This window comes from Salmo salar, chromosome 26 (assembly GCF_965601325.2).
Source record: "Salmo salar chromosome 26, fSalSal1, whole genome shotgun sequence".
Lineage (NCBI taxonomy): Eukaryota > Metazoa > Chordata > Actinopteri > Salmoniformes > Salmonidae > Salmo > Salmo salar.
The window spans coordinates 24,886,601-25,030,779 of record NC_138316.1 but is presented as its reverse complement, the minus strand read 5'-3'; the positions used below and the strand labels follow the sequence as shown (position 1 = coordinate 25,030,779).

At 42.3% G+C, this 144,179-nt stretch overlaps 8 protein-coding genes across 10 annotated transcripts in view; 4 read left to right on the top strand and 4 right to left on the bottom strand.

The window, feature by feature from the left end:
• Nucleotides 1-2,744, top strand: part of slc39a13 (solute carrier family 39 member 13) — an 11,044-nt gene extending 8,300 nt beyond the window's left edge. The window contains 4 exon segments of the mRNA NM_001173795.1: nt 649-699; nt 931-1,063; nt 1,445-1,544; nt 1,698-2,744. Coding sequence (NP_001167266.1) covers nt 649-699; nt 931-1,063; nt 1,445-1,544; nt 1,698-1,773 — 360 coding nt within the window. The 3' untranslated portion in view covers nt 1,774-2,744.
• A 5,310-nt stretch (nt 2,745-8,054) lies between these two features.
• Nucleotides 8,055-16,330, top strand: LOC106587479 (transmembrane protein 178B). Its single transcript, XM_014175896.3, has 4 exons — nt 8,055-8,763; nt 12,665-12,778; nt 13,432-13,569; nt 13,901-16,330. Exons 1-4 carry the CDS (start codon nt 8,361-8,363, stop codon nt 14,146-14,148), a joined length of 903 nt encoding a protein of 300 aa, XP_014031371.1. The 5' UTR covers nt 8,055-8,360; the 3' UTR covers nt 14,149-16,330.
• Nucleotides 16,331-17,015: 685 nt separating this feature from the next.
• LOC106587478 (growth arrest-specific protein 2) lies at nt 17,016-39,758 on the bottom strand. The gene is made up of 8 exons (XM_014175895.2): nt 39,595-39,758; nt 32,994-33,222; nt 31,931-32,040; nt 28,068-28,209; nt 24,143-24,206; nt 23,509-24,016; nt 23,135-23,242; nt 17,016-18,769 (listed from the first exon to the last, which is right to left on the bottom strand). Exons 2-8 carry the CDS (start codon nt 33,202-33,204, stop codon nt 18,557-18,559), a joined length of 1,356 nt encoding a protein of 451 aa, XP_014031370.2. The 5' UTR covers nt 33,205-33,222; nt 39,595-39,758; the 3' UTR covers nt 17,016-18,556.
• A 12,814-nt stretch (nt 39,759-52,572) lies between these two features.
• LOC106587477 (vesicular glutamate transporter 2.1) lies at nt 52,573-73,669 on the bottom strand. Its single transcript, XM_014175894.3, has 12 exons — nt 73,092-73,669; nt 71,054-71,309; nt 70,388-70,506; nt 68,602-68,716; nt 64,520-64,607; nt 64,299-64,385; nt 63,544-63,686; nt 58,496-58,645; nt 58,185-58,317; nt 57,873-57,983; nt 56,183-56,310; nt 52,573-56,054 (listed from the first exon to the last, which is right to left on the bottom strand). Exons 1-12 carry the CDS (start codon nt 73,163-73,165, stop codon nt 55,713-55,715), a joined length of 1,746 nt encoding a protein of 581 aa, XP_014031369.1. The 5' UTR covers nt 73,166-73,669; the 3' UTR covers nt 52,573-55,712.
• Nucleotides 73,670-74,813: 1,144 nt separating this feature from the next.
• On the bottom strand, nt 74,814-100,246 carry LOC106587476 (anoctamin-5). Its single transcript, XM_014175893.3, has 20 exons — nt 99,951-100,246; nt 88,376-88,446; nt 86,432-86,539; nt 85,683-85,751; nt 84,559-84,843; nt 84,351-84,470; nt 84,115-84,230; nt 83,544-83,678; nt 81,003-81,108; nt 80,637-80,697; nt 80,367-80,518; nt 80,185-80,259; nt 79,837-80,065; nt 79,400-79,578; nt 79,164-79,261; nt 78,845-78,966; nt 78,529-78,734; nt 78,147-78,349; nt 77,846-77,951; nt 74,814-77,645 (listed from the first exon to the last, which is right to left on the bottom strand). Exons 1-20 carry the CDS (start codon nt 99,979-99,981, stop codon nt 77,421-77,423), a joined length of 2,697 nt encoding a protein of 898 aa, XP_014031368.1. The 5' UTR covers nt 99,982-100,246; the 3' UTR covers nt 74,814-77,420.
• Nucleotides 100,247-102,728: 2,482 nt separating this feature from the next.
• LOC106587475 (U5 small nuclear ribonucleoprotein TSSC4) lies at nt 102,729-105,924 on the top strand. Of its 2 annotated transcripts, none has more exons than XM_014175890.2 (4): nt 102,729-102,816; nt 103,913-104,037; nt 104,375-104,448; nt 104,555-105,924. In XM_014175890.2, the coding sequence occupies exon 4, from the start codon at nt 104,624-104,626 to the stop codon at nt 105,563-105,565; it is 942 nt and encodes a 313-aa protein (XP_014031365.1). In that variant the 5' UTR covers nt 102,729-102,816; nt 103,913-104,037; nt 104,375-104,448; nt 104,555-104,623; the 3' UTR covers nt 105,566-105,924. The 2 variants fall into 2 exon arrangements, with proteins under 2 accessions (XP_014031365.1, XP_014031366.1); XM_014175891.2 differs by having other exon boundaries at nt 103,913-104,052.
• Nucleotides 105,925-106,236: 312 nt separating this feature from the next.
• On the top strand, nt 106,237-118,861 carry LOC106587474 (anoctamin-9). The gene is made up of 24 exons (XM_014175888.1): nt 106,237-106,537; nt 109,345-109,416; nt 109,566-109,688; nt 109,907-110,049; nt 110,145-110,194; nt 110,296-110,354; nt 110,538-110,617; nt 111,749-111,883; nt 112,033-112,126; nt 112,224-112,284; nt 112,385-112,467; nt 112,691-112,795; nt 112,924-113,088; nt 113,166-113,202; nt 113,352-113,463; nt 113,968-114,025; nt 114,143-114,240; nt 114,494-114,693; nt 114,903-115,055; nt 115,157-115,301; nt 116,286-116,408; nt 116,670-116,763; nt 117,174-117,286; nt 117,449-118,861. The coding sequence occupies exons 1-24, from the start codon at nt 106,514-106,516 to the stop codon at nt 117,480-117,482; spliced, it is 2,361 nt and encodes a 786-aa protein (XP_014031363.1). The 5' UTR covers nt 106,237-106,513; the 3' UTR covers nt 117,483-118,861.
• A 1,498-nt stretch (nt 118,862-120,359) lies between these two features.
• On the bottom strand, nt 120,360-131,907 carry LOC106587473 (plakophilin-3-like). 2 transcript variants are annotated; one of them, XM_014175886.3, is made up of 13 exons: nt 131,533-131,907; nt 129,171-129,259; nt 128,040-128,719; nt 127,772-127,895; nt 127,367-127,592; nt 124,772-124,946; nt 124,553-124,670; nt 123,983-124,147; nt 123,641-123,823; nt 123,341-123,494; nt 122,988-123,183; nt 122,786-122,873; nt 120,360-121,171 (listed from the first exon to the last, which is right to left on the bottom strand). In XM_014175886.3, exons 1-13 carry the CDS (start codon nt 131,756-131,758, stop codon nt 121,130-121,132), a joined length of 2,466 nt encoding a protein of 821 aa, XP_014031361.2. In that variant the 5' UTR covers nt 131,759-131,907; the 3' UTR covers nt 120,360-121,129. The 2 variants fall into 2 exon arrangements, with proteins under 2 accessions (XP_014031361.2, XP_014031362.2); XM_014175887.3 differs by having other exon boundaries at nt 127,367-127,571; nt 131,533-131,904.
• Nucleotides 131,908-144,179: the final 12,272 nt, after the last annotated feature.

Below are 144,179 nucleotides of genomic sequence, written 5' to 3'. Positions count from 1 at the left end.
GTGGTTGTTTTGGCATTTGAGAGGCTCATGCCCATCTCGTGACCATGATTGGCAGAGGACCCAAACCCCTTGGCAGACTTGTAGATAACTGTATCAGCTCTCACTTAGCCAAAACATTCACTATTCTCAGCTCAGTCCACTATGGGCATGATACTGCACCCCTGCTTAAGAGACTAGTTTCAACAACACAATTCTATGATTTTAATTCTAAGTACAGTATTGTTATTATTACAGTACAGAACATTGAGTCAGGACATGGAATTCTACCTTGCTATTTTCTGATGTAGAATAATGATTACGTTACCCTCGGTTGTGGGGAGAAAGTCCAGCTGGAGAGGCATAAGGCTAACAGCATGAGCCAAAGGGAGAGTTTGCCAGAGAGGAAGTAAACTAGCTAGATGTCTCTACATCGCTCACACACATGGGCATCCCACTTATTTTGGTTTCCATCTGCACTCATATTTCTATATGCAGGCATGATGGTGTTTATCAAAGTAGAAGCTCAGTTGGATGCATGAAACAAACATTGTCATGTACACACACTGTAATGTAGTACAGGAGAGGAGTTGCGTAGTATAGGATCGGAAACACGTCTTGTACAGTATATATTTTGCAGATCAGAGACATGTTCTATGTATTTCCTGACAGGTTGGGTGTCTCACCACCTTTGCCATCCTGCTCCATGAAATCCCCCATGAGGTAAGTTCAAACTCACTATTTTTATGGAATGTGACCTATTTATTTTAAATATTTTTTTTGTAACATACTTCATGCCATTGAAAGCTAATTATGACTGTTTTTTGAGTCATGAATTGATTCAGTTCTAGTTGATATCCCCGTCTTTTTTTGCTTACATAAATGGGCTCTGTGACGCAATGCTTATATGTGAATCTGTGACACATTGCTTACATGATGTTTGCTCATCTCTAGGTGGGCGACTTTGCCATCCTGCTGCGTGCAGGGTTTGACCGCTGGAGTGCCGCCCGCATGCAGCTATCCACAGCCCTGGGAGGGGTGCTGGGGGCCTGTTTCGCCCTGTGTGCCCAGTCTCCCAGAGGGACAGGTGAGCCACCTAGCATCCTCCATATACAAAACAGCAGCAGAGCACTGAAACTACAGCTCCACACCAGGTGCTTGACTTGGACTGAAATAAGGAACAGTACTTATTTTGGGTGCCGGTACTGTTTTATATCTAGGTGCAAGAGATCCACAATACTTTTGATTTCATTTTCTATAAGAAGTGCAGGAGCTAAAGCAGTAGACCATTAAGTGCTGGTTCTCTGCTCCGGTGAGCTCCTGCCAGTGTCGAACTGTCCACACCCTTGGTATAGGCTATCAAGGAACCATATAGCCTTCAGTGCTTTGGCCTCCAAGCAGCATGACATCTTTTTTTAATTATTAAGCCAAACCAAATGTCTCATTCATTCCACTTTATCCTGTGTAGAAAATGCAACAGCGTGGATCTTACCATTCTCCTCGGGAGGCTTCCTGTACATAGCCCTGGTCAACGTGGTGCCTGACCTTCTGGAGGAGACCAGCCTCGGGTATGTACACTGGTCAGTCTGGACAGCCACTGACCACCATGCAAATACCCACTAAGAGACTAAATATGCAGAGGGGGGAAAAAGTGTTACGCTAATATGAAAATGAATGGGTAGACACTGAAACAAAAAAAAAACAATATTCTGTTTTTCCAGACACTCCCTGTTACAGATCCTGCTCCTGTGCTGTGGCATTGCCGTCATGGCTGTCTTGTCTGCCGTAGTGGATTGAGCTCAAAAGACAGGCCTGCTTTACCAAAATATAATTGAAAACATCACAGCAACATTCACTGGACTGGGAAACAATCCCCCTTTCTATAAAGTTAAGTCCTCAGATTGCACTCAATCACCCTTTTTTTTTTTTTTTTATGGAACTATTTTTAATACTCCACCTAGTGCCAAAACATCCTATCATCAGCATGGCCATCAACATGGAAGTGATCCGGCAATCAGAACGGCACCTTGAATCATGATACCTGCTTTTTATTTTCTTCTATCAGGACTCTAGACCAACTGTGTCCACCTTGTTTGCTGATCTCTGACTACTGTCTGTGTGGACACTAATGTGCCAAACCCAGAGACAGACGTTTTGAAATGGCAAGAGAGCTTAAGAAAGCTTAATGAAGCTTTCATGGAAGTAACTGGACTATCTCAGAGCGTCAGACCATAATGGGCAGACACTCAGTCTCATTCTGTTTTATTGCACGTATGCACATACTCAAACAGGTCTTATCAGACACATATGAGCAGCTCATGCATACTGTATAAACTTAATCTCACATGGCTTTACCATACTAAAATGCATACACATTTCCTTACATTCTTCAAATTGTATGCTCATGTGTTGCTTTTTATTTGTCTCCTTCAGGCTATTTTATATTTATTGTATCTTATTGGTTTCTGTATCTGCTTATACTGCCTAGTATTTATTGAAGTATTTCAGAAAGTAACATGGTGCAATGTTTTTGTCAAATTCTGTTACGATTTCCATCACACACACACCATTTGTTTTTTGTGTAGGGTTAATCTGTTACATTGATGTATATTCAAGCAAAAAGATGGTGTATTTTTCAATTGTATAGAATGCTAATTTTGATGATAAGAGAGACACTCAGACAGATTATTTTGGAACTCTTTAATTATGAGAGATTAATTGTTAAGGAAAATATGATTTAGAAATGTAATAAAATATTATGCAAAATATTTTTGTGTGGTCTTGATTTTACTATATACAGTGCTTTCAGAAAGTATTCACACCCCTTTTTTTCACGTTTGTTACAAAGTGGGATTGAAACTATTGAAACCTTTTATTTTTATCAGCGATCTACAATACTCATGTCAAAGTAAAAAAAAAAAAAAAAAAAAGATTGGAAAATTAAATCACTGTCTTGATTATATAAGTATCCAATCCCTTGAGTCTAACACCTTTGGCAGCGATTTACAGCTCTCTCGATAAGTCTAAGAGCTTTGCACACCTAGATTGTACTATATTTGCCCATTTTTATTTTCTTCAATCTCTGTCATGTTGATCATCGCTAGACAGCCATTTCCAAGTCTTGCCATAGATTTTCAATTAGATTTAAGTCAACTGTAACTAGGCCTCTCGGGAATATTCAATGATGTCTTGGTAAGCAACTTGTGTAAACTCAGCAAAAAAAGAAACGTCAACTGCGTTTATTTTCAGCAAACTTAACGTGTAAGTATTTGTATGACCATAAGATTCAACAGCTGAGACAAACTGAACAAGTTCCACAGACATCGCTAACAGAAATGGAATAATGTGCACCTGAACAAAGGGGGGGTCAAAATAAAGTAACAGTCTGTATCTGGTGTGGCCACCAGCTGCATTAAGTACTGCAGTGCATCTCATGGACTGCACCAGATTTGCCAGTTCTTGCTGTGAGATGTTACCCCACTCTTCCACCAAGGCACCTGCAAGTTCCCGGACATTTCTGTGGTGAATGGCCCTAGCCCTCACCCTCCGATCCAACAGGTCCCAGACGTGCTCAATGGGATTGCGATCCGAGCTATTTGCTGGCCATGGCAGAACACTGACATTCCTGTCTTGCAGGAAATCACGCACAGAACGAGCAGTATGGCTGGTGGCATTGTCATGCTGGAGGGTCATGTCAGGATGAGCCTGCAGGAAGGGTACCACATGAGGGATGAAGATGTCTTCCCTGTAACGCACAGCGTTGAGATTGCCTTCAATGACAAGCTCAGTCCAATGTTGCTGTGACACACCGCCCCAGACCGTGACAGACCCTCCACCTCCAAATCGATCCCGCTCCAGAGTACAGGCCTCGGTGTAACGCTCATTCCTTTGACGATAAACGCAAAATCTGACCATCACCCCTGGTGAGACAAAGCCGCGACTCGTCAGTGAAGAGCACTTTTTGCCAGTCCTGTCTGGTCCAGCGACGGTGGGTTTGTGCCTGTAGGTGACGTTGTTGCCGGTGATGTCTGGTGAGGACCTGCCTTACAACAGGCCCGACAAGCCCTCAGTCCAGCCTCTCTCAGCCTATTGCGGATGGTCTGAGCACTGATGGAGGGATTGTGCATTCCTGGTGTAACTCAGGCAATTGTTGTTGCCATCCTGTACCTGTCCCGCAGGTGTGATGTTCGGATGTACCGATCCTGTGCAGGTGTTGTTACATGTGGTCTGCCACTGCGAGGATGATCAGCTGTCCATCCTGTCCCCCTGTAGTGCTGTCTTAGGCGTCTCACAGTACGGACATTGCAATTTATTGCCCTGGCCACATCTGCAGTCCGCATGCCTCCTTGCAGCGTGCCTAAGGCACATTCACGCAGATGAGCAGGGACCCTGGGCATCTTTCTTTGGTGTTTTTCAGAGTCAGTAGAAAGGCCTCCTTAGTGTCCTAAGTTTTCATAACTGTGACCTTAATTGCCTGCTGTCTGTAAGCTGTTAATTGTTTATGGTTCATTGAACAAGCATGTGAAACAGTGTTTAACCCCTTTACAATGAAGATCTGTGAAGTCATTTGGATTTTTACGAATTATCTTTGAAAGACAGGGTCCTGAAAAAGGGACGTTTCTTTTTTTGCTGAGTTTATATTTGGCCTTGTTTAAGGTAGTTGTCCTGCTGAAATGTGAATTTGTCTCCCAGTGTTTGTTGGAAAGCAGACGGAACCATGTTTTCTGTGCCTGTGCTTAGCTTTATTCGGGTTCTTTTTACCCTAAAAACTCCCTATTCCTTGCCGTTGACAAGCATACAACATGATGCAATCACCAACATGCTTGAGAATATTAAGTGGTACACTGTGTTGTGTTGGATTTGCCCCAAGCGTAATGCTTTGTATTCAGGACAAAAAGTAAATTTCTTTGCCATGTTATTTTTGTCGCAAACAGGATGCATGTTTTGGAATATTTTTATTCTGTGTAGGCTTCCTTTTCACTGTCATTTATGTCAGTATTGTGGAGTAACTAAAGTACAATCTTGTTGATCCATCCTCCATTATCTCCTGTCACAGTCATTCAACTTTTTTTAAATCACCATTAGCCCCATGGTGAAATCCCTGAATGGTTTCCTTCCTCTCCGGCAACTGAGTTGGGAACGGTGCCTGTATCTTTGTAGTGACTGGATGTAATGATACACCATTCTAAGTTAATAACTGCATCATGCTCAAAGGGATATGTAATGTCTGCCCCCCCCCCCCCCCCCCCCCCAATTGCACAGAGTCCATGCAGTTTATTTGACTTGTTAAGCACATGTTTACTCCTGAACTTATTTAGGCTTGCCATAAAAGGGTTGAATAGTTATTGACCCAAGACATTTCAGCTTTTCATTTTTAAATCATTTGTAAAGATGTTTTTCTTTTTTTTATTCCACTTTCACATTATGGGGTATTGTGTGTACATCAGTGACACAAAACCTCAATTTAATAAGTGTTTAATTCAGTCTGTAACACAACAAAATGTGGAAAAAGTCAAAGGGTGTGAATGCTTTCTAATGGCACTGTATTCACCCTTGGTGTTTGCATGCTCACAAGTTACGGTAAGTGAAAGCTTTGGCGATATGGAGATTATGCATCAATATGTTATGTAATCAAAACAAATTTCCACACTAAACATAAACATTTTCTGTAAGCGCATGTTCTGCAGCAAAGAGTCCGGGCTTAAAATGTAATGGGAGCCAGAGGAGGGGGGTGTTGATTGTTTGTTCACTCTTGATAAGAGCCCGTTGCCATAACGACTCCCCTGCAGATTACCTTCCTTAGTCCTGTGAGAAGTCTACTGTCTGTGGGAGCCTTCCTGTGAGTTAAGACACTGAAGCTCCGTTCATACCTGGTTCGAACATGCACCATTTATCCTGATCTTGTCCACATTCTGATTGTACCCACACCTTCAGACAGGTGTAGACGATTACAAGACGCACTGTGATCTGGTTGTGATCAGATCTTCCTGACCACCTCCGGAGGTAGTCAGGCACACATTGGGAGAATCTCAATAGAGGATGCAATTGAGATTCTCCCATACTATCTGGATATCTTACAAGTGTAGATGGATCTGGACAGTGAAACCATTTTTAAATCATCAGTATCAGACCTTCTAAAATCATTGACTTGTGGCACTATTGACTTACGGCATGTATTTGTGTCTTAAAAGAAACAAACACTATTTTGAAAGAAAGTCTGTCAAATAATTTACATTTGGGGAGGGACCAAGACATCTAGTCACAATGCGGACACAGTGGACAGATATGAGAGACATTTTAATTCCATGTGTAGAATGCAGACAAGACCAGGACAAAGGACGCATGTTAGTGCCAGGTATAAACGAGACCTGATTGACAACCTATACCGCAAAGCGAGAAAATCCATAAACTTAACACCGTTGACCTCGAACATAAATCGCCTCTCTGATCGTCTATCGAAACATTGCACAACATTTCTAACAGGAGATAGATCTTGATCCCACTAAGTCCTAGGAAAGACAAGTCCAGTTCATGATCAGCGGACCTCCAAACTCAAGTCTATCACACTTCAAACAAGGCTTATGTATAATTTGTTCAATGTAAATGTTTGATATCTTGTTGTATTTAAAGGGATCACGTATTGCACATAGTATACCCAGAGAAAATGAATGCATGAGCAATGCATGTCAAGTCTTTCAAGGACATCTATTGTTGCGCTATTGGCACTATTGAACAAAGTGGCGATTTCCATTGCTGTCTTTACCTCCCTTTACCTCAGATAAAAAAATTGAGACCCGTATGTACAATTTTGAATAGGAATATGTCCCCAAAACTTAATTGGTGACACTTTACACTAAATTGCTCTTATACTTACATTTACGTCATTTAGCAGACGCTCTTATCCAGAGCGACTTACAGTAGTGAATGCATACATTTCATTTCATGCATTTTTTTTTGTACTGCCCCCCCGTGGGAATCGAACCCACAACCCTGGCGTTGCACACACCAATGAAATGTATGCATTCACTACTGCAAACACCATGCTCTACCAACTGAGCCACAGGGAAGGCCACTTCCCTTGTGTAATAACAATGTAATTACTCTATTAACAATGTCATTATTCAAGTAATAACATTTAATTAATATGTACACCATATTGCTTTGTATTGTAAATGATAAAACCTATCCCTAAGTGGATATAGCATAACAGTGCTAAAGTACTGATTGAATGTCTCTCCAAAGTTGTGTAAAACTTTTATTTGATATACGTTAGCAATGTTTTTGGATCAGCCGAGCCTGAGTGAAGGAGGAATACAGTTGGATTCATCTTAAATATTGATGTTGTTATCATGTAGCCCAGGGGTCTCCAACCTTGTTCCTGGAGAGCTACCCTGCTGTTGGTTTTCCCTCCAATCCCAGTTGTAACTAACCTGGTTCAGTTTATCAAGCAGCTAATTATTAGAATCAGGTGTGCTAGATTAGGGTTGGAGTGGAAACCTACAGCTCTCCAGGAACAGGGTTGGAGAGCACTAATGTAGGCCTTGGGGATCCCTTGGTCAGTGTGTCTCCATGTTGTTTTATACATTGAAACGTTCACTATATTGAAAGGCTGTGGGCTCAATTCAATCAAACCTGGATTGTGGTAGTTTGTAAACAAAGACACCAACCATTGCTGTGGTGGGTCCAGTTGAATTTCAGCTCACACCTGTCTCAGTGCGTTTGTCAACTGTGCACAGAAAAGGCTTGTAATGAAATATGTTGGGTTACAAATAGGTTTTAATCCAGCATGTGGTCCATGTGCATGTGTGTGTTTCTTCATGATACATAAAACATGGCCCAATATGTATACTTAATATGATAGTAAAACAACTGTCAGGTCCTTACAGTTGTAGCAGATCCCAATGTCCCAAATAATAACAATAATACTACTAATAATACATATGATATAATTCGTATGTTAACACAATGTATTCATATTTAATCAATCATACATGTTTACCCCTAGTATTATTATTATGATTATTATTATTATTGAACAACCTGCTGGAGATCTATTGCCAGTGCTTAGTTTCTTCCCATCCTACTGAAACCCGAGAGGAGAGAGAGTGCATTGCATCACTACCCACTCCTCGCAGCATTGGTCGCCATCCATCCACCTCTCCTCTTTCCAGTACCAAAACAGATGGTGGAAAAATCATCACATCTGCCGGGACGCAGGACAACAATAGACAGCATCTAGCCCAAGAGAACCGGGGCGTCCATCATGTTTGCTGTCAAGAGTTCCATGAGGCTGTGAGCGCCGTCGGGATTTTTGACACGGGGTACCATCACGGCAGCCGAGGATTCTTCTCGCGACTGTCTGGGCTCTCCATCGAGTGGGGAAGATGGCCGCCATGAAAATTTTAACCAGCAGTGGGCTGTTCTTAGCGTTCTGTGCGTTGGGGTTGCTAGCCATGGCAATCTGCACCGACTATTGGTATGAGACAGATGCGCGGAGACACCGAGAAAGGTGTAAAAACTACGCCAACAAGAGAAACGACCCGGGGTACATCTATATCTCAAATAGCAATCTCCCCCTCCAGATGCCCCCAAAGGGCATTGAAAGGAAAGGTAACAGTCCAAGTGCCGGAGCTCAGCCTCTTATTAGGGAAAAACGGCACTTTCTGGCTGCAGCATCAGCTATGGAGTCCCACTGCAGTCGCCAGTTCAATTCAACCATCTCTGGGCTCTGGAGAAAGTGTCATCGAGATGGATTTGACCTGGAGACAGAGGATCTCATATATAAAGGTAAGGATGCTACAGCTAATAGCCTACATCAGGCCCTGGTGTGATGTGGTACTGATGCTGCTCATTGAGTGTAAGCATGATGCTCAGATCCAAGCTTAACATGATCATATTGATACACTGGGCATGGGATTAACTGATGCTCGTAACTGTCACTGTAGGGCCGTTGCCATAATAATATTTTACAAGAGGGGCTTTTGTTCATCATTGTAAACTTCAGTAGCAAATAAATCATCAGTAAATAATCTAGATGGGAATGCCAGTTGTACACGTGACGCCGAAGTCGTGAAAGCTGCGTATTTTTTACGCTTTGTGTGTACAATGCTGTCCATGGTGCTGAATTTCTTTTCAGGCTTTGCGCCCAGTCCGTTCGCCTAGCAGCAGCACGCTATGGCGGAGGAAGGGGGGTCTTCCCTTGTAGAAGCGAAACGGTTTTTGTCTCAGGTGCTATTTGGACTGCTCGATTTTGCTGAGTGCATTTGGCATCTGTTACATTAAAATACTAGATAATGTGTTATGGGTGATGCGTCGACTGCCACGGGGGAGATCGAGAGAAGACCAACGACTGAATTATTGATAAACATCCTGGTTCGTGGGAATTTTGAGCTGCAGGAGAGAAAATCACAGATCATGGAACTCTCGCAGAACTGCCTCGTCCGATACATAACAGCAGGGCTTTCTGTGCAATGCCATGAGGCGTTCATGACTGACTACTCTGAATAATGAGAGAACAACAGCATCAATGTCAGCATAAACACAGTACCTTCGTTCAAGGAAATTCAGGACACTGAATATTTTGGAGAATTTCCCACAAATTATAGCATGTTTGTTTACCAGGATTTTTTCCTTATGTATTCAATCAGATTCAAACTGTCCAGAGTAGGCCTAGAGGACAATGAAAACATACATGTTCATGGGTTGTTCCAAGAAAATAAAGTTCCTTTTGCATCCCTTTGATATTTTAAGTTGAAATTGTGCCCCAATGTTTAATTTTAAAAGCCTGTTATATTAAATGAAATGGAGAATTCAATAAATCTTTACATTTGTAACAATAATAAAGACTGTGGTGCCAATATTAAGCGTTTTCACATGTCACTCTGTGCACCCTCAGTGACTTCTAGGAAGATTTTAACCCACTTAACCCCAAAACGTATCCAAGTTTTCAGCATCATTGTAAAGCCCTAATTATTTTGTTGCTTTGAAAAAGTCATTTCTGAACACTATTATTTATTTAATGTGAATTGTGTATCATTTACGTCCGTCCCTCTTTTAAGGTCAACCCTGTTACGTGAACTGAGCTCTTGTTTTTATATGGTGAAACGATTCATTTTTCTAAAGAAGCTCTGAACACCTAATAGATGGGTTAGCTGACAACGTCACGAAAACGATGCTCGCGATTCAGTGGGGAAGAAGTCTGTGTTGTTATTCTGGAAGGCCAACTAAGAACAATGACAAGCTGCCTGCCATGTGGGGAATCGTATGTGGCTCGTTTCAGCTAGTTGTATCTTGTTCTTGATACCATGTCTTGTTTTGACTGATGTCATGTCTATGCTATTATGGCTCAAATTTGCTAGCTAGCTAACCAACAACTGTAACGACGTATTTGAGAGACAACAAGTAATTGCTCATTGTGCAAATGTATTTGTTTTCAATAAACATGGGAGAGGAAATACAGTTTACATGTTGTCACCAATCTAAGCCAACCCTGTCTGTTTATGCCCCATAGTTGCGCATGCATCGGTTTTGTTAATCAACCAACACATCTATAGTAAAATCATAGTGTAAAAGCAGGTGAGCTGGTTCTCTTTTTTTGCCTGTTTTGTGGTGGAAAACTGAGCGGGACGAGCATAACACGTCAACCCTAGAAATGTTTTAACAATGTAATTTTTGGGGGTGAAGCTTGCATTTAATTGTTATTCTGTTTCAAACAACAATCTTCCATTCCCCATGTCATAAGTGGATTTATGGCTGACTTCAACCCTGTTAAGGTCAACCCTGTTAAGGTCAACCCTGTTACTTTATTTGGCACTTAATATAGTCATTTTTTTATTTAACTTTAGATTTTTTATTTTTTTTCTACATGTGGTCTTTATGACAGAATGTTACAATTAGGTAAAATCAAAAAAAATATATCATAAATTTACACTTCTCAAAAGGCCCCGAATTGGTGGAATGACCCTCATGCTGAGGTAAACAGTTACTGTTGTCAGAATTGTGGGAAAGTGAGCTGCTTTCTTTGATAGAATAAGGTAATCTGTAGCATATCATAAATCGACAACAAAATCCACTACACCCTCAGGTTGAATTGCATTGAGACACATAGGCCCACTGGACAACATGATATTCTCTCTAGGTGCTCCCTTGTTTATCAGAATGATGAGTTGGTCTGCATCTGCAGACACCTCACAACTCAAACCTCAAAGTGTCTCTATAGTGAAGTTAGTAGGTCTGTATACCACCACCACCACCACCACAGTAATACTGATATAAGTAACCTGGTGGGACCAGGGGGTAGCCACTAGCCAGATATGTTTGTGATTCAAAGCTACATCTATGGCATGAAAACAAACAACAGATGAGTTGGCTTAAGCACAAACAGATCTGGCTACCACCACACTATGAGACCAGAGCACATTGAAAGTGATTCATTTGGCCAATACTATAGATTCTCCTCAGTAACTGGGACATGGAACCCAATCCAGAAATGTCTATTTCCTCTCTCAGGCTGCTATAGTTCCATATGAGGCTGTGAACTGTTGGCTCCATGTTCTAGCCTGCATACAGTACTTTTTACTTCCGTAGCTTCACATAGCTGAATGTTTGCAGCTGAAGTTCAGGTGTTCTAAGAGTGGAGCTTCACACTGTGACTTTTGACAACTCTATCACATTTGGTAGGTCAATAACAATGTGTTGGTGATATCCCTGCCTCAACATTGGGTTCTCACATTTGATTACTTGTTTTTGCTGCCTTTGACCTAAAATGTATCAAATAATATTAGCGAGTAGGTAGTCAGATCTGCTACTGAGCAAGTGCTTAGCAAATTGGTCTCCATCCATTGTTCTTGGTCTTGAGACTCACACAATGTTAGATTTTGCAGAAGTAGTCATGGGACATAAATGTCTCACCGCTCATCTGAATGTATTGTGCTTCCCCAACGAACATGAGAACAATGAATTATGTATTCGGTACTCTGAACTGAGTGAACTCAATGGTAAATCCTTGTAAACCCTTTTTTGAACATTCACACTAGTTCATCTTTTCTTTTTTGATTCTTCCTCTTGTTTATGCCAGAACCATACAGCCTTTTCCATTCATGGTGACTGACTAGGCTTCATGACAGGGGTCTTCTTCCACACTTACAAAGCCACTTCATAAACATATTCCAGCATAAATCTCCCTTCTCCCTGATCTAACAAGTAACTGATGGTAAATCAACCACAATGATTACAGTACACAACATCCAGGAATATGTGAAGATATTTGCAATAATCATATGTCATTTGAGCATACATAGGTGGTCTATCTCATCGCAGTGATATGATGAAACAGTAATGCAAGACTCGTCTCTTCCTGTTGTTATAATTGGTCTGGATACCCACCTCACACTGAGAGAGCCTAATTAGAGGCTGATCTACATGAATGATGCCGGATGCTGTTTCTGCTCTGAATCACAGCTAGCTGTCTCTCACTTTGAGGCACACTGAGGATATTGCATGATGACATCATTCACAGTGACACAAAGGACAAAAAAAATATATATCTTTTAGAACTACTGTAGTGTCTACGTGCTTAACTGAGTCACTATATTCAGTGTGGTTGAGTTTATTGTCTGCAAAGCAGCCTGTTTTATCAAGATCTTATCAAGACTGTGTTTCTATCATAATCATAAACTCTTTTCTTCAGGATTGATTCAGCGGTGCATCCCAGTCAAGTATCACTACTCTTCCTCCATCCTTCCGCGCAATTTACCCATCAACATCACCAAGACCATCCGTCAGGATGAGTGGCATGCACTCCGTAAGTCTAAGCCTGTCTGTCTGTCTGTCTGTCTGTCTGTCTGTCTGTCTGTCTGTCTGTCTGTCTGTCTGTCTGTCTGTCTGTCTGTCTGTCTGTCTGTCTGTCTGTCTGTCTGTCTGTCTGTCTGTCTGTCTGTCTGTCTGTCTGTCTGTCTGTCTGTCTGGCTGGCTGGCTGGCTGGCTGGCTGGCTGGCTGGCTGGCTGGCTGGCTGGCTGGCTGTCTAATGGCTGTCTTACTGGCTGTACAGTATGTCTGGACTCTCCCTGGGTTCAATCATTTTCTCTCTGTCTCTCTCTAGTTCTCTTTCTCTCTAACTGTTATCTCAGGATCAAATACATTTAAAGTGTCGGCCATTGAGAGCAATTTCATCTTCTTATCGCTGTTCACCCCTCCCTGTCGCCCTCTCTAGTTCTGATATCCTTCAAAAAGATAAGGAAGATTACATGGTTCCATGAAGGAAGTGACAGGGATTTGTAAGGGTGTATGGCTCTATTTGTGTCAGGAATATTTTGGTGTATCATATGCCGTGAATATGATTGTGCAGACATTGCATTTCTGTGCTGGGCATGCTGTAGATCTCACTGGGCCTCCTGCTCTGATCTCCACTGTTCTTTGTCCACTAAAATGATGGAGGTGTGTGTCTGTTGGTGCAGATCTACGCAGGATGACGGCTGGCTTTGTGGGCATGGCCGTGTCCATCATCCTGTTTGGCTGGATTATCGGAGTGTTGGGCTGCTGTCAGCAGCATGACCTAATGCAGTATGTAGCTGGACTACTCTTTCTCATGGGAGGTAAGAGCTGGCTCCCCTCTCTGTTGTGTGTGTGTGCGTGCGTGCGTGTGTGCGTGCGTGCGTGCGTGTCTTTGTTTGATACATTGTGTAGACTACAGTAGTTGTAGGTATATCCGCTTGTGTGTGAGAGAGAGCTATATGTGTGAACACATATAGGTTTATATAATAAGATGTACAAGAAACTCATGACATGGAGTGTGAAGATGTTACCATTTATTGTCTGGCTGACCCACTAGGCCTACCAACATAGGAATGACACAATACTGTATATAGTTCATTGAAGTTGCTGTGAATCCCATACGTTTCTGTTTGTCTCCTTGTCCTCCCTCAGGAACGTGTTGTATCATTTCCCTGTGTACGTGTGTGGCGGGCATCAACTTTGAGCTGTCGCGTTACCCACGCTACATGTATGGCCTCCCAGAGGATATTAGCCATGGCTACGGCTGGTCCATGTTCTGTGCCTGGGGGGGCTTAGGCCTCACTCTGCTGGCTGGTTTCCTGTGCACCCTGGCCCCATCCCTAAGCACCCCCTCCCGTACAACCGTCCACAAGCCCAGGCAGGAGAACGGAACCGTGTGATGGGACTGTGTGACGGGCCCACGGAGTGCACAAATAAGCAACACCCATCCAACTTCGTCCAACGTTTTTGTCCAACCACCATTTCACCTCATCCCCCTTCCCTGTCCATACCACCCCGGTCATCCATCTGAATCATGAGTGTACCAGAGAAATTGTACATGGGAGAACAGAGCAAAGACAAACCGAACTAAACTGTACTATTTACTGTACATCTAAGACACACAGAGCAATGGCCCCCAGAGTATTTTGGGACATGGCAAGACCTTTTTGTTGTTAAACGTTTGACTACTAACTCTATGGCAGCCTAAAGGCGACTGTTTGTCAGTTTTTTTTTCAAGAGGAATTGTCTTAAAATGGTGCTCTCTTTTAACACACACAACACAGAACACAGTCCAAGAGCTTAAAAAGAAACAACAAGCATCTCTAAATGGAACAAACTAACAAACAAGAAAAGGTGGCAGAGCGTCCTGTCATCGTTCCTCTTTTAGTCGGGTGGTCTGTACTGTGTTTGTTATTGTTCGCAACTAAAAATTATGCTGGCATAAACTGTCCGTTGTTTTGAATCAGCTGACTGATGTCAAGCATTATCCCTAGGAAGGACTTTACAGTTTAAGCCTAAAACCTGCTTCTTGCAGCAGAGGACCAAGAGCACAACATGGAAATAGCAGGGGTGGAACAGCAAGATACAATTTTGAAGAGCAAATCTTTCAGCGCTCCTATGATTCAGTATATACAAATGCATCTCTACGTAGATTCAGGTCATTGTTTGTATACAGTAACTCTTGAATAAGAAAATATGTTTCTGTTTGTTTCGAGGTAACAATGGAAATTTGGGTCTTCAGAGATGTTGTTTGCTGGAATAAATTGTATGCTTAATGATTAGAAGAATAAGATTGATCGCGAGGCGCATTAAGTATTGTTTGAGAGTAGCAGAGGCAGTTAAAGGTCCAGTGCAGTCAAAAATGTGATTTGTCTGTGTTTTATATATATTTCCACACTATGAGGTTGGAATAATACTGTGAAATGCTGATAATGCCATTTTAGTGTAAGAGCTGTTTGATCAGTTTTCCCCGCCCCACTCAGACCATTCCCAGACAGTCCTAGCAAAATTCTTGCTTGAGAAATTGCTCTTTGCTAAGAAGCTATTTTAATTGAAAACAATCACAGTAAGGTACTTGATTATTACCCAGAAATGATTTGATATTGAAATAAGAACATCTGCATTGGACCTTTAAGGAACAGTAAATATTGTATGTTGAAGGACGGGGTTCAATGAAAAAAATGTAACCTTCTGGTAACACATTCAAACTTAGAATTAATGACAGACGGTAATTTACAGTTATAAGTGAAATACCTGCCGTCTTGGATTTGGCAGGAATTGAACGGCAGACACCAGTGTTGGACTTGCATTTAATGTATTCTGTCACAAAAACCTTCACATAGCACAACACATTGTAGCAAGTATCAATGCATTGAGTGATTTGGTTTGTGTGAATTGCTGCAAAATGCAGGTATTTGCACAGCATAGATTCCCAAAGCTTCTGTTAAAGTTTATCATTGAATCCATGTCTTATTCACCACAACATTTCTGTTAATATTCTTCTGTAAGTGAAAATGGGTAATGTTGAGATTTACATTGAGAGAACAGTAGGGCTGTGAAAAGTCATACTCAATGTCATGTTTACATCAGTAACACCACTGGTATGTTGTTTTTTCCTGTCTACCAATCCTTCTCTCCTCACGTTTGAGGCAGGGGTGTCTGCTCTTGCCCATAGCTGTTCTCTGTATTCTTCCTCAGTAGGGGGAAACTAGGAATCAGCTTCGTTCTCTTGGAGACAAGACCAATAATGTGGCAGCTTGTAAGCAGACAACATGATGTCCTGTTAAAGCATCAACTGCATCATTTCAGTATGAAGGATCCCTATTGAGTCGACCACTTTCCTGCCAGTGGGTTGAATGAATTGAGGGAGCTCACCATTTCTTAATTTCAGTGCCACTTTTGCCCCAGGCAACAGGCAGTCTTACTGGCCCTTTGCAGTTTTCTGAGTCCCCTTCGCAATTCATTGAGATCAGGAGAGGTCAAAAGGCCCTCATTTGGGTAACATTTGATTAATGTACTCTGTAGGTGCACAGTTCTTGCAGGACTTGAGAGGTGTAATAATGATACAAGCACACTTGTGTATTACATAAAGGGTCTGGGATGAAACTCAGGCCATGTTGGGAGTTTGTTTGTGGCAGGTCTGGGTCCAGACAGGCTTTGGAGGCTAGCACTACACATGAATTAAGATGGAATTACAGGTAAGATGGCATTTATGTATTTTGTGAGTACAGAGTACTCAAGGAACACTGTTTTGTTACCTATATTAAAAAAAGCACACTCATTGTGACACTTTTTCAGCAGTGTTATGAGGTAGTGGTGATGAGCTATAACCTTTCCAGTGAATTAGTGTTTGACTGTAGATAAAAACATAGCCTCAAAGGGACTACAAAGTGAAACATCCAAACATTGTTACTACATGTAGCACCACCTCAGACGTGTAAAAGAGTTGTGGATATTGGTGGTGTTCTGCTGCCATTCTGAACTCATCCAAAGTCTTCTCCTGTAGTTTATATCAACACACATGTACAGGTTTTGTCCCTTAGATCTCTAAATTGGCCAATGGTATTGAATGCATGGATAATTGCTACAATAAACAATACATGTATTGCAATTGTGTTGTTTGAATAATGATAAAGATTTTGTTGCTAATCTGGTTGATAGAGAAAAATCTGGGTAGCATAACAAGATTTCTGAAAAAGTTGTAAAATGGCCACGTAAAAAAGAATGAGAAGCACAATATACCACTTGTATGCAAAAGTGACAGCAAAGTACTTCTCTTATTGGGACTTCTAGTGTTTCATGAGGAACTGGAAAGTGTTCAGTGTGAGCAATGTGGGACACTGTGTACAAATGCCACAATTTCAAGTGGCACCTCTTTAAGTAGCACTGCTATGATTTTCTACAAGTCATTTATACTGGTTCAATCCACGAGGATGGAGAAAGACGATTAAAAGACATTATAGTCTCGCATGAGATCATTATGGTTCATTTCTTTTAATGTATTCAAACTTGTGTCCATTTTTTAATCTAATTTATTTTACTGAAATAAAATGTAATTAATATACTATTCTGAAGTCAACTGTGTCTGTATTATTCATGTATTTTAGATGTCTATGTCATCTTATGTCACGACAGAAAAACACTGAGCTTAGGTAAACCTCTTCCTGTGAACTGCCCATCTGGGCTTACAGGTACACTATTTCCCACTCATGTAGAGTTTAGTCACATAGGCGATTATGGTTCTTGCAACCACTGCAGTAAAGTTTTGGTTGGACATGTGGCACATTTTTCAGAGGAGTTACACGAATGCCATGATTTCACAATAAAAGTAACAACCATCATCCATCTCAGTTTGTCTTTCATCAATATGTAGCACATATTCATTCTCCAAACTAATACAGAACTGATGAGGTTTTAAAAACAATCACATGGATGTTGCTGACATCTGTCAGTTAGTGAGCTGACACTGATTTACTCCAAATGCTAGGCTTACTTTTAGTGGACCTCAGTGGATGAATTCCCTGTAATAATATTAGGCTGCATTTAGACAGGCAGCCCAATTATGATATTTTTTTCCACCAATAGGTCTTTTGACCAATCACAGGTCTTTTCACATTAGATCATCTTAGGGCTGATCTGGTTGGTCAAAAAAATATCATAATTGTGCTGCATGTCTAAATTCAGCCATAGAGGCTAAGAAACCCTGGTCTAAGTGTTGCTTGTATCATCTATTGCTTATGACACAGTGCCACCTAGAGGAGAGTTGGGTATTTTCTGTCTGTGTCCTCAGTCATGATAATTCCAGCAAATGAGGAAGAGTCAAGGCTGCAGGGTAGTAGCTAACCATCAAACAACTGACTACAGATAAATTGATAGTTCACATTTTTGCCAGGACAGGACAGTCTTCAGATGAGCCCTCATCCAATGTAGTAAAATACAATTCTAAACGCCATTACCTCTCAGCTATACTAGCCTTTCTGAATCAACTCTTTTAACGACTACAGGATAGATTTTTACTGGTAAGATCACTTTTTCAAACTAATCTTAAATTGTTTTATTTATTTAACCTTTATTTAACTAGGCAAGTCAGTTAAGAACAAATTCTTATTTACAATGACGGCCTTGGAACAGTGGGTTAACTGCCTTTTAGCTTGTCAGATTTTTAGCTTGTCAGCTCGGGGATTCGATCTAGCAACTTTTCGGTTACTGTCCGAATGCTCTAACCACTAGGCTACCTACCGCCCCAAAATAACACCATGCCAGGTATTTTGTTGACAGTTATCTGTTATGGTTGAACAGATTCATGTTTTATTTCTTGGCACGATAGTGTGCCCCCACCACCATGTAGCTGTCTGGTGACAGTGGTAAGAGGTCCTTCATGTTGGGGGACTTTCCTTTGGCCCAACAGGTCCTGAGCGGGGTGACCGGTGGACTCCGGCAGGGGTCATGCTTCAGCAGGTAACATCCCAAGGTCTCCCAGCCTCCCCCGATGCGCACCATCACATGACGCTCATTCAGCATCTGCAGGAGGAACAAGATGGAGGGGATAGTCAGAAACAGCAGGTACAATAAAACCCATAACTGCTATTCCATTTGAGCAACTTAGCCAGTTCAACCATATCACAACAAATGTACTTGTTTGTTGCTCAGTACCTAGCTTGGTTTTGAATCCCCCTTCACCTATGTCTGATTTCAAGTAGGCCAAGGCATAGTAACCTTGGAAAATGTTATGATTCACTCCCCAGACGGAAACTGCTCTTTGTATGACCCCCGAGCCAAGAGAAGATACCCTTCTAATCAAATATTGACCAGTTCCTTCTGCCTGTGTAACAGCTCTCATGAAAGTCAAATGATCTCTGATCCATAGAAAGAGACAGCTTTGTCAAAATCTCATTAAGCCAAATGAAACACTGCCTCATGACGCCAGCTGAGCACATGCAGTGGACTAATCCACAGACATGCACGCACGGGCACGCACGGGCACACACGGGCACACACGGGCACGCAGGCACATACACAGAGGACACAGCATTCATAAATAGTACATTGTTGTGAAGTCACCATGTACATAGTTACACTTAGAACACCTGTGATAGCAGGCAAACACTCTGAGATATTAGCACTCTTTAAATTAAGCCCTCTGACATCTACTGCATAGACACCTTCCTCTACACATCACCCTCTGGTCTGGTGCAAACCTGACGCTACCATGGCAACAGCTCTCAAATAATACAGTCGGATTGTAAGAAAATGAAAGCAGCGAAATAGAGATCGCTGTCTCTTTACAAATCTGTAGCTCCACACAGACATCTAGATTCCCAAGAGGCCTTGCCTGGCCAGCCGTCCTTCTGTCAACACCGGCCCACCCCCTCCTTCCTTATCGCCCATAACCCCTTCATTATGGAACCATTAAGAATGTGATAATACAAGCAGATTTACACGCCTGCTATACACCTCCTGTCCTCCACTATGCATACTAATGGCGAGATGGACGGTGGAGGGGTGTAAGTGAATACACACACGCACATACACAAGCACCCACATGCACACAGGCAATGCCTGGTAGTCCCATTTACCAACCAAAGAAGCCCCTGAGACGTGATCTGCCTCAGCTGTCCACCGGCAGATTAAAATGTTATTGCTGACAGTGGGGTCAAGTTTGACATAACACACGAACACAAGGGTAAGAAGGAGGGAGGTGGAGCAGGAGCAGTGGAGGAAAACACCTATATGTTTTTTCCACTCATCAACCTTAGGTTAGAGCTATCCATACAAATGTGGGCTAAAATACTGTAGGCTATAAGGATTTGTCTGATAGCCTACAGCACTACATTTCAAGAGCTCTATGAGGAAAATATATTTGGGTTACTGTTTTTATTTAATTGCTTATGTAACAGAACACTAGTCAACTCAGAATACGTTATGACTGTTATGGCTCTCAAAACTCAATATTCACATAGTGGAATTATGCAAGTAGACTTTCTCAGGAATTGTGCACAAAACCCCCTGCGGCTGACATCTTCTTCTATATAATCAGATTCATTCTAACAACCCCTGCCCCCCACACGTGTGCCTTTACTCCAGCCCATAAGCTGACTGCTGGATTCCCCTGTGTCCTCCTTCCCTGGCAGCTCTATTGATTCTCTCTCCTCCCGTTTGTTGTTGAAAGATTCATGAGAATGCTAATGGTGGAAGAGGCCTTCAGCCATCATCCACTAGGGGCCATGCTTTAACCATTCCCTTCTGAGGAAAGGTTATTGTGATTGCACTGGTCATTACATGAGAGATGGAGTAATTGTATTGTAGAAATTCACATATATCTCACTCTATGGGAGGATCTTGTCACATGCAAAAAGGGCTTGGACTTTAATATATCCTAACCACCGTCTCCTACTTATTCTTAAATGAAACTGCTTTTTCCTTTTAGGTAATCCCATAGAACTTTAATGATTGCTTAAATAGAGATATGTCTTCTATTATAGCTATCAGACCACTGCTAAAATATAAAGTGAACCAAACAAAGCTCCTATGTGTTCTGATGGAAATAGGAAGTAATGGAAGTGAGATGATATTGTGAAAGGTTTTAATGTCTCCCTTCTTTTCAGTGCCAGACACAGTTACCATCCCTGCTATAAAGCCTGGTGCTTAATTGGGCTTGGAGAAGAAGAGCCTTCCTTTCTTCAACAGCTGAGAATGCTGCATGGAGCCCTCCAGGGCTAGCATGATTGAAAAATCTCCAGTGGAGAGAGGGGGTGTCATACCAGGCCAGGCTTCAATGAGCTGTCTGATTAAATCACACCACTAATGACTTGGTCTTAGTAATCAATAGATTCTGCTCTTTAAAAAGCCAAGCAAACATCACAGGACTCATACAGACAGACAGCCAGCCAGACATACAGGGGTTATCAGGGCCTGGTTAATGAGCATTAATGGGCATCACTTCACACAGGTAAAATCTTTACAGTGGAGTGGAGTGGAGTGGACTGTAGTGCTCTATTCATACAGAGAAGAGAAGTGTGTTTTTTAGTGATTGAGTGAAAGGACTGTGTATCCTGCAGGTAGTGCTGTACAGCAGGGGTCTTCAACCTTTTCTTGCCCAGGAACCTCCTCCTAGGCAACCGACAACCCAGGGACCCCCGTCAACCCAGGGACCCCCGTCAACCCAGGGACCCCCGTCATACCTTAGGCGACATTAGAAAGACAATATACCCTCTTTTCTGGTGTGGATGACAATAATAATATTTTCTGTTATTCACAATGTATTCATTCTGTTGTTGCTAGCAATATTCTTAAAACATTGAAATAATAAAATGAAATCACTTTAAAAAAAATATCCCCCTGCGGTACATGGGCTGCAGACCCACGGTTGAATACCTCAGCTGTACAGTAATAACAGTTAGGATGGAGATGTTGGGCACACAGACAATCTAAAGTAAAAAAGGTAACGTAGCCTGGCACAAGTCCATGTTGCTGGAATTAAATCTGTAAATAGCCGTTATTCTCAGGAAACCACAGAAGACTAAAATATGCCAAAGTGTGTTTAGGGGAGGGCATCTGGAATATCAGGAAAATTACAGAGCTTCAACAGACAAGCGTGCAACCAAACCCCAGTCATATGACCTTGGTTGCCGAGAAACACTGAAGCATGAAAGAAAGGAAAAATACAATACCCTGAGCATGAAACCTTCAGGGTACGCATATTTCTCCATTTTGTAAATGTTCGTCCTAAACATACAGCCTGACTGAACTTGGCCATAAACCAACAACATCCCTTGGCTATCCGTTTTTATGACCTCCATTTTGTTTGATGTGGCGTAAGGGCATGTTTTCCCATGTCAGACATTTGACTATTACTGAGAAACAGGTGTTCCGTGAGTCTAAGGCAGCCATTATATCTAAATGGGCAGTAAAAATAAGGTGCCTGTTTCTCAGGGAAGAAAAATAGGAATGCAGTTGTAACTCAGCATGTCAGCTTACTGACAAAGACAGTTAAATCACATACTGTTATTGAGTAACACATTCTAACCCACTGGATTTCAATTACATTAACTGAGCATTAAAACAGTCTTCTGTTGGTGACCAATTGTCCCCAAAAGATGAGAAACCACATATGGTTTGGTCTGTCAGCTCAGTGTGGACAGAAGACAGACGATGCTAGTGTCAGTCAAGGCCATATAGAGAAAGCTTCCAGTGAGGAAGCAATTGATGCATTTCTGGTTCATTGAACCCATAGAGTGCAACCCCATCCAATTGTTGATAAATTAACTATGGAATTGAATAGTCCATTTCAGAATATATTTGACATGGAGCAACTAAAGGCAAAATACACATTTTACTCAATCAAGTTTTACATTATAGCTAAGATTTCACTTTTTTTTAACAAAATAATATACAATAACTTATTTGTAAGACATTCAATACATATTAGGACATATCAAGTAATACAAACCTGGGCATGTTTTAATAATACTTTTTCCCATTAGAACTCTACTGTTGCCAAGCAACCCTGTGTCCCATGGTGCTTTGCCTGGAACAAGTCCTTCTCTACAGATTCCCACTTATTGCAGCTTAGTGCAGCAAACATGCCCTCATTGCTCAATATTCTGAATATATGTCAATCAACATTCTTAAATATCACTTGATTAAAAAACAACCACATACGGAAATGCAAAGAATGTAATATGTTGGTATCAAGTCAACACCAACAAATTAAATTCCTTATATTTCCTCATGTGGTTGTTGGTTTAAATTAATGTTTTATGTCCATACAGTATGTGTCCTATAAATGATGTCACTCACTGCTGTATAGAACAATATAAATATAATCTACTTCCATGGTTTCACGCAACTCCGACAATTAGGGTGAAGGAAGGGGTGTTGACATACTCGTACGTAGAGGACCTTCTCCCCGACACGATAGCGTCCTTTAGGATGCTTCTCCACAGGGAACTTAGTGGGGCAGCTGCATGGCGGGTCCTCGATAATGTTTCTCACCTGAAACACAAAACATCTCTCAGATAAAGCAAGCAAAGACATAACCTCCTCCTACCCGTAGGCTATACCTACCAGCATTACCACCGCTAAGAATGTTTGCTAAACAATTGGAGAGGAAGTCTGGTGTGCTAGACTAGGTCAATACTTAAGATCTTTCCTATGATACAGTCAGTGGGGCAAGATGACACTGATTAGCTACTGTATTTCTCATTATATTGATGGGTAATTCATGGTTACTTTAGGCCTATTTGAGAGGAGGTACTTACAATGTCATCCAACAAGTCGCATGTGCTTGGCGTCTTCTTAGCAGATGATTTGCTTGGACGACGCGCCATGGGCTTAGGTGAGGGAGAGGGTGAGGGTTGGGATGGAGGTGACGGCAGTGGCGGAGAATGTGTAGATGGGGAGACAGGGGTCTCTGTAAGGCTCAGGGCTGAGATAGTATCTGTGGTTGGTGTTGTTGGAGGGGTCTGCGTGGAGGTTGTGACAGTGGTAACAGGTGAGGTTTGAGTGGAAGTTGTGCTGGTGGTGGTTGACGAGGATGAGATGGAAGTTGGAGGTGTAGGGTCTATTGGGGCTGAGGAAGGGGGTGGGCTTGGACTGGGAGGTGGGGTTACAGAAGCAGGGGGTGTAGGAGCATGGAGCAGCGGTAAGATTAAGGGAAGAGTTGTGGGTGAGGGGAAGGCCAGAGGTGACGATGGGGTGAGAGACCCTGCCTCCTCCCTCTCTATCTCTCTCTCCAGCTTCACCAACCCTGGGGGCTCCACACCATACCTGAGAGCGAGTCAGTGAGACACCACGACTGTTAGACGGTTGGTAAAGAAAGATTCCATGAACTGGGAAAAGCGCAGTTGTGCAAGTCTCTGAGTGAATGATGTACACAGAGTCATGACAACTCACCTGACTGCAATCCTTCCCAGCTCCATAAGACAGAGACACACCTCCCGAGGTTGTTTGTGGAGCACTGCCCATAAAGCACACACACAACTTATGTCATGGCTAAACAAATACTGTCATATTAATGTATTATCTTTATGCATAAAGCCTGATGACATGAACAGCAGCTAAATGTGTATTTACATGAACGTCCATGACAAACCACACAGATTGTCAGGATGTCAGGACACACAAAAACAACCTTCATCCTGCACCAAGCTATTTGAATATGAGGATTCACACAGACAAAATTGAATAAAGATCAAACCAATGTGTTTACATTTCAAGAACCACAAACACCACACACACACACACACACACACACACACACACACACACACACACACACACACACACACACACACACACACACACACACACACACACACACACACACACACACACACACACACACACACACACACACACACATTTGCTACCCATTAACAATGAGTATAATTCAGCTGCCAAAGGAGATGCTTTCAAAGATAAAACAGAACATTATCTGTGAGGAAAATGAAAACAAAAGCAGCATTTTGAATATGGGTGAATGTCAGTGAGGATTCAGGAGGGGTTATGCCTTTCTCCAGCGCCCAGCTATCTTTGAAGCTGAACTCAAATCCCTGCAGGCACCAGACACGTGTGTAAAGAAAACGTGGGCATGCAGGCTGAACACAGCACGCTCAATGCCTGTAATTATCAGTAGTCTTCAAAGTTAGGCTCTCCAAAGTGATTAAAATACTTATCAAAACATATCTTGTTCTAAACATGTAATTTCATTTCACAGGGACAGAAGGTGTGGTTTTGTTTTGGAGGGAAAGGAATCATGGATATACTGTGTAGTGAAATTAACTTCTCTCTGTAGCCTAACATGAAAATGAAGCACCACCAAAACACAAACAATTGGGAAAAGTTATGGTATTATAGTTCAAATGTGAGACACATTGGACACACCTCCCGAATGTGTCCATATGTAACCTTTGATCTTTGAAATTGGCAATGAAGTTCCTTGTCATTGCTCTATTCTGTAAATCCATCATTACACCAGGGATGCAGCAGGGAAGAGGGAGGAGAGAAAGCAGGAAGAGAGTAGAGCAGACATAATGCCACAAATACACAGTATACACTTACATGTAGTTGTACATTGAAGTACAACAATTTAAGCAATTATGTACGTATGAAAATACACAGCATGAGTGACTTTAAAATTCCTGTGTCAAACATAAATATTGAAAAATACAGTAGTCATCATGTACATGTCCTATCATTCTGAGAGAAAATTCACCAACAAGCCAGTTTAGTCAGACTAGGGGGAAAACTGACGTATATGGTAGTTAAACCTACACATTAACTCTCTCAGCGTCGCGCATGCCCATGCAGGAACATGCCCAGGTGGAATAGGTATACCGCACACACAGTTAATATCACTAAATGTGGTCAACATGCTATAACTAGCCTCCCATGTCCCTCAGTACTGAAGGCATCAAACAGAAACAGAGATGAATGAGTGATACATGATCCTAAGACAAGACAATCCAAGTCACAGAAGAAAATATATCATTCCTCTATTCAAGGTACAGAGTCAGCTAGCACTGTGAGCTGACCTGCCTTCCAGCTCCACCTGGACATCTCTCTTTCATTCCCTTTAAACCATCTCATCCACTCGCTAAATCCTCTACAGCTAGTGAGGAAGCATGGCTGGCGTTCTCATAGTGACAGTCACAGATAAAAGCTAGGGAGTCAGTGGAGGACAAAGACAGGTGACACTGGAGTGTTTTCCCAGTGGGGCCATGCTTCTACAGAACAGAGGACTGAACGGGAAACAGCACAGTCTTTCAACAGGGGACAGGCTACTAATCCAGAACAGGCACAAGAAAGAAACCAGAGACTACTGCCAGAGGCCTTCCATGGTCTGATGAGAGGGTATGATAGAGTATATATACAGTTGAAGTCAGAAGTTCACATACATTTAGGTTGGAGTCATTAAAACTCGTTTATCAACCACTCCACAAATTTCTTGTTAACAAACTATAGTTTTGGTAAGTCGGTTAAGACATCTACTTTGTGCTTGACACAAGTAATGTTTCCAACAATTGTTTACAGACAGATTATTTCACTTATAATTCACTGTATCACAATTCCAGTGGGTTGACTGTGCCTTTAAAGAGCTTGGAAAATCCCAGAAAAAGATGTCATGGCTTTAGAAGCTTCTGATAGGCTAATTGATATGATTTGAGTCAATTGGAGGTGTACCTGTGGATGTATTTCAAGGCCTACCTTCAAACTCAGTGCCTCTTTGCTTGGCATCATGGGAAAATCAAAAGACCTCAGAAAAATAATAGTATAACTCCACAAGTCTGGTTAATCCTTGGGAGCAATTTCCAAATGCCTGAAGGTACCACGTTCATCTGTACAAACAATAGTATGCAAGTATAAACACCATGGGATCACACAGCCATCATACCGCTCAGGAAGGAGATGCGTTCTGTCTCCTAGAGATGAACGTATTTTGATGCGAAAAGTGCAAATCAATCCCAGAACAACCGCAAAGGACCTTGTGAAGATGCTGGAGGAAACAGGTACAAAAGTATCTATATCCACAGTAAAACGAGTCCTATATCGACATAACCTGAAAGGCCGCTCAGCAAGGAAGAAGCCACTGCTCCAAAACCGACATAAAAAAGCCAGACTACGGTTTGCAACTGCACATGGGGACAAAGATCGCACTTTTTGGAGAAATGTCCTCTGGTCTGATGAAACAAAAATAGAACTGTTTGGCCATAATGACCATCATTATGTTTGGAGGAAAAAGGGGGAGGCTTACAAGCCCGAAGAACACCATCCCAACCGTGAAGCACGGGGGTGGCAGCATCATGTTGTGGGGGTGCTTTGCTGCAGGAGGGACTGGTGCACTTCACAAAATAGATGGCATCATGAGGCAGGAAAATGATGTGGGTATATTGAAGCAACATCTCAAGACATCAGTCAGGAAGTTAAAACTTGGTCACAAATGGACCCAAGCATACTTCCAAAGTTGTGGCAAAATGGCTTAAGGACAACAAAGTCAAGATATTGGAGTGGCCATCACAAGCCCTGACCTCATCCTATACAAACTTTGTGGGCAGAACTGAAAAAGCTTGTGTGAGCAAGGAGGCCTACAAACCTGACTCAGTGACACCAGCACTGTCAGGAGGAATGGGTCAAAATTCACTCAACTTATTGTGGGAAGCTTATGGAAGGATACCCGAAACATTTGACCCAAGTTAAACATTTTAAAGGCAATGCTACCAAATACTAATTGAATGCATGTAAACTTCTGACCCACTGGGAATGTAATGAGGGAAATAAATGCTGAAATAAATAATTCTCTCTACTATTATTCTGACATTTCACATTCTTAAAATAAAGTGGTAATCCTAACTGACCTAAAACAGGGAATTTTTACTAGGATTAAATGTCAGGAATTGTGAAAACTGAGTTTAAATGTATTTGGCTAAGGTGTATGTAAACTTCCAACTTCAACTGTATATATATATGGATGAGAGTAGAGATGGGATGGGGGTCGGGAACGTTTTAAAAGCAGACATCTTGTGACGTGTATGAGAACTGTTTCTCAATAAGATTATCTCTGCTAAGTCTCTGGACGTTGCACATCCTGAGCACAGATTTACAACAGATTAGAATCGGCAGAAGTGTGTTAATAAACTAACTGTAGGGTCTGTTGCCAATTAGCCACACCATTTCAGTGTTCATGAGTTAATCTGGTTGACTCTGACAGAGATTTACAGATTCTCTCTTAGACAGACAACTTGATGGACATTGGCTGTTTAAGAACAGATTTGTGTCCTGTCAGTGCCAGACGGAAATTGACAAACAAGTAGGCACTCACCCAAACCTTCAGACTCAAACAGGTAAGTCTCATCCACACCAATCTTCCGACACCAGTAGAGGAAGTTGGCAGCGTTGTCCCGGGCAAAGAAAGAGCCAGAAGTAGCATCAGCTCGCCAATGAATCACCCTGCGGACGAAGGGCTGGGGAAAATACACAGGGACAATCACCAAGTCAGTGTCAATACTCTAATTCAGCTCAATACACTGAGTATACCAAACATTAAGAACACCTTCCTAATTTTGAGTTGCATCCCCCACTTTTGCACTCAGAACAGCCTCAATTTGTCAGGACATGAACTCTACAATGTGTCGAAAGCGTTCCACAGGGATGCTGGCCCATGTTCACTCCAATGTTTCCCACAGTTGTGTCAAGTTGTCTGGATGTCCTTAGGCTGGTGTACCATTCTTGACACACACATGAAACTGTTGAGCATGAAAAACCCAGCAGCGTTGCAGTTATTGACACAAACCGGTGCGCCTGGCACCTACTACCATACCCCGTTCAAAGGCACTTACATTTTTTGTCTTTCCCATTCACTCTCTGAATGGCACATATACACAATTCATGTCTCAGTTGTTTCAAGGCTTAAAAATCCTTATTTAACCTGTCTCCTGCTCTTCATCTACACTGATTGAAGTGGATTTAACAAGTGACATTAATAATGGATCATATCTTTCACCTGGATTCACCTGGTCAGTCTATGTCATGGAAAGAGCAACTGTTCTTAATGTTTTTTATACTCAGTGTATAACATGGTATAACTAGTGCATTATAATTATTAATAACAGCTCATTTGGGGTCAATACCACTACATTATCCTCTTGGCATAAATTATTTTCTTAAAGGCCCAATGCAACCATTTTTATAACAATATCAAATCATTTCTGGATGACAATTAAGTTCCTTACTGTAAGAGTTTCCATAAACAGTTTCCAAAAGAAACAGAAATAGCTTTTTAGCAAAAAAAAACATTTCTCAAGCAAGAATTTTGCTAGGACTGTCTGGGAGTGGTCTGAATGTGGAGGGGCAAACTGAAAACTAACTGTTAATGCCAGAGAGGTTTGGAACTCTCTTTGTTATTGCTCTATTAACTAATTTACCGCCTGGTGATGATACCAGGCAGGCCAAAACTCCATCCCACCAAAACAGGCTGTAATTTCAGGTGGTCTTTTCAAACAGCTCTTACACTAAAATGCCATTATCATCATTTTCACAATTTCACAGTATTATTCCAATCTTATAGTGTGGAAATATATATATATAAACACAAGAAAATCACGTTTTTGACTGCATTAGGCCTTTAACTAATTAACCGCCTGGTGATGTCACCAGGCAAGCCTTGTCTTGTTGCCTTTTGTTCTATGTTGCTCTGTCTGTATGCTACAGTGAGGGAAAAAAGTATTTGATCCCCTGCTGATTTTGTACATTTGCCCACTGACAAAGAAATGATCAGTCTATAATTTTAATGGTAGGTTTATTTGAACAGTGAGAGACAGAATAACATTTAAAAAAATCCAGGAAAACGCATGTCAAAAATGTTATAAATTGATTTGCATTTTAATGAGGGAAATAAGTATTTGACCCCTCTGCAAAACATTACTTAGTAGTTGGTGGCAAAACCCTTGTTGACAATCACAGAGGTCAGATGTTTCTTGTAGTTGGCCACCAGGTTTGCACACATCTCAGGAGGGATTTTGTCCCACTCCTCTTTGCAGATCTTCTCCAAGTCATTAAGGTTTCGAGGCTGACGTTTGGCAACTCGAACCTTCAGCTCCTTCCACAGATTTTCTCTGGGATTAAGGTCTGGAGACTGGCTAGGCCACTCCAGGACCTTAATGTGCTTCTTCTTGAGCCACACCTTTGTTGCCTTGGCCGTGTGTTTTGGGTCATTGTCATACTGGAATACCCATCCACGACCCATTTTCAATGCCCTGGCTGAGGGAAGGAGGTTCTCACCCAAGATTTGACGGTACATGGCCACGTCCATCGTCCCTTTGATGCGGTGAAGTTGTCCTGTCCCCTTAGCAGAAAAACACCCCCAAAGCATAATGTTTCCACCTCCATCTTTGACGGTGGGGATGGTGTTCTTTGGCTCATAGGCAGCATTCCTCCTCCTCCAAACCCGGCGAGTTGAGTTGATGCCAAAGAGCTCCATTTTGATCTCATCTGACCACAACACTTTCACCCAGTTGTCCTCTGAATCATTCAGATGTTCATTGGCAAACTTCAGACGGGCATGTATATGTGCTTTCTTGAACAGGGGGACCTTGCGGGCGCTGCAGGATTTCAGTCCTTCACGGCGTAGTGTGTTACCAATTGTTTTCTTGGTGACTATGGTCCCAGCTGCCTTGAGATCATTGACAAGATCCTCCCGTGTAGTTCTGGGCTGATTCATCACCGTTCTCATGATCATTGCAACTCCACAAGGTGAGATCTTGCATGGAGCCCCAGGCCGAGGGATATTGACAGTTCTTTTGTGTTTCTTCCATTTGCGAATAATCACACCAACTGTTGTCATCTTCTCACCAAGCTGTTTGGCGATGGTCTTGTAGCCCATTCCAGCCTTGTGTAGGTCTACAATGTTGTCCCTGACATCCTTGGAGAGCTCTTTGGTCTTGGCCATGGTGGAGAGTTTGGAATCTGATTGATTTATTGCTTCTGTGGACAGGTGTCTTTTATACAGGTAACAAACTGAGATTAGGAGCACTCCCTTTAAGTGTGTGATCCTAATCTCAGCTCGTTACCTGTATAAAAGACACCTGGGAGCCAGAAATCTTTCTGATTGAGAGGGGGTCAAATACTTATTTCCCTCATTAAAATGCAAATCAATTTATAACATTTTTAACATGCGTTTTTCTGGATTTTTTTGTTGTTATTCTGTCTCTCACTGTTCAAATAAACCTACCATTAAAATTATAGACTGATCATTGCTTTGTCAGTGGGCAAACGTACAAAATCAGCAGGGGATCAAATACTTTTTTCCCTCACCATATGTCTTGCTTGTCCTATGTTGCTCTGCGTGTGCTCACTGCTCAATGATTGTCTATATTGTAATTGTTTTTAATAACCTGCCCAGGAACTGCGGTTAAAAATTAGCCGGCTGGCTAAAACCGGCACTTTTACTGAAACATTGATTAATGTGCACTGTCCCTGTAAAAATGTAATAAACTCAAACTCAAACTCAAGCCAAAACTCCACCCATGCAAAACCTACTGATTACAAGGTCCTGTGTAGATTGTATTTTCAACCAGCGACTATTAGGAAATAACACTGATCAAATGTTTTCACTTTTTTACAGTGCTAGTTTTATCAGCTGTTGAACAATATTTTAAAAACAAAAAACAGTTAAACATAATTTTGACAGCACTGGGCCTTTAATTAAATTCCCTCCAAATGTCTAGTCAAGATGTGAACCATAGAAAGTAACTCCAACAACCAGCACTTGGGCAGATTCTGTGTAAGATTATAAACAATATTGAGTTATTTTTGTTTAAATTTAGGAAACAGTTACTAGTAAACGCAATTCAAGAATGACAATGAAGCGTTGCATTATGCAGATCTCAGTCAGTATCAGCAGCAGCAGCACTCTGAGAAGGGGTGAGGAGAACCACAGATGGTGACTTCAAAACCAGAGACTCTCAGTGAAACATTCTGTCCTTTATTGTCTACTTTCAAGTGATGGCTTGGTTTCAACATAATAAAAAAATATTCCAAAGACGGCTCAATTGCAGATCGTATCTTTAGACTGAGCCACTGAAATATAGACATCTGTATGGCATAAGTAAGTTGATGAAAGATCGATATTCTTAATTGTGATCATGTAATGTATGATGTCTATGGTCATGTATGTTTGTATGTTACCTTGCCATTGCTGCCTTGGATCATCCTCTCCTGTAGCTCCTCGGCCAGCTGGCACAGCAGAACCCCATTATCCAGCCTGTCCATCAGGCTGTCAGCCGTGACCCCAGAGTCTGTGGTGAGAAGTGTCAGTCACCAACACCATGCTAAACAGGCCACAGAAAGGGGAGCCCATTTCACATCAAATAGTTGTCTTATATCACTGTGTGCTTTACATCTAATAATAATGTTTTATCTACTTATATCCTGTTTAAAAAAAAATCAGCTGTACATGATAAGTGACTATATAGTAGCTACATACTTATCATGTAGGGCGTTATATGTCATTACACAGGTGTTTTTGTCCTGAGGTTACTACTCACTGCGATGACACAGATGTACTATACTGCTCTGGCATTATTTGTGAGGGTGTTGATCTGGAGTAATGCATTTTTATTATGCCATATTAAACTGAAGCATTTGCCTTGTTAATGGGACCGTATTATTAACAACATCATTCTCATGCAAACTTCCTGGTTGTAGACCTAGAGAATTCTTATGCGTGGCTTTGCATTGTTGCAAGTCGATCCTTATGTGTGAGTGATGGATATTATCTAGTCATCTCCCCGACCCAGACACACACAGGCTGTGACATGTTCAGACCCTTCCTGACTTCCTTCCAACAATATTGTTCCCCTGGAATCTTAACAGGGTTCCTGTCAGTGACCAGACATGCAGGGCTATTTCAAGGGGTATTTCAAGGATTTAGGTTAATGTGTGCCTTTCCAGTTCAGAACACCAACCAATAGCAAGGTCCCCATTATCCAATATAAAAAGTATGATCCAATTTCATGTCCTCGCATAACCTGCATGTCATTGGGTGACATTTGTATTGATGTTCAGAAACTACAAAAAATAGGCCTATGTTGCACAAGAATCTAGCGAAACCAATGCATCACATTATCTTAGTCATAGTTTAGACACATTCCTTGTTAAAAGTGTTTTAAAAGCCCCAAACCCCAAGATGGTTACAGGTTTGTTGCAGGTGCTTTGTAACAACATAAAAACCATGTGAAGGTCACCCTACCTAGAAATATGTTGAGCCAGAGAGCCAGGTCCTCTCTCATGGGCAGCAGGCTGGCCTCGTGGCGGCTGGGGAGCCATTTGGTGTACTGCTGTGGGCTCTCCAGACCAGGCCCATTGTGGTGCTGTTTGGGACTGAGGGGGCAACATATTCCGAGCCCAGTGAGATGTATTGGACTGTATTGGTCGTCCTCTGTTTCCACCAGACTGTTCATGGTTCCCTCCTCTTTTACCTGCAGGACAGGAGGAAAAGAAGCTGTTAATGTTGTATTTCATTCATATTTAAAATATTTTGTATTGTCACTTTTCTAGATTTGCAACATTTGAATATGTCACATCAAAGGAGGGTTGGAGAGCTTATTTGTGGTGCAGCATTTCTATCTGTAAATCAGCTCTTTGTCAGAGGGGCGTCGACCTGTCTGTCAGCCTCTGGTGTTTCAATATTTTCTGTACATTTCTAGTTGTATACGTCAGGACAGCCATTCTGTTTAAAGTTTTAATAGCCTACTACAGCAAGCTCTAGCCTCTAGTTCATTTGACTGTAAATCAAATGGTGTGGAACACTCTCATTGACCCTAACCAGGCCTAGGAGCACTCCACACCTTCCTCCTAGAGCAGGGGCCAGGAAAGGGGCATACAGTTGAGACAGGAGCCAAGAGTGGGCCAGGACGGGGGGCCTATGAGAGTCATCAATAGAGCACAGTAGGAGGACTGTCCACCAGACTCCCACATGAGCGGAAAGGTTTGCGGAAAGGTTTGGAGTTGGAGTTTGGAGTTGGTGGAGGTCCGGACAGGAGAAGGTTTTGGCACAGGTACAACTTGTAATAGTCTTCAGTGTGGAAACCAAAAGCATGGATGATACACATACAGACAACATACTAACCCACACACAAACACTATGGACCATGTATTCACAAACATACAAAATACATGTAATGACACAATAGATCACACACAGAGCCCACATACACACAAATCTTCACACAAACATGAACACACATGCACCAGCCTTTTGTCATAACTGTTAGTGTAACTGATGTCAGGGAAGGATTTAATAGACAAACATCTAAAGCCAAGAGCGAATCCCCTGGCACTATTCTATGCCTCATTTCTCCTCTTTCCAGACAAGTATTCATCATAAAGGCCAACCCCATGCAGAGACATGCTTCGGCTTCCCGTAATCCCCACAGTTAATCTGCAGGGGTAACAAAACAACACATGCACCGGGGTTGTAGTGAAAGACCGAAGAAAATATACTGGTCAACTTCAATAAACACTAGAGTGTTACCATAAGATGCCTAGATTCTATGGTATGAACATCTTAACATCAGATGTGCCGTTCATTTCAATTGCCAAGAAAATGTGAGTTCTGTTTAAAGTCACAGACTATTGGAAGGTTAAACAAACTGACTGCTGACAGGGACGTAACCCCCACAGAAGCCATCACTCTAACTGTACTGAAAATAGCATTTGTTGATAGGATACACATGTACAAACAGTATCATTTGAAGGTAATGTCCTATTGTCTTCAAATATTGACTAAGGAGCTGTCATGTTGTCACAGGCACCCACATGAAAAAATACTAGTTTACTATAGAATTCTATAATTAACTGTAGTATACTGTGGAATACTATACTACACACTGTAGTATCCTGTCACGCATGTCGAGGACCAAGACGAAACAGGGAAGTGTATACTCATCTTCTCTTTTTAATATATAAGAAGGAGAAACAAAATAAACACATAATATACAATTAACAGAAACGACACTAACCGTTCTGTCACATGACAAGCACAAAACAGAATACAACTACCCACAAACCACAATACAAACACACCCCTAATTATAGGACCTTCAATCAGAGGCAACGATAGACAGCTGCCTCCAACTGAAGGCCCCAACACCAATTAACTAAACATAGAAATACAAATGACTAGACAGAACATAGAAATAAACTAACATAGAACAATAACCAAAACCCTGGACTAATAAATCAAATACCCCTCTCTACATGGACACATACACACAACCACCCTGAACCACAAAACAAATACCCCCTGCCACGTCCTGACCAAACAAAACACTAACAAATAACACCTTTACAGGTCAGAACGTGACATATCCCTCAATCATGTGTAGTTCTTACTATAGAATTTTGTAGTATACTATAGAATACTACAGTAAATACTACCGTATTTAATTTGCATATACCCTGCCCATTCCCTTCCCAATGTCACAATTTGTGTCCCCCATAATTGAGAAACATACATGAAATGTATAGACCATATACTGTATTCCCTACAAGTTATAGAAAAGAGCAGAAGCGCTGAACTATCCGTTCAGTATTTCTCCAGTAGGTTTCCTAAAAGGAGAAAGCCTCCACTTCGATGTCAAAGATAATAAAACAAACACACTATAGTAAATACTATGGTAATGTCCGCAAAAACATAACAGTAAATACTACAGTATACTACAGTCCACAAAAATACTACAGTAAATACTACAGTATACCGTACTACAGTCCCCAAAAAGACTACAGTAAATACTACAGTACACTTCAATCCGCAAAAACACTACAGTAATTACTATAGTATATATTACAGTTCTCTTTTACTGCAGTATTTATGCAGTGCATTCGGAAATTATTCAGACCCCTTGACTTTTTCCACATTTTGTTAAGTTACAGCCTTATTATAAAATTGATTAAATCATTTTTTCCCCACATCAATCTACACACAATACTCCGTAATGACAAAGCAAAAACTGTTTTTTATACATTTTTATAAAAAACAGAAATACCTTATTTACGTAAGTATTCAGACCCTTTGCTATGAGACTCGAAATTGAGCTCAGGTGCATCCTGTTTCAATTGATCATCCTTCAAATGTTTCTACAACTTGATTGGAGTCCACCTGTGGTAAATTCAATTGATTGGACAGGATTTGTAAAGGCATACAACTGTCTACATAAGGTGTCAAAGTTGACAGTACAAGTCAGAGCAAAAACCAAGCCATGAGTTCGAAGGAATTGTCCGTAGAGCTCCGAGACAGGATTGTGTTGACTCACAGATCTGGGGAAGGGTACCAAAAAATGTCTGCAGCATTGAAGGTCTGAAGGAACACTGTGGCCTCCATCCTTCTTAAATGGAAGAAGTTTGGAACCACCAAGACTCTTTCTAGAGCTGGCCACCCAGCCAAACTGAGCAATCGGGGGAGAAGGGCCTTGGTCAGGGAGGTGATTAAGAACTCGATGGTCACTCTGAAAGAGCTCCAGAGTTCCTCTGTGGAGAAGGGAGAACCTTCCAGAACGACAACCATCTCTGCAGCACTCCAACAATCAAGCCTTTATTGGTAGAGTGGCCAGACGGAAGCCACTCCTCAGTAAAAGGCACATGACAGCCCACATGGAGTTTGCCAAAAGGCACCTAAAGGACTTTCAGACCATGGGAAACAAAATTCTCTGGTCTGATGAAACCAAGACACTTTGGCCTGAATGCCAAGTGTCACATCTGGAGAAAACCTGGCACCATCCCTACGGTGAAGCATGGTGGTGGCGGCATAATGCTCTGCGGATGTTTTTCAGTGGCAGGGACTGGAAGACTAGTCAGGATCGAGGGAAAGATAATTGGAGCAAAGTACAGAGAGATCGATGAAATCCTGCTCCAGAGCGCTCAGAACATCAGACTGGGGTGAAGGTTCACCATCCAACAGGACAATGACCGCTAACAGCCAAGGCAACGCAGGGATGGCTTCAGGACAAGTCTCTGAATGTCCTTGAGTGGCCCAGCCAGAGCTCGGACTTGAACCCGATCAAACATCTCTGGAGAGACCTGAAAATAGCTGTGCAGCGTGGCTCCCCATACAACCTGATAGAACTTGAGAGGATCTGCAGAGAAGAATGGGAGAAACTCTCTAAATAAAGGTGTGCCATAGCTTGGAGCATCATACCCAACAAGACTCGAGGCTGTAATCGCTGCCAAAGGTGCTTCAACAAAGTACTGAGTAAAGGGTCTGAATACTTACGCAAATGTGATATTATTTGCAAAAATTTCTAAAAAACTATTTTTGGTTTGCCATTATTCGGTATTGTGTGTAGATTAATGAGGGGAAAAAACTATTTAATCAATTTTAGGCTGTAACGTAACAAAAAAAAAGTCAAGGGGTCTGAATACTTTCAGAATGTACTGTACTATAGTTAACTGTAAATACCACAGCATACACTACAACGAATACTACAGTAAAGTCTGCCAAAACACTACAGTAAATACTACAGTATGTATACCATAGTGTGCTGTAGTATTTTTTCAGGTGGGCAGGAAGGCCTACATAGTTTGCGCAACACAAGCCCCAGGTTAAGGGAGACACCTAGGAGACCTGGGAGCTGTGTGGTATCCAGACAGGTAGGAAGGGGGAGGAATGGCTGCTACTACCTATGTTGTCCATTTGCTAGTGAAAGCAGATAGATGGCGCAGCAAGCACACAACCTATAGCATTAGTAGTAGGTCAATGTACCAACAAAGCCCTCAACCATGGACAGATCAGATTGATGATCTTGTAGACTCACGGTCCCTCTATGTTCGACGTAGTGACTTTAGTAGGGTGGCTTTGTAAATGCACCATGCAGGCGTAGGTGAGTAGATGGAGGCCTGTCTGCCATGTATGTGGCTGTTTGCAGGCTGACCGGCCCGGGCCTGGGAGCCTCACGCTCTAACAGAACACACAGGTGCCACATTCACACCTCTACTACAGGACAATCCAGGGCTGCGGAAAGAGGGCAAAGGTCCCTGACCTACCTTTTAGACACAAGGGGTCTTTATACTCAAGGCCGAAAATACATGTACACCCACACACACCTGCACACGTACACAGACACCAAAATATGCAACCATACAGTACACAAGTATACACAGACGCACACAAGCCCATACCTGCATTGATATTATGTAGGTCTCCACTACCTCATTTATTTAGCCCTACCTAAAATTCTATTAGCTAGCACAAGATTTCCTTCAGTGACATTTTGGAGCCTGTTACTGTGCTGCTTATTCATTGACTGTGTCTTAATGGGAGGGAACAACCTCACAGGACAGGAAACTACCCATTAAGGGGAAAAAAGTTTAGAATTCTTCTGGTAATATCAAACTTAAGAATGTGTGTAGTATGTTCCTGTAATGCAAAAGCGGGCCATTCAAATTGAAATTGACAAGACTGATTGATGGTCTGGTTCCCTTTGCCCTAGCTGGCCCTAACCTGGGCTCTCTCATGGGGATGAGTCTGACGGCTCTGATGTTGTCTCACATCTGGCACCGGTAAACAAGTGTCCTTTCAACAGGCTGAGAGAATGTTTTCATCTTGAAATTATAGTACCTCCTTTCAAGCTTCAAGAGTTTGAGCAGAAAAGACCTCAAACTGACAACGTCTTGTCCTGACACAAAGTCAATTACCAACAGCAGTGTGTCACTGTGTAGTGGTACATACTTAGGCCCTTTACTAAACCCCAATGACTGTCAAGTGGAACTAATTGACCACCAAACAGCCAGCAGGCTTTTTGTGGCAACTATGAACACATATCTATAGATGCTTTCAGACTTCCCCTGATCTAAATATCAGTTTTCCAAACAGTTTGACTGAACAATTCAGAGAAGAAAAAGATGGGCAATTTCAATTTGATGTCTAACAGCATTGCTGGAAGCTACACCATTCTGGAACAGCATTTGAACAGAGATCTGGTGTCCCCAAGTATCGAGTCTCAGATCGAAACAGCTTAACTGGGGTAATGCGACCCTACTGAACACAGATATTCAAAGGGTTGGTTGGAGGGTAGGTAGGCTACATCTTGCTTGCCTCCAGGCCTGGAACATGGCTCTGTCTCAGCTGGTTCCAGACTAAATAAACCCCCAGACCGGCAGATAGGATTGTAAGGTCAATTGCCCATTGCTGTTTATACACCTTGAACAATGGGGCTTTACTCTAAAATTCCACTGGACATTCTTTTTTTTACTATGCCACTAAAATCAAACAGAAAAAAAAGGAATTTTAGCATGGACGGTTCTAAGGAGACATTTAGAAAAGAAACAGTGACCACAGCACAAGCTGTTCATTGACTACAATATTAAGCACATGCATACTTATTTCGTTCAAAAAATGTATTATATTTTTTTATATAGAAAAATGTATTATATATTTTTTATATATATTCATGTTCAAAATGAATATTAAGGTTTGGCAATGCAGCTGTCGTTTACCATCTATTACTTAGGACTTATCACATAAAATGAATGCTACAGCTTGAAATCGTCATTATTTCACTGATATTTCAATGATAAACTAGTGCATTTTGTAAAATACATACATTTTATTTATAGCTTCACTTTTTAGATCACAAGTCACAAAGTCAACAACTGTTTTTTCTAGTAGGCCTAGTGGTGAGTAGTAGAAAATACAATTAGTGGAGATACTGGTCAAACTAAACAAAAAAACACAGGGTATTTATTAATCATGTACAGCCATCACCATCCTCATCAATGACCTTCATTATTAAATATTCATAATATCTTAATCAACTTTCTGCATAGGAATAATACTTTATAAAGGAAATACTTACAGTGTCAATGAGTAAGTAAAACTGTTCAATAAATTCCTCCAGTAATAATCTACAAAGAGACTTTATGTCGGCACAGCAGGACCAAACATCAGTTACAGGTTATCTTCTCAGGTCCGCTAAATGGAAAATGTACAATAAGAACGCAGGCTACCTCCACTTCTCAATGAAACACCCCTGTGCGCCTTGTGAAAGCTGCAGGTGTCATCTTACAAGTTGTAGGTGTTACCGCTGTCAACGACGTTGTGACAAGAGAAAAGGCAGACTTGTATTAGTCACAGCGCAAGTTCCTATTATTTTGTATCTGGATTCCACTATAAATAATGTAGAACTATTACATTAGTCATCGCTAATGTTACCTTGTCTCATGGTGAGTACTGAACATTCTTGCTTTGAGCACTCAGCACCACTGTTTTGTCAGTCCTCCACCAGCAAGTTTCCCGCGGAGACTTTAATAATCTCCATCTGCTATTAACACGTGCAGGGGTTACTTGTGTGGGTGGTCTTTATGACTACTATGTGCAGGCAGTATCTTGAAATTCAGACCTGTCACCTCGTGTCTTTTGATATTTGGCGCGTCATCCATTCCATGTAGGCTAGCAATAAGGTGGAGTCATCAAACAAAACAGTTGTGAAAAGTTTTGAAATTGGACCTCGACAAAATGAACAACTTATTTTCTCTAAGGTCTATGTCAATATGGCTGGCAGCTCAGCTACCTAAGTGAAGAGGTAATTCAACAACTTTTGGACAGTGGAAATGTATAAAAAATATATATATATTTCGTAAAAAAGAAACCAACGCATTTAGTCCCTATCCAGTTTACCTATGTGTTTTACAGATGAATTGTGCTTTTTAAATATTTGTAAATGGCCTCATAGGATTCAGGGACATAGCAGCGGATAGTAAGGGTGCTGAGGGTGCTGCAGCACCCCTGATAAATAAAAAAAACTATTAATATAAACAAATATAATATTAATAAATATTTACAAATAATTAAACAAAATATATTACTCCTGTATGAGAGGAGCCCAAACCATGAAAAACAGCCCCAGACCATTATTCCTCCCCCACCAAACTTTATAGTCGGCACTATGCATTTGGGCAAGTAGCATTCTCCTGGCATCCGCCAAACCCAGATTCGTCCGTCGGATTGCCAGATGGTGAAGCGTGGGCAGCTCTAGCAGGGCAGAAATTTGACGAACTGACTTGTTGGAAAGTGGCATCCTATGACGGTTCCACCTTGAAAGTCATTGAGCTCTTCAGTATGGCCATTCTACTGTTAATGATTGTTTATGGAGATTGCATGCCTATGTGCTCAATTTTATACACCTGTCAGCAACAGGTGTGGCTGAAATAGGCGAATCCACTAATTTGAAGTGGTGTCCACATACTTTTGTGTATATTGTGTATCGTATGTCCATAATTCTCAACTCAGTTTACACATCAAAATAAATTAAACAGTCTTGACAGTTTAGTTCTTCATTTATATTGCAGGTCTGTCTGTAGCCTATGACAATTATGGAGTGTACCAACTTTATGCTAGCCCAGCACAAACCATTCTCCCACTATTCCCACCTCCCTGTTTCCGGATGACATCAGCTGGTAAACCAGCTATATTACATCCTCTCTCCCGCCCCTGTTACAGGCTCATTAATATCTACTTTATTGGTGCTGAAGCAGGGGGGGGGGGCAGAAGTAATTGCACTTTTTGTCAAAGAGAGGGAGGGGTGTGGGGATGCAGCTTAAGGGCAGCTATCCATCTAGTGTGCGCTGAGGCTCTGACATGCTAACCCCTGTGAGGAGGAGGGTAGGGTCGCAGGTGTGGTTAATCCACCACTCCTTCCCAGGGGACAGATCTCTTGTGCCCATGAACCCGCTCAGACACACCCCTTCCCAGTTGCCACTAGCCCATTCCCTAATTTGCACTGGTTAACATTCAGCCCATCAGACTCCTGTATATGTGTGTGCTTGTTAATGAGAGAGAGAGAGAGAGAGAGAGAGAGAGAGAGAGAGAGAGAGAGAGAGAGAGAGAGAGAGAGAGAGAGAGAGAGCAAACATATTTGCATAAACAAATGTTTGTCTGAAAGATTGCTTTGAGAGAGATTTGAAGAAGCTGACCTCATGATGGACAGATTGAAGTTGGGACTCGTCTCATGTGAACTGAGGAATCAATCTCTCGCTCTGTGTGTGTGTGTGTGTGTGTGTGTGTGTGTGTGTGTGTGTGTGTGTGTGTGTGTGTGTGTGTGTGTGTGTGTATGTATGTGTGTGTGTGTGTGTGTGTGTGTGTGTGTGTGTGTGTGTGTGTGTTGGCCGTGCTGCCAGTGTGTTAAAGGCATGTTAAACCCATTTAACAATGACTCAGAAGCACCAACAGAGTTCATTAACAGTAAAGCGTCTGGAACTAGACTTGAACAGGAAGGCTGCTGTTGTTCTTTCAATGTACTGCTATGTACAGTATTAAACAGTAGAAAATATGTACTATAATACACTTTTTTAAATAGCATTTAGCATGTGTTCATTGTGGATTCCAAAATGTGTTTTGACAAAATGTCCTATGTGAAATCCTTCAAAGTAAATTCTAATTTTGCTGTAATATGTTTACTACAGTATTTCTGCTTCAGATGTATTGTTATAGGATAATTTATTGGAAGTGAAACTACCCCGGTCAAAACATAAGCGCATGGTTCTCTGTTTTTACAATGGCTGAGGGTGAACAGAGACTGTCTTAAAAACAATGTTTCAGATACACTACATGGATCAGTGAGCAGGACCCTGACAGATGGCATCACATGTTGCCAAGACAACCAGAACCATTAGTGTCTCCCCAAATATGGTGTAGGGGGGTGGTGGAAATCCAGTGAACCCTTATGCTGTGCACCACTCAAATTGGTCCCCAGGGTCAAGAGAACCCGTGCACCATCAGATGGGTTCACGCGTATTAAGTATAGACCAACGTTTCATCACTCTGTCAAATTAGAATGGACAGATCTCCTTTTCAGGTGTACATTCTGCGCTCAAGTAATAAAATTTTTTACCATAGAAGTTAAATGTTTTAATATGTTTTAATAATCATATATTTTTGTTTGTGCATGTAGTTCCAGATCACCCTGTGTATGATGACGGCACCCTTGAACTTGTTAGTAATGTTTCACACACTAAATACCGAACACAATCAGTGGAAAAACTGCCATATTAAATGCCAGTCAGAAAGTATTTTCTATCTGCCGTTGTAGAAAATTAAGTACTTTGTTATTTTTCACTCTGGCTCTCAAAGGAACTTATTCATTTTTAATCAGCTTGCTGTCCTCTTCTTAATTAACCAGAGCTGGAAAATTCAATAAAACTCGAAGACAGCAAAGGAGTGGGTGTGAGACGTTCATAAAAATGTCTAACGGATAATGTGTCAGTCCTGCCAGACAAATGAACCTGATATTACTGGAGCCTGGGCTGCCAGGGCGGCAGGTCAGTAGCTGCAGGGTACAGTTCTAAAGTAATTACACTGGCTGTCTGCTTTGTCACGGTATATTGCTGATCTTACATGGAAAATGAGACGGAGGTAGCCAGGGACTGGAAATTACAAATATTTCAATAGGGATCGGAATTTAACAAACTAAACTATCCAATGGAATTATTTTGGTGATTGAGTCATTAAGCTCTGCAGAAATATAACAATATGTTCTTCTCTATAGCATCTGTAAGATATTTTAGATACAGTATATAGTATGTTCATGATCCTGCAGTGTTTAAACCAGCCGCCAGGGGGAGCTGTAGCTACTTACTTAGTAGACCGCTCAGCATACTAGCCAAGAAAAAGGGAGGAGAAATGTCTAGAGGTACAGCATCATATGATATGCTGTGTAGGATACAAACAGTTCTGCTTGGATTATCCATTCCTGCCAAAAGGGGATGTATTGAAGTATATTGCTGAATCATTTTAAGCAAGTTCTTTCTAATACATTTATCCATTGTGGCGTTCAAGTTCCAGCCTCACCCCGCATGCCATTTTAATGTCTTCATCATAATGGAATATTATATTTGATTACATTATAATAAAACCAACACATCTAATTCAAGTTACGTTTCAGCTTTTCCTTTTACAGTATATTCTTAATCAGAAATGAACTAATCTTTCAGCAAAATAATACAAGGAAAAAAAGATTATTGGACCAACCTCTGCATGACTGTTGCTCTCCAGCACCAAGGTTACTCAACAAAAGCTTTACTCCTCCACACTGTGCATTCATTCGTTCATTCATTCAGACATTGGCTGCTCCATGAGCCTTTGTATGAGAAAGGCGGCCTGTTCTCTCTATCACTGGGATGCCGACCACTCGGTTTTAACAAGATTATCCTTAGAGCGTGGAAGCAATGGAGTGCCACTGAAATGTGATTATCATGTGATGGAGTGCTTGTGATGGCTATATTATCACTCCTCAGTCTCTTAACCCCTGTCATCAGGTGAAGGATTAGACACCTGGTCCCTGAGTTATGACCGATGGTGGAAGCCTGTTTAAACATGTTGGAGGATACCTGGTCATGACGAGCGGACACAACCACAGGCTCTAGGGAGGTCCCAGCCAAGCCTCCTCAGGACTGGTGTCTGTGTGCATGTGCATATGGTTTCAACTTGTCCTCTTATCTACATTTACGCCACTTGGCCTGAGCAGAGAAAGGAAAGCATGATTTCAGTTGTGCCTGTGCTTTCACCACTCTCTGTCGTTGTTGCAGTCTTCCTGCTCTCACTCTCTTGCTCTCTCGCTCTCGCTCTCACTTTCATTCTCTCTCTCTCCTCGACCCCACAATCTCAGAGTATCTCATGACAACTAGATTTCTCCCTTCTGCCTGTTTCCTTTTCCACAAGTGCCCCGGTCTCCATGACAACCTATCTCAGCTTTGAAAAGATGGACAAAAGGTCTATAGAGAAAGAGAACTAGACAAGGACACACAAATATTCTACATGCACACATACACACCTAGTCATGTTCTGGATGTGCACTGCCATAGCTAATACAGACACACACAGGTACACTGAGTCAGGAGTTCTGATGAGAATCCCAACACACAGGGACACAGACCCTCACTGAGTCAGGAGTTCTGATGAGCATCCCAACACACAGGGACACAGACCCTCTCTGAGTCAGGGTTTGTGATGAGCATCCCAACACACAGGGACACAGACCCTCACTGAGTCAGGAGTTCTGATGTGCATCCCAACACACAGGGACACAGACCCTCACTGAGTCAGGGTTTGTGATGAGCATCCCAACACACAGGGACACAGACCCTCACTGAGTCAGGGTTTGTGATGAGCATCCCAACACACAGGGACACAGACCCTCACTGAGTCTCACAGAGTCAGGGTTTGAGTTTAAAACTAGACTCCCTCACAAGGTAGAGAAAGACCTGTATTGTTGTGGTCCGTTACAGACACCGGCACATATTCACTTGGTTTTACATCGAACTAGCACTGACTGCTCCGCATATTCCCAGTCCCCTTTTGTCCGCCCTTATTATGTGCTTCGTTTTCTGTCCTTAGTCAATGGGGAGGGGAATACATATACTGCATGTATGCTGTGCCACAGCCTTCTGTTCCACTACATTCCTCACTACTAATTTCAATTATTCGCACTGTGTCAAATAATTTACTATGTTTCTCTCGCTCTGTCTCTCTCTCTCTCTGTCTCTCTCTCTCTCTCTCTCTCTCTCTCTCTCTCTGTCTCTCTCTCTCTCTCTCTCTCTCTCTCTCTCTCTCTCATTCTCTCTCTTTCTCTCTCTCTCACTCACTAGGTCACTCGGTCACTCTCACTCTCTCCCTCTCTTCCTCTTTCTTTCCCTCTCCTGCCATCTCTCCGTCGGTTGTCTGGGGTCCCCTGTGTTCCTGGCTCCCAGACAGCCTATTCGTTGGCTAGATTTCAGGGGTCGTGTGACGTGGCGTCGTGCCACAGCCAGCCACATACGACACAACCCACTTTCATGTGGGAGCTGCATCGCTACTCAGGGAGCAGTCAGGTGGACTAAACAGGCTTTTCCTAACCACACCTCCTCCTTATTTCCTGCTCTTTCTCCCTCTCCCATCCCTCCTTCTTCCCCCTCCTTGCTCCCCACTCCTGCCTCCTTCCTGTCTCTCCTTCCTCCCCACTCCTCCCTAGATCTCCCCCTCCCATCATCATTTTCTCTCTAAACAGTACGAACATGTCTGCCAATACCCGTTCAGGGGACATGATTTTATCTGCAACAGTAACAAGACACGTAAGCATTAGGTCTGTGAGAACAGCGTGCATGTTTATTTGAAGGAGGGGAGTGGCATTAAGTAATCAATTTGCGAGGGCACTTTGAAGAGCTTGTGCACTAAGCTGTTAAAGCAACATCAACTGTCCCAGAGTGCTCATAATGTCACTGAAAGCTAAATGACAATGAGTGTCAAGCATTCTTCTCAGGCCTATCTCTGTAGAACAGTTTTCCTTTCATGGTCACATTCTGTCTGTGGGCAGTGGGCACTTTTATTTTCATTTGAAGGCCTGTGCTTGACTGACTTGTTGAAGCCTTCGAAACCAAAGAAAATACTTTTAAAAGACTGTGCGGTTTTTCACAGCTGACATACCAACCATGCAGTGCTGACTTTCAATTTGAGAGAGAGAAATGGAGAAAGAGACAGAAAGGGAGCTGGATGTCTCTGAGGGGAGGCATGTGGATTGACAGCCTCAGCCAGTCTGGGCATTCATCCTGTGTGATGTGTGGTCAAGGCAGTGTGAAGAGAGCATCATTAAAATCAGTTTATGTATTTATTCAGGTGTCTAGGTACATTGGAAGAGCACAGTCTGGTAATGGAGTTTCTTTGATAAGTACGCCAGCTCACTGTCAATGCCAGGCTGTTTGTGGGCGAGCTGCAGGGGAAGGTTGGTAGTGAGTACTGAGGCTAAATGCTTGGTGTGTGTGTGTGTGCGTGCGTGTGCACGTGCGCGTGCGTGTGTGTGTGTGTGTGTGAGCGAAAGAGAGCTAGATAACGTCCGGTTGCAATGTGACTAATTTCATATCATGTAAGACCCAGCAGTTCTGCAGTGTCTGAGTCACCATGCAGTGACAAACAGAGAGAGGGGGGAGGGAGAGGGGCAGATGAACAGGGAATGGACATAATCAGAGAAATACAGCAACAGTGGTCATACGTTATCATATTATATCAATCTGACTCATTTTGACATTCATCTTGACCCTTTTCTGATTCTGTCCCCCACTCAATACATTATGCTCTGACACCTTCTTTATCTAGCAAACTCTGTGCTGATTTCTATAGTTCTGCCTTGGTGCCGAGACGCTATATTGTGGAGTTTTCTGTCTTTGTCTATGAGAGAATCAGACTGAACTTATTTCTTTCTTCAGTAAATGTCAAGGCACTGTCTCTCGTGTGCCTCCCCTTGTATGCGTTCATTTTCTATGGTTTGTTCCCTCTCACTCATCACAAGGTGTCTGCGCTCACGCCTTGCGCTCTTAAAGGGACAGTACGCCCCAGCAGTGAACACCATGCTCATTAAAGCAGGACACAGAAAAAGGAAAGCGAGCGAGAGATGAAAGAGAGTTGAAAACCGAGGACAGAGGAAGAGAGACAAACAAAATCGAATATAAATCCAGAAGAAATGAATGAACATAGATCAGGAAGCTCACTGAATTGCCCAGTGAAAATTGGAATGCACCGAAACGCTCACATTAGAAATGCAAGAAAGATGGAATCATGAAGCTGAAAAGACAGAAGACAATTCAAATCCTTTGGCAGCACATAATGTATCTGCCAGGAGGAAAGAGCTAGCCATTCATCTGGTTATCCGAGTGGCTGTAACATTGATAGGGTTTGGATGATAGGCCAATTGGTGTGTGTGTAATCTTACAATGAGTGAAATGACAGTGTTGTTGAATCCCCCATTCATTGTGTTAAACGGTAAATTGCAGGGTCAGTGACGTGACGAATGAGCAGTGTTCAAAAGAGGACCAACTGCACTTACAGAGACATACACACAACATTGGAAATCATCACTCATTCAAGTTCGTGGATACAATATCATACAGTATAATATAACCATTCAGTCCCTAAGTACTACATTGTGCTCCATCTTAACACTGAACAAGATGAGAGATTGTGATACTGTCACTCCTGTGTTGTCCTCTTCCTTCTCTGAGATCCCTCCATCTGATGTGTCACCTCACTGTGACTAATGACATCCGATAGAGAGGTGTGGTGACAACATGAAATCAATAAAGCATAGAGGGAGAAAGTGGAGGAAGGGACTAGGGTAGGCGGAGGGGACCAGGGACAGGGAGGAGGGCAGTGTTTGTGAGTGTGGGTGGTTGTGTTGGTTGGTTGACAAGTAAAAAAACATTTGTTAGAAAGGAAGAGAAGATCATTCTATGCGGCCCTGTAAAACTGGTTGACTTACAATGCTGGTGATGCGTAACACAAGTCACAGACAGTCTTGTTTTGTGTTTGTCATGGTAAAATACGGCAGTTTGTAAAATGTCTGTAACATTGTGATGCTTTCTTCATTTGATAACAAATGTCCTTAAAGTAGCTGAGGTTATTGAAGAACTTTTGTGGATAGAGTGAGTTACGGTGGGGGCAGATGTTTGTGATTGAATCCAATATGCAAGCTTTCCCCATGTATTGTTATTAGAAAGCCTCCTAAAGCCTCCTTCAGCCACTCCTCTCACTTTTTAATGAGATTTGCAGTGTGCCTGCCAGTGTTACCCCACTGCGCTGCCATCGGTGACAGCCAAGAGGACAAAGGGAGGCCTAATGCTTGGGGTTCAGGAGAGCCCCCCTACCCTCGCGACCCTCCACCCCTCCCTACCTCCCATCTGGTGAAGAGCTACTGAGAGGCTGAGAGGCATGCAGGGCTGAATGAGAAACTCTTGGCAGTAGACCCCCCCATACACACGTGCCTAAGCTCCATTAATTGAAACCCCCTTTCCCGTGTCTCATACTTTCTACTCCGTCTACTTCTCCTGTCATTCTCCATCCCCTACACACATCTGTTTTTTCCCTTCCATTCCTCAGTTGGCATTTTGTTGTCAGGTTTGTGACAGTGGAGCTCTCCAGTGCTGAAACAGATCATTATGCTATCTCCATCACACAGAGACTTTTCTGACATGCGTTGGTTGTACATGCAGGTTTTTGTCTTCCATCCCATCTTCTGTAACATGCTACCACATGGTCATTTCCTTGGCATGAATAATGCAAAGATGTAGGAAGCACTTGCCTTTTATAGGTTTTGAATGCTTTTCAGATGTTATGTTAGAAAACCCTTTTCATTTTCTAATCGTCTGTTGCATCCTCTCCTTTTAATTGTGTGGTGCATTTTTATGTGATTTTATTTATAAGTCAGGATCATCTCTCACACTGAAAAACATCCCCTAACCCATATTCCCCGCTGTGTCTCATTCTGAAAAATGAATGATTCTAACGCTGAACCAATGTCCTTGAATCCTCTTATGAGAATATAGTACGAAATATTCATATTCATTCTCACTTTTACCTTTCCTCTTGAAAAACATTTCATTTCTATGTTCTCTTCTATCCTGTAAACATCTCCTTTGATGCTACTCTAGATTCAGGGCTGCACTACAAACACTGGCATATCCTTTGAAGACTGCATTAACTGACATTCTGAAAACAGTACGAGAGACAGTATTGTGTGCAACAATATTATTAATGGAAAACTAAGTACAGAGGTCAGTTCTTTGAGCAGAGAGAGGAGAGCACCTGTCCATTTGTCTGCGTGCGTGTGTGTGTGCATGTGTTTGTTTGTATGCTTGTGTTTGTGCTTGTGTAGGCAGGTCTTGTACAGTCTGATCTGAGAGGAAGCCAGGTGAAGCAGAGTGCGTGTGTCTTCAGCCCTCTAACCATTATCGTGCCACGCCCCAGAGACTTTCCCTCGGCTTCATACCTGTGACGCGCATCTCATATCTCACACAGACGAGGGGGTGCCAACACCTACCAGCTGGGGTGATGCAATTCAGCAACACGTGCCAATCCCCTCCACTCTCTATCACGTTGCCAGAGCCAGAGGCGGGTTCTCACCCAGCCAATCCAGGCCTCTCCCCTGCCAAATACGCATCCTGCCTTACTATGATCATTCATGTAACACTGTGAAAAAGTCCCGTGGCTTTTCATGACTGAAGATGGCTGGGGAGAGGACATGCGATATGAGAGTGGAATCATATTTCTCGTCCAGGGATGCTAGAGGAAACCCGGGACATTACACTAATAAGATTCTACATTCTATTGTTCCAGTCTGGAATCCAAACGACAGAGTTCATTCAATAAAAAATCAGTCGGTAGCTTCGTGTGTTATTGCACCAATGTAATGAAACCTCCAAATGATAGATGAGATCTGTAGCAGTGGTCTATTGGAGAAGGGGTTGGGCTGTGTGGGTTGTACTGTTCATTGCGCTTTACAACCAACAGTTCATTTATTCATTCATTCAGTGTTTTATGCACAGAGATGCTGAAATGCACGATTGGTGTGCTTCACATTATCGTCTCTGGAGGTGTTGTGTCCCCGGACAATGATTTCAGTAGCTCCTCCGTGTATCATGGAGGCTGTATGTGGAGAACAGGGTGTTATTTATAAAGCCCAGAGGGTCTCATGGGCCCCAGTGCTGCCCCAGTCATCAAAGAGTGATTTTGACATCCCATAGCCTCCCCTCATGGTCCCCCGTGGTCCCTATATCACCTGCCCCCCACCCACAGATGAGCAGTCATCTTTAAACCACTGAGCATATGGACATACACTCTCTAATGCAGCTACACCCTCTGATATGCACTAACACCACACACACACTTGCATAATGCATACATGTAAATACACACACCACGTACACACACACACACACACACACACATTCACATAGACACTTCTATTTTGCTTTCTTGCCTTAATAATGGGTTGATGGTCACACAGAGGGTTATGGGTCAGTTCCCCTGTTTGCTATGAGATGAGAACCGTGACCGTTCTGGCTGGTTGGCTGGGAGAAAATATAATTTAAGAGGCTGGTGACACATTTATCGAGCCTGTCAAATTAACGAAAGCAATGGGCTGAGCCAGGACATGGCTCATGGTGTAATTGCAGGGTGTCTGTGTCTACACGCTCCCTCCCCCTTGATTGTTTATCCTCTGTTGATCCAGAAGGTGCCATCAATCAGCAAAGGAGCTCCGCCCCCATGACTTCTGCAAACATCCTGCTGTTTAGCAGAGAAACCAGGAAATACGACGTCACTAGTGTAGAAAAAACTCTCTAGTCCTGTCCCTGTGTACTGGTACCTTTCATCGGGTGTTAAATGCTATTGAGCATCAGCTGAAGATATATTTGATTTAAAGGTGGCAGTTTGGTTTTCTCCAGGGCACCAGTCAACACTTGACAATGTGACAGAACTAGGTATTGACAGCTGTCGAACTGTAGGGCAATTTCTTTTTTCTTTTTTTCTTCTTTTTTTTCTTACCCCCTTTTTCTCCCCAATTTTGAGCTTGTCTCATCGCTGCAACTCCCCAACGGGCTTGGGAGGTGAAAGTCGAGTCATGCGCCTTCCGAAACATGACCCTGCCTGTTTAACACCTGCCTGTTTAACCCGGAAGCCAGCCGCACCAATGTGTCAGAGGAAACACCGTTCAACTGACGACTGAGGTCAGCCTGCAGGCGTCTGGCCTGCCACAAGGAGTCACAAGAGCGCAATGAGCCAAGTAAAGCACCCAGGCCAAACCCTCCCCTAACCTGGACAACGCTGGGCCAATTGAACGCCGCCCTATGGGACTCCCGATCACAGCTGATTGTGATATAGGCTGGGATTGAAACTGGGTCTGTAGTGACGCCTCTGGCATTGCGATGCAGGGCCTTAGACCGCTGCTCCACTCGGGAGGCCCAGGCCTATTCTATTTGGAATTAGTTTATCTACTAAATGGAAACAAAGCCAGGACAATAGCAGAATGCTAACACATAGTTTTACCATTGTAAGGTTTAGGGGAAGGGACATATAATGAATTAATCACAGTTAATAAAGTTGAATTGGGAATTAGTCATCTCTTCAGTTGTAAATTAGTTGGCGAGTAGAAGGTAGCTAATTCAATTGGCATGACAGGGTGACAGGATTCTCTGTTAATGCACAGACACATGCTGAGACACAGGGAAGTCTAACAGAGACTGTAACCTTTCAGTTTCTGCCAATATTTATTTGAATTGAAGGTCATCTTTTTACTGACTGTTGGTATCAATTAGCAGTGAATGCAAGAGGAGAAGCCCTCAACAATTCATCTGTGCCTTCTAAGCAACCACTCTTAGCAATCATGCTGGTCTTTACAGCAACCATTTAACAATCACTCAATCTATCGATTTAACAATCTGTAAAAAATATATAAACCCGGTGTACCAGTTTAGTGCTGAATGTTGCGAACATGAGGAAATATTTCCTGGGCCTGTTTCATAAAGAGTGTTGTGGGTCTCCCACCATGAGGGGGACTTCAGTCCCAAGGGTCTCTCTGAATCGAGCAATTCTTCCAAATAGCCCTATAAGTGCTGCTCCTCCCTCCCATCTCCATTAAGAGGTTAGAACAGTCAATAGGTTCGGCTGAGCACGAGGGGCTGGTCCATTGATTTCACTACAAGTCAAAGAAGGAGAATAGAGAGGGAGGAAGGGTCCTTTGGTGGAGAGGGGTCACCATGTCCTGTAAGCTTAGTGCAAGATGGACTCTGGTCGTGCTCAGACATCATGCAAGGTATACCATAAAGCAAATTCTCTGGGAGAGAGGGTGCTCTGGAGCAAGCTTGTAACTCTGAAGGACCATTGTACCAATGTTAGTAGTCAGACACATTAGGCACTTTTCCCTTGGAATCCTAAATACAGCAATTGGACTTAAAGCCAGGCTTCTTCATCTGCCTATACAGACTTCACTGATTGAGTTGTACGATTATGGATGTGTTCATACAAATACAGACAAAAGTTATGTTTTGTTCATTCGTTTTTTATAAAAATGGATATATAGAGCATTTTATTTTGACATCAACAAATCTCTCCATTGACACAGCAAAATAAGCCATAGAATCACACTGTAACTTCACTCAGAGGCACAAAACAGGAAGAAGGTACCGTTACTTCATGTTATACATCTACCATTTCTGTAAATGTTAGATCACCTTTACAGACAATCTTCACGTCATTGAATATTGCAACAATGGAAGGGGTACAGGTAGTTAGAGACAGATGGTTGAGGGGGCAATAGGGGTCCAGCCACTGACAGAACACACATCAATCAAACCAACAGGGTTTAGAGAGAGAGAGAAAACAGAACAATAGCACACCCTCCAAAACGACCACTGGAAACTGTACAGAACAACAACGGATGCGCAGACACCAACAGGAGTGGAACCATAGAGATATGGAGAAGGACATCATCCATGTCACAGGAATGGCCCAGGGTATCATTCTCTTCTGGTGAGCAGTCCCCTCTCAAACTCCTTGCATTATCAGCATGTCAAAGAGCTGTGTGGAGGACTCTAACTACATAGGTTTTATATTTTTACAAGTACTTGTGTTTGTTTTTTTCTATATTTGATATCACAAAAAACACGACTTGAAACGTAAAAGTAACGCTCTAGTTACATATGCTAGTGTTTTACATTTTTCAATGGTTGACAACAACTGTTACCATGGATTTATTGCTTTGTACACTGAGTATGGTTAGCGCCACCTCGAGAGGCCTTCACTACAATGTCCAGCAATTCCCTTAGTATATAGCCCTCCTGTTCAAACCCAGCTTGACACGTTACCTTTGGTTAATTGTGCAAAGAAATGGACACATTAGTAACAGTTTGAGAGACAAAATACATTTTGTGAAAGAAATAAAATGTAAGAACATTCAGACTACGGCTTTGTTCCATGCATAAATACATTTCCATAAATACATTGTGAAGTGTTGACTTTAGGTCTCCACAGACAGACAGTGAAAAGCAGGTTTAGGTCCCTGACACACTACTGAAACCAATGATGTATATAAACCCTGGATTGCTGATGCTATCTACTGGCCAAAGAGTGGCTTTGAAGCCACCGGTCAGCCATATTGGCACTTCCCAGTAGGAGCAGTCCTCCATTGGAATGAATGGAATTCTATAGTATTCCAATTAAATGTTTATAGGCCAAAATTACATGTATTTAAGTTTTTTTTTGTAATGGGGACAGTAACTTATACTTTTAAGGAAAACATTTTACATGTATTTTTTGGAATGTTTAGCTCACATAATATAATTTAAAAGTATGCATTAAAGTTTCTGTAATAGAATAAACGCGGCAAAAACAAATGTAGGCATTAATAAATGCATTTTTATAGCTTCCAAAATATTTATTTACAATGTGGGGGAGTGCCAAGATCGAGGAGCGGAGGCTTCTAAACAACGCCCCTGTCAGTCATCTAGTGTATATATAAATCATTGACTGGAACCCAGTATCTCTACACTGGTCATTCCCACTCTATACACACTGGCTAAATCATGTCTTGCTGCTCTTTTGATTGTCTACCTACTCTTTTAGGAATGGTAAACGTTCAATGTGACATACATTACATAGGCAGTAACAGCTATACTGTCATGTTTTTTTATTCAGTAATGCTCTAATGTTTTTACAAGTAGATGTAATATGAATCTCACTCACCAACTTGGCTAATTGTCCTCCTGGACTGGTAAGGTATAGTTTTCTTTAACAACATTGTCTATCTGGGTCACTATCCCAGTCTAAAAATGTTTCCTTTTCATTAGCAAAACATATCTCCTGCTGACTGTACAGTCTGTACAGTAGATATACTGATTGGCTACTTCTGGATCGGCTGGCTGGTCTTTCTCTGCATTGCACAGGCCCTTCATAGTGCCCGGGCAGCATTTCTTTATATTGTCCATGTGCTCTTATACATCATAGTTATATTTCTTTAGTCACCTCAGACAAACATTACCTTTAAACAACAACAAATCTCATTGAAATGCCTTGAAATGACTTGAATTGACCAGACAATAAAACTGACATAATGATCATAATAATTACATAACTGAGTTATGAATGTTCGTAAATGTGAATGTTCGTTCCAAACGTACACTTTTAACAACAGATGTAACATTGTTATAGGCATGAAATCGAGAGCCTGGGACTATAAGGTTCTATCTGCAAGAAGATGATTCTGAGATAATTGGCTTCAAAGTTCAGAACCCTCATTGGTTTGAATGGTGTCAGCTATTTTTATCTAGTATTCTTTTGAACTTAACAACTTGAATTGGGGTATATTGGTAGAGAACATTGAACAGAACAAGGCTATGTCACTAACTCCATTTTGGGAAAAAAATGCAGATAGAACCTTATAGACCCAAGCTCTCAAAATGGCACAGTAAACACGTGAGCAACGCTTCGTCATTCTTTTCTTTCATGCATCACTTTTACATCAGCTGGCAAAAGTGTTATGTCGTTCTTCAAAACATTATTGTATTTTTATGCCTTTTTGTGTTAAAGACACAGTTTTACAAACCAATAATAATAACAAAAGAAAATGATATTGTGCATTAAACGGACACACTACTTTCAGTGCATTCAGAAGAGATACTGTACAACCTAAGACATACAGTCTCATTCCTGGTTAAGTCCCCTTTTTACAGTGACATGTTTCTTTTACACTGCAATGGCTGGCTCATGAGGAGTTGTAATAAGAACCAGTTAGGCATGATGATCCAGGAAGCCAATTAAATCTTGTCTGATCGTACATAACAGGCTTCTCCAGAATGAAGAAGCTCAGATTGATGAGGTGGAAATGGTTCACACTTACACACAATTGCACTCCAAATAAATATATCTATAATTTATATGCATATTACGTTTACAAATAGATCTGCCAATTTGATATGTGTTACATCTCTATAGTAATTTTTTTATTTGCACAATAAAATCATCTTCTGAACTAATTTTATATTTTGAAATAATTATTTGAATTTGTGCAAACATACAACAATGGATTGTTATCTTTTTTGTTTGGTTTTTGACTTGTTTCGTCTAAACTGGTAAACACTACAAAATAAGTCTACCGTTTGATGGTCATTGTGTCTGCTGTCTCTAGGAGTAGTCCTGGTCCTGCCTGTAGCCATACGGCCCTCCCTCTGCCTCTTCCTGGACAAACTCCTCTTTCTTATCCCAGCTATCAGCCCAGCCCCCGTTCTGCGTAGTGGCACCATACGTTTTGGCCGGACCGCCGCCCAGGGCACCATAACTCTGGGTGATGTCGCCCGTCTCCTCTGCCAGCTCATCCTCATCGATGAAGCCACACTTCTCATCGCTGGTCAGCTCTGGGTCGGCCCACGGCTGCTTCTCTCCAGAGGCAAAGATGCCATAGAAGATGACTCCCCCGTAGTGAACCAGAGCAGCGATGAGGAACACCCACTGCCACTCTTCTCGAGTCTTCATGTGGACAGATGGAAAATAAAGTGCTTTATACAAAGTCACAGAGAATTGTAGTTCTATCCGATAATGAATCTACGTTTAACCATAATGTTTTATGGACGTTCCAAGGTAACAGAATGTCTTACCTTGTTTTTTGTCATGGCACCTACGATCAATGGGCATACCATGCCAGACAGGGTGCCCACACCGTTGGATATGCCCATAAGGATACTGGCATAGCGTGGAGCAATGTCTAAGTGATTGACGTTGAATCCTGATGGAAAGAACGTTCAGAATGAAATACAAGGTTTTCAGTGTGAAGCTACTCTCTATAAGACAGATCTCTAAGACAACAATTGATTAGAATTTGATTAAATAAAATCAAGTGGATATAGTTCTTGTGGTTTAACTGATTTCACTATAACTTAGACCTCGTTTCAATCAGATCGAGTGTAAACCCGGGATGGCCGACATCTGCATAACAACTGTTGTTGGAGGTGTAACTGCGTTATGAACTGACAAATAAGTGAGTGGCTGCTGTTGTGTCACAAACCACTCCCTTCCTTAGTATCCCCACTGCGGTACAAGTTCAAAACGCTGATAGAACTTGTAGGCTAATGCATTATTTAATGTTCATTTGGATGGGGGGGATTCATAGCCTATCAGACAATAAAACATCACACATTCGAGTGTTTGAACTTGTAAAGCGGCTGCATGAACTTCTAATTATAAAGTCGGATTATGAAGTTTGTTGGTTTTGTACTTGCATCCAATGGCAGTGTCCGCGATAAGCTGACGCAAGGAGCCGCTTGTTGATTTGACAGCTCTAACGCAGTTCCACCTCAGACACCGTCAAAACAACCGCTATGTGGGTGTCGGCTAGCGCGGATCTGATAGGCTCTAGCCCTTACGGTCTCTAGAGCTTTCGCTCATTCTTAGTAGGTAATACAAACCACCATTAGTAATGACCTTTTTTCTTTAATCAAGAACACATCTCCCTTAATGGAGTACTAGTATGTGAATGTATCAAAACTACTGAAATATCCCAAACATAATATAAATGTAATGGAAATTAAATTGCGATGAAAACAAAGCACCACGCAGCCATCTTGTTGCAAAGGGAGTAGCTAGCCAGTGAATCTCCTCCCCCACACTGAGTGTCCTCTGTAGCTGCACACAGCCAGCCTGTATGGCAGCTCCTCTGGGACTTGTGCTGAATTATTAAATACTCCAGGAGAAAGCCCAAGAAAAATGAGTAGTAGTAAAACCAAGGTCTGCCTTGCAGCCACAAGCACCAGCTGGAATAGATGTTTGAGAAATGTGAGAAATCAACCCTGTTCCCTTTGTAGCTGAATATTGCTAATTGCAAGTCCCTTTTAGACCACATCGGTGGCTGTGGAACGATAAATAGGGAAGTTAGCTTTTCATCATTAATCTTGTTCTGGAGGCAGCTCTGCAGAGTGATCACTATCTGGCAAGGCCACAAAGTCATAAAATCTGATTTTAAACCTAACCCTAGCCACACTGCTAACCCTAATGCCTAACCTTAAATTAAGACCAGAAATGCTACGCTTTGTTTTCTTGAATTTGGACAATATAGCCAATTAAAATTTTTCAGCTGGCCCATCTATAGGAAATCACTCAGTTCTGCTTCCATGGCAAGATTCATGACAATAAACATCAACCTGCAATAAATAGTGGCCATTCTAGACAGAATCTATGGTGTAGTTGGTAGATTTGTTCTCTGTCTACAAATAGTAAAGGAGGAGTCTCCTACAGACAGCTGTGATCTATACTGGCAGACTCTCTGATACCAGGTGTTTAACAGACACTGACCTGATATGGCAAATCCACTGAAGCCCACAGCAAGGACCAGGAAGGAAATAGCCACCCCTTTGGTGTGGGAAAATCCCACTACTAGCAGCAGCGTAGCCTCCATGCCAAACCCTGCAGAGACAGACAGTCACACACATGCTATAGTAACCCAGGGGCTATGGGCCATCACATTTGCAATTTAATTACAGTCCCAAACAGAATTGCTTTGCTACAGTCATTGTATCACTATCATACAGATAGTGTAAAAGCAGTACGATTCTATCAAACACATTTGATATAATTGTGCATGGTGTGCCGAAGGGGCTCTCTCACCTCCACAGTTCATGATCTTCCTGACTGTAGTGGTAGACAGGATGTTCCTGCTGCGTAGGTAGTCAGCCAACTGCCCTCCGATGGGCACAATGATTGTCATCACCAAGTGGGGCAGGGCAGACACCATGCCAACCTGAGGACAGGAACAGTTGCAATCAACATCAACATAGAGGTATTAAAAGGTATTAAAGTCAGTTAGAGCCTAGCACAACATTTTCACACATCCCTCACCTAGGCCTTGAGTACCATACCCCAGCAACACTGTTTGGCTAGGCTGGTGCCCTATCCTGGGAACGCTCCACTGGTCTCACCTTGCTTATCTCAAACCCAAACACCTCCTCAAAGTAGGCCGGCTGACTGATAAGCAGTAGGTAGAAGGTCCAGCTTCTGCAGAAGTTGGCCACGATGATTGCATAGACAGGCATGGAGGTGAAGAACTTTTTCCAAGGGGTCTTAAATTTCTACAATGGAGCAAAAGGGAGGAAAATACATGAGTTACCGGTGAAAGGGTAGCAGCGGTGAGAAAGAGAGAAACACATACATGCAGCCTATAGAGAGTGCCTGTCCGCACATTCTGCAAGATTTATTGTATATTTGAAACAATTTAAAAGTAGGTTAAATGCTACAGCCCACACTTCTATGTAAAAGATGAATTGTTCAATATTTAGTTTATTGTTAGATTATTGGGTTTCTATGTCCTGCCTTCCTATAGGCTCTGAGATTAAATAGGCTATGATGTTACACTCCTATCACATAGTAATACTGTAGCTACCCATACTCTCAAATATTTGACATAAGCTACCAGTCTATTTACTGTGTTGGCAGAATCTTTTAATCTTTTGAAGTAAATTATGCTGTAGCTGGCAAAAGAACAGTCAGTTTCTGAAAGAGAAAACAATGGCAAATTGTTGTTGACCTGTCAGCAGAAAGTTTGAATTCAACAATGTTTTGCATCGAATTTTCCCCAAACCTATTTATGATGGTCTACCCGTGAATTCTGAAACATTGTCTACCCTAAAAATAAAAACATCTATTACAGTACATCAGCCTGGCCTCAGAGCCATACGGAATATACTTTACGTATTTCTGAGCACCTCCAAGACCTACTAATCATCATACCTACTAATGGTCTAGTTACTTTGGACATAAGCGAAAGTAGGGAGGTTGGTCGGGGAGGAATGGTGGGCCAAAAGAGTTCAGAACAGTTTGTGCATACAGTTGAAGTCAGAAGTTTACATCCACTTAGGTTGGAGTCATTAAAACTCGTTTTTCAACCACTCCACAAATTTCTTGTTAACAAACTATAGTTTTGGCAAGTCGGTTAGGACATCTACTTTGTGCATAACACAAGTAATTTTCACAACAATTGTTTACAGACAGATTATTTCACTTATAATTCACTGTATCACAATTCCAGTGGATCAGAAGTTTACATACACTAAGTTGACTGTGCCTTTAAACAGCTTGGAAAAATCCAGAAAATGATGTCATGGCTTTAGAAGCTTCTGATAGGGTAATTGACATCATTTGAGGCAATTGGAGGTGTACCTGTGGATGTATTTCAAGGCCTACCTTCAAACTCAGTGCCTCTTTGCTTGACATCATGGGAAAATCAAAAGAAATCAGCCAAGACCTCAGAAAAAAATGGTTCATCAGAATATTGTACGACTGCTATTCCAAAATGGTTCATCCTTGGACGCAATTTCCAAACGCCTGAAGGTACCACGTTCATCTGTACAAACAATAGTATGCAAGTATAAACACCATGGGAACACACAGCCGTCATACCACTCAGGAAGGAGACGCGTTCTGTCTCCTAGAGATGAACATATTTTGGTGCGAAAAGTGCAAATCAATCCCAAAACAACAGCAAAGGACCTTGTGAAGATGCTGGAGGAAACAGGTACAAAAGTATCTCTATCCACAGTAAAACAAGTCTTAAATTGACATAACCTGAAAGGCCGCTCAGCAAGGAAGAAGCCACTGCTCCAAAACCGACATAAAAAAAGCCAGACTACAGTTTGCAACTGCACATGGGGACAAAGATCATACTTTTTAGAGAAATGTCCTCTGGTCTGATGAAACAAAAATTGAACTGTTTGGCCATAATGACCATCATTGTGTTTGGAGGAAAAATGGGAACGCTTGCAAGCCGAAGAACACCATCCCAACCGTGAAGCACGGGGGTGGCAGCATCGGGGGTGGCACGGGGGTGGCAGCACGGGGGTGGCAGCATCAAAGCACGGGTGTGCTTTGTTGCAGTAGGGACTGGTGCACTTCACAAAATAGATGGCATCATGAGGAACACAATTATGTGGATATATTGAAGCAACATCTCATGACATCGGTCAGGAAGTTAAAGCTTGGTCGCAAATGGGTCTTCCAAATGGACAATGACCCCAAGCATACTTACAAAGTTGTGGCAAAATGGCTGAAGGACAACAAAGTCAAGGTATTGGAGTGGCCATCACAAAGCCCTGACCTCAATCCAATAGAACATTTGTGGGCAGAACTGAAAAAGCATGTGCGAGCAAGGAGGTCTACAAACCTGACTCAGTTACAACAGCTCTGTCAGGAGGAATGGGCCAAAATTCACCCAACTTATTGTGGGAAGCTTGTGGAAGGCTACCCGAAACATTTGACCCATGTTCCACAATTTAAAAGCAATGCTACCAAATACTAATTGAGTGTATGTAAACTTCTGACCCACTGGGAATGTGATGAAAGAAATAAATGCTGAAATAAATCATTCTCTCTACTATTATTCTGACATTTCACATTTTTTAAATAAAGTGGTGATCCTAACTGACCTAAAACAGGGAATTTTTTACTAGGATTAAATGTCAGGAATTGTGAAAAACTGAGTTTAAATGTATTTGGCTAAGGTGTATGTAAACTTCCAACTTCAACTGTATATTATGATGACATTTTGTGACTTCTTTCTTCGTTGTGGACTGGCAAGGTTTTTTTCGGCTATTCAGGCACACAAAACATTTTCTCCAGGCAAGCCAAAGTTGGAAGCCGAAGTGCCTGTTGTCATTCAACGAGAGACGACTCGTCCTCATGCAAAAAATGTCAACACTAAACATCCTAGTCAGATGCAAAATTGCACAGCTATGAAAATAAATGACAGATTTCTTGAGTTATTTTAGATTAATTCTGATTATTTTGAGGACGCGTATACTGGCTATGGCATCTCCAAATGGACAAATATTACTATTGATGCCTTTTCTCATTTTTCAATTGAAGGACTTTTAAAGTAGTATGTGAGCAAACTCGTTCGGTTAGCCTAGCCGAGCTTGGAAGCATGCTGATGCCTTAATCCGCGACAGACTAGCAACCCAAAAGTTGCATGTTCATGTCGCGTCAAGTACAACTCTTGTATTTTAGCTAACCCTTCTCCTAACCCTTATTCTAAACTTAACCCAATCCACCTAACCTGCTACATAAATTCACATAAACTTTGTCATTTTAGTTCTCCTAACTTTTTGACGTTAGTTCCCCTAACCGCCAACATATTTTCTCTCTATAATTCTCCTTTGTTGTTATTGTGCAACAAACAACCTTGTCTCAGATCAAGACGTACAATACTATGCTTCATCCAAGATATATAATAAGTTACGTCATCCAATTTGTATGCTATTTTACAACTGGGTAAAATGTATGATACTATACATCCTATAATTCATAGAATATTGCATGACCGCTATTCCATTCATATTGTAGCCTAAACTCCTGAGACCCAGCAATTCATTTTTGTCCTTTTTAGTGGACATCAGTTCTTGGTCCGTATCTCTAAGGCCATACAAGCCACTGTATTAAGTCTTGTTGTCGCTTTGAGAGGACATTATGGGCTTTTCAATGATATCACATGTGGGGGTGTGATCTTGACAACTTTATATTCCTGGTTCTTAAAAAAAATGGCTGCCATTCAAAATATGGACATTTTATGGTAATTATAAAAGAAGTGTGTGTAATTATTAATGATCATTTTTGTGAGTTTGATATTCAAATTGTTTCTAGTATGTGGATTTCGCAGGAATAGTTAAGTGAGTTGTCAGGACTTGTAATATTTTTTTCACATTAAATAAGAGCTAAATAAGAGTTTATAAAAAATGTGCTCTGTAGTGGACACCCACATGCCGCATCTATGTTTTTCATCTATTGTACCCATTGACTGTAATGTCAATTTTGTAATATTTACATCCTAATGACCGATACAGAGGACAATTTTGCACATACAATAAAATATAAATAACCATATTTTTTGACTCCAAATTTTTTTTTTCCGGGTCACAGGAGGCTAACATAACATACCATACTAAATAGAGTGTCAGAGTGTCAGAGATTGCCCTGAGACTACGTTGTGTACTTACAGTAGCCAACATAAGCCTACTTCAATGTAAAAGATTGACTGTTTACCTGTTAAATTCGACTATATATTATAGACCGTGCTGCTTATGGGATTGCAAAACATGAAATATATATAGCCTATCTATTTACTAGGCTACAAGGTCCACTTAAATGAGAGATACGCATTGTAAGAATATGAAGCCGTCACGGCTAGAAATGGTGAGGAATTTATTCTGCTACGGTTATGAAAATAAAAAAAACAGGAAAAGAGTCATATGTCTATATGTTAGATAAAAACAATTAAACACATAGATTTTCCATCCACTAGCAGAGATGTGCATCCTCATGGTCTAAAGTTTACGGATAGGTTAGCACATTGTCTAAAGTTTACGGATAGGTTAGCACATGGTCTAAAGTTTACGGATAGGTTAGCACATGGTCTAAAGTTTACGGATATTTTAGCACATTGTCTAAAGTTTACGGATAGGTTAGCACATTGTCTAAAGTTTACGGATAGGTTAGCATATTGTCTAAAGTTTACGGATAGGTTAGCACATTGTCTAAAGTTTACGGATAGGTTAGCACATTGTCTAAAGTTTACGGATAGGTTAGCACATTGTCACAAGTTATATTTTTATAAATGTCAACTTTTTTTGGCACATGCACATTTTGTGGTATATTTTGGACGTACTCGCAGTTTATGCATGAGGCCTCAGAGGAGCAGAGATCAAAACAAGCCTGAATAGAAAGTGGGGCATAGCATCATCTCCCAATTTAATATCATAGGAATCGATTTGAGGAGAAGTGGACTTTGAAGACTTTGAGAACTCTGGCCTAATATCACTCAGAAAATGTAATGGCCTACTAAAAAACTTTGTCAAACTTTCACACAGATTTGGATTATTTCACTGAAACAGAGAAGCAGGGCATGAGGTTAGTTGAGTGAAAGTTGTTTGAAACCCTTCAAACAACTTTTATTCAACCAACCTCAAGCCCTGTCCCTCACCTCAGCAGGGCCCATGAGCTTGGCACTCTCCCCGATGCTCTCCTCTATGTAGACTCGTTCCTCCTGGGTGATGGTAGGGTGCACAGCAGGACTTTCATACGACACAAGGATCCAGAACATATACCAGAAGATCCCAAAGCACCCTGCACAATGATATTGGGATTGTTACACAGGATAAATAAAATATGGGTGGTGGATTGTGTATCTATTTTAGTCATTAGGGAGCCAAGCAGCAAAGCTACAGAAACCCTATTGTAAATGTGTTTTAATTGTGTCATTGTTGTATGTGAACACGTGAAAAGCTTAGATTGGCCTATACGATAACATCAAATTCATAAAAGGCAGTCTGATCTTTCAGAAATCCCCCATAGACTAAACCCCAGACAGAAAGGCCAAATTCATCTAGTCCAGGGAGAGATGGAAAATTATTGGAGAACAGTCCCACAGAAACAATTGGAAGAAATCAATGGTCTGGAGGTCTGAAAACATCAGCAACCAGCTTTAAAATGTCCTGAAGATTATGTACTATGCGCAACATATTTTCAAACAGGTTGTTGGTTAGAATGTCAATAAATTATTTTAAAAACTAATTTGATAGCTATACAAAAAGAATAGAAGTTGAAAACTCTATATATGCTCCCAACAATTGAGTGGGTGAACTTAACCAACGTTTTGGTCTTCTTCAGAATGGGTGTGCATCAGCTCATGCTTTTTACATTTGGAAGCTATAACATCGCCATGGAACTCTATCTTACCATAGAGATAGAACACAGAGGACCAGCCTGAGTACTGCACCAGGATCCCTGCTAGAGGCATGGCTATGACAGCACCAGCATAGGAACCTGTAAGAGGAAATGGTAGAGAGGGGGAAGAGAAGAAAAAGGAAATCTAAATAGACAAAGGAAGTACAACTACTGTACCTCTTGCTTCACTACCACAGTGTGACAGATAAGACACTATTGAAAATAATATTTACCACAGAAGGAGGTGGTGGCCAGGCGACTCCTCTCCAGAGGTGGAGCCCACTTACTCCAGATCCCATGGCAGGCTGGGTAGGTCACTCCCTGGGTAGGTCACACACACCACAGAACCATGAGCAACTAAGAGTAGGTAACTGGTTTAAAGTAAATCATACTGCTGCTATTATTATTCAATTCTAATGAATAAGATGGCCAGAAAATTAAGATCATCCTGCTCCTTATGGCAATAGCAATGGATTCTAGCAACACTGGTTAACATTTAGTATTTAACATTTTATTAGGATCCCCATTAGCTACTGCTAAAGCAGCAGCTACTCTTCCTGGAGTCCACACAAAACATAAAACATGACATAATACATGTACACAAGTACATCACAAGACAGACCTACATACATTGTAAATAAGTCTACATGCTTTCATACATTTATGCCTTCATAATCATGTGATTCATAGACTACTGAATGCAGGTGAAACACACGACAATGGAAATACAATAACAAGGAGGTGTGTGGCAAATAGGCTGACACTTTTCACTAAATTCCCCTGACGTGAATAAAGCTAGCTTGTTTCTATAGTTACCGCCCTTAATAATTGATATCCGAGTGTGCAAAGCTTTCATCAAGGCAAAGGGTGGCTACTTTGAAGAATCTAAAATCTAAAATAAATGTTGATTTGTTCAACACTTTTGATGTTACTACATTATTCCATATGTGTTATTTCATAATTTTGATGTCTTCACTATTATTTTGCAATGTAGAAAATAGTACAAATAAAGAAATAGCCATGAATGAGTAGGTGTGTCCCAACTTTTGACTGGTACTGTATGTTTCATTTGTCACATATACCTGATAGGTGCAGTTTTACAGGGTCATCCAGTAGTACGGCGTCCCTGGAGCAAATTAGGGTTAAGTGCCTGACTCAAGGGCACATTGACACCTTGTCAGCTCGGGTATTTGAACCAGCGACCAATCAGTAACTGGCCCAAAACTCTAACCGATAGGCTACCTTTCCTGGGGTAACATGTAATCTCTTAAACTTCTAGGCATTTTGTTACAATCACCACCCCTATGGGTTTCATTAGTTAAATGAAACATTTATGAACATGAAATAACCACCCACTGGGCACAGACGTCAATTCAACGTTGATTCAACCAGTGTGTGCCCAGTGGGCAGGCCTTGAATCTTGAGCCTTGTTACAGTCTATCGCCCTTAACGGGTTCGCTGAGATATAGTGTAACGTGTTACAGTACCACCCGCTATTGGATTCATTTGGTAAAATGCAACATTCATTTGTCATCTTAACGTTGTCTTCTAATCTTTCTTCACATGTCCTTCAAATACTTCACCCATTTTGGCCCAACTGATTAATATATATAAAAAATAAAAATAAAAAAACATGAAATGCACACAACCATTTTAAAGACTAAATGTAGGAAACTGTGTTATTCAAATAGATGGTTTCAAACAGATTGTCACAGAATAATGGGAGAAATTGTAAACATAAGACACACTGATAATAGATTTGCCTGCACTGAGCTGACAATCACAAGAGATGATACTACTAGTTATGAGCTGCCATGGTTGTAGATCAAATATGATCACAAACAAAAACCAACATACTCTCTTCATTGCCTTGTTGATTAACATTAATAAGAGACGCAGTGCTCTGAGCTAACTGATGAGCCTCTCATAACACTGACAATGCTGCTGCCATTAAATGTTCATTAGCTGCTAATTGGAACAGAGTGTGCTATTTGAAAATGCAATCTGCATGGACATGCTAGGAGGAGATTTATCCTAGCTATCCACTGGACTGATCTGAGATCACTATATATGAATCACTTTTAGGTCCTCCTGTAAGCTCATGGAATGTATACCACGCCCAACTTAATTCATGTCGCGCTATTTACTGAATATACTCAAAACACTGAAGCCTTTCCTTACAGAGACAAAAACAAGACATAACCAGATTAGCCTTTGTCACATGATGGCTCATTCAAATCAAGGACCCATTGGGCACAGACGTCAATTCAATGTCTATTATACGTTGGTTCAATGTCATTTCATTGAAATGACGTTGAAACAACGTTGATTCAACCAGTGTGTGCCCAGATGGGAGCTACTGGCCCAGTCTCACCTCAGCCATCAATGCCAAACACATAAATGTGCTGTTGTTATTGAATTACACCATTCATTATCACAAGACATTCATTTGAACCCTATTTCTATCACTCACAGCCAACACAGCCTATAGACAATTATTTTAAGAGAATTATTGCACTGAAAGTAGTTAGTGATGAGTCAGGCCTGTGAGAATAAATATACATTTCCATTCTCTGCAAGATAATGGACAATAAAGTATTATTCTAAAATTCCATCAATGGTGTTCAAAATGATTCTCAATGGTTGTCTCTGCTGCCAGGATGGTGTATCTGTTTCAGTGGTGTAAAGAACATAAGTAAAAATACTTTAAAGTACTACTTAAGTCCTTTTTTGGGGTATCTGTGCTTTACTTTACTATTTATATTTTTGACAACTTTTACTTTTACTTATCTACTTTCAGTTTTACTTGAGTCGTTTTAAATTAAGGTATCTTTAGTTTTACTCAAGTATGACATTTGAGTACTTTTTCCACATCTGATCGGTTTAGCTGGATGTGTTTTATTATGAGACTGTGAATGTAGCCTGCCCTTCAGTATCAACATGGCATCATGTTTTACTGTACAAGGCAGCCGCTGCCAACATCTCTGTTTCACTATGTCTACTGGACAGTGGATTCATGAGCTGCTGATATATCAGCACATTGTCTTTGGGAATATGATTCTGGCTAGACAAGCATTTTCCTAACTGTGGTGTTACTACCAGAGAGCAGAGCAGATATGTTTCATCAGGTTTATTGGTTTATTTGGCTCCCTATTAGCTTTTGCCGAAGCAGCAGCTATTCTTCCTGGGGCCCATACAAAAACATAAAACATGTCAAATAACAACCCACTGGGCACACACTGGTTGAATCAACGTTGTTTCCACATCATTATTTCAATGAAATTACGCTGAACCAACGTGGAATCGATGTTAATTTGCCATCTGTGCCCAGTGGGAAAACAGTGATACACTGATAGACAAGAACAGTTACACAAATGTAAAATACAAAGATATACAAACAATACAACTACAGAATAATGTGTGTGATGATTGTATGTGTTAGAGTGTGATTGTGTGTGTGTGTGTGTGTGTGTGTGTGTGTGTGTGTGTGTGTGTGTGTGTGTGTGTGTGTGTGTGTGTGTGTGTGTGTGTGTGTGTGTGTGTGTGTGTGTGTGTGTGTGTGTGTGTGTGTGTGTGTGTGTGTGTGTGTGTGTTTAAGGTCATTTTGCTGTTTGATTGAGTAATTGGAGATGGAAGGGAGTTCCAAGCGATCATGGCTCTGTATAATACTGTGCTTTGTTGTCATTTCGTTTGGACTTGGGGACTGTGAAGAGACCCCTGGTGGCATGTCTTGTGGGGTATGCATGGGTGTCTGAGCTGAATGTTATTTGATTATGCAGACAATCTGGAATATTCATCACGGTAATATTTTTCATAAAAACTAGAAGACAAGCAGTTAATCTTTCATCAACCATCAACCAGGAAAGACTGACATGTGCAGTTAAGGGCAACGCGTGCTGCTCTGTTTTGAGCAAGCTGCAGCTTTTCTAGGTCTTTCTTTGCTGCACCTGACCATATTACCGGACAGTAATCAAGATGGGACAAGACCAGAACAACTACAGTTCATTTTTGTGTGAAAAACGCAGAACATATTTTTAGAACAGACAGGGAAGAGGACTCTCCCACAACAAATACCCAGCTGCAGATCAATACAACAGTCTCACATTTCCCAGGGTGCATTCTGGCTGTTGTACTGCCTCTATTCCATTGCCTCTGACATACTGTAGCCTAATCATAATTGAAATGCCACAAAGGAAAACTGGCTATTTTCAAAAACTCCGCTATTGACAGGATAGGCCTATGCAATCTCAATTAAAATGTGCATATAAAAAAATAGCTCTTCAGAAATTTGACTTTTTAATTAAAAGGTCCTTACCTCCACCAGCCCTTGCAATATCCTCACAAAGATGACCAGTCCATAATGCGTCCGTGCCGCGGAGGGGATTAACATATTGAGCGTCGAGGTAAGGAAAATGGCTAGACCGAAAACCCTAAATGAAACAGAAATATATACATTTACACATATCGTATGTCGTAGGCCTATAAATCATTTTGATAAACAATGTATCCAGTAGGCCTAGTGATTTATTTAAGCTGTATTTATGTATTGGCCAATGTATTCTTCAAAGGCCTAGGCCTCTCATTGACTTGATGTTTAATTTATTAATCTCTGATTTTTTTATGGCCATCCCGGCTAAATTCAGCAGGGACCCATCGAACATATCACATTCCACACTCATTTACTATATATATAATTTTCTTGCATAATTCAAATATTTAAGACTTGGATTTTTTTTATGTCAAGCATTGGCTAGTGCACCGTTAACTTTTCAATTTACGTTTGATAGCAATAATTAAATTGGAGAAAGAAATTAAAGCGTGATGACAGGGAGTGCCGACAGCAGACGACATTGGTTTGAGCGCAGCTGAGCCAGTGGAGGCAATCGCTAATGAATAACACGAAACATGGTATTTTTAACATTTTTGTCACGTCTTGTACACACCCGGAGACCCCGCCCCTCCCACCCGCACGCGGGGGGCAACTCTAATCCGATTGAGGCAACTCTCTGGCACGAGACAGGTTGATTCGATTACATCTCAATGTCAATCAAGAATTCATATAGACAATAAACATGTTATACATTAAACTAGATTATACAAATGCAATACATCGTATATATTTAAATAGCCCGCTCAACAAATAGTAATATTGTATATACTCAACCAAATTGATCGTTTTTCTTCATGTATATTCAGGGTATAAATTGCGATCACCAAATTATTATGGGTACTACTATGATGAACAGTGGTCCAAAGACCCACTAAATATAAAGTAATTAAACCTAGATTTCCTATTATAATATCCTATATTTAATGCTGCTCAGGCCTCATGTAGGCTAGGCCTAAACCTTATTTATAAGCCATGTTTAGTGTGCACAGTGCATATAAGCGTGAGTAAGCCTTCGGCGACGAGGACCGGGCTGGTCGCCATGCCCCCAGAATGCAGCAAATTAGACACGGCTCCCCCCGGGGACCTCATTAACAGGTGGCAGAAAGCCCTGTGGACCGGAGCGACACCGTCAAATCTCAATAGCACTGCCAGCGTCGGCGGCTGAGTCGCTCCCTCCCAAATGAATTCCCCATTAATGGCCTTCTCCATTGCAGTCAGTGTCACACTGGTTACTATGCATACTGTCTGCTAAACCTTGGGTCACAATACAGGCCTGCAAATCCTCCCTCTCATTTACAATAACGGCCGAATTGTCGTAAAGTTTTGAAACGTCCAAGTAAACCCTTGTGGGATGCCATTGTGTCTGCAACATTTTCAGACCATAACAATGTTGATTCTGTTAGAAAATTGTTATCACCAAATTTACTCTGACGGGAAAAGGTGTGATAATAACACGTTGAAAACCGATAATATATCCAGGCCACAGTAGCCAACATCCACGTCATCAACACAGTTGCTCGGATCTAACATATTGGGTACATCTCTTCATGACTAAAAGAAATCAGACCTATTTTCATTTTTTTCTTGAGGGTCGTTCATTTCATAGTGATGCATTTTAGTAACCAATTGAATAATAACGAATAAATCCCATTTGGGACTGTGAGAAGGAATGCGAATTTTAGTTAAAAAAATGTAATGAATGTAGGCATACCTGTTAGCTGCCAGTCTCGAGCATATGTACCCTCCCGGGATCTGCGTCACTATATAGCCCCAGAAAAACGAACCATGGATCATACCGACTGTCTCTGGGTCCCAGTTGAACTTTGCTTTCTTTCCAGTGAAATAAAAACAAAGACAATAAAACAAACCATAAAAAATCGATGAAACATCATAATAAATCCTCTTCACATGTATCATTTCATTATAATTCAGTACAATAATTCACAAAAACTATAATACCGTATAATAACCTTAATAACCAAAGCATAAGGCTCTCATATCATAACAGTAAATAAGGATATAGTGAGTAGCAGAAATGTGAGCTATAATCATTACTATCATATACGGTACACAATTCCGATGTGTAGGATACACAGGCTAAATGCTGTGGTATTATGGGATACGATAGTTTATGGTTGTGGCATACCTATTATGGCTGCACTGAAAAAGAATGGAGCAAAATGAATCTCGCTATAAAACCAATACATGAAGGGAAATGTTCTGTATCTGCCTTTGCTTATTTTTTATTTCCAATAGAAGGCCAGGTCAAGTGTGAGAAGATTAGGAGACCTCCAACATCTGGACTATTTATAGGGACGACAAATTAGGGAGGGCGGTGACACGATGTTGACGTCAGTAAAGTGTGCACCACACACACCTCTGTGATGATGATCTTCCCATCTTTGTGAATAGTGCTGTTGTTCACCATTCCCACTATGGCCACGCCCAGGTTGCATCGGATGCCGAAGGAGATACAGAAGCCTAGACCGCTCATGATGGCGATGATGTATCGGCGGGGCAGCCCAAAACACGTGCAGTCGCACAGCGGTGCTTTCTTCTCCTGGGCCTCAGAGGGCCTGCCATCCTCTGTTAGTTCGATAACTTCACCAGTTCCCTGTCGCTTCTCCATCACCCTTCAAACAGACAGATAAAAAGTCATCCAATTTCCTCGGTTAATCAGCCTCAAATTAATAGATTAGCCTACGTTTGATATTTGAATGTTATGAAAAATAAAGGCATTTTAGTGTAGGAGAAATCCAGGCCTGTAATTTAAGTTAAATGATAGACCTACATGCCTATATATTATAGCCTGCAGCCTTCAAAATATGGCCTGCGTCATGTCCAATAATAGTCTTTAAAATGTAGAAGTTTTTGAAAATACGAAGAAGACGGATTTATATTTTAAAACCATCTTCTTTGGATAGCGTACTGAAACATCATTTTATTAGGTTATCTAGGTCTACATTACAGAAATATGCCTATTCATTCCGTTGTTTTATGAGGATAGTGTATTCGCCCCAACGACTGGGGGCGCTATTTGATGAATGACAACCAACATGATTCAGAACATGATAACTAACATGATCCAGAAAATGTTTTTGTTTTTTTCATTAAACGAAAAGTCTACTTTGCAAGGTAATTGAACAACTATTAATAGAAAATAGCGATGTATGTTAGCGGCACCAGGTTCAATTTAATCGAATGCCAAAAAAAGCATCGTACATTGGAGCAAGAAGCGAATGAAGATGCGTCCACCGCATTGCAGCAACCGCTCACTTTCACCCTCATTTGCATTCACGGATTGGGCAGTTGCTCATCTCTCCAGGCAAACATTCACGCTGCGGTTTCAAATGCATTTATGACCATATGCACAATTAATTCGTTTGCCAAAAATAAGACCAAATAAAGCTTAGCCTACAGTTACAATATTAGGCCTATACCTAAAAAAATATATGTGAAATCGACATAAGGAAAAAATGATAAGAACTCTATCTTATTCACAACGGCACTGTAACAATGAATATATAATATAATATCTAATTAAGCACTCCTGTTTAGACTATACATTTGGAATATCAAAACTACTGCACATAATGTGTAATTTACATTAACTACATTAAGGTGATCATTTCGTTATGCCCAACGAAAAATACATATTTTTAACGCAATAACATGTAACTGTTATTTCATTCAGCCTAAGTTTAAAGTGGGATTTGGAATCCAAATAGGCCCATCGAAGGATGCAACAATGAATCGAAAAAAAATTCTAACCAAAACGAAATATATTAATTTAGAGCTTCAACAATACATTTATTGACAGTATGCTGCAACTACAAGCATCAGAATATATGTCTGAATGAAGCCCTTGCCACTTAGCAAGACAAATCAGTTAGACGTTTAGACTAGTAATAAATCGATACCCCTATCATAAATAATGAAATAGATACCCTCCCAAAACTACAGGAGGTTTTCAGTAAAATATTTAAAATATTACAGGGACGCGGTCACAAGCCAGTTGCAAACGAAGATAACACTATGTCGATGTTTTATCTAATCGCATACATACTAGGCTAGTTCACGGCAAATGCTTTTCATAGCTATCTGTTTAATGCGTGAATGTATTAGTGACTTTTTCCACATGCATCAAGGTCCTTCCTGTGTTTTCACGAGCTTATACAGAATTGCATAATTTCCCCACTACGTCTATTAGAGGCGTGACCATGACTGCAAGCTGTTTGAGATAAAAGTAACACACTTCTCTGCATAGGATAGGAACGTACAGTAGTCTACTACCATTACACCACACCATTACACCACCATATTGTAGGCCTATCACTTGAAAATACAGAAATCATAACCAGCCCTATGTTTAAACATGGGCTAGCCTGCATATAAAACTGAATTTCAACACCTACTTGTACATCTGCCCCAGGGTCTTCGCCCCAAATTCCTTTATTCCCTCTTTGGCTCTCATCTTGACGGACTCCATATCCAAATTTAATGTTTTTCTCAAAAATGTCTATTGTTTAAGCTTCATGTTACGGTACAATGTGACCGAACACCGGCAGAGCAAGCGATGTATATGATTATTTGATAAGAAAAGCAGACAAGATCTGTAGCCTATCACGCGTCGATCGCTGTAAAACGCCTACATATGAGAGAAATCAGATGAGCTCTGATTCCCCATTCCCCATATAAACTAATCGTTCGCCTCACGTACAAGTGCATGCAATGCCATCGTGATGAAAATGTACAGATAATTCCTAAAGCGAACGAAAGAGAAAAACGTTAGAAGCGTCTACGGTGATAACCATATCATTTAAAACAAAAAACAATCAGTAAAAGCGGGAACTAGCGGTGTGTGGAGTTGCTTCTATAAACCACAGAGCTGGGCTTGCGCGTCTCATGTGGAGACCGCCAGTTTTTCTGACGTCGCGAGAACCTCTGGCTGTTCAGCACCAAGGTCAGCGACAGCCTCGTGCACACTATCTGCGCGTGGTGCACGCCGCATCCCCATAAGTGATCACCAGAGCGATTCTCAATATAGCCTACTGTCCTGAAAGCTATTGTTGTTACACTGTAATCGACTGATTTAGGGAGTGGTTCAGCCTGAAATAAGAAAGGATGGTTTGATTGCATTTGGAAATCAGAACCTTATAAAGTGTGAGGGCTATGCATGGTGACATACAAACGCAAGTCATTTTTAGTTTTACAACCTTTCCCAATATTTGTTTTTATATCAGGCATGAAGTCTACATGTAGCCTACATAAAATACTGTCTTAGTCTCCCGAGGGCGGTGCTATGGAAACCAGATGAGGGCTGGATTCCCTTCGTATGAGCTCTCGTGAAAACAGGAATCCATCAATAATTTAGGCATCCCCCATACACTTTCACCCACCTCTCTCTCGCTTGCTCTCTCTCTCTCTCGCTCACACACACACACACACACACACACACACACACACACACACACACACACACACACACACACACACACACACACACACACACACACACACACACACACACACACACACACACACACACACCACTGTAACTCTAACATCAAAGGGTAAAAGGGTATAATATGGAGGCTACCCCATGCATATTCATTGAAACAATGTTGCAAATAATAAATGATGAATCCACGTTTTTGACTATTTCAAGAGACTTGCGGTTCCACAACAATTCATTCTGAAGTTGGGTCATTGTGAAATATTAAAATGTGAGAGCCAGACACCTTTGAGAGACACATGGGGATTCTGAAATAAACTGGCACCTACCTAATGCTAATACAATATAAATGGACTGAGGCACTGACGCCATCTGGCGGGCACTTAGTATAATTCCTATCAGGTTTTTGCATTAGGCCAATGAGACATCCTCGAAGTACACCAAGTTTTACATGCAGTACTGGCTGGGTGTGAAATCGTGACGATCAACTTTATTTTAAAAAAACATGATATTGACTGTTATTTGTCAAATATTTGAAGTATTTCTCATATGAATAGGCTACTATTGTCATGCCTGTATTATCCTATTCTATACATGTTTGTTTGACAATGTTTTTGAACAACTGTAAATAAATGTGAATTTGAGATTTCATAGTTATACAGTAAATTGTAGAGTGCACACATTTAAAATCCTGAAATATTTTATTTAAAGGAATTACATTATCAAAATGTTGTTAATAAGGTCAATAGCCTTTCATGCAAAACAAGCAAGACAACATATTTAGATAACACAGACTATGATATTAAAACATATGAGTTGTGAAACATCATAGGAATAGAACAATAGAAAGTTATTGTTTTTGAAGAACTTCACAAAAAGTAAACATAGACATTTAAGGCATTGATCTACTGGTCATGTACTATGGCTTGCACCACTATAGTTTCCACCATCAGCATGAGAGGCTATTAACATTTACAAAACAGATTAGTTCAAAACAGATGAACCGAGAAAAAGCCTACAGAATAAAATCTGGTCAATAATCTACAGAAATACCTAATCTTACATTGAGTAAACTATACTTTACAAATGTAATCTGTACAACAATCTAAATAATAAGTGGGTTGTTTACTGAAATTAATGTGGAAATGGCTGATTTTTAATGGAATATCTACATAGGCGTACAGAGGCCCATTATCAGCAACCATCACTCCTGTGTTCCAATGGCACGTTGTGTTAGCTAATCCAGCATCCCGGAGTCGCCTCTTCATTGTTGACGTTGAGGCTGGGGTTTTGCGGTTACTATTTAATGAAGCTGCCAGTTGAGGACTTGTGAGGCATCTGTTTCTCAAACCAGACACTCTAAAGTACTTGTCTTCTTGCTAAGTTGTGCACCGGGGCCTCCCACTCCTATTTCTATTCTGGTTAGAGCTAGTTTGCGCTGTTTTATGAAGGGAGTAGTACACAGGGTTGTACGAGATCTTCAGCTTCTTGGCAATTTCTCACATGGAATAGCCTTCATCTCTCAGAACAAGAATAGACTGACAAGTTTCAGAAGAAAGTGCTTTGTTTCTGGCCATTTTGAGCCTGTAATCGAACCCACAAGTGCTGATGCTCCAGATACTCAACTAGTCTAAAAAAGGCCAGTTTTATTGCTTCTTTAATCAGAACAACATTTTTCAGCTGTGTTAACATAATTGCAAAAGGGTTTTCTAATGATCAATTATCCTTATAAAATGATAAACTTGGATTAGCTAACACAACGTGTCATTGGAACACAGGAGTGATGGTTGCTGAGAATGGGCCTCTGTACACCTATGTAGATATTCCATAAAAAATCTGCCGTTTCCAGCTACAGTAGTCTTTCACATTAACAATGTCTACGCTGTATTTCTGATCAATTTGATGTTATATTAATGGACCAAAAATGAGATTTTCTTTAAAAAACAAGGACATTTCTAAGTGACCCCAAACTTTTGAACGGTAGTGTATCTACAGTAGACGTATGGGTGTATTACCCTCTTGGACCATTACAGTATCTCTATCTATCTAGCATTACCCAGCTGAGAGAAACAGTTTTTAAAAGGGCCACTGCAGTCAAAATGCTGTTTTTCCTGTGTTTTATATCGCAATTGTACAACAGCTGATGAAACTAACACTCTAAAAGTGTGAAAATTTGATCAGTTATTTCCTGATAATTGCTGGTTGAACATACAATATACACAGGACCTCCTAATCATCATGTTTGCTTGGATAGGAGTTTCCGCTTTCCATGGTGACATCACCATGTAGTAAATTGGTTGATAGACCAGATACAAAGAAAGTTCCAAAACTCTCTCTGCCAATAACAGCTAGTTTTGAGTTTTCCCCTCCCCACTCAGACTACTCCCAGACAGTCCTAGCAAAATTCTTGATTGAAAGAATAGTTTAGCTAAAAAGCAATGTTAGCCAATTTTTACAGTAAGGTAGTTAATTGTTACCCAGAAATGATTTGATATTGATATACAAACGGCTGCATCAGGCCTTTAATTTACAGTTTTTGCATCGACTCCCATGAAAATATCTCAAATACATGACAGTAACACAAGGAAAACACATCAAATTTAATGTAGCCCAGCTACAGCAAAATTGAAGCAGATAACATGCCAACATTTGAAGGCAAATAAATTAGATTTTTATATGTTACATTCTATCAAACATGCATATTTCTTTAAAGGTAATTTATTAGATAGCTGCTGATAAAAGCCATGGGATATCTTTGGCAGTCTTTGCTGGACATTTGTTAGTAACATATTATGACATTGTAGTTAAGGTGAGCATTAGATTACATGCTGTATATTGTCTGGTACAATATCATGAATCCCAATAGCATTTAACAAGTTGGCACATACTTTTGTAGGATTCCATAGTATCCTATCACGATCAACACTGGCACTGAATGACTGAATCACTTGCAAGAAACATCATTGCACAGAAGATATGAATCAAGCTGAACAATTGGAGCTTGCATTGCAACAGCATTGGAGGCTGAGAAGATGACGAGATGTGGTCATCGATCAAATTATTCCGTCCCTGCCTCCAATGAAAGTCCTAACATAGGTGAAAAGGTTGAAATCTGCTAGCTGCTCATTAGAAAATGAACAAACAACAAAGCAAAGAGAAACAGTTGATAGGATTGCCCCACTGACAGAAGCCCTTTACTGTACTTCTGTTTGCCATCAGTGGAGGAGCCTTCACAGAAACACCCTCCCAGTTAGGTTAGCCAGGTGGGTGTGAGTTACTGATTGGGGGCCTACAGGCACTCAGATAACACGTCATGCTTGTCGGTGGCAGTGCAGACCTCAGGTTTGGCTTCAATGATAAAACTCTGACTCAGCTGGATCTTGAGCTTCTCCACCTCGTAGTTGTGCAGGTATTCCTGGATGAGGTAACGTTCCCGTTTGATCCGAGCCTTCACCTCGGATGGCACATCCGGGATCAGCCAGGCCACAAAGAACTTCACCACAAACACCACGTGCTGATGGGAAAGGAAGACGTTTTTATACAGAGCATACCATTATCACACACTCACCTTATGAAGTACAGAGGATAACATGTTGAAAGACAGTGATAGCAAAGATTGGGCTCTGCTGCATACTGTATATAATAGAGAGAGCACCTGCTAGTTTAGAGTGGAGAAATGTGCTATGTTCCATAGACATACTTTGGATGGCTTACCTCCATGATAATGATGAAGGCCAGTTTGGCTGCCAGGATGTGCCAGAATTGCATAGTGTGGGAGTACTGCCTCTGGTGGCCTGGAGGGTAGCGGTAGTCACGGTACCTGAGACAATATATAGAGCCAATGTCAAGACACAACAACTACATACAATAGTGCTAAACCCCAAGCATTGACCTGTCCTCGGTAAACATCTGGATTAATACAATCACAGCTCCATAGTCAAGACGTCAAGTGAAGTCAAGACAAAGGGTATTTAAATGTGCAAGTGAGTGGCCTGGCATTGCAGTCGCTTCCCACCTGCAGGTGGTGATGAAGGAGCCATTGAACCAGGCAGGAATCGCCCCCTCCTCGGGCGTACTGAGGAGAGGGATCTGGGAGATGTCATACACTGACAGGCTGTTGTTGATGTAGCCACTCATGGTGGCTTCAGAGCCAGGGTGGTAGGCATACAGGTAGACCAGGCGGGGGATCATGTCTGAAGTAAAGGCCATGATGAATGCCTGGGGAGATGAGAGAGCATGAGAGGGGATCCGAGACACATTGAACTATTGAATTACTGTATTTTGATTATACAGTGTATATGAATTATAAAATGGGGCTGTTCAACAATAAAGACATAGATTTGAACACTTGATAACAACAATGTGGCTACAGCTTAATAACATTTAATCCTACTCACATTGGTGACAACGGACAAGATGGCTACCACATTGAGGATCTCCTGCCATGCTCCGATGTTGTGGGCCTTGGCCGCCACAGGCCGGCGGAACTGGGTGGTGAACTTCCAGGCGTCCACTCTGACCTCCAGGATGTTGTTACAGAGGGCCAGCAGGGGGGCCAGGGGGAAAGAGGCCACAAACAGAGTGATGAAGCCAAACTGGATTACTGCAGAGAGAGAGAGAGAGAGAGAGAGAGAGAGAGCATGTTGATGAACAGCCCTACACAGTCTCCTGTCTATGTGGGAAGAGAGTGGAGTGGGTTAAGGGCCTCCTTACCCATCTCCAGGTACTCATAGAACAGGCCCAGCTGGCTGAAGTTCTGCAGGTCGTGGTCCTGCTCCCAGCGGCTGTACTGGTTTTTCCGGGACTTCCTGCTGCACCACCAGTTCCTCAGCAGCCTGACAGGATATAATATAGATCAAGAGAATATTGAACTCTGAGGAGGGCACGTGTACAAATTACATACTGAATGTCGGACATCTTTAACAAGTTCAAGCTGGTTCACACCCCATGGTGGAGTAAATATGCAACTGAAAGTTCATCGAGGTACATTTCGCAGTCTATCAGAAGTAGGTCAGAGGTCAGTGAAACTCACGGCAGTAGGGCCTCCTGGATGTTCCCACACACCTGCTTCCCTGTCATGACAATCACCAGCTGGGTGGTCAGCTCAATCAGACAGCCTCCTGGGTCACACTTTGACAAGTTACAGTGGGTGTTTAACAGTTAGGTTTGAGCTCAAAACATAAATACTGTGGTTTATTCTTCAAAAGGTGTGAGTTTCATATAGTAGAATGTGTTCATATACTGTAGATGCTGTGTGACAAAGCTCACCTCCTCGTTCCTCAGCCTGCTGTATTTGCCAAACATGTACGTGTAGTTGCCTGGGTAACCCACAAACTTGCCCTTGAAGAAGGCCACGTAGAAACATGAAGAATAGTAGTTGACAAACTGGAAGAGGAACATCTTCATTGTCAACTTGTTTTCATACTCCAGATGTGTCTTGGGAATTTCTGTTGGAGCAAGTAGTTGGAGGTCAAAGCCATTCAAGGCACACCAGCTACCTAAACTAATGGGTGCAATGTACTGCTGAGGTATGAGTGAATTTTTATAGGAGAGAAAATGTAAAAAAAGAAATGAGTAGGAAATGTATAGTTAATGTGACCTGGGGTAAACATCACTTTAACTTGATATGGCATCAGTGTTCCATCTCCCTGCATTTCCTGCTCCTCCTGATCTAATCGCCATGATAGCGAGCTTCTCCTCCTCACCCATATCAGTGATCCAGATGGCCACTCGCTCATAGAAGAAGTTAAGGATCATAATGATGACAAAGTTGATAAAGGAGGCGGTGACAGAGGTAGCGAGCTGCGGGGTGATGAGAGAGCCCACCAGATGGATCTTCTTAGTGGGGCTGTCCTTCATGATGCTGGCGAAGGCTGCATACACAGCCAGCCTGTAGACTATCACCCCAGTGATACAGGCCACAATCAGAAGCATCTGTGGAGAATACAAAATCCACATGCTACAGTGCACACATACAGCCAACATATAGTATACTGCACACTGGCGAACAAATTCTTGCAGACACACAGAGTTGGTGTAGTATGTTGGCTTACCCAAAACAGAACAGTAACCCCGGAGAGGCAAAAGCGACCACACTTTTTGGGGAGGGGTAGGTATGGCTCCATTTCCTGCACAATAACAAATAACGGAAAGCCCAGTCAGTAGTTTACATTAAATACTTTAGAATTTGCACAGTATTACAAGTAGTGTGTAATAACCAGTTGTCAGCCCGTACCTGGGTGATCCGGTTGAGTCTCTGGTCAGTACACTTGGTCTCAAACTCCGGGCGGATCTGGAGCTGCTGCTGCTCCTCCTCGAAATCCACCAGGTCCCATTCATACTCCAACTGGGCCTGGCGCCGCTTCCAGAACTCCAGGAACAGAGTCACTGCAGAACCGACAGGGTCATTACACTCTAACAGTAACAGTCTGTCTCCCTCACAAGAGATGTACTGTAATTCTCCAACAGGTTAAATACAGTAACAACAGAGTGGACAAACACTTACCCCAGATCCCCATAAACATGGCAAAGAACACGGTTCCCTCGTTATCAAACAGATGGGATTGCTGGAAGAGAGAACAAGGGACAGGATGAGCGCCTAACCACCCAGAGGAAATGACATGCTGTGCTTTGGCCACAGCAATATGACATACTGCACACTCAGCATGGGAGATTTCACTGGCTTTGATTGACAGGCTGGTTTAAATAATAAGCTAAGCATGCAGAATATTTACACAGCCATTATTTTTTTAAGTGTGAAGAGCCATCAATAATTAGATGCAATGGCTAATCATCAAGAGATTTGATTAGCCAATTGAGGAAAGATTACATTGTGACTGAATGACAGAAAATATTGTGTATGTTCCCTTACCCAGGATGAGAGGCACGTGGAGTTGAGCTTCCAGTAACTACACTTCTTATCACACAGCGGACACATCACAATACTCCCACCAATGCTGGGGTCACAGATCTCCTTACTGTGGGAGAGATAAATAGGAAGAATAGAAAGTGGGAAAGAACATAATACATTTGATATGACGTGACTTTACATGTCTTGTATAGACTGACAAAGTTGTGTGATTTAGTGTACTGTTGGATGTGCAACAACAAAGATGTCTTTTTTTTACACAATTATTATTAATATACTGAATACACACCATTAGGTGTGTGTGTGTATGAGAGCCCACTTGGGCATGATTCAAAGGGTGTGTTTAAACAGGCAGCCCAATAATTTGTATATTGAACAATGAGATCAGATCTCATTTATTGTTACTTTTTTTAACTTTGATACTTTTTGTACTTTTTTTTCTTCTTTTAAACTCGGACTGTCACGCCCTGACCATAGAGAGCCATTGGTTCTCTATGGTGTTGTAGGTCAGGGCGTGACTAGGGGGTGTTCTAGTCAATTATATTTCTATGTTTGGGTTTGAGTATGGTTCCCAATTAGAGGCAGCTGATTATCGTTGTCTCTAATTGGGGATCATACTTAAGGAGTCCCTGTTCCTACCTGCATTGTGGGATGTTGTTTTTGTGTTAGTGTGTTGAGCACTATGACTTCATGGTTGTTGTTTTCTTAGTTTCACTGTATATTAAAAGATGTGGAACTCAACTCACGCTGTGCCTTGGTCCGTCCTTTCCGACGAGCGTGACACAGACAAAACAGAGATGCTAGTTCTAGGTCCCAAGAAACAAAGAGATCTTCTGTTGGATCTGACAATTAATCTAGATGGTTGTACAGTCATCTCAAACAAAACTGTGAAGGACCTTGGTGTTACTCTGGACCCTGATCTCTCTTTTGACAAACATATCAAGAATATTTCAAGGACAGCTTTTTTCCATCTTCATAACATTGCAAAAATCAGAAACTTTCTGTCCTAAAATGATGTAGAAAAATGTATCCATGCTTCTGTCACTTCTAGATTAGACTACTGCAATGCTCTACTTTCCAGCTACCCGGATAAAGCACTAAATAAACTTCAGTTAGTGCTAAACACGGCTGCTGGAATCTTGACTAGAATCAAAAAATGTGATCATATTACTCCAGTGCTAGCCTCTCTACACTGGCTTCCTGTTAAGGCTAGTGCTGGAATGGTCTGCCTATCCATGTGAGAAACGCAGACTCCGTCTCAACCTTTAAGTCTTTATTGAAGACTCATCTCTTCAGTAGGTCCTATGATTGAGTGTAGTCTGGCCCAGGGGTGGGAAGGTGAACGGAAAGGCACTAGAGCAACGAACCACCCTTGCTGTCTCTGCCTGGCTGATTCCCCTCTCTCCACTGGGATTCACCGTAACCCTATTACGGGGGCTGAGTCACTGGCTTACTGGTGGTCTTCTATGCTGTCCCTAGGAGGGGTGCGTCACTTGAGTGGGTTGAGTCACTGACGTGATCTTCCTGTCCGGGTTGACGCCCCCCTCGCGTTCGTGCAGCGGTGGAGATCTTCGTGGGCTATACTCAGCCTTGTCTCAGGGTAGTAGGTTGGTGGTTGAAGACATCCCTCTAGTAGTGTGGGGGCTGTGCTTTGGCAAAGTGGGTGGGGTTATATCCTGCCTGTTTAGCCCTGTCCGGGGGTATCGTTGGACAGGGCCACAGTGTCTCCCGACCCCTCCTGTCTCAGCCTCCAGTATTTATGCTGCAAAGGTTTATGTGTCGGGGGCTAGGGTCAGTCTGTTATATCTGGAGTATTTCTCCTGTCTTATCTGGTGTCCTGTGTCCTCTCTTTCTCTCTCTCGGAGGACCTAAGCCCTAGGACCATGCCACAGGACTACATGGCATGATGACTCCTTGCTGTCCCCAGTCCACCTGGTCATGCTGCTGCTCCAGTTTCAACTGTTCTGCCTGCGGAACCCTGACCTGTTCACCGGACGTGCTACCTCGTCCCAGACCTGCTGTTTTGGACTCTCTCTCTCTTCCACACCTGCTGTCTCTAACTCTGAATGATCGGCTATGAAAAGCCAACTGACATTTACTCCTGAGGTGCTGACCTGTTGCACCCTCTACAACCACTGTGATTATTATTATTTGACCCTGCTGGTCATCTATGAACTTTTCAACATCTTGGCCATGTTCTGTTATAATCTCCACCTGGCACAGCCAGAAGAGGACTGGCCACCCCTCAGAGCCTGGTTCCTCTCTAGGTTTCTTCCTAGTTTCTGGCCTGTCTAGGGAGTTTTTCCTAGCCACCGTGCTTCTACATCTGCATTGCTTGCGGTTTGGGGTTTTAGACTGGGTTTCTGTACAGCACTTTGTGACATCGGCTGATGTAAATAGGGCTTTATAAATACATTTGATTGATTGATCTTCTGTCAATAATTGGGCAAAATATTAGAATTGGGCTGCCTGTTTAAATGCAGACAATTAACTGTTTTCCTATTTTTCAAATAAGGCACCTTTCTGCCCCCTGGTGGTACTAACCTTGTTAAATTGTCATCATAGCTTAGCACACCATAGGTAAAACATATTACGCCCATGACCGCAGCAAAGAACAACATCTCTGTGTAGAAGCCCAGCCAGGCAAAGTAGATCCCAATCTTCTCCCCATAATACTTCCTGTTAACAACACAGAGATAATTCAACTTATTTGGCATTAGGGAGTAGGGACGCAAACTGTTCACGCTGCTCGTTGGTGGAGAGAATGTTGCAGGTTTAAAGCAAATTTTCATGCAATTCTATACATTTTGCCATGTATAATGTGTATTCATGTGATATGAGTAACAATTATTACAACAATATCTATGGGATAAAAAAACATCAGCTGACATTTCTGACAAGTTATAAATAGCTCTCTAAGATATACAATCACTGACATGACAAGAGGAACTGATGATGCACTACCCAATTTCGAAATTGTACCTTGTGCATTCTACTATTACAACTTTCAAGAGTTCGCCCCCCCTCCCTCCCTCCCCTCCCCCCGTTATAGACGTAGATCTCTGTGTCTATGCATGAGGGAAATGTAACCGATGTCCAGCCGATGTTGTCTTACCTGATGAGGTTGAGGGGCTGCTCCTTGTAGAAACAGAGGAACCTAGCCCAATTCTTATAGAGGTGGTAGCGTTCGCTCTCACACTGCTCATTTGTGTTCCTCTCCCAGTATCGACACTGACCGCATAGAGGACAGGAGAATAAACAGTTCTAGTTTAGAAAGAATCTGACATCCTCACATGAAATCTACTGTGAGTATGTTGATGTGATGTAGGTGGGGCGTCACATGTTTCTTACATCATGAAGTGGGAAGGCTGAGGTGTAGGTCCCGTTGTTCAGCAACCGCTTGATACCTTTCTTGTCTGTCTCCTTGCGGTCCTCTTTATAGTACGGACAGCGAGACAGGATGTAGTACACCTGACAGGAAGGGACATCAGATCAGTGTGTGTGTGTGTGTGTGTGCGCGCGCGTCTCTCTGGATTCTGTGTTAAGATACTATACTCACTATTCTGTTGCGTGTGGAGGGGGGGAAGAAGGTGTCTTGGTTTTTGATGAGGAAGAAGTCTATCTTGTCCTTATCAAATGGAGAGGTGAAGTAGTCAGGCTGTGGGCGCATCACCTTCTCTGGCAGGCGGAACGGTCGGGAGAGCCACTCTAGTGGAACGTCCTGTCCATGGGGGATGTCGCTTTCCTTAAAGGGAACCTTGATCTTCAGCACGTCAGCGTAGGTGGCCAACACCTCCCACGGGGCGTGGATCTTCAGGAAGTACGTTTTCAGATCATCCGAGTCCTAAGAGGAATGTGTTAAGAGAGGACAGAGCGAGGCAATTTGACTGACCATACAATTTAAGCACAAAACAGAGGAATCATTTAAAATATTGAGTACATTTATTAATTATATAACATTTATGATATTTTATAAATTTTCCATTTGAATATAGTACACATTTTCACCTAAAAGTTTGTAAAGAAAACAGAAACACTGTCTGTACAAAATATTAGGAACAGCTTCCTAATATTGAGTTATTTTATTTTTACCCTCAGAACAGCCTCAATTCATCGAGGCATGGACTACAAGGTGACTTCAATGCTTCCCACAGTTGTGTCAAGTTGGCTGGATGTCCTTTGGGTGGTGGACCATTCTTGATACACACAGGAAACTGCTGAGCGTGAAAAACCCAGGTGCGTTGCAGTTCTTGACACACACCAACCTGTTTACCTGGCACGTACTACCATACCCCGTTCAAAGGCACTTAGATCTTTTGTCTTGCCGATTCACCATCTGAATGGCTCACATACACAATCCATGTCTCAATTGTCTCAAGGCTTAAATATCCTTCTTTAACCTGTCTCCTCCCCTTCATCTACACTGATTGAAGGGATCATATAAGGTAAGCTTTCACCTGGATTCACCTGGTCAGTCTATGTCATGGAAAGAGCAGGTGTTCCTAATGTTCTGTACACTCAGTATATGTTAAACACCCTTCTACCACTAAGGAAAGAAGACTGTGGAGTGAAATTCCCCTTTAAGAAAGCTCTGCTGAGATATTCCCCACTTTGCAGTAATGTGATGTGCTGCTGCATGATGACCACTAGAGGACACCAGCGTGCCACGGATGGGTAACTCACCGATTTATCCTCAGTCTCAAGCTCCAGTCCAGCTTTCTTAAGGTTGGCCTCCATCTCCCTCCTCCTCTCCTGTACAAATACAGAAACAGACACACATGCACTTTGCGCAATAGCAAGGACCAGGGCAGAAAAGCATTTATCCTTGTATCTCCCCCTCTATCATCGCTGCTATCACTTTATCCTTCCATCCATCCTCATATTCTAACTTCCCCATTCATTCTCATAATTTTTCCTTGTGAGGATCCATTTTGTTCTTGTAGAAGCTCTGTTGAAAGACTGGCTGGCACCAGTCACAGCATTCTCAAAGTCCAAAAATCACAGGCTAGAAGGCCTTGTAATAATGACATTTGGTCTGTCTATGGTCTGTCTGTGGCATGAAATCTTTGCTTCTCTGTCAAGAAAGAGGTGATGCAATTACCCCAACAACAAAGTTTCAACCACTGGGAACTTATCAGCCACTTCCTTTTAGCCACCTTCGCCTCTTACCGCCCTGATTCAGGCTGATTATGAGTCATGGTCACGTGGTCAGTTGACCCCAGACACTGTCTTTACTGTGACAAAACGTTTTGCAACGGAAAACGAAAATAGCTGTGTTCTTATTGAAGTCGTTCAGGCTCAAAGCAAGCCTGACCACTCCAAGGTAAATGCTCTGTGCTGTCATGTCCGTGTTGATAAACTGCCATGTGTCTCTCTGTAACCACACAATGCTCTCTGTCTCTGTGTTGATGGTGGTGCGTGATGCTGCCCACCTGCTTCTTCTCTCCATCCTTGTCATCTAGGTAGGACAGTATGAAGTCAATCCTGCGAACCCCGTCCCTGAAGAACACGGTGTCTTTGTTCTGCTGTAGTCTGTCAGTCTGGAGGACAGACAGAGAAGAGTGTCAGAACACTAACCCACACAAACTATTTCTCTCCTCCTCCTATGAACAGAGAACATCTGTTAACTGAATGTGACGATGCATGTTAAAAGCACATTAAAAGTACATGGTCATAGTTTAGTATATAGTTTAGGACACGCCCAAAATTAAATAAACACATTTATTTTGTAATGAGTGTGGACTTTCTCTCTTTTGAGTGGTTTGTCTTATGTAACTTGAATAGGAGTTAGGAAGGAAGGATCCTGGACATTTTCCAGTGAAGGCATGCCTATCATTATACTAAACGTAGCCCTCAACTATGGGAAGCAAAGTGGTACATACTGCACTAGGGCCTGAAATGAACTTTTTGGTTTTTATAATAACGTTAAACCTAGTCTTGATATTCTCAGATCATCCCAGACCAGTATACAGCCACTTCTTGATTCAAGCCCCAAACCTGGCACTGACAATGCTCTTCAATCCCAATGCTCCACACTCCAGTTTGCCAGGGTCCAGTTTCTCAGTTCAACACTCCACACTCCAGTTTATTTATAAGCATAATAAACATGTGCAGGAGAACGCACCCTTGTTAAAAAGTAAAATGCTTGTGAAATTCAGGAGATTGTATATACAGTGGGTTAAAGGCTGTTTCTCAACTAGGTTTGTTTACTCCTGGTTTTATTCCACCTGAGGGGTACAGCTAAGTATTTACAGTGCTATGCCCTGCAGTCAGGACGACAGAGGGGAAAAAACCTTATCGACACAGCCTTGGACCTGGAGTGGAGGAAAATGGCTTTTCTTGATCCAATCGGCTAAGATTATGTTCACCAATTCCAGGTCTTACATCATCTTCTGAACCTCAATTGTGAAGAAGGATTGCCTGTGTGGGGTCTGTTTCACCATGCGACTAGGAGGAAAAGCGCTTCAGTCCAATTAGCTTAGTGTGCGACAAAACACAGGTGGGTCACTATATACAGCAGTATGCTGGTTCTGGAGGATACACTGCGATCGGGAAGAGAAACAGAGCACATCCCCTTTTTGTTTATCAGCCCCCACACCCACAAACAGGGAGGAAGGAAAGAGGGTGTGGATACAGCATATAATTCCCATTATCATCAAGAGAATTAGGTTGTGGAAAGCATATTAGAACAGTTTGAAATGTATGGCCTTCCACCTTTATGTGTCAAAGCATGCTTGAATATGAGTGAGAGAGAAAATGTTCAAGTTCCCTAGTTCTTGAACAACAGATTAATGCTGGATAGAGAACACGGACACAGACACAAAACAAACACAGTAATATTCTCTCTGTAGGCAGTATTTTAGTGTGTCCTTATTGCCTGGGGAGAGATGATCTGATAAAGAGAGGAGCTCTCTGAGAGACACTGAGGTCTTGTGACTGAACAATGAGAACAGTAGTAGAAAGAGGTCAGTTGTTCCAACTTAGGCAAGGTACACAAAGGCATGCAAAACAACCTCTTTTCAATACACACTCACTATTGAACAAGAATATTGATCATGGATGAGGATTGATCAAGCATGTGGAGGAAGTCTAAAAACAAAACACATAATCATACATTTCTTACAACCAAATACACACATAAGTGCAAAATGTATCTACTAATCCAGTATACCTTCAAAATTTCGTTAACCTTTATCATGTAAATCATTTGATGTGTTTTATGTTTGTTGCAGCTTTCAATTCATTTGCCCGTTGCATTGCAGAACACTGCTGCATTACAGCACAGAGAGCTTGGGAAGTCATCTAGGGCAGGGATATGTTAATGTAGAGGGAAAGGAGAGTGTCCAGGCAGGTCAACATGGGGTCATGGGACTCACCTCTGTGTGTCCAGGTAGCTGTGTTCCTCCGTCCTCTATAGAGTTATTAAGACTGTGGCCATTACATTCCTCTGTGTAGAGAAAATAAACACGAGCAGAGATTAGTTCCCATAAGGGCAATCTGCAGTTGCTACATACATTTTTGGATTTATAGGATATATAGTATAATGATATACTGCATATGAGTCCATTGATTCTTGAATAATATAACTTATACATGCCTCATGAGCTTAGTTTAACTGTCACACCCCATCAGAACCCAAAATATAAACTAGTTTTAATCCAATTTTGGTAAATATTGTAAATGTAAACAAACACAGTATAGTCTCAAAACATGGTTAAAACTATAATGTTGATATCTTGGCAGGTCAGTCCTTGCATCTATCCCACTGGGCAAAACCTGGTTGAATCAATGTTGTTTCTACATAATTTCAATTAAAAAAAAAAATGTGATGACATTGAATCATTGTGGAAAACTGAATGGATTTGTAAAAAGTCATCAACATAAGGGAATCCAACTTTTAACCTAAATCCAATGTCATGGTGAATTCACGTTAGTTGACAACTCAAACAAATGTAAATAAAAAATGTATGTTGAACTGAGGTCTGTGCCCAGAGGGATAGGTCTAAGGATTGCCCCTTTAACAGAAAACTATTTACAATGTACAAATGACATAGTGATATGTGTACAGAAATGTGTAACCAGTCATTTATTTGAGAGAAAGCAATGGGTTATTTGTCTATATATTTTACATAATTATTCCAGCCTCATCACACCAACTAGCCTAATAGGTCATATGAGATACAACATACACTTGATATGAAAATGTCAAACTTGTTCCCTGTGGTCATGTATGATACCTTCACTAAATACAGTCAATTGGCTAAATAAATTCTAGAAAAATAAAGCTGTTATTTAACTAAAATGACTGTGTAATGTCATCAGATACACTACATAAAGCCCATGAAATCCCATGACCCATCCCTCTGTTTCCATCCACATTCCTTTTCGACAGATTTGCCAATGATTTTGCAGATGATCGAGTCGGTCTCCCTCCTATTACGTAATACTTCTATATTGAGAGGAGGGATTGCTGATGTGAAGAAAACAGCATTAGTCTGTCACTGGAACTGTGTTGTGGTCAGATGTCAGAACACCCCAACACAACACTGTGTTGACATGGACTGCCCTCAGGGCAACAGCATGGTGAAATAGACATGAAGACACTCACTCACTCAAGAGCTCTCAGAGATAAAACCAGGGGAAAGAACTAAACACATATACCTATAAAGACCCACTATCACAAAAGCACACTTTCCATCTGGAGACACACAGACAGAAACACACAGCATTCCAGCAGCAGAGCAGTGCACTCCCCCAGCCTGGCAGAAACCGCTAGAGGGAATGTGCTCATGTTGCAGCGCAGCCTGCCGCCTGTTTTTTTCTGAATGCTGGGAAACAAGCACTTCCTGTGGGGAGGTTAGGCCTCTACGTACACGGAGGGATGGGGGAGGGGGCAGCAGCCCAGTCAGAGGCCCTGTAGTTCCCTCAGACGTAACACAATCTAGCTTACCACAGGAAGGATTCCTTCTGCCCTGAGCCTTTCTTTCATTGGACGAGGGGGATATTTTTAAAGAACCAGAGGTTTGACTGAGTGCCTTGCAAGCCAATGAGAGGCTCGAGGGAGCCGCTCTCTACAGCTGAGAGGTAAATTATAGAGACAACTCATGAGGTAGGAATGATGTTGAGACTGCCAGCCAGCCAGATGAGTCTGAGCACAAGCATCCCTAACCCCCATGAAGGTCAAACAAGCAGAGGGATTTTCCAAAGAAGCTGTGATGATTGTACTGCTAACAGTCATTATCAGTCCAGAGCTGAGCAAACACAGAGAGAGAGTGAGTGTGTTACCAAACAGGGACAAGGCCACTTTTATTAGAAATGTATAGATAGCAGCACATCCACACACATGCAAAATCACACAGTATAGTATACGCATAGTATACATACGTTCACATACACTTCAGCTTCAACCAACACACATTTTTCAATGTTTTCAAAAATGAATACAATGGGAGACACATATCCTCAAATACAGAATGGTTTAACACATAAATATAAATACACTATTGTTTGTATATATCCCATATATTTAAAGTATGTGGACACCCCTTCAAATTAGTGGATTCGGCTATTTCAGCCACACCCGTTGTATAAGTGTATAAAATCGAGCACACAGCCATACAATCTCCATAGACAAACATTGGCAGCAGAATGGCCTTACTGAAGAGCTCTGTGACTTTCAAAGTGGCACTGTCATAGGAGGCCACCTTTTAAAATGTCTGCTCTGCTAGAGCTGCCCCGGTCACTGTAAGTGCTGTGAAGTGAAAACGTCTAGGAGCAACAACGGCTCAGCCGCGAAGTGGTAGGCCACACAAGCTCACAGAACGGGACCGTCGAGTGCTGAAGCGCGTAAAAATCGTCTGTCCTCGGTGGCAACACTCACTACCGAGTTCCAAACTGCCTCTGGAAGCAACGTCAGCACAATAACTGTTTATCGGGAGCTTCATAAAATGGGTTTCCATGGCCGAGCAGCCGCACACAAATCTAAGACCACCATGCGCAATGCCAAGCGTTGACTGGAGTGATGTAAAGCTTGCCACCATTGGACTCTGGAGCAGTGGAAACACGTTCTCTGGAGGGATGAATCATGCTTCACCATCTGGCAGTCCGACGGACGAATCTAGGTTTTGCGGATGCTAGGAGAACGCTACCTGCCTCAATGCATAGTGCCAACTGTAAAATTTGGTGGAGGAGGAATAATGGTTTGGGGATGTTTTTCATGGTCCAGGCTAGGCCCCTTAGTTCCAGTGAAAGGAAATCTTAACGCTACATCATACAATGACATTCTAGGTGATTCTGTGCTTCCAACTTTGTGACAACAGTTTGGGGAAGTCCCTTTCCTGTTTCAGCATGACAATGCCCCCATGCACAAAGCGAGGTCCATACAGAAATGGTTTGTCGAGATCGGTGTGGAAGAACTTGACTGGCCTGCACAGAGCTCTGACCTCAACCCCATCGAACATCTTTGGGATGCATTGGAAAGCCGATTGCGAGCCAGGCCTAAATCGCCCAACATCAGTGCCCGACTTTACTTATCCTCTTGTGGCTGAATGGAAGAAAGTCCCCCCAGCAATGTTCCAACTTCTAGCGGAAAGCCGTCCCAGACGGGTGGAGGCTGTTATAGCACCAAAGGGGGGACCAACTCCATATTAATGCCCATGATTTTGGAGTGAGATGTTCGACGAGCAGGTGTCCACATACTTTTGGTCATGTAGTGTGCCACCTCCTGGAACTAGACCCACATTCAGATAGTAGGAGATCCACTAGTGAAGATGTACATCTAAATAACACCCACTGTCTGCAGAACACCAACTTACTGTAAACACGTCTGTAGTCTCCAGCACACTAAATTAAACTGACATTGATAACCCCATTGATGAATTCCTAGAGAACATCTCATCCTACTGTAGCTGACCTACAAGTACCTTCAGTGGGTAGTCTGGAGTGATGAATAACTCACATTGTCTTGCACATCCATTTAAGCAATAAGGTATGAGGGGATGTGGTATATTGCCAATATACCACGGCTAATGGCTGTTCTTATGCACGACGCAACGCAGAGTGCCTGCATACAGCCCCTAGCTGTGGTATATTGGCCATATACAACAACCCCCCCGAGGTGTGTTATTGCTATTATAAACTGGTTACCAACATATTTAGAACATTATTTTTTTTAAAGTCATACCCATGGTATACAGTCTGATATACCACGGCTTTCAGCCATTCATCTTTCAAGGCTTAAACCACCCAGTTCATATGATTTCTTAGGTGCTGGATAAATGCATAAAGTTGTATGCACTCAGTACAGGTGTTCTTTCAGCATCTGTTAGGAGTGTTGGCCTTAAGCCTTGGCCCTAGATCTTTATAAAGGGAGAGATCTAGCAGTTTTCAGCTCATGTTTCCCTTTCTGAAATTTCAAATAACCCACAGACAGATGCACAGATGAAATTATCCCAACAAAATCACACGAAAAAAATATATTTTAAAATGTCAAATATGGTACAGGTAAATTCAATAAATGTAGCATATTGGATTTGAAAGGTCATTTCCTTGCTTCCTAAATCAAATGGAGCGATCCACTGGTAAACCCAAGGCCTTGGCACTCACTCCCAGAGGACCAGAGGATGCAGTGTAGTATAGGGCTGGGTTTGGGTTATGAGGAGCCTGGCTCTGCAGCCGCTGGCATGAAGGGAGGGAGGCTGAGCAGCGAGCAAACAGCACAAGCCTCAGAGTAACCAACAGCAGTACATACAGACACAGCCACTGACTATGAGGTGAGGTTAGGAGAGGATGAAAGGACAGACAGGCGTCACGTTAAGCCTTTCGTCTGCCAGTACCTGTTAATAGGATCATCCTGAATGCTGTCAGCACAGCAGGGCCATCTTCTTCAGAGGAGGGACACAGGACAAAGGGGTTAGTCTGCTTAACAAAGTGCTGCTGGACATTGATAGATGCTTTTATGATATCATAGATACACAAATTCTGAATTAGAATATCTAGAATATCCAGAGTAGCACCACTGACACACGAGCCTCAAAACAAAAAGGCCATGTGTTAAATATGTTTGATATATTCTCTGTTTGGCTCAATCACAGCAAGTGGCAGTGTGAGGACAGGAATACATTATTCCATTTTTATTTGTGCCATAAAGAAGCTGTCACCTTGATGCTGGTGAGGACCTAACAGCACCTGCGTCACCTGCTACCGGTAACACCTGTCTACTTTCCAGTGACAGTCACAGTGCCTTCCTGATTGTCTACTGTTTCAGCCAGATAAACCTTTAGACAGCCTGGTAAATGATGTATTTCATCAGACCAAGCCAATCTGGTTAGTGATTTAAATGGTAATACGAGGCCTGAGCTTTAGGCTACTTTCCTCTAATGAACCTTCTCTTCTGTTTCAGCCTCTGGGCTTCCCCTGTTATTCATGTTTCATGTACAGGATACACATGGCATACCATGTCCAACAAAATGTTTACTTGCAGGTTCCTTCTCGACAATGCAACAACAATAAGGAAATATAAAAATATGAACATAAAGTAAATGGCTAAGTAGAATAAAATGTTTAGCATAAGTATAATACAGGAAGGCACAATTTATCAACAGCAGTTGTGATGTGTGTGTAGCATGCATTTATATGTGTGTGTGTGTGTGTGTGTGTGTGTGTGTGTGTGTGTGTGTGTGTGTGTGTGTGTGTGTGTGTGTGTGTGTGTGTGTGTGTGAAGGTGAGGAGAGTCAGTGCAGGTGGTCAGTCCAGTTCAAGTGTTCAGAAGTCTGATGGCTTTTAGATAGAAACGGTCTCTGAGCCTGTTGGTATCATACCTCATGCTCCAATTCTGTCTGCCCAATGGTAATGAAGTGAAGAGCTGATGGCTGGGTTGTGTTTGGTCCTTGATGATGCTGCAGGCCTTCCTCAGGCACCGTTTTGAGTAGATGTCCTGGAAGGGTGATAGCACGGTTCCAGTGATGTGCTGGGCCGGAGAAATTCCCGACCGTACCATGCCGTAATGCAACCGGCCAGGATGCTCTCGATGGTGCAGCTGTAATATTTGGAGAGGACCCGGGGTGGCATGTCAAATTTCTTCAGCCGCCTTAGGAAGTAGAGACACTGTTGTGCCCTCTTGACAAGAGTGGTGGTGTTGTTGGTCCATGTCAAGTTCTCTGTGATGTGGATGCTGAGGAACATAAAACTAGTGACTCTCTCTACTGCAGTCCCGTTGATGTGGATCGGGGAATGTTCCATCCCTTCCTGAAGTCAAGAATCAACTCCTTTGTTTTGCTGACGTTGACGGAGAGGTTGCTGTCCTGGCACCACAATGCCAGTTCACTTATCTTATCCCTATAGGCTGACTCATTGTTGTTGGTTATCAGGCCTCCAACCGTGATGTCGTCAGCAAACTTGATGTTGGAGTTGGTGTCGTGCAAAGCCACACAGCCGTTGGTGAACAGGAAGTACAGCAGAGGGCTGAGGACACCCCTGGGGGGCCCCATGTTAAGAGTAAGTGAGGATGAGGTGTTGTTGCCTAACCCCACAGCCTGTGGTCTGCCCATCAGGAAGTCCAGGATCCAGCTGCAGAGGGTGGTGTCCAGACCCAGGGCTCTGAGCATCATATCACAGTTGGCTCTACCAGAGAAAGCTTATTGAAGAAGGAGAAATTGTTCTCTGATGAACTACAAAAGTGCGTCAATCTCATCTCAGGCCAGGGATTCTCACAGTTTATAATAGATAGAAAGACCATTTATAATAGATAAAATGACAGTTTATAATAGATAAAAAAAACAGTTTATAATAGGCATTGTGATGCTGCACAGTGACGCTGTACCCTATTTAATTGGATGGATATCTAGACTAAAGGTTAAAGCATTCCAATATGTCTGTATATACTGTAGGTCAATAAGTACTAAATGGAAATTATTGGCCCATTATGAGCCATTCATCCCCCACATAACTAGAGCTGATTAGTTTATCAGGGAAACACTGTAGACCACAGACATTCACCACATTCTCATTCACTCATGACCAACATGGTAAGATAACCGGCCATATGTCTTATGGCCCTACACACAGCGGATGGAACATCTAGAAGGCCAGCATGTGAGGTTTGTGCAACATTCATCCTATTGTTGAAAGATGTTAGTGTACGAGACACAATGAACCACAGCAATGTCACTATGTTGCTACCATGGCCTGATGTGACCTATTATATCTAAACTCTTATCATCCTTGTAGCTCCAGCTAAAAATAGCACCATGACAGACTGGCTTCTTTTGACTGACTCAAACATACATGACTCCTGGCTCCAATAGTCTAACTATTGACATCATCCTCAAGTTCATTTTCTCAGGGGAAAGACAACACACAGGAAACCTCACTGAAATTACATTAGTTTCCTTACCCTGTAGGAAGAGAGACCAATCCATGTTTTGCTTTTGTTTACCTTGCTGAAGTAACCAAATGCTAACTTTAGGATGTCATGTTTTAAATTAAGCAGCATAGGGCCTATGTTTACGTGGAGGCCATACTCCCAGTGCTAAAGGTAGAAACCCACTGGGCACAGACGTCATTTCAAAATCTAGTTTTGATTTACATTTGGTTGAGTTGTCAACTAACGTGAATTCAACGTGAAATCAACAAAACACCATGCAATTGTAATTAGGTTGTAAATTCTGTGAAAAAAAAGATTAAATTCCCTTTTGTTGATGACTTTTTCAAATCCAGTCAGTTCTCTACGTTGATTCAGCATCATCACATGACATTTTTTTTTTTTTATTACGTGGAAACAACATTGAGTCAACCAGTTTTTGTCCAGTTGGAAAGCTGTTCTGAATCCCTATTCTCACATCGTCTGTTGATGACTTTCTACACATGGAACAAACAAAATCTCCCTTCTTATCTCCAGGATACAATAGGCCTAGTCTCAGAAGGGAACTGTGGCTTGACAAAACCCTGAGAGTTAGATCAGTAGAGTGGACCAATACCCCGGTGCACCTCCCAGCGAGGAATCATGGGCAGAGCAGATAGCAGAATTCATACTTTATCTTCTCTAAAACAGACGTGAAATGTCATCCTTCTAATACTATACTGTTTGAATGAGGCATTCTTGAATAAGGAGGAAAAGTAGAAATGTTAGAATATTACAGATTTTGTCCTTCGGAATTATTCCCCTCATTTTTCTCATCTGCACACTTTGGCCTTGTTGCGTACTACATAATCGCCACTGAGGATATGGCAGAGTACATGAAAACAAACTGTTGTTCTTTGTTCTTCGTAGCTTGTTGCCTGTTCAGATGTGATGCCCAGGCTAACCCACAGATAGAACATGGAATGCTTTGGCACAGAGCTTCCTAAACCCACAAAGCAACACAATCACAAAGCCCACTGTGATCAAGTGCATTGACCAATGTTACTCAAGATTTATATATTCATCTGCTCCTGGCCATTGAAATGTAATTGTGGAAGACCAAAGAAGGGATAATAACCAATTGGAGGTGAAAGGAGAAAAGTCCAGGCGTGTAATGTTTTTATCAGAGAAGTATTTATATGAGAAGTGGGTTAACCCTCTCGCCTATATTCAGATATTCAGATACTACCCACAGTCTGTCTAACTGAGCTATCAAAGAGAAAATATAATTACTCAGCCAGTTTCCATGGCAACACCAGGGCTCCCCCTAGTCTGTGAGCCAAGATGCTTGCCCTCCCCACCAGATATGAAACACCTTAAATGGAAGCGGTGCACAACTGTTTAATACGTTTCTTATTAGATCATCAATGATTAAGGGTGAGTGCTGTAATGCAAAGATGATTATTTAGGCCTAGTTTGTGCCTGACTGCCCCCGATCAAGACCAATTAGGCATGCAGAATTGGAAATACGCTATGAAATGAATAGAGGTTTTACGGCGATAGTGAGAGATGTTGTTTACTTTGAAGAATAGCAGGCCTAATATTTGATAATACTACAGTGCCTTATCGGAACCTTTCAACAAAACTATTTTGGAAATGTAAATGATTTAGAGCCATGAGAGCCATAACAAGGCAGCCAGTGTGAGCATGTGGGTAACATAACTATCAAAATAAATGATTCTGTAATAGAACTGTATTATAGATGCAGGTGAACCTGAAGTCTACTCACATTCAGTCCCTACATAAAACTGTCAACATGGTGATCCACAACACAGACGCACATATAAATAGATCTTCTCTGTTATTGTGCAGGAAGGTTTTCCCTGATAACAGCCAACACAAAGCCGTTGGTGTGAAAGGGCAGTCTATCAACACAGAACTCCACACTATCTAGACCCAGTGTGGGTAGTCAGCCATACTGTGGATATTTACTAACAAGGAGCCTTAACACAAAAGGGCAAGTGACAGATTGTCCTTAAATTAACCTGCTCATTCAACTCACTACATATTAAGAACAGAAATACCTATTGCTCAGAGATAGTGGAACCCCATCGCTTGGCCCCGTTTCTGTAATACCAAAATAAGTCAAATGGACAGCAGAGTCAACAGATTTTTCACCTAATCAACTTGAGGATTCAAACCAGTAACCTTTTAGTTACTGGCCCAACGCTCTTAACCACTAGGCTACCTGCAGCCCTATAGGGGTGAGATGCCAAGAGGGATGTAAACAGTGTGAGAGAGGTTGGAGGGAAGCCTGACTGTTTCCATTCATCAGTAAACTTGCTCCAACTCATTTCATTTCCCAGCAGAGAGACGGATGTAACAATATCTCAAAACCATAATTACTGCGGCGTTATTGAAACCACTTTACTGTCGACATTATGAATGCTCAAGTACTTTTTTCTGTGAAGCCATACATAATACATTGCAGTCTACAAAGTATTTTTAACAAAAGGAACATTTGTAATTGTTCAAATCTGTTTATTACCCACAGCAGCTCTACATTTTCTGAGCTACCTCTCAACCAACAACATTTTATAGAGGGACCCTTGCTACCATGACAGCTTAACACATGGCTGTATTTGGGGACAAAGTCGTCTCTGTGGGCAACTCTGTATAGGCACACTGCCACATTCTCACAAATTGTGACATTTTTGTTATAACAAATGTGATCTAGTAATATATTCTGCATATATTCTGACCTTTACGGCCTATTTGTCACTAAGCACAATTGGAAAAACAGTTGTACTGTTACAGTCCAACTCCTCCCTACAGATCTCTTCAGTGAGTGACTGCTCAGTAAGTCCATAGAATCATGGTCTATTCCCTGTCTATATTGGCACTCAAGGTAGAGAGATTATCAGCAGATAATTGTGTTTAAGTGTTCATGCACTCAATGTTAACAACTATCTGGTCTCCAGCGTGTAATTATGTGAGTATTACCTTGGGACAGTGTGGCACCACACAAAGCAAAGGTTATAGATATGAATTAGAGGCCTACTGACGCCCTTTGACACATCCTGAAACTAGGGAATAACTGAAAACAATTACCAATCCAATTTGTGTTGGATTTTACAAATCCATGATTAGACAGTTAAGGACAACCACATGCGATGGACTGGACATGTCTGTGTTAGCACACCATTGCAGATGTCGACCTATAACTTGTTTCCTTTTCGCCATGAAATTTCACGGAAAACACGAACATAGGACACAGGAGCACAAGAGCATATTAAGGGGAGACATAGGGGAGCAATACTGAGAGCAATACTGAAGTTATAGGGCAGTTAATGGTGTTTAAAAGGGCAGGCATGGACACAACAATGGCCAGTTTCAAGCGGCATTCCTTGTGCAGTGTGGAGTGACTAATAAGTTCTCAATAGAGGGATATAGATAAGCAGAGTGCCCCTTGCATCAGCTTTACTAGGCCTATACATTAGCACAACAGATCAACCTTGCATTGAATAAGACATCCATCTGCAATAATTACTTTATCACAAACCTGCTTGGAAATTATTATAATTACATATTATGAATACTATTTCACTTATTTGGACTCAATACTAATCACTTTGAATGCTGATGTGTAAATCAACAAAGAAATTGCCAAATACATGCCATTTTACAGACTTCTGGAATGAGCTTTAAGTACCTGTCCAGTAAAAATCTCTTTCAAAAGTTAATATTCTGATAACTCATACCCAAATAATGTTGCTGACTCATGTGGCCAAAGCATAAATTGGAGAAAAAAACACTTTAAAAAACCGCCTCAAACTTGTATCTCAAACAGATGTTTTAAAAAAAATGCTTGCTATTTCCTTGTAGAGGATCATGTCATCCTCTCGATGGCCAATCAGCAGTCTACTAGCGTAAATATGTTTGGGGACCATATATGCCCACACCATTCCAACGCAGAAAACATAACATACTTAATTGCAATTTTTTGGAAGGAGAACGATTTCACTCATATTGTAATTAATTATTGTCCTATTTCATATAAATCTGGAAACACTGGACAGTTACTTTAATTTGTCAGTTTCTCAAACTTCAAGTTTGTCCTTCTCTCTCCCAGTAGACCTGTCAGCATGTGAATGACGTCATCGCATGTATTTTCAGTCATTTCAGAACTATTTTTCAAACCTTTTCCATTTAGTTGTACAACTGTACAAACACATGAAACTGTTTCCGAAACATAATCTGTTATAAATAACATGTAAATTCCATAACATTTGCGAATCTTTAGGCAAAACATTGTATGTGCCTCTCATCCAGGTAGCCCACTAACGTACAGTGACATATGGCACAGACAGAAGTAATAGCCATTAGCCAAACATTATTCCCGAACCCAAATGATACACAGTGGAATATCTAGTCACAAAACTGATCGAAGTAGCCCATCATTCACCTTTGGTTGGATGTGTTTCCTTGAGCATTTTCTGAAAGCGCTGTAGTAAACTTCTTAATTAATAGCCAATAAAAACAAAGATTATGGTATAGCCTACGTTTACCGTGTATATTACCAAAGTAGATTAATCTATGAATGTGTTTTTTACCTCCAATCTGGGAGTCCATTGCGCTCTTCATTTCGATCAAAATTTAATCCCTTGCCTTTCCCGTTATTCTTCTCATCTCCACCGACTATAAGGAAGGAGTTGCTTTTTCTTTAAAGTGAGGACGGAGAGAGAGGATGCCACCCTACGACTCGAACCTCGACCCACTGTATTTGAGTTTGAGGCTTGGGTTTCACACCAAAATCAATGATTCTGACGTTCATTGGCTGAAAGAATAGCCCAACATTGTCTTGACATATCCTATCATATTATGATTGCACTCATACTGCTACTCTATCCACGATACATATTAAAGGGGAGTGGCAAAACCAAGCACATTCTGTCGGCAAATCATTGTGCTTGGGAATTAGTGCATCATGCATTTTACCATGTGAATGGCCTCAAACTTGATGTTTGGTCATTTTGTACGGTTTTGAAAACCCTTCAATTCTCACCAAATTAATAAATATTTTGTACAGCCTAACCATATGAGCCTAACTGACTATCCTACTAAATTATTTCAATTTGGGCTATGTGAAGAAACAGTCCACCAAGCAAACTGCATATATAAAAGGTTGTGTGTGTCAACTGTGGGGTGCCCATGTTTGCTAGGGATCGGAAGTCGGTGCAAGAGTGGCAGGTTGAGTTGGCCTGAGTCAGAGTAAGTAGTACAGAAGGTGTCTTATGCTGAGGCAGTGAGGGATCCTGAGAGAATCCCTGTGAGTAGGCCTAGTAGATCTGTGACAGCACAGAGGGATAGGTCAATGAGTGATGTATGCTTCAGAGAGGTTGGTTTAGCGTTCATAACGATAGTTTTAATGAGTGTAGGGTTAGATGGCAGGGTGATTTAAATGTTTTTACTTTCCCCATTTTTTCCATTTTGTGGATCAAAGTAGAATGAATTCAAATCAAATCAAATTGTATTAGTCACATGCGCCGAATACAACAGGTCTAGACCTTACAGTGAAATACTTACTTACGAGCCCCTAACCATCAATGCAGTTAAAAAAATATATGAATAAGAATAAGAAATAAAAGTAACAAGTAAGTAAAGAGCAGCAGTAAAATAACAATAGCGAGACTATTTACAGGGGGGTACCGGTACAGAGTCAATGTGCGGGGGCACCGGTTAGTTGAGGTAATTTGTACATGTAGGTAGAGTTATTAAAGTGACTATGCGTAGATGAAAACAACAATGCAAATAGTCTGGGTGGCCATTTGATTAGACTTTCAGGAGTCTTATGGCTTGGGGGTAGAAGTTGTTTAGAAGCCTCTTGGACCTAGACTTGGCGTTCTGTTACCGCTTGCCGTGCGGTAGCAGAGAGAACAGTCTATGACTAGGGTGGCTGGAGTCCTTGACAATTTTTAGGGTCTTCCTCTGACATTGCCTGGTATAGAGGTCCTGGATGGCAGGAAGCTTGGCCCCAGTGATGTACTGGGCCGTACGCACTATCCTCTGTAGTGCCTTGCGGTCGGAGGCCGAGCAGTTGCCATACCAGGCAGTGATGCAACCAGTCAGGATGTTCTCAATGGTGCAGCTGTAGAACCTTTTGAGCATCTGAGGACCCATGCCAAATCTTTTCAGTCTCCTTGGGGGGAATAGGTTTGTCATGCCCTCTTCACAACTGTCTTGGTGTGCTTGGACCATGTTAGTTTGTTGGTGATTTGGACACCAAGGAAATTGAAGCTCACAACCTGCTCCACTACAGCCCTGTTGATGAAAATGGGGGTGTGCTCTGTCCTATTTTTCCTGTAGTCCACAATCATCAACTTTGTCTTGATCACGTTGAGGGAGAGGTTGTTGTCCTGGTACCACACGGCCAGGTCTCTGACCTCCTCCCTATAGGCTGTCTCGTCGTTGTCAGTGATCAGGCCTACCACTGTTGTGTCATCGGCAAACTTAATGATGGTGTTGGAGTCGTGCCTGGCCGTGCAGTCATGAGTGAACAGGGAGTACAGGTGGGGACTGAGCACGCACCCCTGAGGGGCCCCTGTGTTGAGGATCAGCGTGGCGGATGTGTTGTTACCTACCCTTACCACCTGGGGACGGCCCATCAGGAAGTCCAGGATCCAGTTGCAGAGGGAGGTGTTTAGTCCCAGGGTCCTTAGCTTATTGATGAGCTTTGAGGGCAGTATGGTGTTGAATGCTGAGCTGTAGTCAATGAAAAGCATTCTCACATAGGTGTACCTTTTGTCCAGGTGGGAAAGTGCAGTGTGGAGTGCAATAGAGATTGCATCATCTGTGAATCTGTTAGAGCGGTATGCAAATTGGAGTGGGTCTAGAGTTTCTGGGATAATGGTGTTGATGTGAGCCATGACCAGCCTTTCAAAGCACTTCATGCCTACAGACATGAGTACTACGGGTCGGTAGTCATTTAGGCAGGTTACCTTAGTGTTCTTGGGCACAGGGACTATGATGGTCTGCTTAAAACATGTTGGTATTACAGACTCGGACAGGGAGAGGTAGTACGATTCGATCTTAGTCCTGTATTGACGCTTTGCCTGTTTGATGGTTCTTCGGAGGGCATAGTGGGATTTCTTATATGCTTCCGGGTTAGAGTCCCGCTCCTTGAAAGTGGCAGCTCTAGCCTTTAGCTCAGTGCGAATTTAAACCCCAGTCTTGGTAGCGGTAATGCAACAGAAATTGGATGCCAACCACCATTAAACCTCAGCGAATAAGATGTATGTTTAGAAAATCTGATGTAGGCCTACACCGGCATTACATTTACAATCCATTAGACTACTGTAGGTGGCGGTAAGGTATCGACGATTGGGTTGTTTGCCCACTAAAGGCAGGAGCGGGGAAAACTACCCTTCCCAGCATACATTGCCACATGCAAACCGAAGTTGCAGCGCCAGCGTGAAGAAGGTAAAGCTGGAGATGCAGCAGCTTGCTAGCAACACAAATCAGCTTTGAACGCTTTGTGTAGTAGCTAGATAGTTTACTGAACACATTCCAACGTATCAATGAAGTATTGTAAGATATAGAATGCTTGTGTGTGGTTGTGGTATGTTCCACCCTCCCTTTATTCAAAGTCAGCTACAGCTAACGTTAGCTAGCCAACCAGGCTACTAGTTGACGTTAGCTAGATATCCAACGTCGATTTCCATAACTGGTTTACATCGTGGTGAATTACTCAATCCTCCATGTTGTTATGCTGTCATCCCATAAAATACCATGACAAACAAAAGTTAGCTAGGAGAACTGAGATACGCACGAACTAGCTACTAATGTTAGGGGGCGTAGTCGCTGTTTTAGTTCTTGTCCATCGCACGACGATGAGATGCCCCTGTTTTGTCGTTTTCCATATCCTTTCATCGTAACTCAAAGTAAACATATTTTTAGATTGCGGGAAAAACCCTGATCCATACGTATGCGTGGGGCACTACGAGCTGCTTGCACAAGCGTGGACCAGAGCTTCTCTGGCAGTATCATTGAGCTAGATGTAGGACTCAGCCCGTTTTAGGATGTGCAGCGCCATTGAGGACTTTAAACATGTTTAAGTAGTCAACAGGGTGGGACATCCTATAGGTTAAGGAAGGATCACATTATTCCATCCAGGGTGATGGAGGGATCAGCCAATTAATTATACTCATGAGCAAACATCCCATAACTGCAGGTGGCAGTAAATCGCCAACCTTGGATTTGTTTACAAACTCCATAGAAGTAAGTAGTAGAAGGAGAAAATTGACTACTTCAAAATGGAGATGGCCTCAGTGGCTTTTCCCATGCTCTAGCAGATGTCATAATGGGACAGATACAATGTTGCGTCCTCTAACTACAATATCTCTATGAGTGGTATACAAGGCAACTCATTGTCGTTGCGTGATGGACCAGAGCTACTGTGTTGTATGCAGATCCATCTAAGTATATGAGTCTGGTTGTATGTATGCAATGTAATCACAATTTACATATGTGCAGTGAGTGGGTAACAGACTGTGATCTGCGTGTATTTGTTTTACAGATTGTCGCTACACCATTTTAGTCTGGTATTGGTCACACCATGGCAAAAGTTGGAACTGTCATCTATCCCCACACATTTGTTGTCTTATCTGAGCTGAGCAGCATCCCAACCAGCTCCCACAACCTGTGAGTGCAACTCTAGTAAGATACGTCCTCACACTAACACAAACGGTAACATTACGTAGGATGTCAAACATTCAATTATCTGAAGGCCCTCGGTACTGATGCACCCACTTACAGTACTCAATGTTCACACTACGCTGCAGAGGAGTTATAGGCCTACTCATTTGCAGTTGACTCACCACACCTGATGTCACACTTGATGTTGTGCAATTGCTCTGAAATGTTAGTTTAATTGTTTTTACCTGTCAATGTACTTATTATTTACAGTATAGGCCTAAGCTTTAAATGACAAGATCCGTGTTGCTGTTTTCAATGTATATCTTTCTGTGTGTCTGTTAAGGGTGGAAGGACTGCCATCACCATTGAACCTCACTGATACAGAAAGTGGCGGTGTTGCAGCTCTACCAGGCTAAGGTCAGTCATTTCTTGACAAAGTGAAAATATTATAATGCATGCTATATTACCATACATATTATATGTTTCAATTACCACTCAGAACAACCCTCTCATACTCTTCCAGGCTCTTGGCCCCTTGAATGTGTGAAAGTCGTTTTTTTCCTGTGGTATCAGACCCAGGCCCTTGAGAGCAATGTGTGAGCAAGAGGACCACGGAGACGGTGCCCGTAACAAGCTGTCCAACAGTGACGCCATCAAGCTGACAGATGACCTCTCTCTGAGGGACTCCGACCCTGAAGAGAGTAATGAGTTCATAGACCCAGAGGTGGAAGACTTGTCCTCATCTGATGATGAAGAGCACCAGAACTCTTGCCCTGGTCCCGGTCCCAAAAAACCTGCATTCAGTCTGACAGGTGGCAGCTCAAGCTTCTCCAACCGCAGCCGAAGCATCTTTGATTGCCTGGAGAGTGCCGCTAAGCTGTCCTCGTCCCATCTGGGCCAGGACAATGTCATTGACGGGGTCTTTGCACGTCCCCCTCCACCCCCACTGCTGCCGAGTGGAAAGAAGTATGGGGAGAAGGTGGGGGAATTGGTCAGCAAGCCTCCTCAGAAGAGAGGAGTGCCAGATTACCTGGTGAATCCTGAGCGCTGGACGCGTTATGACCTGGAGGATGTGCCAGAGACCAGTGACAGCCAGAATAGCATGGTGGCTCAGCAGTACATACAAAGCCTGCAGCAGAAGGAGAAGGAGAACACAATGGAATATGATCCTGAAGAGCCTTTTACACCTACTTTCAACCAGGGCCAGGGCAGTAACTCAGAGCATAAGATCGTGTTCTCCAGGCCTAGCCGGCCACAGAAAGATGAATCTGCAGATGTTAACAAGCCTGATCGAACTAAGAAGGCAGGGATGGGTCTCTGTCACTTAGATGATGATGAAGAAGAGGAGGGTATAGGCCTAGCAATCGCCCCCCAAAGCCCAAAGGAGAGTGAGCGGAAGAGGAAGTGGACACCGGTGGGGGACGCAGAGGGCGTGCTGAATGATAGGAAGGATCAGCCGCCTATTGGCTTCGTCATTAGTAGGAACGTCAAAAGGAAGAACTTCCGCAAGACGTCAGAGAAAGAGGAGGACTGAGAGTACACATGCATGACCTCAATCAATTGAAGTCCTCTGGAAATAATGGAGGACCCTAAATATGGGCAGTATTTTAGTGCTTCCCTGTAGAACCTCAACCAGTGGAGTTTTTTTCCTAATCAAGGGAATGGTTTCGGCCTCTTGACTTTATCAGAATCAATGTAAAATGTGTATTTTGAATATTAACTTCAGACATGAAAAGCACTTGTCAGTAATGCTAATGTATATGGCTGTTTTGAAGTCCAAAGAATATTGAATTTAGCTGTCAAGTATACTGGTGGAAGTGTAATGCTATTGTTATAAGTTATTGCTATAACTATTATTGATTATTGGAGCAGTAAAGTCTTCCCACAACTAAATCGTTTCTTTGTCTCTTATGAATATTTGTTCCTGTATTTTCCATGGCTGATGTGAAGCCAATAGTGTTTAATTTGTGATTAATCTAGAAGTTATCCGTGTTATCATTATATTACAGTATTTGAAGCATGTGCTTATGAGTTAATATGCATTGCTACATTCATATCAACGTCAAATAATACAATTATTCGTTGGTTTCACAGATAAGCAAAGCACACTCATTTGGATGCACTTTCGAAAGGTAGAGAGTTTTGGTCACAAACTGTAAACCTTTTAAACGACTGCCCTATTATGACCAGATGGCCGCATTGCTATTCCACGGGAAGCGCTCAATATCAGCGCCTCACCTTTTGAGAAGCAGTGACGCTACCTACCTGAAAGCAATTGACTCAGAAACGCGGAAGTGAAGTCAACTTATCTTTAGCTAAGTACAGTAGTTTTTAATATTTTACTTTTAGTATAATTAGAGCTCCATGTCTGAAGTAAGGGTAAACGTTTCGTGAGTAATGAAGAAAACGGCGCTCCAACGACAGAAGATGTGAATGGTGACGTTCAATATTCGCTGAATTTGGATTACGAGTGTATTGCAACATGTACTTCAAGAATCCAGAGCAGGTGAGGACAATTATTTATTAGCAACTCACCTGCAAACCATTTAGGAAACATGTTTTCATGTAGCCTACAGTATTTTGAATTATTATAAAATCAGTTGGACTGAATAATGTATTTTTAAAATGTTATACTCATGGATTATGGCAATGAAACCGCTTTTTAGAGGTGACGGTCATAGCAGGGTAAAATATATTGCCGTCTTGCTATAACCTGTGCAGAAATCAATACGTTTGTGTGTGAGTATGCTGAGTTGTGTTATGTTACTGTAACAAAAGTGGCCTACAGTGCCTTATCTATGGACTAGATGTGGGTCAAACGTCACACACACCCTCATTTTACAGGTGTTTTATTTGGACTGAGAACACATTGACTGTGGCTCATTGTAGCTGAGGTTCCCTGAAACTATTTTCTGCCTCGTATGACCATGTACAGTGCCTTTGGAAAGTATTCAGACCCCTTGACTTTTTTTCCACATTATGTTACCGCATCGAGTCTTTTGGGTATGACGCTACAAGCTTGGCACACCTGTATTTGGGGAGTTTCTTCCATTCTCTGTAGATCCTCTCAAGCTCCTACAGGTTGGATGGGGTGCGTTGCTGCACAGCTATTTTCAGGTCTCTCCAGAGATGTTAGATCGGGTTCAAGTCCAGGCTCTGGCAGGGCCAGTCAAGGACATAGAGACTTGTCCCGAAACCACTCCTGCGTTGTCTTGGCTGTGTGCATAGGGTCGTTGTCCTGTTGGAAGGTGAACCTTCGCCCCAGTCTGAGGTCCTGAGCGCTCTGGAGACTGTTTTCATCAAGGATCTCGCAGTACTTTGCTCCGTTCATCTTTGCCTCAAACCTGACTAGTCTCCCAGTCCCTGCCGCTGAAAAACATCCACACAGCATGATGCTGCCACCACCATGCTTCACCGTAGAGATGGTGCCAGATTTCCTCCAGACGTGACGCTTGGCATTCAGGCCAAAGAGACCAGAGAATCTGGTTTCTCATGGTGTGAGAGCCTTCAGGTGCCTTTTGGCAAACTCCAAGCGGGCTGTAGTGCCTGTTACTGAGGAGTGGTTTCCGTCTGGACACTCTACCATAAAGGCCTGATTGGTGGAGTGCTGCAGAGATGGTTGTCCTTCTGGAAGGTTCTCCCATCTCCACAGATGAACTCTAGAGCTCTGTCAGTGTGACCACCGGGTTCTTAGTCACCTCCCTGACCAAGGCTCTTCTCCCCCCGAGTCTTGGTGGTTCCAAACTTCTTGCATTTAAGAATGATGGAGGCCACTGTGTGCTTGGGAACATTCAATGCTGCAGAATTGTTTTGGTACGCTTCCCCAGATCTGTGCCTCGACACAATCCTGTTTTAGAGCTCTACGGACAATTCCTTTCGACCTCATGGCTTGGTTTTTGCTCTGACATGCACTGTCAACTGTGGGACTTTATATAGACAGGTGTGTGCCTTTCCAAATCATGTCCAATCAATTGAATTAACCACAGGTGGACTCCCAAGTCGTAGAAACATCTCAAGGATTATCAATGGAAACAGGATGTACCTGAGCTCAATGTTGAGTCTAATAGCAACTGGTCTGAATACTTATGTAAATATTTCTGTTTTAATTTTTAATAAATTAGCAAAAAATTCTAAAAACCTGTTTTTGCCTTGTCATTATGTGTGGGTATTGTGTGTCGATTGCTGAGGAATTGTTTTTATTTAATCCATTTTAGAATAAGGCTGTAACAAAATATGGAAAAAGTCAAGTGGTCTGAATACTTTCCGAAGGCACTGTATAGGCTGGATTCATTGCAGCAGCTAAAATAAATTAACAAAAATCCCAGACCAACTTAAAATATTTCACAGATTTAAAGGTCACTTATCTGGCCTTTGGGTTTCAAGCATAACTTAACTCAAAGTCGGCTGAACAGTCTCCCACCATGATCCTCATCTAAAGCATGCAGATCTTTGAGAAATTTTCAGGTCAGCTTTTTACCCTGGACCATGTTGCTCTGAAGAGTGTCTATGATTTATGTGATGCTGAGGCCTGATGTATGACACCTCTCCTCTGGCAACCCATGCCATATCCACTACACAGTACCCTACATCAGAGCCAGCCTCCTTTCAACGTTTGCCTGGTCTTCTTGGCTGTGCTCCTGGTGAAACAGGTTATTTCATTAAAGTTTATGCAACTGCACTTAAGAGGGTAATATTGGCACACCTCCAAAATACGATCAGTCAAGATTGGATTATGTCTCTCGAGACATAGCAGAGCATAGAACTCAGTGTGGCCTTAGAATATAACATTTATATTTTGTTCAGAGGTTTAAATAATCCCATCGTTTTGTACAGCAAAAGCCTACATGCCCTCCCAGCCAATCAGTGTGAGGAGCAGTCTGTGGAACATTTTCACTGATGGGCGTGTTGGAGCCTGTAATCTGGAAAATCCTGTGGGAGTCTGGAAGAATGAAAGTGAAAGACTGACAGGCTTTAGAGAGAAACATGCATAACAACAGAGATGGCAAGAGGGATGGCCCAGTCGCCTTTATTTGTTTTACCACTCTGCTTAGCGATGTGTTATTTACAGTTGGTCCATGAGATGTCAAAAGGAATTTGCCTAGTATCCCTTTTTTCGACACAGGATAGTGAAGCCACAATGATGATTTGGCTGTAGTGAATGAAGGCACATCATTGACCATTATGTTAGCTGAGAGGTTCCTTGTGGTCCTTGCTGACTGGCACATGCCTGGCAGACCACTGCAGTGAGGTGGGCCAGCCCTTGTATAACAAGAGAGATGTCACATTGTTCCTCTTTGTTACCCTGTGTTTTAGGATGGTGTTGAGCTGCAGGAGAGAAACATGGATGGCTTTGACAATACCATGGAGGCATTACTCCCAACTCTGGTAAGCGACAACACAACACACACCATCTATTCATTTCACTGCATTCATAACTTAGAGCCATACATAGTCATACAGGTGATAATTATTCACCCTGTTTGTATGACACAGTCCCTAGAATACAGAAAGCCTTGTGTGTGTGTTTCCCACAGCACCAGCAGAGGACATATGATTATGTTCTAGTTGCTGACAAAGTTGAGGACCAAGAACACCCAAAGTTTCAGAAGCAGGTGGCTTTTATTGACCACCTGAGGAAGAAAAACATGAAAGTGACAGTGAGTTTGTTACTTGATTGAATCACGTTTAAATTCCATATGGAGCGTTGTTGAGGTAATGTTCCTTTATTGGGATGTGTACAATATTTTATTGGGATGTGTACAATTGTAGAGAATGTGTGAAAGTTATACTGTAACATCATGGCCAATCCTCCCAAAATTATCCAATTTCAACTGGTTCAATGCTCGTCATGTACTTTGCCTGTTTTTTGTGTCAGAAAATCATTCATGATGACAAGACGTTTTATGGTGTCCGGGCCCCGAAGGAGATCTTTGACAAGTACAGGTACCTACTAAAGGTGTCTGATGCTTGCAACTGGAGCGGCGACCGGAAATGTGTCAGAATCCCTCACTCAACCAGGTGAGACGTATTGAACTCTCACTCTTGGCATTTCATACGCAAATAACATTAACTTCCAACATGTCCTCTTATCTTGTTCCTGTTTTTTTGTTCAGGATCAGAGTAGTGCATTACATCCTACACCACACCCATATCAACACAGGAGGTATGTGAAGTGCTCCCTCCATTGATCTCTTTAGCAACATATTTGTCCCTGACTTCAATTGTTCATCACTCCTAACCCTCTTTTTCATTTCAACACAACAGAGAACCTCAGAGAGCTCCAGGAGAAGGGTGTCTTTGAGGCCACGTTCTGCCTGCATGAGGTTAAAAAAAACATCTCCTTAATAATAAGGAATATACCTGTATACATTATTAGTATACCTGATTACTTGTTCAATTTTGAGGGGCATTGTAGCTGTTTATGCCTAGTATGATCGTAAGTAGCCCATATGAAATTCATTGATGTGAAATACATCTACAGTATGAGCCGCTTTCTGTTTTTATAGAGGAACAAGCAAAAGGTGTTGAAACAAAAGTGGGCACGATGGTCTGCTCTCTGTACCAGCCAGCCTGTTGATGATGTCAGGTAAGACCTTCTATATATCCTGCTATGTTTCTGTGTCTTTTGGTTTCATAGTGGCTTTTCCTCAATTGGATTTACTCAACTCCTGCATCCTCTCACCTCCGTCCTCTCTGGCCTCCTTTTGAAAAGGGTCATAGGTAATCGAGGAGAGGCGTCGAGAAGGGGGAAAGTGGACAAAATTGTGCTTGTATGAAATGAGACTCCTTGTACAATAGCACATGGGCGTAAATGACGTTTACAGGGTGGAATCCCCAAGTAAATGTATACAGTGATAAAAACAAATGTAGCTAGCTAGTTGTGCAAGACATGTTGTAGATAAAATGATCAATAGAATATTGTTTTTAAATGTTTGCATGCTTTTCTCCTTCAAGAAAACAATAGCTGATTTCAAAGTGGGTGTGGAAGGTTAAAACTCTTCCACAAAGGAATCATGTTGGATTCACTTGTGCTTCCATGCCAAAAGGAGGCTATCGAGGAAGGGAGGACCATCTTCCGTTTCCTACAAAAAATTGTCACTCTCCTTGACCACTTATCAGTTTCAGGGTCAACGAGGAGAGAGGACTGGGGAGAGAGGGTGGAGAACAGACTTTTTCCCAAATAAGAAAAGGTCTATCTTTCTCGTTTTCAAAGCAATTAACTCTGTTACCAGGAGGTATACCAGCTAGTGGTTATATCCACACAGAACTTTGGGTTTGCCGATGCAGCTAAATGTGATGTGCTTACCTAAAGCAGTATTTCCCAAACTCGGTCCTGGGGTGCATGTTTTGGGTGCATGTTTTGGTTTTTGCCCTAGCACTACACAGCTGATTCAAATAACCAACTCATCATCAAGCTTAGTTTGAACCAGCTAAGAACAGCCCTTAGCTGTGGTATATTGGCCATATACCACACACCCTCGTGCCTTATTGCTTAAATATATAGCATGCAAATAGCAATACAATGTCATTTACCTCAGTGGTGTGAAAGGGAAATTATCAAGATGACACTAAACTAAACTGTGAAACTAAACTACATGTTAATTAAATCTTTTTTTAATTCCCCTGGAAACCTAGTAAGGGGTGTTAACTGAATAGGAATGTCCTTTTCCTGATTTGAATTTGAACATGCAAACTGAAATGTATCTATATCTGTCAGGAGTTACTTTGGAGAGAAGGTGGCTCTGTATTACCTGTGGTTGGGCTGGTACACCATCCTGCTGGTCCCTGCAGCCATTCTGGGTGTGATTGTGTTCCTGTATGCACTGGCTTTCTTTAACACCAGCCCCCTCATGTGAGTTGACAGACACACTGAGCCAAACTCTTTATTAAGCTGATTGTTGCTGACATTTTAGTAGGAAGAAAAAATAGGTTACATGGAGTTGCTCCACTTTAAAACTCTCATGTGTTTCTGAAGGTGCATTTTGTGTCTTCATATTACAGAAAGGAGGTCTGTGAGTCTGACACCGTAATGTGCCCGAGGTGTGACAAATGGTGTCAAGTATGGCAGCTGCGTGACACCTGTGCCTATGCCAAGGTAACTCATGTCATTCTACCATACTGCATTGCAAACTTTACTATTTAAAAAAAATAGTTAATACAGTTTGTATGTTCAAAATGTGTCTTGTGTGCAGGTGAGTCATCTGTTTGACAATGAGGGGACGGTGGCCTTTGCTATGTTCATGGCAGTCTGGGGTAAGTCTCTCACACAGGATAAAACTGATTCTTTCCATCCAATACATTTTTAATTCAGATAAATCTTGACTGTCATGACTTGTCCTTTTTATTTTTCCAGCTACCATTTTTCTGGAGCTGTGGAAGAGACACAAAGCAACGTTTGTGTCCAAATGGAAAGTCTTTGACTGGTGTGAGGAAGAGGTACGGCTTCACTTAGGCCTAAGAAACCATTATGTCTGGATATACTGTACACTATAGGATGGTTTTAGCATGGTTTAGGTTGTCTGTTACCCATTGATATTACCCAATCATATACTCTTTCAAATAACAAAAATAATGTCCCGTTGTGACCCTTTGTGTGATTGATATGACCTCAGACTCATGCTGTGGTATAATCCTGAATATTGTTCCATCTGGCCTGCAGGAGGAGCTCATCCTGGGAGTAGTCAATGATCCAGACTGCCATCCCAAAGAGTTTCGCCATTCTTATCTGCGCAGCACTCTAGTTCTGGTGCTGGTCACTCTCATGGTCAGTCCCAGTCAGTCACTCAGTGCCGTATTGCATCACAGACGTAGCAGTTTTCATCCTGGGCTATACCAGTGTTTAGCTCCGGTTCAGTCAATGTTGTCCTCTCACTGTGTGTGTTCTTTTACCAGTTGGTTCTGATCATTGGGCTAACCCAGGCTTTGGTGGTGTTCCGTGTGGTTGCTGCTGTGCTGTTATCAGAGGGAACATGGGAGTTTGTAAGGGACCATGCCAACACTGTAGCAGTAATGCTGGGTGCTGTACTACACTACATCACCATGCAATTTATGACCAGAGTAAGTTTAACCAGCAACCCCTCTAAGTCATGTAGACCTGCACAGTCCCTAACTCTTCTCCTCTCTTACCCGAATAGGTCAACAAGGCGGTGGCCTTCAAGCTGTGTGAGATAGGTGAGTCTGAAGAGGCACATATGTTTGCATTGAACATTTTAATTTACAATCAAACATGTACATGTTCATCTCTGCAATTCCATCAGATGGAATTGTACTTAGCTAAGTGAGTCAGTGAATGAAGTTAATGTTGCTGCTCTTGCCTGCAGAGAAGACACAGTCGTTTGCGGCCACTGAGAGGAGCTTCACTGTTAAGATGTTTACCTTCCAGTTCTTCACCCTCTTCTCCTCACTCATATATGTGGCATTTTTCCTGGGCAGGTACTGAGTGCAACGTGTGTGTGTGTAGTGTTAATATTTGATCGGGCTGAAAGTACATGGGGCTCCCGAGTGGTGCAGCGGTCTAAGGCACTGCATCTCAGTGCTAGAGGCACCACTACAGAACCTGGTTCGATTCCAGGCTGTATCACAACTGGCTATGATTGGGAGTCCCATAGGGCAGCGCCCAGCATCGTCCGGGGTAGGGTTTGGCCGGGGTAGGCCGTCATTGTAAATAAGATTTTTTTCTTATCTGACTTGCCTAGTTAAATAAAGGTTAAATAAAAATAAAAGATTGCAGACTAGCCTAAAACCAAGGGGAAAACTGTTGGTAAGGTACTGCTCTGTGTCAACTGTCATGGGCAGCCTAGCTGTATGGAGAAAGTGTCCATGTATCTGTGATCCTTGAAATGTTTGAATCCTGAACCATAAAGGTGTAAGTATTTGAAATGTTTATGCATATGTGCTTTACATTTAATGAATCTAACACGCCGTTCTTGTGCATAGGATAAATGGTCGCCCAGGCAGCTACGTTCGTATTTCTGGTAAATGGAGATTGGAGGAGGTGGGTAGCTCATCACTATTTAAAAAAAGTATTACTTAACATGGGATTATGACATGGTTGAACGGTTTGGATTGTCTTTATACTGTTACCATATCTGCCTTTTCCTGTCCTTGCCAGTGTCATCCCAGTGGCTGCCTCACTGACCTCTTCATTCAAATGGCCGTCATCATGTTGCTCAAACAGACACTGAATAACATCTTTGAGTTTACTGTGCCGTAAGTACAGTATATAGCTATGATTATCTACCTGCTTAACATAGATACATTCTGAGGAAATGAATAGGTTGAATAAGCCCTTTGATGTGTTGAATAAGCTTTTGGTAATGCAAATAAACGTTTGACTGTCAGTCAGACGATAAAACCCCATGTAAAAATGAATTCTAGTTAATGAATTCTAATTAACCGAATTAGACATCCAAAGTGGAGCATCATACTTTCTCACTTTAGGTTGTCCTATGTTGTTGTGCAGCTGGTTCAAGAGTTACTTCAGAAGGACTACAACTAAGAAGCTGGAGAGGAAGTGTGGCCACTGCTACAAAAATGCATGTCGCGAAGAGGAGAAGATGGGCCGTGACCCATGTGATATCTGCAAGCTGCGTGATTGGCTGCGCAACTACGATCTGAATGACGTCAACTTTTTCAGTCTCTTCAATGAGTTTCTGGAAATGGGTACGTGGCTACCTTCCATGGATGTCTCATTGTCTCTCTAAGTCCAACGTCTTTATTTATTTCACCAAAGTGATTCTCTATCTCTCTTACACTGTGATTCATGGTCTCTTATGTTCAATGAGTCTTCCCAGTTGTTTTTATTGACTTCCCAATCCCCTGTCTTGAATGTTAAATCTCTGTTGTGTTATTACACGCTTCTCCTCATGCAGTTGTTCAGTTCAGTTTCACCACCATCTTTGTGGCGGCCTTCCCTCTGGCCCCTCTACTGGCCCTCATCAACAATATCTTTGAGATCCGTCTGGATGCCATCAAGATGGTCAGCTTGGAACGTAGATTAGTCCCCAAGAAAACCAATGATATTGGTGAGTTAAACAGTATATGTAAAAGCTTGTGCGTCTCTGGTAAACTCCTTACCATGTTTTTGTTAGGGCTTGTATGCTCATCCCGTAATATGATTCCTTAGGTATATGGACCAAAGTTCTGGAAGCTATTGGTGTTCTGGCTGTCATTGCCAATGGGCTAGTCATTGGGGTGTCCTCAGACTTCATCCCTCGGCTGGTCTATCGCTACCACTACGGACCCTGTGCCAATGGAGAAGCTGATGTACAGTAAGTTCTACTGTAGCACCTTGTGCAGGGACTGGTGCATGGGTTGCACCTACAGTAGTGTAGACCTTTCACAGAGCATTGTCTGCACTCTTAAAGCAATGAATGCCATAGTAATAATGTAGATAATGTCATCTGATAGACTACATTCGAGCCTCCCGAGTTGTGCAGCAGTCTAAGGCACTGCATCGCAGTGATTGAGGGGCCACCCCAGACCCTGGTTCGATCCCGGGCTGTGTCGCAGCCAGCCGCGACCGGGAGACCCATGATTCGGTGCACAATTGGACCAGCGTTGTCCGGGTTAGGGAAGGGTTTGGCCGGCCAGGATGTCCTTGTCCCATCGCGCTCTAGCGACTCCTGTGGCGGGCCAGGCGCATGGACGATGACACGGTTGCCAGTTGTACGGCATTTCCTCTGACACATTTGTGCGGCTGGCTTCCGGGTTATGCGAGCAGTGTGTCAAGAAGCGGAGCGGCTTGGCAGGGTCGTGTTTCAGAGGATGCATGGCTCTCGACCTTCGCCTCTCCCGAGTCCAAACGGGATTTGCAGGGATGGGACAAGACTGTAACTACCAATTTGGATATCACGGAAATTGGGGAGATAAATAAAATAATACATTCTTTATTGAAACTGTTCCAAAGGCTTTGTAAGGCAGAGTTCAACAGTTCACCTAGTTTAGTCTTTATTGGCTTAAGTAACCATGCTGCTATGCTGTGGAGAAATGGGTATATTTGCATATGAAACAAAGCACTGTGGTTAAACACTGGTGGCAGATATCAAGGACATCCTAAAGTTGTAATAATACTGACTCGCCATGTTACCATGTGACTATTTGTTTACCCTTCAAGCTGGTTGTGAAAAAGGCTCGCAATTTAGTTCTGTTTCCCAGACAATTGGATATGGAATTATGATTTTGTATAAGCAAACTAAGTTGTATGCTTTTAAATGTATGTTTTGTGCTGATTTCCCCCCCACCCCCCCTTATAGCTGTATGAAGGGCTATATCAACGACACCCTATCCATTGCTCATATAACAGACCTGAGCGTGCGGAAGGACTTTTTCCCCAGTCAACTGATCACAGAGAGCGGCTTCAATGTTACACAATGCAGGTGGGCATCTGTGAGGCACAACTAGGTCACTATGGAAGCTACTATTTACCAAAACCTGTCTCAACCCTACTGCCCATCTCTTAATTTCACTGTTTATATTACTGACTGTTTGAATAATCAGAAACCAAAGCAACCGATTCTCCTCAGGCATGCATACATGTAGCTAGAGTCTATGCAGTCACAAACAGAAAGAACCCAGTCCAGTGATACCAGTAGTTGTTGAGAGAGATTGTTGATGGTGAAACTGGTGTGTTTTCTCAGCTATAAAGACTACAGAAATGATGTGGACTACAGCCTCACCTCCCAGTTCTGGCTCATCATGGCTGTACGCTTTGCCTTCGTCGTCCTATTTGAGGTATGTCTTTCTTTGCATCCGTGAATATGTGTATTTGCGTCAAACTACTTAGATTATTTTCAGTATAGTTTTGGCACATCAGGAATCACTGAATTCCATGTTATTGATTTTTAAGCTCTGCACCCATGATTAAATCATCAAATCAAACATTATTTAAAGGGCATTTAAAATTGTGACACACTTTACAATAAAACTAAAGATGTAAAAGCAAACACAAAGGATGTCTAAAACAATAAAATCACTTAATAAAATCACAGTAACAGCATAAAATAACATAAGGAGTACTCACAAAAGGTGAGTTTAGGGTTTTGTCAAAACCTTATCCTTGCAACTCCAAATGGCCATTGAGCAATGCCAAATATCATGGATATGATTGAACAAGCCTGTCTGTCTTTCACCTCTCTCTGTAGCATGTAGTGGTCATCTTTAAATGCATTGCTGCCTGGTTTGTGCCTGACTCCCCCATGTTGGTGAAGAATGACAGACTGAAGGATAAACTCTGTAGACTCAAAGAGGAACTACAGTGAGTTAAAACATATGGTTATAGACTACCACAATATTCCTTGTATGAACATGTATTATAAAGTGTTACCATTAGTGTTGCCGTACTTCATCTGCATGGAACTTATTATCCCCATAGTGATTTCTATGATCTGATTAAAAGGAATGTTGTCTGTGTTGACAGGGAAATGAAGTACAGGCAGTCCACAGATGTGTGATGACTGCAACAGAGGGACATCCTGAGACATGACCAGCATGACGCATGACTTTGAAGATTTGAAAAAAGACACATTAAAAATGATGCTCTCTGCACTGTCCTGAGATCAGCATCTTACAGCATAGCTAGTGCCTGGTTATGAGAGGTAGGACAGCCTCATCTCCCAACACCTCTGAGTTTTCCCCCACATGGTCAACACACTGTTTATACCGGTGTGATTAATGGCCACCCGTGGCGCATGCAAACGTATCTTAATAGCCGATCGGGGCTACAAGTTTCTACGAGGATTAGACTGCTCCAAACTCTATTTCACATATAAGCAAGGGTACCCCAATATAAATGAACCAATAGACTGACAGACTAACCCCAGATACCAAAAGCCAATCCACAACTGTGGTTCATAAGAAGAGGTCCATATAACATTGTATTTTCTTGAATGACCAGTATGTAGGGGATCTAGTTTCAGGCATTTACTTTTCCTAATCAAAAGGGGACCATCGCAGTCTCCCAGAAGTTTGGTTGGTGCGTAAAACGTGTGAAATCAGATAAATTAAAAGGTGTGATGGGTCCGTACACAAAAATATGTTGCATAAAGATGACTTAATTTGAAAAAAAACGTATTTTCACTGCATCAGGGATAGCGTACAGACTTTGCAGCCTTCTTCAGTGTGTAGATTTATTTTATGCCTTCTACATTAGGTTAACCTAGCAGGGATGCCTATACAGTAACAGAGTTGTGGTTCATTTTGTTTCACAAACTATACATGACATACAAATGGAAAACCTGAGTTGAAATGTATTGGCTCCCTTACTCTGGCCAATATTAATGTTTTACAAAGAACTGCGGTAGTTTTGTGTGACATCCTGTTTTGCAAATATTGTACTGATGTTTCCTGTTTCCTGTTTACATGCTTTTAGTAACCTATGTTCTCTCAACATATAGAATCACAAAGTGTGAATAATGTAATTTATCTTTGTGAAAGGTTGATATCTTTGTTATATAATTATGCATCTCTTGACTTTCCTTTTAATCCACTGCATTATTTCTTTATTTGAAATTAAATTTAGAAATATTGTTATCCCTTTTTAAATTCAAACATAGCGTTGCTTTATGTTGTGTGTATGTGCAATAGTTTTTGTAAAGTATAATTCAGAAATGATTTGAGCCAATACCTATGGATATTGTATTGTTGTTGGAATGGTGTACATTTTGAGTTGCTGTTTTCTTTTTTTACTGTATATTGTACATACAGTATGTGACAGGGTTTTGCTCATCAGTCTCAGTTACCTGAGTGAAAGTGCACTATAATTTTGTCAATTTTGTCCACTTTTGATGGACCGACGGGACAAAGATTAAAGCCTGCAGTGATTTTACTCTCAGCTGAATGTGTACTTGAGGACTTTTTGTTTAAGCTAAGTAGACACAATGAACTGCCATTTGGTGGACCACACCCTGTTTATTTCCCAAACAAGTTGAGCCTGATCAACACCCCAAAAATAATTTTCACATTAGGTCAGGTAAATAAAATAAACAGATAGAGGTTATAGAGAAAAGTGGTCCATTAGGTTTCTATGAAACAACCCTCTATGAACATAGTGTCTGTATACCACAAGAGGGCAGAGTGGTCTTCTCTTCTACAGCCCAAATGTATATACAGCACTAAACTACATAACCTACCTTGTGGAAACAGATTTGGTGAAGGGACATGAAAGGGGTCATCTACATGGTCTGCTAAAAGCAGTTCCTAACTACATCTTACTGTAGCTAAAACTATTCTATCCATGTCCCCTGGTCTGTCGTTTCATTGAGAGTTCCTCCCCTCTATTAGAGTTAAACCAAAAATATTCTCAGTGTTCCAATAACATAAATCCTCTTAGTGGGTTCACTTCATATCCGGAATGCATTCAGTGAGGTTGCAGAAATACTAAGGTCACACTGAGCATATAAAATATACTTTTGTTCTTACTTTAAAAACAGCATGTTTGTGTGGACAAATCAGACTAACTCATGGTAGAACAGTTCATCAATCTGCCTTTCTCTATTCTTAACTTTTGTTTCTCACTAAAGTTCTCTAACCTGACTCTCTGTTGAGCTCAGAGGAGATAAAACCAAGCCAGATCCTACTGTCTGCATTCCAAGGCTTTCTCCACTCCCTTTATAAGAGGGTTGTTAGCCTGTGTCTTTGCTCTTCATCTGGTCCTTTTACTCCACCACCATTTCCCATGACTTCCTGGAGAACCTTACCCTCTCACCACAGTTCATACCTCATAGTGTGCTGCCAGACTGAGGAACAGTATCTGTAAACTTAAACGCCCTGTTTGGCCTGCCACCAATGAGAACAATTTCTCCCACAAGAGAAGGCAGTACAAGGAGCCCAAATGCTTCAGAGGAAACTCCATACAATGTGCATATAATTAAACTTACCAGTAAAAAAGAGAAAACAAGTTCCCTTGAGTTTGATTGTATCTTTACAATGCAATCATGTATCATGCCAAATCAATTCAATTAAACTATTACTTATGAGAAGCAATTCACCTCACATACTGTAACAGAACACAGTGTGAGCTAGCCAACGTAGATGAATAATGCAGAGAAGTAATGACCTGTGTGTGCAGTGGCCTCAGAGTTGGGTTCAGAGTTGGGTTAAACTTCCTGTATCAGACTCAGACATACATCAATGTGTCAGAGGTCATACTGGGCAGTACTGTAAAGTCTGCTTTCATATTCAACACTCCTCAGCACTTTATTTAGACGCCATTATTGCAAATTCTTTCTTAGTCATAAATGACACAAGGGTGAGTGAATTTCAGAAGCAGGGAGGGTTTTGCGATTAGTAACCATTATGAAACAATGTAGCACAGATCTGTGAGGGATGGGTAAGATAATGAGAAGTTTATTTTCATTCTAAAAGGATACACTGGGGACAACTGTCTGGTCATGTCAGATGCTGTTTATTGTTAGTTATTTAGGGTGAAAATAAACACAGAAGAGGCTCCTTGGATGGAACAGGAAAACATTGTTTCACCATGAAGTGGAGACTGGGGTGATTAAAAGCAGGGGCTCTTTGAAATGCTCTGGTGATTATTAGTTGAAAGGGGAGTTTGGAGGGCACCCATCCTGTATCTTGTCTTTCAGTGAAGCATCCATGTACCGTAGAACTAATAACATCTAGAGGGTTGTATTCACTGTATGTCTGTAGGAATGGCAGGTTGAGCCCATATGGTATCAGAGATGAAAAGAGGCATCCAATGCCTTTTACGGGATGAGTCCACTAAATCCAAACATTCACACATATGCATGCACACAGGCATGGACCACGCACACACACACACACACACACACACACCGTCCTGAAGTGAAGATTCCTCAGTCATCCAACACACTCTCATGACAATACAAATACTAAGCTGGTAAAGCAGTCCATTTTGAAAGACCAATAAAATGTGATAAAATAAAAAATATTGAGTAAAGAAAAGCTGCTTGTCCTCCGTCCTTGGCGGCCGGTAAATACATTCCTCAGAATAATTCAGGTTCCATCAATGCATCCATTTGAGACCAGATGTGTCAGGTTCATTGTGGGGGTCCTCCTGCTGGGTCTACCAGCAGGTCCAGAATATGAATCCAGTCACCGGGCCAAGCCGTCTGTTCTAAATGGCCGTGTCGGTGAAGTCACACCTCGTGAACCCTTTCTGTAAAACACAAGGGAGAAGGCCACTTAGATAGAGCAGTCTGTTTTTAGAAATGGTAAATAGTTGGCCCGGGACGATACCAGTATCACAATGTTTTGTTCCATGGCAAAAATGAAAACACGAAGCAGATCAAACTCTTTGCTCCTTGAAAAATCTGCTGTATGTGAAATAGTGTGTGCTATAGCTTGGAAAATCAATACATGTGACTGGATGACAACATAATGATGTTTGTTTCCAACATTAGGGCTAAAGAAGTTAGATCCACTTTTGTTTCCTTGCCACGATACTAAATAGTATCAAATAAATATAATCAAATTTTATTTGTCACATGCCCTGAATACAACAGGTGTAGACTTTACAGTGAAATGCTTACTTACGAGACCTTTCCCAACAATGCAGAGTTAAAAAGTACGAAAACATATTGCTAAATAAAAAAAGTTAAACAGTAACAGCATAAAATAACATAAGGAGTACTGGTACAAAGTCAATGTGCAGAGGTACATGCAGCCAGTGGAGGCTGCTAAGGGGAGGACGGCTATTAATAATGGCTGGAATGGAGTCAGCGGAGTGGTGTCAAACACATGAAACGTGGTTTCCATATGGTTGATACCATTCCATTGGATCCATTTCAGCCATTATAATGAGCCATCCTCCCCTCAGCAGCCTCCACTGATGTAGGTAGGGTAAAAGTGAATACATTTTTTTATAAAGGTGTCAATGTAAATAGTCCAGGTAGCCAGTATATTAACTGTTTAGCAATCTTATGGTTTGGGTGTGGAAGATGATCAGGAGCCTTTTGGTCCCAGACGCTCTTGTACCACTTGCTGTGAGGTAGAGAGAACAGTCTATGACAATTTTTCACGATTCTGGTATCGTCCCGGCCCCAGTAAACAGGCCTAAATATTATACAGTGTGAAGAGGGCACATATAAGGGACAAACAGTGTTTACAAGTGTCAACTGAAGATTGTTTTTTCTCTGTGCAAAATATCAGACAGCCATTATCTTGCAAGAGACAATCAATGGCTGCTCCCAGCATCCCACTGCCAGATTCCAAACATACCAAGGGACAAGACACTGCACTACAAACTCAAGTAGCACTATAGCACAAAGGAGAGGACTGTCCAGTTGCCAACCACCAAGCCAAGGTGTTTTACTGGTCCTGTTCAATAAACCCCAAAACAACTCAAGCAAAGAAAACCATGATATAAAAGATAGTCTAAATATATAACCGATAACAGATAACTAGATTGTATAAACTTGAACTGATAACTGTAGTATCTGCACAGAATGAGGATTCCTAAGGGCCACAAGAAAAATTCACTTCCATGAAAATGTAATAATTAAAAGCTTTAGTGAAAATATTTAAATTTGCTGTGCCAAAGAACTATGGGGGATATCAGTGGATGCAGGGGAGGGGGACGGGAGAATGCTGAGAACTGAGAAAAAAAAGAGTGAGACTAACCATTAGAGGCCATAAAGAAAATAAAGACCCATCTGGACCAAGACAAGAGGTTAGAGGGCCATGCACAATGGAGGAGGCCAAACGACCCCCCCGTTTCCTGCTCTCCAATCCCATCTATCACAATGTCTATGTTAAATGGTGTTAGCCTCACCTGTTTATAATCTTTATGCAGCTTGTTGTACTGGAACATGTTGAAGAGTACCGTGGAAGCAGCCTTGGCAGCCTTCAGCATCCCTGAGCTATAGTAGGAGAAAAACATAGTCAAACAACAGGAGCCAGACAGTAAATTGGAAATAAAAAGCAGACACAATGAATAACAAAACCAAGAACACTGACAGACAAGATTCACTAACCTGCTGTTGTGGGAAGACTTGATTGCAACAAGTTTGGGGAGTCCATCAAAGAAGGTGATGTCTCTCGCTGCCAGTGAGCTGCCTGCAACCAGGTTGTTGAGGGTCCCACATATGTTGACCACCACTTCACCGGAGGGTTCCTTCTGGTGGCCATCACTGGGGAGCTTGGTCACCAGAACGTTCACTACCTTCGTAGCTGGAGGTCAGAAGAGTGAGATGTAGCCATTCTTTAAAGTCTCCTTATAAGGGGAATTACTGTGATTAATATGCATGGAATGGATGGATACAAGGTTGTGGGCAGGAGAGACAGAGGTAGAAATGAACAGTGTGGGGTACTGTGGGTTGAGTCTCACCCATGTCGTCCTTGTTTCTGCTGTGTCGGGACAGGTTCCTCAGGAGGCCAGTGAGGGAACGCATCTCCTGGTCCTTTTGTGTCTGCAGGAGGTCCAGCACCACAGGCAGCATCCGCTCCTGCTCTAAAGCCACCCAACTCAGCACTGACGCCCACTGATACACAAGGAGGAAGGGGAATTCAACACTAGTGTTGAGTACATTTTCAGTTGAACTGTAAATCTGAATGAAGCATAAGTAGCCTATCATGGTGAAAGTGATGGCTAGGTCAGCCCGTGGGGGAGAGGAGGGGTGGGACCTACCCTGGTCTCTCCGGCTGTGATGTTCTGCAGGGCCCCTGCTGCAGCCTCTCGTGTTGCCGTGTTGGTCTCATGGTGCTGCAGCACGCGGTTATACAGCCCCACCACCTGGGGGTGCCACAGCCACTCCGCCCCCTTCGGCTGCTTAGCCACCTCTGAGAAGGTGGACAGTTCCTGGTTCCGTCGCTATAGAGATCAGGGGGAGAGATTCATTACAGAAAAAACATATCATGGTCCCATATCCATCAGGAATGTATGACGACATACTGTACATGTTTCAGTGTCTTGATGTTTAGCCATAATTTGATATTTCCTTTGGTTTTGCCTTGTGTAACTGACACCTACCTCTTTTGCCTTCTTGCTCTGTGGGGTGAAACAGCCAATGGACTCAGTCTCAGTAGTGGCTCTGGCCCGCGTAGGCCCCTCCAGTCGCAGTAGGGTTGAGGAAGGGATCTCACTGTACAGCTGATAAGACAGGTTCCTCAGGACACCCACTGCATTCTCTACACCCTGCAGGCACATACAAAGATGGAGGGAGGGGGGGAAGAGAGAGAAGGAGAGAGCGAGGGAGAGAGAGGGAGAGGGTGAGATGGAAACACTGGTGGCCATTGTGTCTCTCAGAGCAGCCTGCGATACATAAGGCACAGCAGATAGGCCACAGCATGACCAGTCTGGCTGTCTGGTAGATAATGCAAACAGTACCACTAATGATGAACTGTACAGATACTTTGATTGGCTCTCACTCTACCCCAGCTGAACCAATGAGTTGCTGAAGCCTATAGTATTTAAGATCAAATCAAATGAGATATTAAATCAGGGAAAAGGGTTTGACCTGAAAGAACATGCCCAGAAAAAGAATCAAGTTGTGAAAGAAACACACAATAATGTGACATAGGTAGAACAGTTGAGGCGTACTTTGTCCTCTGCTTTCTCATCCTGAAGGGAGTTCTGGATGTAGGCCACCAGAGAGTCCACCAGCCCTCGCATGTCTCTCATCTGCTGCCTCGTCCTCTCATTCACTGAGCTCAGGTTCCTGAACAGAGGAAGAGAGTACAGAGAAGTTGTATACAGTACATGTATCAGTCCGTGTACAGTGTGTATGTATACAACATGTAGGCAGATAGGTATAGCTACCTCAGGCAGCCTGTGGTGTTGTAGAAGATGTCTGCCTCAGATGGACTCTGACGGATCAGCTCTGAATCTCCACCACTGCACAGGGGCACCAGCACCCTCTCTGTGAGCTCACTCAATGTCTCTCTGGCCAACCTCTCCTTCAGACTCTCCTTAGAGGACATGTTCCACAGAATACCTGCAGGACAGACAGAGGAGGGAGAGGGTCTATTGAACCACTCCGTCGGATACACAAAAACGGCCTCTATGACCAGGATAGAGTGTGTGCTGATAACCTGACATCCAAATGATTTAACTTCAATAGGTCTAAATAATCACTATTATCACAGTGGGATTCATGTTATATGATGCCAAAGTAAACCCTTGGGAGCCTATTTTCTATGTGGCCAATAAATAATATCTGATGTATCAATATCTAATCACATGTTATTTTGTCACATGCGCCAAATACAACAGGTGTAAACCTGAAATGCTTACTTAGAATCTTAACCAACAATGCAGTTTTAAGAAAATAAAAAGTGTTAGGACAGTATTTACTAAAATAAACTGAAATAAAAAAATAATGTAAATAAAAAATAAGACAAATTGAAAAAATAACAAATAATTAAGGAGCAACAAAAAAGTAACAGTAGCAAGGCTATATACAGGGGGTACCGGTCCAGAGTCAATCTGCGGGGGCAGCGGTTAGTCGAGGTAATTGAGGTAATATGTACATGTAGGTAGAGGTAAAGTGACTATGCATGGATAATAAACAGAAAGTAGCAGCAGCGTAAAAATGAGGGTGGGGGGGTACAATGCTAATAGTCCGGGTATTGACATGCATATTATTAATATTAGCTCTCTGTGTACATCCAAGGCCCAGCCGTGCTGCCCTTTTCTAAGCCAATTGCAATTTTCCTATGTCCTTTTTTGTGGCACCTGACCATATGACTGAACAGTAGTCAAGGTGTGACAAAACTAGGGCCTGTGGGACCTGCCTTGTTAATAGTGTTGTTAAGATGGCAGAGCATTGCTTTATTATAGACAGACTTCTCCCCATCTTAGCTACTACTGCATCAATATGTTTGACCATGACAGTTTACAATCTAGGGTTACTCCAAGCAGTTTTAGTCATCTCAACTTGCTCAATTTCCACAAGATTTAGTTGAGGTTTAGGGTTTAGTGAGTGTTTTGTTCCAAATACAATGCTTTTAGTTTCAGAAATATTTAGGGCTAACTTATTCCTTGCCATCCACTCTGAAACTAACTGCAGCTCTTTGTTGAGTGTTGCAGTCATTTCAGTCGCTGTCGTAGCTAACGTGTATAATGTTGAGTCATCCGCATACATAGACACTCTGGCTTTACTCAAAGTCAGTGGCATGTCGTTAGTAAAAATTGAAAAAAGCAAGGGGCCTAAACAGCTACCTTGGGGAAATCCTGATTCTAACTGGACTATATTTGAGTGGCTTCCATTAAAGAACACCCTCTGTGTTCTGTTAGACAAGTAACTCTTTATCCACATTATAGCAGGGGGTGTAAAGCCATAACACATACATTTTTCCAGCAGCAGACTATGACTGATAATGTCAAAAGCTGCACTGAAGTCTAACAAGACAGCCCCCACAATAATGTTATCATCAATTTCTCTCAGCCAATCATCAGTCATTTGTGTAAGTGCTATGCTTGTTGAGTGTCCTTCCCTATAAGCATGCTGAAATTCTGTTGTCAATTTATTTACTGTGAAATTGCATTGTATCTGGTCAAAAAAAATTGAAGTTTACTAAGGGTTTACTAAGGGTTGGTAACAGGCCGGTCGGCTATTTGAGCCAGTAAAGGGGGCTTTACTATTTTTGGGTAGCGGAATGACTTTAGCTTCCCTCCAGGCCTGAGGGCACATGCTCTCTAGTAGCCTTAAATTGAAGATGTGGCAAATAGGAGTGGCAATATCGTCTGCTATTATCCTCAGTAATTTTCCATCTAGATTGTCAGACCCCGGTGGCTTGTCATTGTTGATAGACAACATCATTTTTTCACCTCTTCCACACTGACTTTACGGAATTCAAAAGTACAATTCTTGTCTTTCATAATTTGGTCCGATATACTTGGATATGTAGTGTCAGCATTTGTTGCCGGCATGTCATCCCTACGTTTGCTTATCTTGCCAATGAAAAAGTAATTAAAATAGTTTGCAATATCAGCTTTGTGATGAATGAGCCATCTGATTCAATAAACGAAGGAGCCGAGTTGGCTTTATTTCCCCAAAATGTCATTTGTCTGGACTTCTCAAAGCCGTAGAAACATTCACACAGTAGCAATGTTATTCATAAAACTGATAGGATATTGATATTGGTTAGAAAAAAGCAAATGGCATTGATATAGATTTTCCATATCAGTGTCCATCACTACTAAAACTATATTCTATTTGGGATTAAAACTTTATTAACTTTATGTTGGACTCTAATTGAAAGAAAGTGTTTGTTTGAATCTCTGATTGGGGACATGTCACTTTGACTGTTTTGCTTTTGTTGCTCTCATACTGACACAGTATTTCCTTGAACTTTAAAATTGTAACTTAGTTTGAGATCCAAGCTGATTGTTAAAGTATATAGATGATCTTACCAGTGACGTTCTTGCGAAGCTCCTCATCTGGTTCGTTTAGGACACTGATGAGCTTGGCTATTCCCCCAGCCTCAATGAGGGCCGCCTTGTTGTCCATGTTCTCATAGATGAGGTTGCGTGTAGCGCCTGTAGTGTTGCGCTGGACCTCCTGGCTGTCACTGCTGAAGAGCTGCACCAGGGCTGGAACACCCTTCAGCAGACGCACCTGTAGACAGGGTGGGCCAGTCTATATGACTATCAGGCTGACTTACTAAGCCATAACAAGACAACAAATTATATATTACAATGGATTTTTGATAAGAGCATGGAGAACTCAGTTTAGTTTAAACAGTAGGGCTGTAAATTCCATTTTGGGCAATGAAGTATGTTACTGTAAATGGCTATTTATTGAGAAGGATCTGTTACCTGGTTCTTGGCATCACTGCTATGGTAACATTGGTGCTGGATGTAGGCTGCTCCCAGCACCTGCATGGCTGTGTCGGACATGGAGAGATAGTTGACCGCGGTGGGCATGTCTAAACTGTGCATTCTGTCCATAAACACCAGGGAGGAAAAGGAGAGTGAGGTTAATCAGAAACCTATAACAGTTATGTAAGAAGAACAGAATGTACCTAGGGCTACGTTTGTCCGTCTGATATTGCAGGAGATGTTTAACAGTCCATGCATCTCTCACCCTCCGAGTTTCTCATTGCTGTCAGCTGAATCCCTGCCCCCATCAGGCACGTCCGTGTCTTTCCCCACACTCTTCCTGCTGTGCAAGGAGGCCGGTCGGGGCAGGGAGTTCTGGTACTGACCCCAGCCTCCGCACACACTGCCACTGCCCCCGCCAGACACCTGCTGCCACTGCTGCAGCCCCGACGCTGAGCTCAGATGTTGCTGCTGCTGCTGTTGTCTGTTGTTGATGCGACTAATGGTATGGTGGGCGGGGCCTCTGTAGGAGTGCTGGTAAAATGGCTCCGCCTCTCTCCACCCACCGCTACCACCTCCCGCCAGGGTTCCACTGAGGGTGCGCCTCATCGTTGCTGGAGCAGGTATACCTTCACCGTGATAGGAGTGGAACTCTATTGCCATGCCATCCCGGGCCACCCAGCTGGCCACTGGGTTGGGCTGCTGGTGGGGCAGGGTGAGCAGGCCTCCCACACTCTGGACCACTGCCTCTTGGTCAGCCTGACAAACTGATCTGGACCTGGTGGTCCTTGTCTGGCTGGTCTGGTAGTCACCCAGCTGGATGTCGTCATGGTGGAGGTAGTCAGTGTTGACTGGAGGCTGGCTGATTCTGTATCTGGGTCCTAACTCCACCGCTGAGCGAGACGAGTACCCACCTCCCAAGTACTGCTGAGATACCGGGGGCATCTAGAGGACATACAGAAAGGACACTGTTACACTTAACTATCTACACTATAATAATCCCCAAAAAGCAAACATTGGCCAAACTGTCTAGTCTAAAAATGAGGTAATGGGTAATATGTTTTTAGACTCTTTGGGCAGTAGAATCCTGTCCAGAGGTTTTTGTTTCTGTGTCTCATCTAAACATAGTTATGGTAGGATCCTGTGAAATACTGCATGTATGTGCTGTGAGGGTGCAGCTGTGAAGTGTGTCACTGTGGCAGGACTGTGGAGCTTCTTTTTTTTAACACATATTTAGATTTAGTTAGATAAGTTTAGATAAGTTTAGATAAGGGACAAAGGTAGCATGGTAATCAGATAGAAAAGCAGGACTTTGGGGCTATTAGATTAGGGTTATCATGAAGGCAAAAATAAACACAACTAAACATGAGAAAATATGAAGTCCTACAGTACTCACCTTCATGGTCCTGCTCCCTGTGTTATACACCATTGACTTAGAGCTGAATCTGGGGTTGTACGTGTTATATCTCATTGTGCCACCATGGTCTACATGTGGATAGAGAAAGACTTTGTCTTAGACAGAGAATGCAACCACAACTTTCTCCTGAGATAACAACTTCGTAATTAATCTAATTACATATTAATGAAGCTATAATGTGTCTTGCAAAGCACCTGTTCTTGTTATCAAAAAAAAAGTGTGACAAATGATGACTCTGATTAGCTTCTTGCCACTTGCTTTGCTATTTGGACTCATGGTTACTATGTTTGTGCATGAGAAAACAACAACTATATCAGCCTCAGCTGTACACCAAGACAAGCAGCAAACATTTAAAAATGTAAACACACACCCAGGGAGATATTGCACAATACCTCATGTTTTAGAGGGGATTAGCCTAAAACTGGAGCTGCACTGTACTGAGATATAGAAACATTGAGGGAAGAAACAAGCTAATGTTGGACTAAGCAAGCAGGGTAGTATACCTTTGGGAGACTCTTTGTTTAGTGAGAGAGTGCATAACAGGACATAAAAATCACATTTTCTTAATGTGTATACAAGCACTGTATGTTTTGACTGTATAACCATGGCAACAGTGTGATAATATGATGTTGTCATTTGAGACAGTATTATCTATAGCCCCCTGTTGAGTTTGAATAGGAGTTGCCATAACATAAGTTATTGTCAAATAAACTATGCATTATATTCCCAATATCCCCTCCATTATGAGTTTTACTTACACACACATACACACACACGAATATGATCAATTGTTGGGAATGTACTTCACTGCTGAGTGAAATAGGCCTACTATCACTGTATGTTTTCAATCAAAAAAAAAATTCTTAATTAGTTTATAACAGCACTATAATTAACAGTATAGTTTTCCCAACACACGTTGTCTGCCTTCTCATTGCAAAACACAGGCAGCTGACTGATTTATGTGTTGGTTTCACGTAGTTCTTTCTGAGACGCCATCTGACTACAATATCCAACCCAACCCAACCAACCCTGTCCAAAATAGAACATGAGCTGAGCAGGTTGGTGCTACTGATAACCCATTCTGAAGAGGTGAATGTATGGAACATTCGTGTCCAACCATCAGAGGGTCCCACTTTTTTAATCAGAGCTTTATGTTATCAATATCCCCCATGACTAGCAGTTCAAAACTACCATTATACTTTATCATATTATACTGTATTGTGCATCATTTCCCTCCCCAATCCTGTCAAAAAATGATGTCATAAAGTGTCAACTATTCAAAATTGACATGCTCAAAACATTGCCCACTAAACTAGCTACCTGAGGATATAATTCTAGTGATAAAAAAATAAACGTTCTCCAACTGTGTAACCATTTTGAGGAATCCAGCTAAATATTCCTTCTATTAGTATTGGGCATGAAATAATCTTTAAAAGTGTTAAATCAGTCAGCACAAGGATCAAATGCTCTGAGACTAAATACTACCCTTTTCTTCAATAATTAGCTGAGTTTATCTTCTGTCACTTATGAGCCATGTGACTGTTACTTGTTCATACTGTATAGGCATCAAACTTCTGCTAAAATCTAAAGCCTTGGGTGTGACAGCCTTGTAAGGTGTGAATGAGGAACCCATGAAAAGGAATGTGACACTCACATAATATGGTTCATTACCACATGCAGTGATATTTCCTGGCTGTTACTAAATGTTATGCTTTTTCAGAATATCACATCTTCTGTTTAAAAGCATCTGTGTATAAATAACATTTTATATACAGAATTACTGTTTGGCATGTGTGAGGACCATTGGTCAGATCACTCAGATGTGTTACCTTGCCCCTGCATGTTATGAAATACCTGCAGGGCTGCATTTTTATGGCATGTAGGAGAGAGTAATATAGCCTAGATGGGGGGTTGGAGGTGGTCTAACGGGAAACCGCTGTATCTTAATATGACTACTCACACCACACTATAAACCCTTAACCCCATCTGGTACCAGCAAGACCAGTCTACCAAGACAAGGACTAGTTTCACTGATTAGAATACAATAATAATCAATCAATATTGACAAGTCTTTAGGCTACCAATGATAGAATGAACCTGTACATGTTTTGTATGTCAAAGGAAAACTGATCGTAGTATATTTGGACTGGATTTGTGTTGAAAGAGTAGGGTTGAGCCATCTTCCATAAGGGTGTAATTTAAAGAATTCCAAAACTTTTTTCATTAGTATTTGGTCTGGTCTACACACAGCTGGTAATTCATGTGTGCTTTTAAATTGAAAAACAAATGCCTCACATTTCTAAAATGGGACACAGGCTAAAACGTAAAATAAGTTGCCCACCTGGGGAAATGCAGTTCGAGCCGTTCAGCCGTGTGAGGGATGAAGACCTCTTTTCTGCGAGGCGCAAATGGACTTGTTGTTGAACCCTCTTAGCCCTTTCCACCTCGTCCATTATGGAACCCCTCGGTCCCAACTGCACATCGGACGGGACTGCATAAGTGGTGACCGCGGTGTTGGGCTGTAGGGCGGACAGAAAGCAGCTCTCTGAAGCAACGGTCGCACTCATTGCGATAACCACAAATTGAAACAATCCTTTAAAATTGACAAAGGACAATCAAATAGAGTCCCCAGTTCGTTATTATGTGTAAATGACGCCAGCTCCTATGTATAAAGTGGCAGACTCATGCACTCAATAATTCCCAAAGTCACACAGACCACCCTGCTACACTTCTATCTGAACTTGTGCTTGCCTCCTCCAGCCAAACACTAGGAGTTATTTGATGTCACGCAGTCTCACATTGGCAATACATAGCCTACTGCAGCAGCTGCAGCAAAATACACTAGGAGAATGTTTAAATTTAAGCTGGAATCCTTAATTTGCAACATACATTTTTGGATATAAATTAAAGGAACTGTTCCAGTGAAAATTTAAATGGTAAAAGTTCACATTCTGTTAACTCATATGTTGTTGACTTATTCTATCCTCGTATAAACTCGTATTTGTGGCCAAAGCATAAAACACTTCAAAAACCCCACCTTAAACTTGTAGGCTATCTCAATGCTTGCCAATCAGCGGTCTACTGGCATGATTATTTTTAATGACCGGTATATGCCCACAATATTCTGTTGTTGGGGTACACTCTCACGATTTCAACACAGAAAACTAAACTATTTCAGCCATATTGTAATTGATTATAGGTAATATGCAAAATACATCTGGAAACAAACACTGTATAGCCTCAAAACGTTTTTAAAACTATACTTTTGAGGTCTTGTATGGTCAGAGGCAGGCAGCGTACTGTATTATCTTGTTTTTCCCTCACTACTGAATTGATGTGAATTGAATTGAAGTTATTAATTAGCCTATTAATTAGCTATGAAAAGACAGGACATCATTTGAGACCATGTCATCTCCTTCTGAACCAACATTGCATACCTTACCATCTTTGACCCATGCCCAGGTTTAGGTACCTAATGTAGGCGCTGTACATGGTACAGCGTGGTGCAAGATACAATAAGATACTCACAAGGCATACATGTATCATTATCCCATCAGATAATCCAAACACCCCAACATAGTCAGATTAAGGGACTCACCATCACAATAGGTTTTAGTATCATTTGCCAGAGTGTTTAAAATATTTTCTGTCTTCTTTCAGTATTCCTTCTACCTTCAGTTAGCTCTAGTCCATCTGTTCTCTTTTCCTGAAATCTCAGGTCTTTTAGGGAGGTGGTGGTTTTAGACTAAGGAGTGCTGAGCTTTCAGGGCTCACCCCTGATTTAACCCTTCCCTAATACTCCACGCCCTGGCCTGACTTAGATGAAGATGGGAGTATGGGATAGTGATAAAGATGGAGAGAAAGATGTGTCAAAGAGGAGAGGCTAGGTTAGAAGTGAAGATGTGATGTGAGATCATATTTAAACCAAACGTGTCTATATGGATCACAAACTGTCAGGGCCCAAAATTGTTATAGTGATATCAATGGGTTTGATGTCAGTGCACTGGTTCTGTTTGGGGAAGATTTTGTATGAGTGTGTGGTTAGATCAGAGGGTTAAAAGTGTTGACCTTAGTATAGCCTGCACTGTATGTCATTAACTTTCTCTCATGAACAGGCTGCTGTCATTGATTATGTAGTCAATCAATCAATCAAATTTATTTATAAAGCCCTTCTTACATCAGCTGTTGTCACAAAGTGGTGTACAGAAACCCAGCCTAAAACCCCAAACAGCAAGCAATGCAGGTGTAGAAGCACAGTGGCTAGGAAAAACTCCCTAGAAAGGCCGGAACCTAGGAAGAAACCTAGAGCGGAACCAGGCTATGAGGGGGGGCCAGTCCTCTTCTGGCTGTGCTGTGTGGAGATTATAACAGAACATGGCCAAAATGTTCAAATGTTCATAGATGACCAGCAGGGTCAAATAATAATAATCACAGTGGTTGTAGAGAGTGCAACAGGTCAGCACCTCAGGAGTAAATGTCAGTTGGCTTTTCATAGCCAATCATTCAGAGTATCTCTACCGCTCCTGCTGTCTCTAGAGAGTTATAAACAGCAGGTCTGGGACAGGTAGCACGTCCGGTGAACAGGTCAGGGTTCCATAGCCGCAGGCAGAACAGTTGAAACTGGAGCAGCAGAACGATCAGGCGGACTGGGGACAGCAAGGAGTAATCAGGCCATCAGGTAGTCCTGAGGCATGGTCCTAGGGCTCAGGTCCTCCGAGAGAAAGAAAGAAAGAAAGAAAGAAAGAAAGAAAGAAAGAAAGAAAGAAAGAAAGAAAGAAAGAAAGAAAGAAAGAAAGAAAGAAAGAAAGAAAGAAGAGAGAGAAAGAGAGAGAGAATTAGAGAAAGCATACTTAAATTCACACAGGACACCGGATAAGACAGGAGAAATACTCCAGATATAACAGACTGACCTTAGTCCCCCAACACATAAACTATTGCAGCATAAATACTGGAGGCTGAGACAGGAGCTGTCGGGAGACATTGTAGCCCTGTCTGACGATACCCCCGGACAGGGCCAAGCATGCAGGATATAACCCCTCCCACTTTGCCAAAGCACAGCCCCCACACCACTAGAATGATATATCTTCAACCACCAACTTATCATCCTGAGACAAGGCAGAGTATAGCCCACGAAGATCTCCGCCACGCCACAAACCCAAGGGGGGGCGCCAACCCGGAGAGGAAGATCACGTCAGTGACTCAACCCACTCAAGTGACGCACCCCTCCTAGGGACGGCATGGAAGTGCACCAGTAAACCCCTGTAATAGGGTTTGAGGCAGAGAATCCCAGTGGAGAGAGGGCAACCAGCCAGGTAGAGACAGTAAGGGCGGTTCGTTGCTCCAGTGCCTTTCCGTTCACCTTCACACTCCTGGGCCACACTACACTCAATCATAGGATCTACTGAAGAGATGAGTCTTCAATAAAGACTTAAAGGTCGAGACCGAGTCTGCGTCTCTCACGTGGATAGGCAGACCATTCCATAAAAATGGAGCTCTGTTGGAGAAAGCCCTGCCTCCAGCTGTTTGCTTAAAAATTCTAGGAACAGTAAAGAGGCCTGTATCTTGTGACCGTAGCGTACGTGTAGGTATGTACGGCAGGACCAAATCGGAAAGATAGGTAGGAGCAAGCCCATGTACTGCTTTGTAGGTTAGCAGTAACAGCTTGAAATTCAGCCCTTGCCTTAACAGGACGCCAGTGTAGAGAGTCTAGCACTGGAGTAATATGATCATTCCGGGTAGCCGGAAAGTAGTGTAGGGACCATGCCAAGGCCTGTCAAGGTGATGCAGGAAGGTGGCACCGTAGAGATCCCGTAATTCATCATGTGATTCTATGGGTGGCACTGTGTGTCATGAAGTCTTTCTCAGGAACAGATTGCTGTCAATGATTCCCGTTGGACAACCGAACCTGTCAAGACCTGTCATGATCATTGGCAGCTAGCTGACTCAGGTTGGGTGGGTGGTTGCAGGTACACACACTGAGATCTTGAGAATAACTTTATCTTTTGGGTGGGGGGGAGGATTCAACCAGAAAAGCAGCTCATGTTTTCCCTTCCGGATGTCTCCAGATATAGGCCTACAAGCTAGTTCAGACTAACACACCCTACCTTCAAACTCACCATTGACCTGAAATTGAACTGAAATTAAAGAAATTATTGAATATCATTCTTGTGACTGAAAAGCAGCCCATTGGACAAGATACATTTATATTGCTGTTTGCATTTTTGTATGAATGAATACATTCAAAGCGTTGGTTTGAAAAAGTCCAATCCTTTGTTTCCACTGTGTTTCATTAGGACACAAACTAAACTGATTTCAGTCCCTTATTGCATAGTTTTGAGTGAGAACAAAAACAAGTATTAGTGAGGTCATCAGATGTGCCTTTCCTTACTCTGAAACAGTGACATCACTTTGGGAGTCTGTTCAGAATCCATGGCTACTCATTACAGGCTGTGGTAACACTTTATTTGGATAGTCCATCTGTAGATGCTCTACAGACTATCAGTAGCATTTTCAACTAACTAACTACTAACCCTAACCTTAACTCTTACCCTTATACTAAACCCTGACCGTAACCTTAGCAAGCAGTTGCTTATCAATAGATCATTTGTTGATAGTATGACCATCTGTAGAGCATCTACAGATGGAAAATCCGAACTATCCCTAAAAAAGTGTGACCCAGTGTAACGTGTACGCTAGGAGTCTGGAAGCAAGTACAGGGAGTGAATATTTAATAAATAACCGAACATGGAACAATACAAGAAACACGAGTAGCATACAGACATGAAACACAAACAGTCAATAATGCGTAGGGAAAGAACCAAAGGTAGTGACAATTATAAGGAAGGTAATCAGGAAGGTGATGGAGTCCAGGTGAGTCTGATGAGGCGCTGTTGCGCGTAACGATAGTGACAGGTGTGTGCAATAGTAGACTGGCGACCTCGAGCACCGGAGAGGGAGTATACGTGACAGTAACCCCACCCTGACACGCGACTCCAGCCGCAGGACGCCGACCAGAGGGACGGTCCTGGGGACCAAAATCAGGCCGATCGCTTCTGCTGAGGCGCGGAACCTGTCGAAGCCAGCTGAGACATGGGAGCCTGATGAAACGGCTGAGGCATGGGAGCCTGACGAACCGGCTGAGGCATGGGAGCCTGACGAGCCGGCAGAGGCATGGGAGCCTGACGAGCCGGCTGAGGCATGGGAGCCTGACGAGCTAGCTGAGGCATCCTTGGTAGCGTCGGCCACAGACGCTTGACGGGAAAACCAAGAATTGAGAACCTGTCGAGCCAGCTGAGGCATCCCCCGTTGCTTTGGCAGAGACCCTTGGATCCGACGTCACTAGTAAAAAAAGAAATACAAAAATACAAAAATCGCTGTTGCTTCCCTTTGGTGAGGCGTTATTCTGTAAGGTGTACGCTAGGATTTGGGAAGCAAGTACAGGGAGTGAATATTTAATGAATAAACGAACATGGAACAATACAAGAAACACGAGTACCGTAAAGACATGAAACAAATAATGCCTAGGGAAAGAACCAAAGGGAGTGACAGTTATAAGGAAGGTAATCAGGAAGGTGATGGAGTCCAGGTGAGTCTGATGAGACGCTGGTGCGCGTAACAATGGTGACAAGTGTGAGTAATAATAAGCGACTTCAAGCGCCAGAGAGGGAGTATACGTGACACCCTGGCTGTTGAGGAATGTCTACAGTACCTTCAGAAAGTATTCACACACCTTGACTTTTTCCACATTTTGTTGTGATACAAATGTTTTACATTTATATTTTGTGTCATTGGCCTACACACAATACCCCATAATGTCAAATTGGAATTATGTTTTTAGAAATTTTTACAAATTAATACAAAATTAAAAGCTGAAATGCCTTGAGTCAATAAGTATTCAAACCCTTTGTTATGGCAAGCCTAAATAAGTTCAGTAGTAAAAAAGTGCTTAACAAGTCACAAAATAAGTTCCATGGTCTCACTCGGTGTGCAATATTAGTGTATTAACATAATTCTTTAAATGACTACCTCATCTCTGTACCCCACACATACAATTATCTGTAAGGTCCCTCAGCCGAGCATTGACGGGATGACTCTTCAGTAGATGGGAGAATACTGGCGAGTCAGATACAGTCTCCAGCTGCCGACATGGTACGCACCTTGCTTCTGGCCAACCTGCGGTGGGACAATGGTCAGTTGGACATTCCTGCTTTCATAGACTCTGGGGCTACCGGCTGTTTTCTAGATCGCACATTAGCTCGCCAACAGGGGCTGCCTCTCATTGAGCTGGACATTCCATTGTCGGTCATTGCGCTGGATGGTCAACCCCTAGGGTCTGGGAAGGTGAAGCAACTCACCATGCCTATTCAGCTACAAGTTCTGGATTACCATGTGGCACTTATCCAGTTACATCTGGTGGAATCCGCTGAGCTTCCCCTGGTTCTTGAACATCTGTGGCTTTCCACCCATAATCCTCAAATTGACTGGCCCTCGGGAAGAGTTCTGGGAAGGAATCCTTCATGCCAGTTCACCTGCCGGTAACTCTCTCCACCCCTTTCCGACCCTGCTCATCTGGAGGCTTCTGACTCTCCTGTTCCCCCAAATGGGAATGACAAGCCTGATCTTTCCCGTGTACCTCGGGATTACTGGGATCTGGGTCAGGTTTTCAGAAAACGAAGGGCCAGCGAACTACCTCCACAGGTCCTACGATTGTGCCATCGACCTCCTGCCCGGCACCACTCCTCCAAGAGGAGGGCTGTATTCTCACTCAGGTCCAGAGACTGCAGGCATAAACAGTTATCTTAAGGGGGCACTGGCGGCTGATTGTATTCGGCCGTCCACTTCACCTGCAGGAGCGGGGTTTTTTTTGTTGTGAAGAAGGATGGGGGATTACGTCCTTGTATCGATTATCGGGGTTTAAATAACATTACCATCAAGAACTGTTACCCTCTTCCTCTTATGTCGTCAGCTTTTGAGAGACTCCAGGGAGCTACGGTTTTCTCAAAATTGGATTTACGGAACGCGTACAATCTGGTGCACATCAGACAGGGAGACGAGTGGAAGACAGCGTCCAACACCCCTAAAGGACATTATGAGTCCCGGGTCATGTCGTTTGAACTTACTAATGCTCCCGCTGTTTTCCATGCCCTAGTTAACCTGTTGGGGCTAGGGGGCAGTATTTGCACGGCCGGATAAAAAACGTACCCGATTTAAACTGGTTACTACTCTTGCCCAGAAACGAGAAAATGCATATAATTAGTAGATTTGGATAGAAAACACTCTAACGTTTCTAAAACTGTTTGAATGGTGTCTGTGAGTATAACAGAACTCATATGGCAGGCCAAAACCTGAGAAGATTCCATACAGGAAGTGCCCTGTCTGACAATTTGTTGTCCTTCTGTTGCATCTCTATCGATAATACAGCATCTGTGCTGTAACGTGACATTTTCTAAGGCTTCCATTGGCTCTCTAAAGCCGCCAGAAAGTGGAATGGGGTGTCTGCTGTCTCTGGGCGAAGAACAGCAGGAGAGTTTGTGAGTGGTCAGCCTGGGGACTGTGAGACTGAGATGCGCCTTCACGAGAATTCTCCATTTTATTCTTTCAGCCTTTGAATGAATACAACGTCGCCCGGTTGGAATATTATCGCTATTTTACGAGAAAAATAGCATAAAAATTGATTTTAAACAGCGTTTGACATGCTTCTAAGTACGGTAATGGAATATTTTGAATTTTTTTGTCACAAAATGCGCTCGCGCGTCACCCTTCGGATAGTGACCTGAACGCACGAACAAAACGGAGCTATTTGAATATAACTATGGATTATTTGGAACCAAAACAACATTTGTTGTTGAAGTAGAAGTCCTGGGAGTGCATTCTGACGAAGAACAGCAAAGGTAATCCAATTTTTCTAATAGTAATTCTGAGTTTAGTGAGCCCCAAACTTGGTGGGTGTCAAAATAGCTAGCCGTGATGGCCGAGCTATGTACTCAGAATATTGCAAAATGTGCTTTCGCCGAAAAGCTATTTTAAAATCTGACACCGCGATTGCATAAAGGAGTTCTGTATCTATAATTCTTAAAATAATTTGTGTGAACGTTTATCATGAGTAATTTAGTAAATTCACCGGAAGTTTTCGGTGGGTATGCTAGTTCTGAACATCACATGCTAATGTAAAAAGCTGGTTTTTGATTGAACAAAACATGCGTGTATTGTATAACATAATGTCCTAGGAGAGTCATCTGATGAAGATCATCAAAGGTTAGTGCTGCATTCAGCTGTGGTTTTTGTTTTTGTGACATATATGCTTGCTTTGAAAATGGCTGTGTGATTATTTTTGGCAGGGTACTCTCCTGACATAATCGAATGTTTTGCTTTCGCTGTATAGTCATATGTTTGAGAAATTGAAGTTATAGCATTTTTGAGGTATTTGTATTTCGCGCCACGCGATTCCACTGGCTGTTGACTAGAGTGGGACGCAAGCGTCCCACCTCGCCCAGACAGGTTAATGATGTGCTACGCAACTTCCTTCACCAGTTCATGTTTGTGTACCTGGATGACATCCTCATCTTCTCCAGGTCCATTGTTGAACACATCCAACATGTTCGCAATGTCCTTCAAAGACTCCTCTCTCATCACTTGTTCGTGAAGGCCGAAAAGTGTGAGTTTCACGTACCTCAGATATCCTTCCTGGGGTACATTGTGTCTCAAGGCTGTGTAAGGATGGACTCCCAAAAGGTTGAAGCGATGGTCAACTGGTCGTGGCCCAGCGCTGTCAAGCAAGTCCAGCGTTTTTGGGGGTTTTGCTCATTTCTACCGGAGATTTGTGAGAGACTTTAGTTCTGTGGCTGCGCCATTGACAGCGCTCACCAAGGGCTCGGCTGGGCATGTATGCTGGACCTCTGCTGCTCAGAAGGCGTTCCAGGACCTGAAACGTTGGTTTCTTCTGCACGCATTCTTGTTCATGCAGATCCTTCTCTTCCCTTTGTGGTAGAGGTGGACGCCTCTGACGTTGGCGTGGGTGCGGTTCTATATCAGCGCTCAACTAAAGACCAAAAGCTTCATCCCTGAACCTTCTTCTCCAGGCATCTCTCTCCAGCAGAGAGGAACTATGATGTTGGAAATCGGGAGCTTGTTGCAGTCAAACTGGCTTTGGAGGAGTGGCGGCACTGGTTGGAGGGTTCGGGAACACCCCTTTATGGTTTGGACTGACCACAAGAACCTGGCCTACATCCAGGAGTCTAAACGCCTCAGTCCCCGGCAGGCTCGTTGGGCTCTCTTCCTCACTCGGTTAAGATTCACGTTATCTTATCGTCCAGGGTCTAAGAGCGTGAAGCCGGACGCCCTTTCTCGCCAGTTTCCCAGCTCTAGTGAGGATCGGCAGCTTGGATCCATTATCCCCAGGTCGCTCATCCTCGCACCGGTGTCCTGGGGTATAGAGACTGTAGTGAGGGAGGCGCATGGTAGGGAGACAGTTCCAGACGGCTGTCCACCTAACAGATTTTTTGTCCCTATCGGGGCACAGTTCAAGGTACTTCAGTGGGCTCATTCGTCGCGTCTCCCCTCTCATCCGGGAGGGCAGCGAACACTAGAATTTTTGAAGAGGAGGTTTTGGTGGCCCTCAGCGGAGGCTGACACTCGAACCTTCGTGGCAGCTTGTCCGACCTGCGCCCGGAACAAGATTCCTCGTCAGCAACTGAGACTGCTCAGTTAGTCATTCAGCATCTTTTCCGCCTTCACGGACTTCCTCTGTACATCATCTCCGACCGGGGCCCCCAGTTTGCCTCTAGATTCTGGAGGGAATTCTGTACTCTTCTGGGGCCATCAGCCAGTCTGTCCTCGGGATATCACCCTCAGTCCAACGGTCAAACGGAGCGGGTGAACCAGGATCTGGACACCGCCTTACGGTGCTGTGTGTCCGCCAACCCCGCCACTTGGAGTCAGCACCTTCCCTTGGTACGCACACAAAACTTTCCAGTGTTCCTCCACCGGCCTGTCACCATTCTAGGTGTTGTACGGTTACCAGCCCCCCCGTTTCCTGATCAGGAGATTAAAGTGGCGGTCCCTTCCGCTCAACGTCTCATCTCTTGTTGCCGCCAGACCTGGTCAGTGCTCCTGAGGTCCTCAGCTCGGGTTCAACGGCAGGCCAACCATCATCACCGCCCGAGTCTCCTCCTGTGTCCAGGCCAGATGGTCTGGTTGTCTACTAGGGATCTGCCTCTACACATAGAATTGGTACATTGGGCCATTCAAGGTCCTACGGCGCATCAATCCAGTGGCCTATCATCTTCGTCTTTCCCAGTCCATGAGGGTTCAACACACCTTCCACATCTCCACTCAAGCCTGTGGTATTCAGTCCTCTGGTTCTTGCCACTCTGCCTCCACCTCTGCCTCGCATGATAGTGGGACAGGCAGCCTAGACTTGTTTACGCTGCTGTGCGTTTTTGTTGCCGATCTTACTTTGATACCTGACGGTTTTTTACTTTTTCATTACCGTATATTTTTACTTTTTCCCTCACTCAACTTTTTTCATTCAACTTTTTCACCCCGGAGGTTTTATCTGGACATGGTTCGTCAGGACTTCAAACAGCCGAAGCTAAGTAACATTAACATGATGCCTTCTAATTGCAGTCGTTGTACTTATAATATACAGGAGAACGATCGCCTTATGGCAAGGATAGCTGTGCTGCAAGCCCAGCTTCAGACGCGATCGTTAGGCAAGGGTAATTTCAGTGTAGGAAAGGATGAAACAGCGTCTGTGCCACCAGTAAGTACAGATAGTAACGTTAGTATAAACCCCCTCGCACGGTCCCCGCAGCCGGACATCTTTCTCATGGCTTCTGGAGGGAAACGCTGTAGGAATGCTCAACCGGTGTCGCTTATTCAGCCGACAGAAACTTTCAACCGGTTCTCCCCATTAAGCGAGTCGGAGTCGGAGGCCGAGACTTCTCTGGTCTCTACTCCTCCCGTTGTGGGGTCTGAGACGCCGACGGCTCCCACCATTAGCTCTGACAAATTGAAAACCCTAGTCATTGGCGACTCCATTACCCGCAGTATTAGACTTAAAACTAATCATCCAGCGATCATACACTGTTTACCAGGGGGCAGGGCTACCGACGTTAAGGCTAATCTAAAGACGGTGCTGGCTAAAGCTAAAACTGGCGAGTGTAGAGAGTATAGAGATATTGTTATCCACGTCGGCACCAACGATGTTAGGATGAAACAGTCAGAGGTCACCAAGCGCAACATAGCTTCAGCGTGTAAATCAGCTAGAAAGATGTGTCGGCATCGATTAATTGTCTCTGGCCCCCTCCCAGTTAGGGGGAGTGATGAGCTCTACAGCAGAGTCTCACAACTCAATCGCTGGTTGAAAACTGTTTTCTGCCCCTCCCAAAAGATAGAATTTGTAGATAATTGGCCCTCTTTCTGGGACTCACCCACAAACAGGACCAAGCCTGGCCTGTTGAGGAGTGACGGACTCCATCCTAGCTGGAGGGGTGCTCTCATCTTATCTACGAACATAGACAGGGCTCTAACTCCTCTAGCTCCACAATGAAATAGGGTGCAGGCCAGGCAGCAGGCTGTTAGCCAGCCTGCCAGCTTAGTGGAGTCTGCCACTAGCACAGTCAGCGTAGTCAGCTCAGCTTTCCCCATTGAGACCGTGTCTGTGCCTCGATCTAGGTTGGGCAAAATTAAAAATGGCGGTGTTCGCTTTAGCAATCTCACTAGTATAAAGACCTCCTCCATTCCTGCCATTATTGAAAGAGATTGTGATACCTCACATCTCAAAATTGGGTTACTTAATGTTAGATCCCTCACTTCCAAGGCAGTTATAGTCAATGAACTAATCACTGATAATAATCTTGATGTGATTGGCCTGACTGAAACATGGCTTAAGCCTGATGAATTTACTGTGTTAAATGAGGCCTCACCCCCAGGTTACATTAGTGACCATACCCCCCGTGCATCCGGCAAAGGCGGAGGTGTTGCTAACATTTACGATAGCAAATTTCAATTTACAAAAAAAAAACCAACAATGACGTTTTCGTCTTTTGAGCTTCTAGTCATGAAATCTATGCAGCCTACTCACTCACTTTTTATAGCTACTGTTTATAGGCCTCCTGGGCCATATGCAGTGTTCCTCACTGAGTTCCCTGAATTCCTATCGGATCTTGTAGTCATAGCAGATAATATTCTAATTTTTGGTGACTTTAACATTCACATGGAAAAGTCCACAGACCCACTCCAAAAGGCTTTCGGAGCCATCATCGACTCAGTGGGTTTTGTCCAACATGTCTCTGGACCTACTCACTGCCACAGTCATACTCTGGACCTAGTTTTGTCCCATGGAATAAATGTTGTGGATCTAAATGTTTTTCCTCATAATCCTGGACTATCGGACCACCATTTTATTACGTTTGCAATTGCAACAAATAATCTGCTCAGACCCCAACCAAGGAGCATTAAAAGTCGTGCTATAAATTCTCAGACAACCCAAAGATTCCTTGATGCCCTTCCAGACTGCCTCTGCCTACCCAAGGACGTCAGAGGACAAAAATCAGTTAACCACCTAACCGAGGAACTCAATTTAACCTTGCGCAATACCCTAGATGCAGTTGCACCCCTAAAAACTAAAAACATCTGTCATAAGAAACTAGCTCCCTGGTATACAGAAAATACACGAGCTCTGAAGCAAGCTTCCAGAAAATTGGAACGGAAATGGCGCCACACCAAACTGGAAGTCTTCCGACTAGCTTGGAAAGACAGTACCGTGCAGTATCGAAGAGCCCTTACTGCTGCTCGATCATCCTATTTTTCCAACTTAATTGAGGAAAATAAGAACAATCCGAAATTTCTTTTTGATACTGTCGCAAAGCTAACTAAAAAGCAGCCTTCGCAAATGGAGGATGGCTTTCACTTCAGCAGTAATAAATTTATGAACTTCTTTGAGGAAAAGATCATGATCATTAGAAAGCAAATTACAGACTCCTCTTT

Coding starts and splice junctions, on each gene's coding strand:
- LOC106587479 (XM_014175896.3), top strand. CDS start 8,361: ATGGCCGCCATGAAAATTTTAACCAGCAGTGGGCTGTTCTTAGCGTTC. Junction 12,779..13,431: donor GGATGAGTGGCATGCACTCC/GTAAGTCTAAGC, acceptor CTGTTGGTGCAG/ATCTACGCAGGATGACGGCT. Junction 13,570..13,900: donor ACTACTCTTTCTCATGGGAG/GTAAGAGCTGGC, acceptor GTCCTCCCTCAG/GAACGTGTTGTATCATTTCC.
- LOC106587478 (XM_014175895.2), bottom strand. CDS start 33,204: ATGAACAGTCTGGTGGAAACAGAGGACGACCAATACAGTCCAATACAT. Junction 28,210..31,930: donor TCCAAGGCAGCAATGGCAAG/GTAACATACAAA, acceptor TATTTTCCCCAG/CCCTTCGTCCGCAGGGTGAT. Junction 24,207..28,067: donor GTTTGAGTCTGAAGGTTTGG/GTGAGTGCCTAC, acceptor CTTTATGGGCAG/TGCTCCACAAACAACCTCGG.
- LOC106587477 (XM_014175894.3), bottom strand. CDS start 73,165: ATGGAGTCCGTCAAGATGAGAGCCAAAGAGGGAATAAAGGAATTTGGG. Junction 71,310..73,091: donor ACCCTGGGGCAGATGTACAA/GTAGGTGTTGAA, acceptor GTCTGTTTGAAG/GGTGATGGAGAAGCGACAGG. Junction 58,318..58,495: donor TTGGGTTTGAGATAAGCAAG/GTGAGACCAGTG, acceptor TCCTGTCCTCAG/GTTGGCATGGTGTCTGCCCT.
- LOC106587476 (XM_014175893.3), bottom strand. CDS start 99,981: ATGAAGAGCGCAATGGACTCCCAGATTGGAG. Junction 84,231..84,350: donor CAGCCTTCCCACTTCATGAT/GTAAGAAACATG, acceptor CTATGCGGTCAG/TGTCGATACTGGGAGAGGAA. Junction 79,579..79,836: donor CATCTGGATCACTGATATGG/GTGAGGAGGAGA, acceptor TTGCTCCAACAG/AAATTCCCAAGACACATCTG.
- LOC106587475 (XM_014175890.2), top strand. CDS start 104,624: ATGTGTGAGCAAGAGGACCACGGAGACGGTGCCCGTAACAAGCTGTCC.
- LOC106587474 (XM_014175888.1), top strand. CDS start 106,514: ATGTACTTCAAGAATCCAGAGCAG. Junction 109,417..109,565: donor AGGCATTACTCCCAACTCTG/GTAAGCGACAAC, acceptor TGTTTCCCACAG/CACCAGCAGAGGACATATGA. Junction 111,884..112,032: donor TTTAACACCAGCCCCCTCAT/GTGAGTTGACAG, acceptor TTCATATTACAG/AAAGGAGGTCTGTGAGTCTG.
- LOC106587473 (XM_014175886.3), bottom strand. CDS start 131,758: ATGAGTGCGACCGTTGCTTCAGAGAGCTGCTTTCTGTCCGCCCTACAG. Junction 123,824..123,982: donor AGAGCAAGAAGGCAAAAGAG/GTAGGTGTCAGT, acceptor TGATCTCTATAG/CGACGGAACCAGGAACTGTC. Junction 122,874..122,987: donor AAGTCTTCCCACAACAGCAG/GTTAGTGAATCT, acceptor CTCCTACTATAG/CTCAGGGATGCTGAAGGCTG.